This window comes from Desmodus rotundus, chromosome 5, assembly GCF_022682495.2.
Source record: "Desmodus rotundus isolate HL8 chromosome 5, HLdesRot8A.1, whole genome shotgun sequence".
Lineage (NCBI taxonomy): Eukaryota > Metazoa > Chordata > Mammalia > Chiroptera > Phyllostomidae > Desmodus > Desmodus rotundus.
The window spans coordinates 149,204,285-149,335,410 of record NC_071391.1 but is presented as its reverse complement, the minus strand read 5'-3'; the positions used below and the strand labels follow the sequence as shown (position 1 = coordinate 149,335,410).

Sequence of the window (131,126 nt, the reverse complement as noted above, 5' to 3'; positions counted from 1 at the left end):
GAGATAACAGTAGCCATGAACTCTTCAGTGACATTTCCTGGAACTTCTTGAGATGAAGAAAAAACAAGCAAACCGACTCTGAACGGCAGCACTTGGCCAGATGTCTCTCCTCAGCCCCAGGGAGTGACTGGGTATATAGCTGGGATCCAGGTCTAGTGGTCTGTATAAAGCCAGCCCCGCTTTATGCCCCTGGATCTCAATCAGGCTACCTGGACTGCTAAGTGACAGAAATCCTCAAGCCAGGATTTTCCAAGACCCAACTCAAATGCTCCCCACAAGCTCATGTGACACCTCCCCCTCCACCCCCCACCCCCATCTGCAAATCCCCAGAGTTTCGGACCTCTATCTGCCTGCTGCCACTGTCATTCTCGGGCTTGTTGAACATCACCATGCACATCACAAGCTCGCCAAAGGCATAGAACGTGCTTAGCACAGGGCAGTGGGTGCCTTGCATTGTCACCCATATTGTTCTTGAATGCTTATGTCCCCAGCTACAGGTAGTGCTGCCAGCTGTCCCCAGAAGTGTCCTCTGCCGCAAAGATCTGCCTCCCCTAATGCCACACCCTCTTCCCAGGCAGCTGCATCCAGTGAGTGGTCAACAAGGGAACACAGGGTCTGGCCCCGTTGCCTGAACCTGGAATAGCTCTGAGGGGCCACCCCAGCTTCAGAACTCCTCACAGGGCCAGCTGAGCCATGTGACTACATTGCAGCCCGCTGCTCCCTCTGCCCACTCCTGCCTCTTTCCTTCCTCCTTCCAAGTGTTCAACCCAAGAGCACTCTCTAAAAACCTCCTGCAGGCTAAACTCCATCTCAGAGTCTGCTTCCCAGGGAACCCAACCTGCAGTAGAGGGTCTGGCAAAGCTGCTCCATGAATGCTGGTTGGTATAATTGAACAGTCAATTGCTCAGTGATAAATCCCATCATAGGATGGCTGCCTGGGGACTAGTTAGTTGACCCTGCAAATAGAAGTAGTGGCCTTGCCAGAAAATCAGTGCCACATGGCACCGGACCCTACTTGGCAGGCCGCTTTGAATTACTGGGCAAAGCTGGAGCCATGGCACACGCAGAGAAAGCCATGCATAGTTCCATCGTCATCGTCACACCTCAGGCAGCTCCAGCCCAAGGGCCAGTCATTAGTGAAGAATGACAAGGACCACAGGACTCCTATTCTGTGCCAGATGAGACATCTTTGAAATCACTCTCTACCTGTAATTTCTTTTCTTACCAAAAGCGCATCCCTCCCACTCAGACTGGCCGCCACTCCGAGAGGGACAGACATCAGTAGATGAGGGAAACAGCATCTTTTGCTGGGTTGCAGCTCCAGGCACAGCTTTCCAAAAAGTAAACCCTAGAACAGGGGTGCCCAAACTTTTGGCATCTCTGGGCCACACTGGAAGAAGAAGAGTTGTCTTGGGTCACACATTAAATGCATTGCAATGCATAATCACAAAAACATCTCATAATGTTTTAAGTAAATGTACGATTTTCTGTTGAGCTGCTGTCACAGCCATCTTGGGCTACACACAGCCCACGGGTCATGGGTTGGACACCCCTACTAGAGGGAAGGACAATTCCTTAGGAATGAGACTGATGAAGGTGCTGTCTTTAAGCAGCAGCCTAGAACCACCGCATAGGGAGACAGAGACTTGCTTGCATTTGATACAAAGCCCTGGCAACCAGGATGAATTTTTTTTAAGTGCAGACTTTTAGGATATAAAAGATCAGTGGATGACAAAGAGATGGGGCATCAAAAGAAGATCTGATGGGGATCAGGACACTCATAGCTGCTTTCCACATCCCACTGGCCATGAACAGGTAGCAGCTGCCCGGCACACAGATGAGAGGAGTCTGGGACCCCAAGTGGCTCCCATGACCAGGTGGCAATGACTTTGCTGGCCCAGAAATGGGGAACTGTGACACATTCCTCCTAGACTCCAATGTTACCAGTTCCTCCGTAAGGAGTAATCAAATTTAACACCACAGTCCTATTGTATATTATAGGTGGTTCGTTATATAAATAATGATATGCTATACATAGTTAATAGTTTAACAAACCATTCATCTCTGGCTGGTGTGGCTCAGTGAGTTGGAGCCTTGTCTGTCAAACCAAAAGGTCGCAGGTTCAATTCCCAGTCAGGGCACATACCTAGGTTGTGGGTTCGGTACCCAGTTGGGGCACATATGAGAAGCAACCAATCAATGTTTCTCTCTTATATTCATATTTCTCTCCTTCTCTCTCTCCCTTCCTTCCCCTGTCTCCAAAATCAATAAGCATGTCCTCAAGAGAGGAAAAAAATAAAATAATTAAAAAATAAATCATGCAGATCTTATTCCAAATTTTCAATCATTTTTACCATCTTTGAAAAGTCTGGATAAAAACAATCCTCTTCAGATATTATTCAAGAAGTAGAAGCCTGGACACAGTGAACCCCAACTGATGGTAAGGGCCCCATTGGCCGGGGTGCCGCCCTTATGGAGATACGTCATAAGGACTGTTTTTTAAAGATATTTATTTATTTACTCACTTATTTTTAGAGAGAGGGGAAGGGAGGGAGAAAGAGAGGGAGACAAACATCAATGTGCAAGAGATACATTGATTGATTGCTTCTCACACACCCAGAACCAGGAACCCGGCCTGCAACCCAAGGATGTACCCTGACTGAGGATTGAACCGGCTCAATCCACTGAGCCGCACCAGCCAGGGCAAGGCCTGTTTTTGCTTGTGTGTGGCCGTGGTTATGGAGAAACAGGTCTTGGAGACGAACGGGACCTTGGACACCCCCAGTGGAGTACTGTCTCCTTAGGACCGTCCCTGGCCACCACATGCCTGGGCGAATTTTTCCTGATGCAGTCCCTTCCAGCAGTCACCACCTAGCGATTACTATACTTTGCTTTATAAACATGCACATGGAACTGCACCTGAAAAGAAAATGGGATCAACATGTATCAACATGTATTTGTCAGAACCCATGGGACATATGAGAGCAAGAGTGACCCCCAGTGTAAATGCTGGACTTGGGGTGATAAAGACGTGTCAATGTAGATCCATCGAGTGTAGCCAATGAATCGCTCTGGGGCGGGGGGAGGGGGGGGAGGCTGTGCATGTGTGGGGGCAGGGGTATGTGGGAACTCACTGTATTTTCTTCCCACCCAGCTTTTCTCTGAACCTAAAACTGCGCTAAAAATAAAGCTCATGACTTAGAAATCAATCAGTCGGGGCCCTCTCTGTGCGTGTGGAGCTCAGTGTCTGTGTACAGTGTGCAGACAGCGCTCTTCCTGGAGCTCTGGGGTCACGTGGGGGTCCTCCGACTCCTTCCTCCTCTCACCTAAACCCGTTACATAACAGCGGCTGTGTACTGTGAGGAGGGGTCTGACTTTAAATTGGGGGATTAGGGTCTAGAAAAGAGAGAAGATTTTAAAAGATGATCGATTAATTAACTGTCAGCAGTGCCCTCATCTTTTAGATTTTATTTATTTATTTTTTAGGGAGGAGGAAGGGAAGGAAAAAGAGAGGGAGAGAAACATCAATGTGAGAGAGAACCATATATCAGTTGCCTCTTGTATATGCACCAACTAGGAACCTGACTGGGAATCGAACCAGTGACCTCTTGCTTTGTGGGATGATGTCCAACCACCTGAGCCACACCGGTCAGGGCTGTCCACATCTTTACAACTGTGACTTACCTTGGGAGCATGTGGTTTCCCTTGTCCTTGTATTCCCCTTCTTGGCACCCCATTTCACTTCTCTGAGTGAGGGCCTGCCTTCCACCACTGTCGAGCTTTGAGATCATCTTGTCCTAGCATTTCCCTTTGTTGTTGCATGGAAAAAAAATAACCCAAGATGACTTACTGCTGAAAGAGAAGGAGATAAGTCACAAGAAAGGAAAGAATCTTTCTTAGCAGCTCAGGAAATGCAACTCTCTAGATAAGTTTAAAAAAATAAAAAAACGGTCTCCTTATTTTCTGTTGCAATGCAAAAATAAAATTTCCCTTAAAAAACAAATGTATCATGCATGTGTCCCACACCACAGTCATTGTTTGTTTGTTTTTTTAATGTAAAACAGGCAGATTTGAGATGGGGGAAATGATCAATTTCAGCCCGGCCTTTTTCTCTGTGAGTTCTAATTAAACAAGGATGAAAAGTAAGATAATCCTTCCAGTGCCCTTCCCCCGCCTCTTCCCACTGCCCACAGAGGTTTCATACAAAGTTATTACAGTTATCGTAGTTTCTGGCCCTAATCCAACGTTTTCGTGAAAGTACGTATTAGGAACACTGCAGTGTGTCTAGGGCTTCAGCGTGGATGTGCACACGTGTGTGCATTTATTTGTATGTGTGTGCTTGTGTTTGTGTTGACAATTGTATCTGTCCCTTTCTGTTGAGTACAATAGTTTTAGGAGTACCTGAGAGCCACTGTGCACACCTTTCCAGAAACTTCCTACCCTATTTCTATTAAGCAGCTCCAGCTCTGGAAAGGCAACACTGCCAGTGCCTCCAGCTGAGCAATTTGAGGATTTGGGACAGTGTTCATGTATCACTAAACAGTCAGCCCCCCAGGCCACCAAGTCTATTACTAGCACCTCTACAGCCTATCACCTGGGCAGGTAATTGAACCCTTCTTTGAACCACATCTGTTAAATACAGATAATTAAGCCCGTTGTCACAGGGTCCTCATCAGAATAAAAGCAGATGACGTCTGCCATGGACCTCGCACAGAGGGGGCGCACAGTCAGTAACCACTGCCTTCCTCTCTCCCACCCTTCTGTGGCACTCAGGCTCAGGCGTGGCTCTGCGCGCTTTCCTCCTGGGGCCGCCTGTCAGCTTGCTCCCACAGCAGCTAGGAAATGAGCCCACTCTGGTTTCCACCACTTCCCCCTCTTTTCAGCCCTGGTCAAAAGTCCACAGTGACTTCTCCCTTTTCTAAACTTGATGGTACCCACAAAGTCAGCACCGACTGCTTCTGAAGGGTTTCAAGAGTCTTTATTTTGTCTACTAACCAGATTGTAAACTACCCTAGGGCAGGATTAAGCTTCCCATTCCTGCTCTTTCCTCTCAAACTGCCCAGACTAGCCATCAGCGCTCTGTTGTTATATGGTGGTGGACACATGGCATAGGGGACAGAATCACTTGAGGGCCACAGGTCAGAGAAGCCTGCACCCCAGCCTGGCATGGACCTGTGAGTCACACACCAGCGCTGAGGGGCCTGAGGTTCAGGCTGGCCACAAGAAGAGAGCTCTGTAGGGCCCTCATACCCAAAGCATCTGCTCCGTCTGTCCCCTGGAATTTAAGGCAGACAAGTGGTGACCAGGACAAATCTTGGAAAACAAGTGTGTGCCTGCTGTTAACAGTTCATCTTTAAGCTCCTTCCCCACCAGGGGTGCCCCTGTACGCACGAGACACCTGGAGACCTCATGTAACCTTGACTTCAATAACACCACTTATTTTTAGAGCTGCTGTGCAATTCACAACCCTGCATACTGAACCTTCTATTTTGCCCTCGCTATGGTTGGGAAAACTTTACCCTGTGCGGAGGGAGAGGGAGTCATCTGGCAGGACGTGCTGTTCTAGGAAGTCAGCGGGCCCAACATTGAAGCCAAAATCTACCACATATTAGCCTTTGGGTGACTAAATATCAGTGTTATCCACCTGTAAAATAAAGATAAAAATGCTTCGATCACCACAACTTTTGGAAAAATTGAAGTTATGTATGATTGCTAACATTTGTTAGGTACTTACTACATACAAGGCTGGACTCCTTACACACATTTTATTTGGACCGCAGAAGAACCCTGTATTATGACCCCTATTTGGCAGGTGAGAAAGTTAAAGAGTGTGACTTAGATGACACTAGAAAGATGAAGTTACTGCCCCAAGATTGACATCCATTATGAGGCAGGGCCGGGATTAGCAATGAGAAGTCTTTTTTTTTAAAGGTATTTTATTATGCTAATTATATTATTTATTATGCTAATTGTTGTTATATATGCTAATTACTGTGATTATGCTATTACAGTTTTTCCAATTTTTCTCCCTTTATCCACTCTCTGCCCTCCTCCCCCAACCCTCCCGCATTCCCCCCTCCCATGGATAGTTCATGTCCATGGGTTGTACATATAAGTTCTTTGAGTCCTCTGTTTCCTATACCATTTTTTATCTCTCCCCGTCTATTTTATGCCTACTAATTATGCTTCTTCCCTGTACCTTTTCCCCCCTATTCCTCCCTTCCCCTTCCTCACTGAACTCTCTCCATGTGATGTCCATTTCTCTGATTGTGTTCCTGTTCTGGTTGTTTGCTTAGTTTTTGTTTTCGTTCTTTTTCTTTTCTTTTAGGTTCATTTGTTGATAGTTGTGAGTTCAGGTGATTTCTCAAAACAAACCTTGTAGGCAAGAAGGGGCTGGAATGAAGTATTTGAAACCATGAAAGGCAAGGACCTACATCCAAGATTAATCTATCCAGCAAAGCTTTCATTTAGAATGGAAGGGCAGATAAAGTGATTCCTAGGTAATGTCAAGTTAAAGGAGTTCATCATCACCAAGCCATTATTATATGAAACATTAAAGGGACTTATCTAAGAAAAATAAGATCAAAATATGAACAGTAAAATGACAACAAACTCACAACTATCAACAAATGAACCTAATAGAAGTCTTTTCAAGGATGGTTGTTCTTATGCATAACTTGTCTTCGCACCTCTAACTGGAGGCTTTTCAAGGATAGAGATACACCTCTCCTTGTTTTATAGCCAATCATAGGGTCTTTTAAAACACCAAAAAAAAAAAAATGCTTCGTAAAGGAATGAGGACTTTTTTTGGAAGAGCAGAGAGCATAAACTCTTTAGAAAAATAATAAGAATTAGAATATAAATATCTAAGATTATTAACGCCCAGCTCCACTAGAGACCAGAAGAATAGACAAATTATGCTTTAAAGTCCTCTCTAGACTTGTAACACTAGATACTAAAAATAGCTAAATAGTCAAGCCGTTGACCTTGTTCATGTCTGAAATCTCTTGTGACCTATCTGTTAGTTGGTTGCTGACCATCTTGCTCTCACTATATTGCCACACTCTGCACCTTAATTTCAATGGAAAGATGAATGAGCCCGTGATGAGTGAAAAGACTTTAATCAGCTGGGAGAATGTTTTCCACATCACGAATCCTCCCAGAACTTGACTAGCTTGTTCTCACTTGTCCTCCCAAGGCCCTGACTGCACTGGGAGAGCCTTGGGATCAGGAACTTGTTGGCTACCCGCTCGGGAAGACAGAGGGCACAAAGTCAGGCAGGAGAGAGCCTCCTCATCCCTGTGTAAGGCCAGGAACTCTTCTTCCAAGTCAAGGATGGGATATTTCCAAAAACTCTGAGAAGTGAATTCTTGCCTATGGCATATCCAGATTTGCCTCTATGCCTTCAGGCAAAAACATTCCATTTCCAGGTTGGATCACGCGGCCTACTATAAATTTACTTCATGTAACATCTAGACTCCAGAAGTGCATGCAAACCAAGGGTGGCCAACTCTTTTGAAAACCTGCTAAAGTGAAAACCTTTCTAAATGGAACACATACATGTAAACTCCGGTTCTCTCTGCCCTTAGTAAGCCTGCCTGTTGGATTGTAAATCTTATCTGCCTGACTCCTATAGCTATTTGGTAGATGCCTGAGGGCACAGGACCAAGACCTGAGCCTTGAGGGGTGTCCGCAAACAGGCAGAGAGCACAGAGGGAACACTCTCGCCCTAGACCTAAGACAGAGAAGCAGCAACTCAGAGCTAGAAGGAGAAAATATGATCCCAGAACCCAGTGGCTATTAAGAAGTAGAGCTGATGAAGTTTGACAGGGGAAGGTTCAGGAGTCACCTGGAAGGGGAGGGGACTTAGTGAGACAATGGACTACATGGGGAAGAAGTTTAGCAATCCACAGATGAATAAGGATGGAATAGGCACTTAAGAGGAAGAAGAATTACTCACCAAGGAGGAGTCATGGGCATGCTCTCAGGTTAGGAACGACTCGGTGGAGGGAAAGGTCTTTTGGGTGACCTACCGTCCTGGTTTGCCTATAACAGAGAGATTTCCTGATGTGGGGAACTTTTGGTGCTAAAACTGATAAAGTCCCAGGCAAACCGGAAGGAGTTGGTCATCCTACAAAACGCAAAGAGGACAGTGTGCAGATGGCATGGGATAACAACTGGATCTTGGAAGAGGCAGAGAGGCCCACCTGGAAAGGAGGATGGATGCTTTCTAGACACCAGTTTTTACGCCACTGAAAAGTATCTTAGTGCACAAAGAACATTTCAGTTTACGAATTACAGAAACATACTCTCAGTTGCTCAGCTGACCTGGCACACACTTTAGCTTTAGTGTCTGCCTCGTTTCATGCTCTTGGTTAGCTCACTCCAGCTCTCTAGAGCCTTCTGGTCACTGACCTTTCACCTCTCTGCTCTCCAAGTCAAGGTCAAACTTTCACTCTGTTAGTCTTCAGCGCCTGACAGATAAAGCTCAGCAAAGCCAAGGCGCCAGACTGGTCTGTACTGGATCAAAACATTCTTCCAAACACTACATGGGGAGGAAGCACTCAGGCCTGCGGCATGTACACGGCCTTGCTAGAATGTCCCCCAACCTTCTCTCTCTCCCATCTGGCTACATCCCTGCAAAGCCCACATCCTCAGATCCCTCCGACATTCCGTCTTACCCAGCCTCGTCCATCCCATGTGCACTTCTTTTAACAGTGGTTTCACAAGAGCAGGGTTGAGATACATAATTCCTTTTTTGGTGTATCTTAGAGTTTAGGAAATTCTCCAAAGCTGACAAACCTCTTCCCTTTATATCTGTCAGGAGTTACAAGCAAACAGGGTGGCTTGAAAAGATAGAACCAGAAGATCAGAGACTAGCTGCTGGCTCTGCTACTATTAGTCAGGGGACCCTGGGTAAGTAATTTAAGCTCTCTGTGCCTGCATTCCTTCGTCTGTACAATGGGTATATGATGCTCACCTCCCAGTGTCAGCCTAATCAAATTAGAAGGGAGATAGAAAAATGGTTTGTCAATTCTTGGACACACTATAAACTAGCTAGTGGCACCAGAAGTAACAGGTTAAAAAGACATACTGGAAAGCCAGCAATAAATATTTGTTAGATAAATGAATAAATGTATAGGAGAATATGGAATTGCTAAGGTTGGCAAGACCGATGGAGAACCTAAAAACCAGTCAATGCCAACCTAAGCATAAAAACAAGAGTGAGCAGGTCCAGGTTCACGGAAGTGGAAGTTTGACGTAACTTGGAGGCGTGACTGTGAGCTGACAGGACACCAGGTGCAAACCACCAGCCACAAAGGAGGCCTCACGATAGAGGAAACCACCCTTGCTGGGAGAAGCCTCTTAAATACAAGGTCAAGCTCAGGGTAAGCCACATGCTGAACTGTGCTGGAATCAAACGCACAGAGGCTGTTGGAGTGAGAACAGGTTCAAACTGGACTGTAAACCAGGAAAGCAGGCAGGTGGAAGAGAAAAGGCATTCTGGCTGCTCCTGAACCAGGGAACATGTGTCCTCCCAAATGGAGGCATTTGGAAATCAGTTAAAAACAAAACGTGTGCCAGACACACACACACAGATGCAGAAACCGGTTCAGAGGATGGCAGCGCCTACCGGTGTGTGGCAGCCCTAGTGCAGGATCCGGCTTTCCCGACTTCAAGCAATGCACCGTCAAGACTTCAGGGGAGCCCTGGCCAGTGAGTGTGGCCCAATCATTTTGGAGTGTTGTCCTGTAACCGAAGGGTCGCGGGTCTGATTCCTGGTCAGGACACATACCTAGGCTGAGGGTTCCACCTGTGGTTCCGGGAGTATATGGGAGGCAACCAATTGGTGTTTCTTTCTCAGATTGATGTTTCCCTCTCTAAAAAAAAAAAAAAAAAAAGCAATGAAAACATGTCCTCAGGTGAGGATAAAAAAGTTTTTTTGAAAAAGGCTTCAGGGGAGAAAGGAGGGTCTGTTGGAGCACAGATCTTCTGCTCATGGTCCTCAGCTCAGAATGAGCTCCACACCCCTGTGAGACCTGGCCCTGTCCCGGATGCAGATCCCGAGATAGAAGTGCAATTAGGAATGTGCGAGGAGCCTGCATGAGGATGTAATGCCCAGTAGGCAATGAGACCCAGGGAGGAATTAGCTGTATGAATTTGGTAGGGCTGCCATGATAAAGCACCACAGACTGGGTAGCCTGAACAACAGAAATGTGTAACCTCACAGCCCTGAAGGTTGGAAGTCCAAGATCAAGGGCTCAGCAGTGTTACTTTCTCCTGAGACCTCTCTCTTTGACTTGTCTTCTCCATGTATCTTCACATGGCCCTCCCTCTGTGTGTGCCTGAGTCCTGATCGCCTGTCCTAATGGGGACACCAGTCATATTGAATAGGGCTCATCCTGATGACCTCAGTGAACCTCAATGACCTCTTTAAAGCCATACCTCCAAACACAGTCACATTCTGAGGTACTGGGGGGCGGGGGACATAATTCAGCCCATAACACTAGCTCTTGGCAAAAATCAACAATATTTCATTGGAATGAGATTTATCCTCTTTGGCACTGTGTATACTAGAAATCATGGAAAAACCTTATGGGGACAGAACAAGGGGGCCTAGGGACGTGAGGTTGCAGCAAACCTCAGACAATCAGCCTCACACATCCTAATTCCTTCACCCAAGAACTATTTTTTGGATTGAACTGACTGTATTTCAGATACTCTGCCCAGTGCTGGGGACCAAGTGGTGAGCAAAGCCGACCTGGCCTGGCTCTGAAGTAACTCAGAGTCTAATGAAAACATGATTTCTTCTGGTTTCACCCTTTATTACTTATGAGGTTGCTTAACCTCCGTGAGCCTCCGTTTTCACATCTGCGAGACAAAGAAAATAATACCCATAATTAGAGAAGATAATATGATGCATAAGGGATCTATCAGAATACGTGTCCTCAATAAACATGAAGCTTCCCCCCTAAGTCTTATTACCTAAGAGGCCACATAGAATAATACCTAGTCAAAAAATTAAACTTTTCAAACTTGAAATGGAACATCTTTATTTTGCCTAGGCTACTTCCCATTCCAGGGCAAGACAAAAGCAGGACCATAACTTATGAGTGGAGACAATGAATATGTTATCAACAGAAATGCACATTCCAAGATAGTACAGGTCCCACTTCCGAGGGTCCAGCTTATCCCTGCCTCTTCTGACGTGGTGGGTGGAGGAAGGACTGGCGCCATCTTGGACCATAAATCATTTCCAAACAGTTCCTGGAGGGCACAGACCTCCAGAGCAGTACCTTCCATGCAGCTAAAGAATTTCCTGACAAAACGGATAAGAATTTCCTGTTTTGCTTTTCATTATTACTTTAAATAATCATATTCAGAGTCTTGGAGGATCGTAAGCAGCAGGGGCTGAGAGGGTGTGTCAACATCTTTTCTAGATTAACTCAGCACAATTGCAGCAGCTTTAAAAATGGCAAGTTCAGATGGGACAAAAATGCACAAAATGACCAGTTGGGAATGAAATAGAAGGACATCTGACACATGCTCCCACCCCCCAACACTTTGTTTGGCACTGGACTTGGCCCATGCCTTTGACCACGACTCCAGACCAGGCAGTAGCATCCTCCCTGTCCCTGGGCCTGATGCTCACCTTAGAGTTCAAAAGGGAGCCTCACACACCCTCACAGTGACCACCTTTCTCTCCCAAGAAGTCCCCAGGTACCCTCAGAAGCAGGCACCTCAGGGGAAGCTCCAGCAACTCCCAAACCAATCACCCCTGCCCCTTTGGCGCATCTGCCCATGCTTAGAGAGCACAGGTTGGACGGCTCAATGATCTTCCCTGAGAGTTCTGGGGACACCAACTTGAAATCTCACACCCAGGGGTGGGGGGGCACTGCTTTGGCCTAACTGTGTACTCCACAACCATTCTCCCTCTCCACATGCTCCCTCGCCCAGAGACAGGAACAGAGACTCCCTCCTTATCTCTGAGCACATCTCGCACCCCCATTGCTCCAGACCTGCCTGCCATCCGGACTCCTTTCTACAGATGCCACCCCTGTCACCCAGCCATCTGAATTCAAACCTTCCTGCTTAACTTTACTTTTCCCTCTTCCAACTTAGACATCATCGACCGTCACCAAATGTAAGCCATTGCAGCAGGGTGCCAAAACCTGTGCTGGTTCTTTCCTGTGCTGTCTCGCTTGCATTTTTCCTGTTTCTTCTGCTGCTCCCAACCCAGAATAAAGCCTCAGGGCCTTAAGGCCTTGTCACCTCCAGCCCCAAGGACAGCAGTGACCTCCACCTTGCCTCCCTCACTCCCGCGCTATTCTTATCACCATTCTCTAAAGCTGCATCCACACACTGCTTTGTAAGTTCACAACTCGGCTCAGAAATTCATGACCTAGCAAATAAGGCAACGCCCCCTCTCCTGGCACTAAAAGCCCCACATGATCTGCTCTTAGATTTCTCTTATTATTCCTCCCCTCATGCACCCACACTTCAGCCAAACTAGGCTGTTCCCCACTGTGAGCATTTCTTGTCCTTTCCCACACCCCTGCGTCAGCTCCTGCCACGCCCTCTAGACCCGTGTTTCCTGATCTCTGCCTCCCGGAGGGCAGTCTTCTCTGTGAAGTCTTCCCACCAAGCCCACTCAGGGCAGGCACTGCCGACCCCACTCACTGCCCCACACAGCTCGGCAGTGTGTTCTCACCGTGTGGACACCATATGGGTGGTAAGACTATCATCAGATATTTTGGGTCTTTTCTCCTTCTGGCCATATGCTGGATAACTCTGTGATTGTTTTGGCCAGCCAAACATAAGTGAAAGTGACATTTGTCATTTTGTGCCAGAAGCTTTAAAAGCCAGTATATACTTTGCCACATTTTCTTCCCCATGAAACACATGGTCAGGTGGAGCCTCCATCAGCCTGAGTTCCTGCTCACTTGTTATGATCATACAGTGTGAGTGAGAAATAAGCCTTCGCTTCTTCAGCCACTGAGATGTTAGGGCTGTTTGTTATCACAACCAAGTCTAGCTTATCCTGACTACTTGAACATGAGACCTAAGAGACCATCTAGTCCCATCCCCTGCTTTACAGATGAAGAAACTAAGGCTTAGGAAAGTGAAATGACTTGCCCAAGGTCACATCACTATCGTGACTCAAGTAGAACCAAGGTCCCTTAAACATCCAGCCCGATACTTCCTCCATGATGCCCTCCTGCAGGATCCTTGAGACAAGGATTTAAAAACAGGAGTCTGAGATCTTGGCCCCCACCCTTCATTACTTAGCTATGTATCCTGGGCAGTCACTCTTGCTCAGAGGCCTCAGTTTCCCCTCTCCTAGAACGAGACTATGGAACAAAAATTCCTTCTAGGCTGTCTTTCTAGGCTGTACCCCTCTATGTGCATTATCCTCCCCGCAGGGCTCATTATGGTGCTTTGCAGGATAAGTACTCACATATAATGATCAGCTAGCAGTTCCATAGGCATATCCCATCTCCCCTGTGGGAATAATCCACACTGCCCCCTGTAGGTGGGCAAAAGCCAGGCTAAGTGCACTGACCCACTCTTGAATCACCTTTGCAACTCCCAGGTCCTCATAGGATTGCCAACAGATATGCATGTATGCTTGACTCTCATCTACCAAGCTCTGCCTGTGACTGTTACTCATTGAATTAACAGTCACCATCCTTAACTGACTGCAAAAAAGTCCTTGGCTTTTAGCAATGGAGTGTACTCGGGCAATGAGAGTGTGAGCTTGACTTTTTGGTGTGCGTTTGTTTCTTTTCTTTCCTTCTTACCACACCCCGAATCTTGAGTACTCTAAAAGCTGTCAGCCTTCTAACCAGGTCACTGGGCTTCTGTCCAGGACAGGCTCTAATTCCTTTTTCGTTGTCTTTTATTTCCTTTCTTTAGGCTACCTCTGCATGGAAAGAACCATCTTTGGAAGTTAGGATACTTATCAAGGTTTTCAAATATGCCAGAGCATCTCTTACTCCTGGACAGACTGTCAAAAGCTGAGGCTGCCCCTCAGCCACTAGGCACAGGTTTGGCATTCATAAAGGGTGACCAACTCCAAAGCAAGGACGATCTCAGAGTCTGGGTGACCTCTTCCTCATACTGGTGCCAGAGAGGTCAGGCGATGACCTGGCACAGCTCCTTTCGGAGCAAACATTTTGCCGCACGCACTAGTTCACAAGGTCATTGCTAGTTGCTGGGCTTCCCCATTCCCCTCCAGCCAGCTCTGTGAGGGCCATTCGAGAAAATGACTGACAGGCAGCCAGAGGCGAGGGTCCCTGCAGCCACCAAAGAAGAACCTTCCCTGAAGCACCCCTTTCACCTAACCCTGGACAGGTGAACTGACCAGACCGAAAGTGGAAAGGAGCCCAGAGTTTCTAGTCCAACCCGCCCACGAGAAGCATAACAGGAATCACACATATTTTTAACTGTTCTAATAACCGCATAAGGAAAAAACATAGGCAGGTGAATTTTAATTCACTACTTTATTTTATTTAACCCAACATATCCAAAATATTATCATTTCAGCATGCAATCAACATAAACTCTTATTAATGAGGAAGTTCACGTTCTGTTTTTACAATGGCCTTAGAAACCAAGTGTATTTTACATTCACGGCACACCTCATTCGGACGAGTCACAGTTCAGGTGCTCAACAGCCACTTGTGGCTGATGGCCTCTGCATTGAAAACGCACGTCTAGTTAAGCCTCTTACTACTATAGATGAGGAAACTGAGGCCCTGGGATGAGAAGCAGATTACATCAAGATCCCAGCTTCACAGGCAGGGTTACTTTGCAACACTCTTTTAGTTGTACCACTAAAATAAACAAACAAACAGCACTCAGCAAGCAAATAAGGCATTGGTTTATACATCAGTGATTTTCAACCAGTGTGACACAGCATACAGGTGTGATGCAAAGCTTTTCAAAACATGCAATAGCTTACTGTTTAGTCAGGGGCACTGAACTCTTTTCTCTTGGATTGTCAAACACAAAAATAACAACAGCCAACACAACAATAGCCTTCTGGTGTGAATGAATCAAAATTATACGGGTTTTTTTTTTTGTCAGATGGGCAAAAAATATATTCTCTGATGTGCCGCAGAATTTTAGTAATTAGTTTATGTCCACCATGTGATGGCAAAGATGGAAGACAGCTGGATTATACAAATGCCGGGCAGAAGACTAAGTGTGCGTCAGCAGGGTTACGAGGCGGAGTCATGTTACTCCCAAGTTCAAGCAATCTGGGCCTTGCAGGAAAGTCTTCTCACCCTCCGAGTGAAGTAGTTTCTTGTGCTACAGCGGAAGCCGAGCACAGGCAGCAACCCTGCTGAGGAGACAGATGTTCCTTCCCAGAGAAAAGCTGGCAGTGCTCACACCAGTGGCCCCCGGGTCCATTAGCTTGGCTTCAGACCTGCAGCAAGATGCTGCACAAAACAGCGGAGGTAGAGAGAAAAGAGCGCAGGTCTGGAATCAGGCTGACTCAGATTCTGTTTCCCGACCTCCCTTTGGCGTCTCTGCTCTCTCCTCTCTCAAGTGGGGCAGAGCTGAAGATGCTGGCACGTCCCACTCGTTCCACTGACCACTGCCGAAAGATCCAGGCCCAGCCTGCCAGTATCTGGCCCACAGGCAGGCGTCAGGAAACTTAGGCTTTCCTTCCCTGACGTTCCTGAGGCTGGTTTCTCACAGCATATCCACGCCATTCTCCCACCAGCTTTGGGAAAAGGGATCCGCTGGCTTAAGGGTTGTTCTCGTCCAGGACTGCTTAGTGAACCTGAGGGCACTGCTAACTGGAGCCCCCCCGCCGTCCCAACTCTTTGGAGAACATCTCTGGCACAGCTTTCCAAGGCCCACCTGTGACATGCATGGAACATTGTCCTCCTACAGTCGCATGGGATCCTCATGGCGACACTGCTGCTGGGGTAGAAAGAAAACCAAGTGAGGATGTCCCAGTGCTTTGTCACACGGTGCCATCTGGGGCCAGTCCCAGGGGCAGAGAACCCTGACTGCCCGCAGTTTGGGAAGACAGTGCCTCGGGGGGGGGTAAATTTAGGGCCCGGCTTAGATATGGAAGTGCCTCTCTGGTATTTTTAATTCTAACTTCAAGTAAAAATAGAATTTCCTGTTGATCTGATAAGAAATTCCTGTTTTTCCAGGGAGCAGGGCAACCTATATTGGGGGCATGGACAGTGGGGGTTACCAACCACTTCCGAGATAGATAATTAAAGAAAGGAGGGGCCCACAGGGCCTTGGTTCACATTTATTTATTTTTAAAGTGTAAAGACAATTCATACCCTGAAGGATCACAGAGTGCAATGAACAATTTCTTACATGCATTGAGGACGTTCCCAGGCTTTGGAAAAGCTCCTTCTGCTGGTTCCCTGGAGCCTGGATATTTCTAGTTGCCAACTGGGTCCCAACTTCTCAAGCTGGGATGTTGCACTTCACACAAGGAACACGGCACATAAAGGTGGCACGTTGCAGGGGGTGTGCAGGTGACAGGCCCCAACCTTTACCCCAAATCCTTTATCACCCCAACTTGTACCCTGCTTCTACGGTAGCCCCATAGCCTCTGGCACAGCAGGGCCTACTCTGCTTGCTTCTGCATGAACAGTTCAAGGAGTCTGTCTCTAGTTGACATTTGAGGCTTCGGGGCCTCCCCAGCCTCTACTTCCCCTTCCTTCTGTTAACAGCTCCCTCATTTCCATTTGGGGAATCACCTCTTCCCCTCAGTGTGCAGGCCTGATGGAACTGCCAATCAAGGATTCTTGCCCTCCCCTAGGGGCTCATCGATCAGATCCTGTCCCAGGATTTGGAAGCCTGCCCCTGGGGACCCCCAGACCTTGTCTGACCCCCGCCCTTTTGAGTCTGATTATTCATTTGTCCAGTTCTGTGGGTTTACCCAGTAGCCTGCTAAAGATCTCCGTTTTTCTAATAGTTGCAAATAACGCCCTGTGACAAACACAAACCCATAATAATGGTGAGTCAGAAATGTTACCTTCCATGTCTGCAAACTGGTAGATAATAATCATAGCACAAAGGTGTGATCCATGACTACTTGAGAAGCACCCCCACATGAGACAGCTCTATCTGTCTTCCAACAGCTCTGTGAGAAAGGCAGACAGTGATCACGGCACCTTTTGAGAAATGAGGAGGCAGAGGTTCTGAGACCTACCCAGCTACCACCCAGCCTAGAAGTGCAGAGCCATTTCTTCCCCATGGGCCTGTCTTCTGACCCCAACCCAGGGTGGTCTCCCCCAGACCACACCGTCTCTCCAAGCCTCCTGAGCTCAACTGCAGCTCCCTCTCCAGGGTGGGGGCTATTCACTCTTTAGCCGCTTCTGCCATGCCCTGGCTCTCCGGTAACTGAAATTGGGAACCTAAACCCTGAAAGAGAATTCATGAAGTCTGTCTGACTTGCCAACATCCAGACACATCTTCAAAGTCATCTTTAAAATGTCATCAAGAGAGTAGCAATCTGTCTTTTTCGTGCTTCATCTTTTGTCTCAGCCTGGTTTCCCTCGAAGTCATGTAGAATGAATTGCTCCTGGGGCAGAAGGGTCGTGTTCTTAGAAGGGAAATCAGGCTGAGACAAAAGATGACGCATGAAAAAGACAGATTGCTGCTCTCTGACCACTATAATCGTGGAACTTCACAAGCAGGCAGTCCGATGAATGAACTGCTGTCTGAATCAGAACAACTACCAGCAACGACACAGCAGCCATTGCCTCGCACACCCAGAACTGCTCAAACTCCCAGACTGCAACACTCCCCTTCTCCAAGAGGAGAAACTCCGCACCGTCACAATTTTCCAGTAAATCAACCTGGAAAAGTCAGCTATGCACCCAAACCAACTTAAACTCCAAAAGGGAAACCTTTGGGGCAACCTCAAGGCTCACCTTAGCCACGTGCAACTGCTCCTTTTACCCCCAAAAAGCTGGTGCAGCCAAAGCGGTGGTGAGAAAGGCTGTGTGGCCTGCAGTCACTTTCCAAAAAGTCTCCACTGCACCGCGTCATAGTCTGCAGCACACCGACAAGCATGGGGTGCTGGGCTTGCTCCTCCAACCAAGCAGGTGTGTACAGAGTATGAGAGAGAGCACACTGTGGTGAGTCCTGCACTGGTACCTTCAGACATCTGGGAGATTCTTCATGAAAGTCACAGTTCCCTTCTTCAGGGCTTGTCACCAGCTCAAGAAGAGCCGGAGCCTCCTGCTGGGGTAGGTGACATGGACAGTGTGTCTGGGAGCACGGGCAGCAGCCTCAGCAGGCTTGACTGGCATGCCATCGAAGATATGGTTGCCAGCATAGAAGACATGAGCCTATCTGTCCATTGAGCCCTGGATCTAAAGTCCCAAATGTCACTCTGTTTCTAGGGCCAGCACCTCGGTGACGTCATTCGGAAAGATGTGTGGGTTTAAGGGAGAAGAGCAATGAAAAAAGTGATGTGAACTGACCATCAGCAGTCATATTATTACCTAGACAAGCCATTTCAAGAGGGCAAATAAACATTTCTCAATAATTTTGCCTTCATGGGAAAGGGTTCTTTAACTATAGATGTAATATGTGTTTTTGCATTGGACTTATCGTTAAACATAATTTTTTCAATAATGAAAAAGTTAAATGTATCTTTCAAGCCAACAAATGCCACCAGGACTGCATGTGCATGTTTCTACTGACCGTTCACAGTAGCCCCGTGTCCGTGAGCAAATGAACGGAAAAAAGACCGGTTATATCCGCACAACGGAATGTTACTCGGCCATTAGAATGAACGAAGCATTGATGCTGCATGAAGTACTACAATGTGGATGCGTTCCGAAAACCTGCTAAGGGAAAGAAGCCAGACAAGAAGGTCACACACTGTAAACTCTGTTTACGTGCAGTGTCTGGAAGACAAAAATCCAGAGTCAGAAGACAGATTGGTGGTCGCCGGGGGCTGGAGGGAGGGGGCATGGGAGGAACTACTTAATGGGGACAGGGTTTTCCTCTGAGTGATGGAAACATTTTTGGTGACTAGATAAAAGTGGTGGTTGTACAACATTATGAACCTACTAAATGTCACTGGATTGTTCACTTTAAAATGGTTAATTTGATGGTTGGTAAATCTCACGTCAATAAATTATATTAAAAAAACTTAAGCTGATAAATAATAATAAAACTAATGGAAACAGAATAAAACAAAAATGTCATTGAGACCCATCCCAATGACATTATTCCCATTAGTCTCCCTGACTCTTTTTCCCTTCCTCATCAGACTCACCTGTCCCCATTGGGTTCCCTTCATACCATTTTTAATCACATGCCTGCTCTCTCAGCAATGACCAGTGACACCCCAGTGACTGCAGATGGAGGCTCAGCTGAGTGATCAAATCTTCCACTCTTTACCTCTAACTGCCAAGCATCCCCTCTGCTTCACCTGTGCTCCCTCCTACCTCACAGGAGGGATGATCTTGGTGAGCCTTTATCTTCTATAAAGGTGAGTGATGACGGTGATAATAATGATGATGGTGATGGCGGTGGCAGTAGCGGTGGCAGCAGCGATGATATTACTAAACCACTGCTGTTACTAACAATAGCTTCCATTTGTTCAAAACCTTGTATGCCCCAGCTATCCTAGGTGTTTTCTGTTGGGGAGGGGATGCTTCCCATTAGAACTGAGACAGTTTTCCGAGCTCTCTGCTTGTGTGTGGGCTCTGGCATTAACTCTGCTCTGGTGACTATTTCACCCTCTTTCCTTCTGCATTAGACACGGTGCAGCCTTCTCTGAGCCTGCATTTCTACCACGATAACCTCTACTCTCTTTTGTTTTACATTTCCCCTTCCCCTCTCCCCTAGTTGATATGTAGCATTTCTGTGCTTTGGTATTTGTGTGACCTACTGAGGCTGGACAATAACACTGGAGCCAAGGAATGAGAACAATCGCCACCTATCGGGAACCTTCCCATGAGGTGGTTGCACGTTACAAGGCCGAGAGGTCTTAGGAAGATAAAGTGAAGTTTCCTGAGTATAAACATCTCTGACTTGAGAGCAAAGGTCGCATGGGCAGGCTGGCTTCCCCTGTCCACAGCTGGGTGGAGGATGTGGCTTAATTAGAGAGGTGATTACTAAACGCTTGTTGAGTGAATAAATGAGAAAGACAAGAACCTTTTGGACATTGCAATGTCCGGCTCAGCTTCCCTGGAGGATGTGCCACAGCCTCGTCCTACCCCATCCCAGCTGAAGGCTCCTTTCAGCCAGCACTGAGCTTACCTGAGCTCAACACCCAGGCCCGAGGCGACACAGAAAAAGGAGTGGAGTCAGAGGAGTCACCGCAGCCGGCTGGCCTGACATCACTGTCAGCCGTGGCCTGGCAACTCCCTATTTAAAGCTCACATGTCTGCTCTTGTTCCACAGACAGACCTGCCATTAGGAGCGTTCCAGACCCCAACCTGGCTGCTCTGAGAAGCAGTAATTAAATCAGCAGCCTGTGTGTCTGCTTTCTGTTCTTTTCACACCTGTCTGCCAACAGCAGGATTACTGGGTAAAAGGAGATTTGGGCTGTGCCTGGATAGGTGGGCACCCTATGAAAATATCCAGAAGGCCTGCAGCCAGCAGGGAGGGACGTGGTGGTCAGTCAGGGCAGACCAGCGCCTGAGACCCACACAGCAGCTCACTGACATTACTGAGGCCTGGGGAGCTATAGGTGGGGCTGAAATGAAAGAAGTTCACATTCAGAGTCAGAAATAGCCAGGAATAATTGGTGACCCTGTAAGTAACTGCTGGGGCTCCTATGCGTCTGGGCTGGGCTCGCACCTCTGTGTCTCCGTTCCCCCCTTGGGCTGGCCAGAGTTTAGCAACAGCCCCAAGCTGAGGACAGCACAGCCCGCCCACAGAGACACTCTGGAAATACTTGCAGATTGGGCAGGGGCAGAGGTGGGTGACAGCGGAGACCGGAAGCCAGGGCTGCCACAGGCTCAGCTGCTGAGTTCCCCTGTCATCCTTGTTCGGGCCAGTGACCCGCCCCGGACAGTGTCCTGGGTTTGAGGCAACTGGTTCAAAGGAGTGGAAAGCTGCCGCCTCCGGGCTCCCAGGGGCCCCTCAGAATGCAGGTCACTGTGTCACTTTCCTCTCCCAGGACCCCCTATGGCTTTCCATAAATACACATGGCCTGGAATTCCTGACAATCCAGCTGATTGTACAGGAAAAAGAAAGAACCACAGACTCCCACTGAGCCCTGCCCCATCCCAGGTCCCATAAACACTCAATGTTCAAAAATACCAAAAGCCCTTAAAGGGACTACCCTACTCACCAGAGCCCGAGGAAGGGGCCACAGGCCCTGAGACAGTAAGAGCCGTCCAGCAGAGAAAGCCGAGCCTGGGTGCCTGTGCTTGGGATGGGGTGGGGGGTGGGGAGGGTGTTTTGCTAAAGAAAGCCAGAAGTGGAAGCATTCTGGAGCCTGGAAGGCACTAGAAGAAAAGTCTGCAACAGGCCCGTTGATTGTTACTTAGAGAACCCAGCAAAGGTCTGTGCATTTTCCTTGCAGCTGAAAACACTAACGCAATAAAAGCAGAACGTTCTGTTGTTATCACCAAGTGGGGAAGCTGTTGCACTTTCTTCTCCAATGGTCCTTCTACGACTCCAACCGTCAGGCCCGTCCTTGCCTTTCAGCACCCCGAGGAAGGACCTGGGTGTGCACAGGGTGTTCAGGAGCGGCCGAGGTGCAAAGGAAATTATCTACCCTAGGGAGCAGCCCGAGCTCCAAGTCTGCCCCCCACAGCTGCTGGGTGTCTGTCTGTTTATGTGTGAATTAGTGTGGTCACAGTCTATGTTCCACTTCTGTGTGTGAGTGTGTGTATATGTGTGTGTGTGTGGTGTGACTGTGTGTGAGTGTGTATAGTGGTAAAGTCTACTACCTCTTTGCTGTTGGGATGTGTGCGTATGTGTGAGTGTGTGTGTGTTAGTGTATGTGGTCAAAGGCCACACTCCACTGCTGGTGTGTGTAGTGTGAGTGTGTGAGGATTAAAATAATCTCCTCCATACCACCACCTCCCCCACACAGACCTCATGGGGAAGCCCTGGAGTCACCTCCCGGAAGCCCTCAGGAGTGCCGAAGGCCACTGGGTTGGAGCATCGCTGAAGGCAGAGGGAGTCCTGGGAAGGGCGCTAGCTCCTGTCAGAACACCCGCGTGGGGGCTGTGCTTGTGCCCCTTCAGCTGCGTGAGCTTAGACAAGCCAGCCCGCTCCTCTGTGCGGCCCGCTCTCATCTGTAGCACAGCCACCACCTGAACTGCCCACCTCCTCCCTGAGCTGCAGAGAGAAAAGGAGAGTGTCAAATATTATACTTGGAAGTGCATTTTAAAATGCAAAGTGCTATGCAAAAATAAGACAATATCATGTAGTAGAGGGCCAATGACCTGCATTCACTAACTGTGTTTGTGGCTAATTCTTCACACTCATTCCCCTAGTATTGGATAAACAAGACATCAGTGCGGCCCACCCTAAAGACATCCACGGTCTTCCTGATCCGGTTCATTCCGAGACTCAAATGAGTATGAGAGCGCCCTGAAAATCGTACCTGTCTACGTAGGTGCAACATGCTGTGTGTGTGTGTGCAGGGGGCTGGGAGGGGTGGCCTGGACCCAAAAGGGAAGAGCTGGGTTCCTCACTTTCTCCACCACTTTCTAACTTGGTTGTCGTAGTCAAATCACTTAACTTTTGCTCTGTTAAATGGGAACCCATGCTTTGCATTCCTTACAGAGTTGGGATTTTTGTTTTGTTTTGTTTTGTTTAGGGAAGGTCAATGAGAATATATATTTGGTAGCATTTGGCAGTGGATAAATAGAGGGCAAGAGACTTATAAAGTTATGACCTCTTATAAGTGGAGAAGTTAGAGAGAACCCAGGGCCTCAATTCCTGAGCTCAGCCTCTTTCCACACTGTGTCAAGTAGTACCTGGGAATAAAAGTGACAACAGTGGGGTGGGGTGGAGGGATGGGGAGAAGAGGCATAGAACTGTAATTGAATAACAATAAAAATTTTAAAAAAAAGTGACAACAGTCATGCCGAACACAAACAGTGGTCACCATGGCCTTTAAAAAGCCTGGGTCACTTGGCATTCCTCTGTTCATTAGAGATGTCCCGTTGGACTGAGGGGACACAGCTTGGTGAGGATAACACAATCTCTATTTCAGACCCCACTCACTCCCACCCCGCGGCCAGGTGCCCTTGGGCAGCGCACAACCTGCCCAGGTCCTCGTTGGCGGCACCCCGTGGTTATCACCTTAAGTTTTTAGTTGTTTTTCTGCAGCAGGTTGGCTATGGGTTCAACATTTTGCTAACTCCCAGTTTGGCCCCTCATAAAGCAGTGAAATCAGTGAGCCAGAGTGAAGACTTCAAACAAGAAAGAGAAGTGCTAACTTGACAGACAGACAGACAGACAGACAGAGGCAGCACCCTCCATCTCCTCCTTTCCTAGGAGACTAGGGAAGAAAGCGTGGCCTAAAAGCAAAGGGAAGGAGGAGGATCAGAAGGGGAAGGCAGACAGGTGTGTGACAGGGACTTCGGTCAGGCAAGTTCTCAGCTTAGAGGAGAAGGCATTGTCAACTTGCCTTTTGAGAGGGGACACAGACAGAAGGGAGTTCTGAATGTCCCAATGTTCCCAAGGGTCTTCTCCATTGCTGCTGCAAGCTTTCCCTCCACACCAGGAGGCCTGGCCAGCCGTGTAGCAGCCCAGGCTCCCATGACCCTAGTGGGAAGAAGAGCTGAGCCTTCTTGGGTGAGAGGAGAGGTGCTGGGCTGTGCCTCAGTTTCCCAGCATGCTAGTCCAGTTTCCTCCCCGGCCCCTTCCCTCTCTGTTTATCACACACCTGCTGATTCTGGGTGTGGAGCAAGGGCAAAGCTGGTTTTCACGCATCCTGCCTTGCAGAGACAGGGCCTGAGTGCTGGGGTTCTCAGGGCTCCATGTGCTGCTTGCAGTTGATGCAATAGCTCAGCTTCCAGTGAAAGTCACATTGTAGCTGGTAGGTGAAAGCAGTCGGTCTGGACAATACTCTGTGCGTGTTTCTAGGTCAGATGAGTTTCTGGGTCAGCAGTGTCAATGGTTATCTGATAAGAGCATGTAGTCAGCTGACCTAGATTCAAGTTCTGACTCAGTTACTCACCAACCCAGTTCAAGACTTGAGGGACTCTGAACCTATTTCCTCAGCAGAAAAATAGCATGAATGCACATGTCATGTTACCACTGTGAATGACAGCCATGGATTAAAGACAAAAGTGTTATGAATTATGAAGGGTGAAGTGGAGTGGGGCAATAAGAAAGGGAAGAAGATGGCATTCGGGACTAAGGAGCCCTGCACTTGGGCCCCACTGGTCACTCGCGCTGGGACCTTGGACGGGTACTGCAACTTTAAAAAAAAATACAGACTTTATTTTTAGAGCAGTCTTAGGTTCACGTTAACATTGAGCAGAAACTACAGAGACTCTCAGGTACCCCACCTCCCCACTCCTACAGCTCCCCCCACCATCTACATCCTGCACAAGAGCGGTACATTTGTCGTAACTGATGAACCTCCACTGTTGCCTAAAGTCGTTATCACCCAAAGTCTGTAGTTTACATCAGGGCTCACTCCTGGTCTTGTACCTTCTGTGGGTCTGGACAAATGTGTAATGACATGGATCCATCAGCACAGCGTCACAGAGTATTTTCACTGCCCTAAACACTCTCCACGTTCCACCTATTCATCCACCCCTCACCCGACCTCTGGCAACTACTGAACTTTTTACTTCATAGTTTTGTCTTTTTCCAAATGTCATATAGTTGGAATCATACAGTATGTATACTTCTCAGATTGGCTTCTTTCACTTAATAACATGCATTTAAGGTTCCTCTGTGTCTCTTCATGGCTTGCCTAACTCATTTCCCTCTAGCACTGAGTAATTATTCAATTGTATGGACACACCAGAGTTCATTTATCCATTAACTGACTGAAGGACATCTTGGCTGCCTCCAAGCTCGGGCCATCATAAATAAGTCTGCTTGGAACATCCCTGTGCGGGTTTTGTGCGGATTGGGGTTTCCGGTTCATCTGAATAAATACCAAAGAGCTCGAGTGCTGGATCCCGTCGTTGCCGTAATTTTTCTCAGCCTCATCTGCTCCGCTGGTAAAATGGAGCTAACGTAATCCCTTAGGGACCGCGATGTTTAAGTGAGCGAATGCACAGGAAGCCCTCTGCACGGTGTCCAGGGCACAGGCAGCAGTAGCTGTGCTTGTCATCCTCAAGTGTTGGTGACAACGCCAATGTGAGGGATGTGAGTCCAAGCATTGCCCGAGGGAGATGACCTCTGGGTGCGTCGCGGTCATGGATCATCTGTCCATGGTCAGAGAAGGCCCAGAGCCTCGAGAAACTCTGCAAGGCGATCAGGGTGCCCCAGCACCCACCGAAGAGAAATGGGGTGGTCTCCTGGGTAGCCTGAGTGGAGAGGGGGCAGCTGGCAATGAACCCACGGTCCCACAGTCAAGTTCGTCCCAGGTCTAGCAAATCAGAGTCTCAGGGGGATGGTGTTAGACTTTTGCTGTCCTCCGCTGTGCCTACCTCTCCTCCCCACACCTGCTCCTCGGGCAGCTTCCCCACACCCTTCCTCCACTTGACTCATCAGAAGCTAAGCCCTGCCCCTAACCAGAAGCTCAGAGGTGATGAAAACAAGGCTTTTTTCTGTTTTCACCCACTTCCTGTGAACTCACTTCATTGTTCCCAGAAGTATCAGGTCACCAGGAAGCTTGCTATCTCAGGCAGGTTTTATTGTTGTTTTTTTTGTTTTTCTTTCTGCTTTTCTGGAATCAAGGCCTAATTGGGATCCAGACCTGTGTGTAAAGTGCGAGCCCGTGGTGTTTCTTTGGAACTCACTTCTTAGGTGTATTGTTGGAGAAGCTGAGCGAGGGCATGGGACTAAATGACAAAATAAGGTGCCCTGTGTGGTGTGCGGTTTCTGGAAGGCAATGCATTCTTTCCTGCAGGTGTGACTGATATACATTCCCTGAGTCTCCTGTGCTGGGCATGTCAGCTGGAAACAATAATGGCGGCTATGTTTTGTTTCTATGCCACGCTTCCTTCTCCAGACTGCGATGGATATGAAGTGGCCTGAGTCAGAATCAGGTCTGAGTCTTCCTGGACTCTGCTTACTCAGTCACTGCCAGAAGCTCCTTCCTTTAGCCTTCTGTCAAATGGGGTCATCACGCCATTCATGTGCCCTTCACCTCTGCTCCCATCCCCTCCTCACGGACAAAAGCTTGGGGGAAAGTGAGAACAGCTCTGCCCTTTCCCTCTGGAAGCAAAGCCCTTGGAAAGCTGGTGTTTCTGCCAATGAGGCTACAAAGTGTGTGCATGGAGGAAGCTGGGAGCCTGGCGTAGGTCCCGCTCCAGTGACATGACTTGCGTGTCTTCCAGCATATCACCTCTAAAATGAGGGTGTTGGACTTGTAGCCTCTTTGACCTCTTCTATACCCATTTTTAAATATGTTTCCAAGTGACCTTAGCACTAGCCAGCAGAAGTTTATGTGGTGATGGGCATGTCCACTAAAACCAAGTGACAAAAACTGGCAGCCAGTAGCTCCAGGTGGCCATTGAGCGTTTGAAATGGGCCTGGTGTGGACAAGCAACTTTTCTAATTCATTTAAATTTAAGTAGCCACCAGAGGCTAGTGGCAACCATATCAGACACCACAGGTCCAGGGAGCAGAATCCTATCTTTAAAAAATGTGTGTTCTTTTGATTCTCCCTGAAAATGCTGTCACAAGTGTATCCACTTCTCATTTCCGCGCTGTCCACCCTTAGGCAGAACCACTGCCATCTCCCTTTGCCTGGTTCCTCTTCTCCCACGTTCGCCTCCTGTGGTCCTTTCCCCACAGCACAGAGTGATCTTCTTAAAACACAAAAGTAACCAACATACTCTTCTCCTTGAAACCCTTCAAAATGTCCCCAAGGCAGTAAAATTGAAAACCGTTCATGAGGCCCACAGTGCCCGGACACGGAACCAGCTGCCCCTGAGCCCCACCCTGCTCCTGTGTGGCCCCCACCCCACCCCTCACCCCAGCATTTTAGGCTCAGGTACTTTGCATAAATGTGCTCTTTGTTCTAAGCTGTACTGTCCAATAGAATGGCCACTAGCCACATGTGGCTTTTAAAATACATCCATTTCAATTAATCGAAATTAAATACAATTAAAAATTCAGTTCCTCGGTCACGCTAGACACATTCCCAGTGCTCAGCAGTCATGTGTGACTTGTGGCAAACACATGGGACAGCACGGATATGGAATATTTACATCATCACAGAAAGTTCTTTTGGACAGTGCAATTCTGGAACAGTCGTCCCCATCCTCAAGCTCGCCTAATTCCTACTCATCCTTCAAGTCTCAGATCAAAGATGACATTCCCACAGAGGCCTTTTCTGATCCCCCAGTCTAAATTAACAGCCCCTACTTTCTTTTTTTAAAGCCTGAAATTTTTCCTTTTAGTTCTTACACCTGTTCGCAAAGTTATAGTTACATGCATGGTTGTCTAATGAATGAGTCATCTATTAAAGTCCAGCGTCTTTTTTGTTTGCCAATCAACCCCTATCTCAGTGCCTGACACTTAGAAGGAGCTCGGTAATGTTGGGTGAATGAATGAAATAATGAAACAGGAGCTCAGGAGCCCTATGGTCCTGGAATAATACCCTGACTTTCACACTTGTTTCAGCCAGTTGAACCTTTCCAAGCCTCCGTCTCCCCACATGTAAGGAATACTATTGTGTAGCTCGGATCATGGTGGTGAGCAGGGAACGGGGAGGGCAAAGCCATTCGCACACAGTTGGGGCTGCGTGTGTGTGCTTCCTTTTCCTTTGTCATTTCCCCTATGGCCTTCCAGCCTTCTCTGTGGTCCTCTCCCGGCCACACTGCATCTCAGGCTTTGACCTCTAAGTCTCTCACCCCTCAGTCCCAACCCCCCTCTAAGTGGCCTTTAGTTCCCTTTAAAATGTCATAACTCGAGATCAAACTAAAAAAATTCTGCAACATAGAGAGACCACCTTCTCTGGGTCCCTCCTCATTGCCTTCCCTGTCTCTGGCTGTCAGATTGGTCTGGCCCACCTTCCCACCCAGAACTCATAAAGGGACATTGTAATCCTGGGGATACTCCCCGAGTAGCAGGTGTGCACAGAACCTGGCTAGAGGGGTCCCTTTCTTTTTGGGGGGCATTCTTGATCAATTCATATCCATAGACCACCTGTATCAGCATCCCTTCCAGTGCTTATTTAAAATGCAGATTCCTGGGCCATGATTCTGACCTATTTAATCCCTGCGTGATGGAGCCTGGGGCGGGGTGGGGGGAGGCTGGAAGCTGCAGTCAGTAACCTGTGCAGGTGATTTTACCACTCCAGCTTGAGGCTTCCCCGTGTATAATATTTAGCCCCAGGGAGCACTGGGAGGGGTTCTCCGATAAGTCACTCACTGATCCTCTCGATAATTTGTATAAAATTTTTTTACATTAAAAGATTACTTACCAAATCCTGCCTAGTGAGCTAAGTAAATTACTATTATTTTGGACTTACAAACTCACATTAAACATTTACTGAAGTTTACAGTGGAACCCGACTCACCGTTCCCCCATGGAAGAAGGCACTCCCACAGAACAACGAGCGCCATCCTGTGGGCTTCAAGGGGCGGTGTCTGCAACGTCACCGGGCATCCCCACAGACATTCAGAAGGACTCACTGCAATCAGAGGACCATCACTGTTCTCTTGAGTTGGTCATGATTTTAAATTGCTGCCCTTTTTGATCTTTAGTGAAAACTTAGGTTGGTTCATCATTGTCGATTTAGTTTATTTTGCATTGCACCCCTATAGTATGTAGGGGTGTGGACTGGCATTAGCACAGTGGGACCTATCCATTCCCAATAACTAGACTTCATGCCATGTGGCTTGCTATTTAAACATGAATAATCTTAAAGCTAAAACAGTGTGGGTATATATACATATATGTTATCTATATATGTATAGACATATATATGTATATGTATATACATACACACATACAATACCTCCAAAATTTGCTTTAGAATGATGTTTATTGTAATCAGGTTCGCTTCTATGCTTCTATGTGATAGCATGGGCTGCAGGCAGAATCATTTCACCAGCCCTGCTATTGTAACTCTTCCATTTTATTGCCAAGGGAAGAAAAGGACCAATCTTCCCTTTGCACCCACGCCCACCTCCCTCAGTCAGGACAGCCAAGGCCTCAGGCACCAGCTTTGCCCCCTTGTAGAGTTTTTTCTGCACTTACCACTGTCCCCCGTCCCCACCCTGGAAAGGCACAGCCCAGCAGCCCTGCACTGAGATTTCTCTGGCCCTCAGGGTAGCAGTTAGATACCTCCCCAGCCCCGATCTTCTTTCCCCTTTTCCCAGGGGCCCCTTAACTCTTCAGCACCTTACCCAGGAAACACGCAGCACAGCAGCAGCCCAGAGCTGGCTGCAGCTCACCCTGGAAAAGGTCCCCTAGGTTCAGGAATGTGTCCTGCACGATGTTCAGCTCTTATAGGATCTAACCCCTTACCATAGCACACACCTGCAAGGCCAGGCTTACGTCTGTCTCTTTGGAGCAGATGGGGGAACTGGGGTGGGAGCTGAGCTTCCCACTAGGGACCCCTCCCTCACCACCCTTCACGGGAGGTCAGCACCTGGACAGCCTTTTGTGCCTTTCTTCCTGTTTTTACTCTGCCTAATCCCATTTATGTTAACTTGCTCAAAATCAGCAACATTCTGCTGATGTGCAAACGTAGAACCCATTTAATTTTTAAAAAATATTGAAGATCATTTACCTATAGTGAAGTGCATAGTTCTTAAGTGAATTTTGATGTATGCTTAACTCACACCACATTAAAACACACAGAACATTTCCATCACCCCAGAAAGATCCTCCTGCTCTTTCCCAGTCAACCCCTACCCTCCAGAGAAAGCTGGGGAGGGCTGTGTTTGGTTTTAAGATCTTCCAGTTTGTTCAAGCATCTGGAAGCAGGAAGGAGCCTGGGGAGAAAGCGGAGAAGCAGGAGCTGGATAAAGCGAAGGAAGCACACATACTGCCACTGTCGGAGCTTCAGCCCATAGCTCACCCATCCTCCTTTCATCCCTTTGAGGCAACGTGTCTCTTACTGTTTTCTTCCCTTTCCTCCCAAAGGCAACAACTTCCAGGAGCAGGTCCCAGCAAGCCTCATGCATGTCTCCCTGGTGGCTGCTGTCCAGGACTCGGAGCCTCCCCAGGCCCCCCACCCTGAGACTGAGGCCCCACTGAGCTTCCACTGTCCCCCACAGCTCTCAACCACTGCTCTGACACCCCCTCCTCATGCTGCAGCGTCAGGGTCCCAACTGGGGTCCTGGGGGGCAGCTGGATGAAGTTAGCAGCAAAGTTATACACACAGGTACAGCCAAGAGGCCCCGATGAAGAATCTGGGCAAGGGGCCTTTCCCCTGACAGCGGTGGCTGACCCAGGCCCCCCTCCGCATTCCTGCTGAGAGTCTGATGACATCCTGTCCAACATGTCTCTGAAAACAACCCTTGTTATGTTCATCTCAGCGTTGTTTATGACAGTAAAAGAGCTTGGGAACGAGCCAGATGTCAACATCGGCAGATTCATGAAATGAAGCATGGTGCCATCCATACAATAGACAACGACGTATCCATTAAAAATAACATCGGGGAAGAATATTAATAGACACAGAAAGCCGGGTAGATATATTGGTACGTTTTAAAGGCATCTCGCTAAACAACAAAGCCTGAACAGTTGTTCGGTCTGAGTGTCAGAATTATGGGTGATTATTTCATCCTGATTTGCCAGGACTTTGTGCAACCAATGTGCAATATTAAATAAAAGGGACTTATTGAAGAGTCTCAGAACCACACTGTTCAACTCTGAGGACCAAAGAACACACAGAAGTATAGAAATGTCACCACAGCAATTTCTCTTGCAAAACTGAGGCTAGTGGCGCTGCGCTTGCCACAGCCCCCATGCCGGGAGCCTGCGGCTGCCTCATTTCCATCTGAAGGACGCACTCTACCCAAGAGCCCGCACACACATCTCATCCTTTGGAAGAAACTTGTCGGTCCACACCCTGGGAAAGGTTGGCTGTTCTCACTGCTCCTTGCACGCAAGAGGTCTCCTTCAGCCTGGTTTGTTCTTTCCCTTCTCTCCCCCTGAAGAGCTCTGGCATGGCTCAGCGCAAGTAAATTCTGCCCATGGGTGTAGGCAGGATAATGGCTCTCTGAAGATGTTCATCTTCTAACCCCTGGATCCTGTAAATCTGTTAGCTTGCGTGGCAAAAGGAGCTTCGCAGATGTAATTTTGGTTATAGACATGAAAACAGAGGGATGATCCTGGACTGTCCAGGTGGGCCCAGTCTAATCACACGAGCCCTTCAAAGCAGAGAACTTTCTCGAGCTGGGGGTCAGAAGAGATGTGGCGGAAGGAGGAGTCAGAGGGGGGTGCCACCCCCACTGCTGCAGGGGGCAACTTGGACAACAGGAGCAGGAATGTGGGTGGCTTCTAGGAGTAAAAACAGCCCCTTCCCACCCCACTGACAGCCAGCAAGGAAGAGGACCCCAATCCCGCCACCATAAGGAATGAATCCAGCCAACAGCTTGAGTAAGCTGGGAAGCAGATTCATCCCCAGAGCTTCCCAAAAGGAGCAAAGTTCTGCCAACACCTTGACTTTGACCTTGTGGAACTCTAAGCAGAGGACCCAGCAGAGCCACACTGACCTACAGAACTGTGGCATAGTAGTAATTCTCTTAACAACTTCCAAATACGCAGGGCAGTAGTATTAACGATAGTCACCATGGTGTACAAGGCGCTGTTTTAATGCACTGACCTGTGGTGATTGTTAGGGCAGCAATAGGAAACTAACACACCACCCTTCAGCACCAGTGCAAACGCCACCCCCACGAAGCTGTCTCTGGTTCCTGCATCTGCAGGTGAGTGTCCCCTCTGAATTGCCAAAGCCTTCTGCCCTGGAGCCTCTTCAGCCATTCCCATAGTCCACCTGGCACCAGGGTTATTTCCATACCCCTCCTATGACTCCTTCTAGGCTCTGTGCTACTCAGCGCAGTATCTGAGGCTCATTCATCTTTATTTTTCTTCCAGGGCATAACACATACCTCACATGTAGTTGGTGCTAAACTTTTGTGGGAAAGATGCCTCATGACCCGTATGGATGGTTATTGTTTAATAAAGTGAATGGCTGTGGCAATTAGGAATTGACAGATGGACCCTAGAAATACTTGCAGATAGAGAAAGGAACAGCTGATTGATGATGGATACTGAGCATAAGGAAAACTAGAACGTGCAAAAGCAGAATATACTAATTCGGGGATGCTTGGAATCTGAGCGCTCTGGCAGTGGACACTGAAACGCAAGTTCATTCACAAAATAAATAAGATTGCATTTGGGGACCAAAATGTTCTAAAATATAACCTCTTAAAAGGTTCAACTTCTGGCGACATGAAGTTTTAATTAAATTAATGTTCTTTTTCTGTTTCATATGGATATAAACATTATGGGAAATGTAACACAATTTTAAGTGTTAAAAAAAGAAGAAAAAGAAGAAAGGGAAACTCCCAAGTTGCAGAGAAAAAAGAGGGAACTCAAAGTCAGAATGTTAAGAGCAAGAGCTCCAGAAAGACCCCACATTCCACTTGGTACAACTGCCAGACAGTGGAGCCAGCGTCACCCTTGGCCTCTGAGTGACTGTGCAGAGCAGGCCGCACCACCCTGTAACGGTGACATAGGATGAAGAAGCAGAATGAATCTTCAGCACAGTGAAGAAAAGGGTAATTCACACCTAACCCAGAGAGGCCACACTTCTGGCCCTGGGGACAGAGTAGAGTTTGGAGGGGGAGGGAGGCTCTTACAGATTAGAGTAGTTCATAGGAAAGCCTAGGACCACTCCAGAGCCACTAGCTACCGTGCGACCAATGCCACCAATACCAAAGGGCCTATGAAGTATACCAGAGTCTTGCAAGAAGCCCTTAACCCACCTCCAAGAGGACAGAGAACACCTCCACTTGACTTTTCCTGGGACCCCTGGCTCTCAAGAATGAAGAAAAGGGACAAAACCCCATACATCCGCTCTGTCGTACATACAACCTATATAGTAGGGCCTTCCTCCTAAGACGGACAGTCAGAGCCTCCCAGTGGATGTGGAAGAAGTGGCCCTGGGACACTCCCAGCAGTGCTCTCCTCTCTCCCTCCCGAGACCATTCGGACATGCCTCCAGCCCTGCTGGCTGTGCTGGGTTTGGACAGAGAGCAGGAGAGTCTTCCTTCTGTGGTAGGTACTTTCCTTCTGGCAATGAGCCAGGCCCTGCTCTTGCCCTTGGAGTCAGAGACTGGGGTAGAGGGGGGTAAGAAAAGGGAGCGTGGGTGTGTGTGTCCATGCATGTCTGTGTGTCCACTTGCTTTCCAGGGCTAGCAATCAATGCAAGTGTGTAAAGTAAAAAATTAAGAGCCAGCCTCACCCGATTGAAAGGGCTCAAGCTTTGGCCTTGGGAGACCTGGGTTTAAGTCACCGCTCAGACATTCACTGTGTGAAAGTAGAAGCTTCCCTGCCAGGCACCGAGTTTAGTGCTTCACCTGCATTTTTGGAGCCTGTGGAAGAACCATCAATATCCCCATTTCACAGATGAGAAAGTAGAATTACAAAGATTTAAGCAATTGGCCCAAGATCACCCAAGAGCTGAGGGAGAGACCAGACACTGGAACACAGGAGCTGGCTTCACAGTAAGTGCCCTTGGCTGCCCCACGTCTCCCCGAGCCTCTGTCGGCTCATCTGTAAAATGGGTGTGATTGCACAACAACCTCCAAGGTTTTCTGCAAGAGTTACGGGAAACAATGCAAAGTAAAGTGCCTTGCATGAGAACATCTGTCGTGTCATTACCAGACAAGATTAAACATCACGGGTAACAGAAGGGAGGGACCGTCTCCTTCCAGCCCGTTGATAAAGGCCTGGGAAGACAGCGGGGTGAGCCTGAAGGGCTCCATCCGCCAATCTCGTCTGCGCCACTTAGTCAACCGTGAGGAGCTGAGCGCCAGCCCTCCTCCCCGCCCCGCAGCGTGCTAGGGAAATCACATTTGTGTGAGAAGCCAAGACATGCTAACCAGTCATTTTTGTCATTTGTGCTAAAACCTAATAATAAGAGCTGGTCTTACCTGGTTTAAGACCACAGCTCTCTGTGTGCTGCCGGTTCCCCATCACCCCACATCTCATTGCAGCCCATGGAGAGTTTGACTCATTTTTGCATCTTCCCTCACACCTGCGTTTTGATCAAAGCGCTGGAAACCACAGCTCTGCATTCTTCAAGGTGCTTTAAACCCCACTCTCTTTCAATCCTCACAACAGTCTAGCAGGGAGGTGTGTTTATCCAGGCCTATTTCACAGATGAAAAGATGGAGGTTCCAGGGAGCTAAGTGACTTGCCCAAGACAGAAGAGGGCAAAAGAGGAGAAGCAGAGGGGCTTGGCCAGTCCTGTACTGTTACATTCAGCTCCTACATGACCAGGTGCAGGCTGAGGCGGGTTCCCTGCAAATGCCCCAGAGCAGGATCTCGGGCAGCCTCTGAGGGGAGCGAGGAAAGGAAGCAGCCCTCGCGATGTCAGGCAGCAAGGAGGACCCTTAGAAAGGAAGAACACACGGCAAATGCATGGGCTCAAAGGTTAGGATAATTTGCAAAGGAGACAGGACCTGGTCGCCACCCCTCCTAGGATGTGTTGAAGGGGGAAGGTGGGGCAGGAGAAGAGGGGGCAGGCCACATCCTGCTTAGATGCCCAGAACTGTGCTCTGGGCTCCCAGGGCTGATGCCGGACAACGTCACAACAATGGGAGCAGCGTGGACACCACCGTTCTCATAGTGCCCCCCCGCAAAAAAAAAAGTCAGGGCTCAGTCTCAGGAAAGGAGCTCCTGGTCTCTTCCTCAGGCCGTCACAAAGACACAGCAGAAAGCCCTGCTGCCTTTATCCTGGCTGAAAAGGTATTGCAGCGGGGAGGGGGTGATGTCAGGCTAGAGCAGAGGAAGCAGGGCAAGGATGTGTATTTCTCATGGGCCACACCGAGAAAGCTGACCTAAGGCTATTTAGCTTCCTGGGCACAAGATGGTCCCTCCTTCTGTTGGGGTTACATCACCACCACCACCCCCAGGCAGTCCTCCTGGGTAGCTTCCTCTAGTGCAGCCACACTGATATCCTGACACTGGGGACAGTGCAGCTCACTCCTCCTCCCTTCCTGTCACTGTCCTGCTGCCGCAGGCTGACCAAACACAGCTTCTTAAGCAGGAGTCAGTGTTCGGGCTTCTGAGTGGTCCACTCAAAGCTCCCCATCCAATGGCCTGGTGAGGGGAATAATCTCCCCTCCCCTCTCCCCTCTTCTCTCTCTCCTCTTTGGAAGGGAAGATGTACAGCTTGCTTCTTCAAAAATATCCTCTCTCTCCAGTGCCTCAAACTCTATATTTCAATCCTTTATTCTCCTGAGGTAGGTGATGAGCTAAAGGTGGCAGCAGCAGTTTCCAGCCACCCCTCTGGCAAGTCCCGCCTACGTGACTCAGCACCTCACTTTGGAACGAGAGGACGTTTTGCACTTACTGTCTTGTGCCTACCTGGGGGTGCTTCAGAAAGAATCCCACTTTAGCTTCCTATCCTAGGAGCTTAGGCAGCAGTGAGGCCTACGCCCCCTCCTTGTCACAGTGTCAGCTAGGGCCCCAAGCTCTCCATGTCTTCTTCCTGACCAGTGTAACTGGAGTTCTACATACCCCACAGCAACCTGACCCAAATTCATAAGAGAAGGCTCACTTGAGGAGTGGATGTATGACTTAGTTTAATGAGTCTGGACCACTAGGTAGGCAGACAGCCTTGTCGCAAGCCTGTTTCTCTCACTAAAGGGCTGTGTGACCCTGAAGGAGTCACTTACCCTCTCTGGGCTTACGTTTCTCAGCTCTAAAACAAAGAGCTTGAACTTGGTGGTCTCCAGGGTCCTTGTAACTCTGGGATGCTGAGATGGTCTTGGGGATTGTGCAAGGCCAGGGCCAGGCCGGTTTAAGGGTGGAGACGATGCTATAAACTCTTTGGGCCGTGCCTGATTATTTGCAGTCCCATCAGCGGGCTGCTTTGTTTCAGCTGACAAGACTGTCACAGGATCTGTCCCCTGCCTTAGAGAACAAGTACTCCCCGAGTTCAGGATAGAGACAAAAGGGCAGACCCCTGAGCCTGGGGGCCCTGGGATAACGTCAAACCTAACAGGTCTGGGAAGCTGCACACTCCAAATAGCTGTATTCCAAGATCTAAAATAGGCAGCAAGTGGAATGGTTTCCAGGCTCCCCCTCAGCTAAAGATAAAAATATCATGGGCTCAGGGATGTCCCCGGTCATAAATCAACCAGCTAGGACTATTTCTGTCCTTATCCCTTGCCAGGGGTCCCATCCTGCGACCTCCATCCATCTTGCCCTCCCCTTCCTGATCTCCCAGCTACCTCAGCTCTGCCTCTGGACAGAAGCTCAGCAGCTTGGCCACGCCAGCGTGAGAACCCTACCCCTGGCTACAGGTGAAGAGATAGGCAGGCATTCTGGTGCCTCCACCATACTCCTTGAGCCTGACTAGCGTGAGTCCACTCTGACAGGCTGACCAAGTCCCGGTCCAGGCCAGGCTTCCTGGCCTGCATGGCTGGCAGGCCCATGGTGATTTTCCAGGAATAAACATGCCCTGGGTAAGCCCTCTGGCTGGCTGTGAGTAGGGCTTCTCCTTCATGTCATTACAGGGGTTAAAGTCCCACTTCTTAAGGGCACTGGGAGGATTAAATGAGACTCTGTATGTGAAGCGCTAAACCTAGCACCTGGCAAGTCGCACAGTCGGAAAATAAGGCTTTCCCCACTACCCGCTGTCAGGAGCTGAGACTTTCAAGGCTGACCCACGACTTCAGGGAGATCCTTTGAGGAGACTTTTGTCCATGTGAAACCCTAAGTCAGCCTCAATTACAGTTCTCGGAGAGATCTTTGAAGGCATTTAGTCTACTCTGAGATCCTGTATCAGTTCCCTACTGACTAAACACAAAAGGATGCTGTCCAGCTGGGCCAGCGGAGACCGCCGTCTCACGCCCAGTCTCCCACTGCCCTCTGCAGGTTCCCGTCGGTACTGCAGGCATTGTGGGCGGCATCCTTGGGACCTAGGATCCTCACTGGGAAGACTTGAGGCAGTTTACACGTTAACACCGCAGGGCAAGCCAGGTACTTGGGGAAGACAGCACCTCGCTTTGCAAAACGCTTGCCCCTTTGATTTGCATGACCACGCTGCCTCTGTGCGTCTGCCCCTAAGCTCAGAAGGGAATTCACAGTCACTGTGCAGCCCTCCCGGCCTCAGCAACAACGGCGATGCGTCTCAGTCTCGGGGATGCCCTGGAACAGGGGTTTTCAGCCTGTTCCGTGTCATGGCTACATAACTAATTACAAAAATTCTGAGGCACACCATTTTTTTGCCATTCTGACAAAAAATAGGTACAATTGTGATTTACCAAAAAAATAAATAAATAATAGTAATTACCTACTCTTTTTGCTCCAAAGTGATTTTTTTAAATATCAGGTGCCTAGACTTGTATAAATGGATTTCTGGTACCAAGCCTTAACCAATCAGATGTAGCATCAGTATGTGGCATGACCAATAACATGCAACTCTATGATATGACCTGTTTACTTAGGGCTCCAGACAGGGCATTCGCACTAGATGGGTTGCTATGTTGGCTACTGTCATTTTTTTATTTGATGATCTAAAGTAAAAGAGGTCAGTGTCCCTGACTAAATAGTCAGGTAGTGCATGTTTTAAACATTTTTGTGGCGCACCTATGGAAAGTCGCTGCCCTAGAACATTCCAGAAAAAACGTTTGAAACAGACATGCGAGCATAGCAATGTAAATACTAGTTCAATGTTTAAAGCTCTTTAGTTTCAGTCATTCTGGAAGGGAATTTTGTAGGAAAACGTGTGTGTCCGTGAATGAAGGCATGTGAGCGTTGGGTGTGTGCATTCTCCAGAAATGGCGGCTGGCTAAGATGTGGCAAATATCAGCATTTGGTGTAGTTACGATGACCGAAAAACACTCCTCCTGTGCCAGCTGGCTCAGTTTTGTTTATTAGTGACATCAAGCTCCAGGCTCAACTGCACGGTTTCCACAGCCAGAGCCATGGACCCCGTCTGGCAAAATGTGGGCATTCCATGCAAGGAGGGCACTTGACAACGTCACATCATCCACCTACTTCCACGAAGCGATGCACTCACCTGTTGGAGCAACTACAGGGTGTCTGCCTTTCTCTCGTTCTTTGTCAGCCTCAGGGACTTGGACGGATCTCAGGAGAGTTCACTAGGCCCAGATATTATTACAGTAAGGAAGCCAAGTTGTTGTAACTGCAGATTCCTTATCTAACTGGAGTTTTCGGGTCATATATTTATAGACTTTAGAGCTGGAGAAGACCTCACAGGTTATTCCAGTGCCACCCTTTCATTTTGCACTAACGTGAAGCACAGAAAAGGGAAGTGACATCCAAGGTCACACAGATAGAGACAGAGCTGGATGAGAATCCAGGCTCCTTGACTCTTTTTCTTCTGGCTGATCTTGATTTTGAGTAGTATCCTTTCCAGATGGAAGTTACTGTGGCTTCAAAGGAAGATTTGAAACCTGATCTTTTTTTTTTTCCTTTTCTTTTCTTTCTTTCTTTTTTTTTTTGGACATATGCAAAGGGGAAGAGAAGAAACCTAGCACACTGTAGGTGCTCAATTAATCTTACTTTGTGCAGCTTAACAAAATTAGATCCAATTAACCTTGAATCGCTTTCATTCTTTATTTTTTCCAATGGGCCAAAGGTTGTTAGAGGCCTGAATCTCACCCCACTGTCCCACTGCGAAATTGGGCACAAATCTGAAGTTACAACATGACGTTAACTGGTTTGAAGGAAAGGCTCTTGAGGAAGGCACATGGATTTAAAGCAACTTTGGTTTAAGCTTCTGGAGGTTTGTGTGATTCTCTTTGAAGGACAGACACTTGAGGTTGTACAGTCTACCCAGTGAGTGGAGCGTAGCACAAACACTTCCTAAATCAATTTCATCATATGCACGATTAAAACAGACATGAAATAACCCTTAATTGCATATTAGCCACTTCGGTCTTGGGCCTAATAGTTTAGAATTTAGTTATCATTATATTTGCAAAGCACATCTTTGATCAAAATCTTCCAATGCATTCAGTGTTCTTTGAAACACCATTCAGATGAATCACAGCGTCATCACCCTGCCACTTTGTAGATTTGTGTTCCATGCTCCGTGGAAGCCCATGTAGCAGAAGACAAGTCTGCTGGGGGCTTTTTCTTCAGACCCTCACAGACCAGGGTTTGCAGTTTTCTGGTATACTTGTGACACACTAGAAAGGAATGATAGAGAACTCACTGCCAGGGTCTTTCCATAGTACACGTCTCCTCCTGCTCTCTCTTTTTTTAAATCCTCACCCAAGGATGTTTATTGATTTTGGAGAGGAAGGGAGAGAGAGAGAAATATCAATGTGAGAGAGAAACATCAATCCGTTGTCTCCCATAGGTGCTCTGACCTGGGATCAAACCCGCAAGCTTTCGGTGTAGGAGATGTTGGTCCAACCGACTGAGCCACCCAGCCTGAGCCCCTCTGCCTTCTTGTACACAGTCACCTCCCACCACTGCCAGCCACCACTATGAGGACCAAATACCACTTCACAGTCCCAGCTGTTGGAAATGCCCCCAGGGCAGGACCCCTTAAGTTCCTAGTCATTCCTTTATTTTTATCAAGCACTTTTCACGTAGCAGGCACTGTAGTAGGCTCTGGAGATACAGGGATGACCAGACACAGAAGTGGTCCCTTCTATGTGGCACTCACAGTCCTTCAAAAGCATAGTATCAGCTGCTCAGTCAAATCCACTGCAGGGATTTTAAATCACTGGTGTGTTTTTACATGGCAAAGGGGCTTAGATTAGAATATCTGCTTTAGGTCGGGGGGCCTTGGAGCGGCTCATTAAATCATTGAGTTGTGCATCAGGTTATTCACAAGGAGTAACTCTGCAACCTGTGCAAGCTTCTAGGGAGCCACACAGCACCTCCCCCTCCCGTCAGGGATGGGCTCAGGGAACTGTCAGCACTGGGGCCATGGTGGGAAGGTTCTGGGCTGGGGAAGGCGGCTGCACAGCTGTGGGCATCCTCACTGCCTGGCAGCTCCACACACTGTGTGGCTCTCGTCCCATAGCTAAAGCTACTGGCAGACCTGGTAGATGACCGTCCACCTCCCTCACTCTCAGTGCTGAAGTCGGAGACAGCAGATTCGCCTGCCCTGGGGGTCCTCCAGAACCTCCCCCATTCCTGGAACACTCTGGGTCCGTAACTACCCTCTTCACCTCTAAACCCAAAGGGCCTACCAAATTTCCCACCAAATAACCCAGGAGGAACTCCAACTTGGGGATCAGGAAGAACCTGGTTCTGCTACCTCAGCAGAGGCTGCCAGTGCAAAGGCAGCTGAGGAGTCGTGTGTGTGCAGGAGCCAAGCTTCTCCAAGGCAGTAACCAGTCACCATACAATGACACCATCCAGCTTCCTGCAAAGTCTTCAAGAGCACCTGTGTGCCCCCAATATCAGCCTGGCACATGGTAATCACAGAACCAATGTGGGTCATCTAATTCCCTAATTTGTTTCTCTTTTTCTCTCCATGTCCATGGTACCTCACATGGTGTTTTTAACAAAGAAGAGTCTCAAAAGCATGCTAGTGATGGACACAAAATTTGGCTGCTCTGGAGTTTTATCCATCACCTTCATCTTCATGGGAAATAATGAAATCTGTGGGTGATAGCTGTGTATCACACAGCCCTCCTTCCTCTAAGGAGGCCCAGCTACAAGCTGCACTTTAAGAGGGGGTTCTTATTCTCCTGCAAGTTCAAGGGAGTGCCTCAACCGGATAGTGGAGGGTGGCGTTGACCCAAAGCTGCCCAGTTGAAAGAGAGCCTAACATCTCACTGCCTTCTGCAGAACTTTGCCCTGCAGTTCACAGGCTCTGCCTCAGCCTCCCCAGACGGCGTGGGTGCTCGAGAGGTATCATACCAGGGTGGTGAACTTGTCCACGCAGGCATTGCGGATCTTCTCCGGGGTGGCAGGGCTGTCTAGCTGGAAAAGCTCCTTCGGATTATCTGCATGCTGAGCGCGAGCCGCACGGATGGCATCCTTGATGGCAAAGAAGATGGAGGCCGCCAGGAAAAGAGGGGGCTCCCCAACAGCCTGAGGGGACAGAGTAGGGGACAGAAAGTCAGGCCAAGGGGCCCCAGCCCCCACAGCAGGAGGGTCAGTGATGCTGGAACCGCAGCCACCAGCACTAACCAGCCTCAATTGGTCAGGGGCTGAGAACAATCAATCTAGTAAGTGACTCGACCTCACTGGCACATTTCTTTGAACTCTGTGATTCTCTGATGACATCATGCAAATATAATGTATGATTAAAAGTAATATGAAATAGTCGTACTGTATAAACAAACAAAAACCAAACCTGACATGGACTTCAACTCGCTCCTCATAGTTATGAGCCTAGGAGGATAATCCACCTGCAGCTCTGACCCCAGCACTCACGGGCAGCACAGTTATACTTACAGCATCCACCGGAATGTGCACATCATGAGAAACAAGAATTAAAACCTTTCCTAGCAGAGACGATTTTGTCCCGCAACGCACAGACCAGAGACTATCTGTATCGGAATCACTAGGGACACCTGTTAAAAATGCATGTTCCAGGGCCCTACCCCAGACCGACTGAATCAAAATTTCTAGAGGTGGGCCCCACAGAACTGCACCTTTATTGTGAGCGAATGGCAGGAATCACAAAATATCCCAGACCCCCACATGGTAACATAACCCATGAGATGAGTAAAGGAGTGGGTTTCACTGCTTAGACCTAGAACTGTATCAATCAACTTGATTGATTTTCAACCATTTTTTCATACTCCTTGGGGACCGAGAAGAAACAGAGGACGGCTCTCATCCTTCAGGCATGCTGATCAAGTCTTAAGGTCAGGCAGCCGCCCCTGAAGGCGGGGACGGGGGCACACAGAGGCGCCGCCCCATGTTCAGCGGCTGCACTGGGTCTCATGGGATGACAGGGGGGCTGCATCTGTGAGATCACCTCTAGGATGAAATGGCAAGGATGCACACCTGAGACACAGGTGTAGGTCAGGATTTGACCTACAGGACTGGATCGAGGGATTCCTCACTGTACCCTGGCTTCAGCCACATGGAGGTGGTGTCATGCTCCACCCAGTTCCTTGGTCCTCAGGCAGGCAGCCTGCCTCTCCAGAACCTGTGCCAAAGCCAGTGTCAAGTCCTCTTCTCTCTTCCAGATGAGCTGCCTGCAGACCCACGTGGCAGGTGACTGGAGCCCCTGTTGCCACCCATGGCCTCCCACAGTGCAGACAGGAAGGCAGCCCAGGCCCAGGGCAACAGTACCTTGGATGCATAGATGGCCTTCTTGTTGGGGCAGTCACGGAGCAGGGACACCCTGAACTCAGTGGGGATGCTGCCGAATGCAGGGATCTTGTAGGTGCTGGGGCCCCGGGTGTGCAGGACCCCGTTGGGGGAGTAATGCAGCTCCTCCATGGTGAAGAGGCCCAGGCCCTGGACAAAGGCCCCTTCTACCTGCAGGGCAGACAGAGACCATGCACACACTGGCTTGCCCATCCCCAGGGACAGGTCCTGCTTCCCACAGCGAGCACCAAGCCACCCGGACTGGGGCCTGGAAAGACGCCGCCAACAGCCCTGCACCGCTCACCTGGCTCCCGCCCACCCAGGATAACCGCTCTGGGCCTTTGCCAGGCATTGGCGTAGGAAGAGCACAGGCATTAACACTGACGGTCAGTGTCAGAACTTGTCAGAGATTCCGGGAGGCTTACGCCATGGTGGGCATAATTTCCCATTAAACCTGACTTAGGGCAAGTGAAGATACTCCTCCCGTATTGTCTCTGGGGAAATGGTGACCTCAGGCTGAGACAGAAGCTCCCAGGCTAATGGTTGCTGAGTGTCCCCCAGGTGCCCACGCTCCTCCTGTGTGTGGAGTGGACCATGGTTCTGAGAATTTCCACCAGAGAGGAGGAATTTTTTGGATAGTAGATTCCAAGCTTTTGGAACTCCCAGCCCTTCCTGCCCTCTGGGAAAAGGAGTGGCCCTGCTGTAGCTTTCTGATCTGTTTGGGGTACCTGCCACACTCCACTGGTTCACTCGTCTGCTCCCCCAGCCTCGCTCCTCAGAGTCAGGGAGTGGCGCACATAGCCAAACGAGAATGTTTGGGGGAACCGGGCACTAGCCACCTTCACGTCTGCAGGGCCCAGCTCAGGGCCTGCCCAATGGCTGGTCAGTGAATGAATGAGCTGACTGACTAATGACGTGGTTTCTGTATACTCAGTAATTGTCCATTTTGAAAAATATAATTTTCGGAGGAACCAAGATGGCGGCGTAGGTAGACACACTGCGCCTCCTCACACAACGAGAACTGATGGAGAATCGAACAGCAAGGGGGACCAACACCAAGGAAATAGAAAATAAACATTCATCCAGACTGGTAGGAGGGGCGGAAAAATATAATCTACCTTTTCTACCAGATGCTCAGAACTTCAGGTTCTGATTCCTCCTTCTGCCTCTTCCTCTTCTTCCTGCTCTGCTCAATACTCTCATATTTTCCAACAGTGTGTTTCTTTGGGCCCTCCCTTCACTCCTCTCATTCGAACCCACACATTGCTCTCGTGGGCAGAAGGAAACTGAGGAGCGGGTAGCTTCCCTGACCTCAGGCCTCACTTTCTGCATATCGACCCCAAACTCAATCCCCGTCCAACCGTGCTCCCTCTCACACTGTGCGTGTGCATGCGTGTGTGTGCACACGCACACCCAAAGTTTTCTCCATTCATCTTGTTCTCTGAGGTACGAGTGCCCTTCCCAAGTCAATCCACATTAATTTGTCTTCTGCCTCAAGAGGGTGGGGGGCTCTCTCCATCTATAGCCCACTCTGAGAAGGACACTCTTGGTACCACATTCAGACCTGCCTAAAAATGACATTGCACAAGATGCTGAGGCCGGTGACCCTAGGAAGGGGATGGGCACGTCAGTAGCCAAGTCTGTCACCATCCGGGCTCCTTACCCGCCCACGAGCCTTACCTGTCCGATATCGATGGCCGGGTTCAGGCTGGTGCCCACATCCATGACGATGTCTGTGCGAATGTTCTAGAGTGGAAGATGAAATAACAGCGGTTGGAGAAGAAAGGGATCTGTGGAAGGACAGATGGGTCCTGGTGACCCTTAGACTATGAAGTGCCAGCCCAGAGGGTACTCTCCTAAGCAGAGTGCTCAGGGCACGCTCAGGCAGGAGCACTCACCCTCCCGCCAGTCTCTACCACCATCATCAGTGCGGAAGTTCGAGTTCTCAGCAGCAGCTGGGGAAGGGATTGGGGCAGTGAAGGTCTCAGTAACCCAGAATAACCTCTCACACACCCATGTGTGAGTGGAAGGGGCAGGTGTGCAGGCTGCTGGGGCTTCGGACCTGAGCCTGGGTAGATAATGTAAGGAAGGGGTCAACAAAGTACATCCCATGGGCTGAATCCAGCCAGCCCCCTGTGTTTGTACAGCCTGTGAGCTAGTAATGGTTTTTACATTATTAAATAACCAACAAAAATAAAAAAACATGGGGTGGCACGTGAAACCTACTCAATACATGCCATTCACACTCAGTGTGCATCAATAACACTTATGGGGCACCGCTACGCTTATTTGTTTTCCTGTGTCTATGGCTGCCTGTGCGCTGCGATGATAATGTTGAGGCGACATCTTTGTGGCCCGGAAAGCCTAGAGTTTTTACTCTCTGGTCCTGTACAGGAAGTGTGCCAAGCCGTGATGTGAGACATCATTTTCCCAACCACAGAGCTTGTCTCTTGGTGTCCCAATTCAGCTGTTTCTCTTCTCTTTCCCCCCTTTGACTGCTGAAGTTCTGCAAACTTCTTACCTTATGATCCCCCGTTAGGCAGTCAATCTCCACTTCGGAGCAAGCCACCCCGTAGGAGAAGTAGTGGAAGGGGTTCCCTGAGTTGGTCTCAAAGCTGTAGCCAAGGTTGGGCGTTCTGGTGCAGAAAACCAAAAACATTGTATATATATATATTGAGATGAATATAATCCCCCCATAAACACACGAACGGCTTGTCCCACAAGATCTTAAGACCCCAAAGGTTTTATCTTTTCATTCATCTGTTCTTCTAAAAAGTCCGTGTGTTTGAGTATTTTAATGATTTAACGAAACCCAGGTATTCCAGAGCATGGCGTCTCTTGTCTCTGTCCCATTTTACCAATGGCCCTGATATGAGTCATTCTGTGCAGCTGAGCAGTGTTTAGTGTCAGTGTGCTGGCCTCTACATGGTGGAAACAGGGGTGACAGAGTTCCCTGAGCTCACAAAGGACATGAGAGTCACACTCCAGAAGATCCACGAGCTAGAACTCACGATCTCAGAACCAAAGGCTCCTGTGTGGATTGCTAGGCTGTTCACGCAAGCTCACCTTGGGCTGCACACCTGCTCATGGGTGAAAGTTAGCGAGATGGCTATCTCACACCTGCCTGGGTGCATCTTTAAGCAGCCACTCACCTGCATTACCCCTCATCTACGGGTCCCTTCTAAATTTCAACAAATGACTTGAGGAAAGTGTTAATAATAAAAGTAGATGCTCTCCTACATTTTTTTTCTTTTTCAATCCTGAGTATCTTATGTAATTCCAATTTTGCATGTCATGTATATGTATGTGTATATGTGTGTATATTCCCACACCCAAGTTTATTGTACTCTGTATTATGTTATTCTATACATTACACAGAAATAATGTCATGTGATCAGAATCTGCATGAAAATAAAATCAATATGGGACTGAGAAAGAAGGCTTCTCCCGGGAGAAAGCTCAACTTGCTTTGACCTCTCATTCTGCCACCTTCCTCTGGGTATTCCCTGATAAACCCCCAGTTTTATCAGCTCCAAAAATGAAATAGGAACTTTGCAAAAAACCCACACTAGTTTGTGTTTGCATAGACCAAATATTACATAACCCAGGGAACACTGGCAAAACATTACTTTGCCTAAAAAATAAAAATAAAGATATATTTATATATTTACAAAAAATTTTTTTGAAGCAAACAATGAACTATTTCCCAAATCCACTGATCTGTGAAAGGAAAGGTCCTAGATAAACTTCCCAGAGAAAGCTAAAACAGTCCGGCTGACAGTCACTACGATTTAGAAGCTTTTCAGAGCTTCTAAATCAGATGGGCCGATCTCTAGCTCTTCACGCTGCTACTGAACTGTACAACCGCTGAAGATGGTGCTCTTTTCTAAATCTCACTGTAAGTTCTGTGAGTCTGGCATGTTGTAACAAGGCCATGTGCTCTAAATCCGCCTCTCATTCTTTTGAAGGAAAGACTCCATAAAGAAATCCGATGCATAGTACAAAGTAACACACAAGGCAACTCAGAATATGGGACCCTCTGGTTCTCACAGGCAGGCACTGATGGAGGACTGGTTGGAAATTGTTCCATTCTGTCATGAATGAGGAAACAGGTTTGTAGGGGATCAGTGATTTCCCCAAGGCCCATGTATTTTAGAACATCTTTAAGTGGAAATTAGTGGAAGTCCCCTGAAAAGGTGAGTTTTGGTGGAACCGCTCTCTCCTGGCTGCAGGCCGACAGAACTGAGTGCCGGAAGGACCCCGGGAGGCTAGGATGACAGCACATTGTGAGACGGGTGAGCACCCTACGTACTTATAAAACCCAGTAGCTGACAAGCTCACTGCTCCCTCGTAGGCAGCCAGGACCTGTGGAGAAGAAACGGCCATCAGGAAGGGGTAAGCATGGTTTCCAGAAACCCTGACCCAGCACCAAGCTTTGCTAAGCTCAACCTCCTCTTCGGGAACTTGATCAACATTTCATTGGTGACTCACTGCCGCACCCTACTGGCATTCTCACTGCCACCCCCTGCCTCCAGCCCTTGACGTCGAAGCCTGGAGTGCTAACCAGTCTTCCTGCCTCAGGCTACCTCCCCCGAGTGCTGTGTCACCCAGCCCAGGCAGAGTGAGCAGCTAACCACATGGCACTGCCCACGGCACTCTCTGTCTAGAACTTCTGATGACTCTCTGTTGCCCGTAGAACAAATACCTGACGTTAAGGACCTCTGTCACCTCTGGCGTAGCGCATACACCAGGGTCACGCCAGCCAAACTCAAGTGTTAAGTCTCTCTCAACCCTTCCATATCCCCATACCTGGTCACATCTGTGTATGTGGCTCCTCTGCCTATCTGACCAAACCCTCTTCTTCCCCCATCACCCAGCTCGAGTTTGCCTCTCCAATTGCCTCGCCTCAACGATCACTCCCTAAACTGGCCATTGTAACAGCAACTATCTATATTGCTCATTTGAAACCTATGTTCTTATAGATACTTTCCTTTTAATAAAGTTATCCATCTATCTATCCACCCATCCTGTCTCCTTAACTACATAATAAGTTTCTGAGGGTATCCTCAGCACTAGCTCAGCACTAAGATCTAATTTATTGTTGGTATCGTTTGCATCGTGGTTGTCATCAATAACCAAGCTCTTAACTATGTACCAGATGCTATTGAGTAATCTGCACACATTATCTTACTTAATATTCAGCACAACCCTACAAGATCGGTATTATTTCATCTTACAGATGAGAAAACATTTCTCTAGGATCCTTACCATGTGTATATGGTGTCAACCACATACATACAGAGCGGTGGTAGAAATAACAACTGGTCTGCAATACAGTATAGACACTGAACAGATTTGATGCACATCATCTCCTGACTAAACCTTTGTGACCATGACTTTTTTTGAGGTTATCTGCTCATAAGGGACACTGGACAATATGGCTGATAGTTGATAACAAAGCTCAGGTTGGCAGCATGTAAAGGCTGTTGTTGAAAACACTAATATTGCCTTCCAAATTGACACTAAAATCTACACTACCGAAACCCACCTGCATTCACACAACATTTGTGTGTGCACTAGTGTGAGTGTGGAAGGGAAGGCGAGATCACAGGAAGCAGAGTAAGATGAGTGGGTATGACAGAAAAGTCGGTTCCTGTTGAACCTATTGCACCGTCTGAGCTGGTATGCATGCAGCCACATTCTGTGCATTACTCTTGTGCCTTGTCCTCCCCTTCCAACACTTCCTTGCAGCTTCCCTCTGAGGGTTCCTGACATGCAGGCCTCCCGACCCACAATCAGAGAACTGGGTTCATTCTTATCAGGAGTGCTTGTCCTGTGACCCTGAAAATCCCAGGAATAATATAAACTCTCATATAATATCCTTTCCTCCCTTTCTCTCACAGATGGCATCCCAGTGGACTCAGACTCCACAGCTGGGTAAGGGGAGAGGCTGATAGGAGCAGCCCTCTGGGAGATGGAGGTCTGAAGAAAACCGTGCTCATGGAGGCTCATGGGCGGGTGAGGTGTAGGGCCAGGCCTGAGTGAAGAATTCACAGTGAGGCATGTTCACTGAGCTGTCTTCTTGGGCTCAGGCAGCCACACCCCCAAGTCCCACAGAGCTGTCAAAATCTTGGATCAAAAATGTTCCTTAAGTGACCTCCCTCAACTATGAAACCACTGAGAAAGGGGCCCAGCAAGGCTGAGCATTTACTTGTCCTGTGAAAGCACCCAGACTCCTCAACTCCTCCCTGCTGTGTGACTGGGTCACGCTCTCCCGTTCCTGCTCAGGGCAGGGACAGGGGCCCTGCTCTCCATTCCACTCTCACTTGCAAATGCAGCTTGATCAGCTCAGACTTACCCAGTCTTCCCAGGAGCCACAGGGATTCTTCTTCTTGAAGGGTTCCAGCCTTTTCAGGATGGTCTGACAAGCTTCCTAAAGAACACGTCCACCACACACCAGACACGTCAGTCCTCTGCATGCCCTGGCTCAGGGAAAACCTCGAGGGCCTCCACAAAGCCACCTTGAAGTAATGCACTCGGGGTGCTACTCAAACAGCCTTGTCAGCCTCTAAGGAATTACGGAGGCCTAGGGTGGAAACCACTCGACCCTTCCAAAGGGACGACCACTGGCTTTTGCTTGGAGAGTACTTCCTGACCCAGTTATTAGGCTGACCAAGGGTGAAATGTTTGAGGGATCCCTAGGGAGGCACCTTCTCCCATCAAACTCCTTTGTTTGGTTATATCCTCCGCATGGGAGAGAAGCAAGTAGGTCAGACCCGGCCAACCCCACAATGGATTTTCAATTTCAGCCCATTGTCTGTGGCCAGTTCTCACACCAGGGAGTATGTCTTCCCAGAACCCCCTGCCTTTTCTCCAACTCTCCTCCCCCTGCTACACTCATCCTTCCTGACTTTGATGGAAGTGATTATGGTTCTTGGGCCTCTCTGTTAGCTCAGCATTTGGAGCAGCAGGGTTCTCCTGGATAAGAGAGCCAAAGGCATGGCCAATAGCCAAAGAGCCTGCAAGGGCTCTTCCAGCTCCCACCCCAGGGACTCCCCGCACCCAAAGCCCTGGGCTGGCCCTCAGCTCTGCTGGTTCCTGAGGCTCCTTACATAGACAGCCTGTCCATTGATGTCACTGCTGACAGAGGCAGCCGTGGGAGAGGTGTTGGGCACTGTGCTAGTGCTTGTCTCGCTGATGTAGATCTTGGAGGTGGGGATTTTCAGAGCTCTGCTGGCCACCTGGGAAGAAAGACGACATCCCCCTTTAGGAAAGGGGTGAGCATGGGGCTAGGTTGCCTTTTCTCCAAGACAGGATTCAGGTTCACAAGTACAGGCAAGAAAACAATTTCATAAACTATAATTCTAAGGAGACTGGAATGTTCTCACATCTGCCTGAACTTGAAGCACTACTTTATGGAATGGTTTAATTGGAAAAAAAGACTTCATAAATCTCATGGTGATTAAAAGTGTCTTTTAACAAATTGGTAGTTACAAGATAATCACAGGGATGTAAAGTACAGTATGGGAATATAGTCAATAATATTGTAATAACTACGTATGATGTCAGAGGCACTGGAAATAGCAGAGGGAACACTATATAAAGTATATGATTGTCTCATCACCATGCTGAACACCTGAAACTAATACGATATAATATTGAATGTGAACTGTAATTGAAAAATAAAAATTTTTTAGAGTGCTTTTTAAAGGAAACCCTCATTTTAAAAAATCCCATTTTGCCAGTGCCCCGGAGTCAAGCAGGTGTGCTCACTCCAATCCAGCTCCACCATCCATCACCACTGTGAGGGGTCTCGCATGTGTGCAGAACTAGGTTCCTTTATACACACAACACACCCACCTCACACACAGTCACAGCGCCCTACAAGGTTGGTAACAGGAGTGACCTCAGACGTCGCATGGCCAATGCCTTCGCACGAATGAAGACACCCTAGTCCTAAACCAGCAGAAGTCTTGCTCAAGGCCACATTTAAATGAGCAGCAGAGCCAGGGCCAGAGCCTAGGCCTGATTCTGCTTCCAGCAGGTCCGAGCCCTCCGTTTCTCCCAGCATTGTCCCGCACACAGACCCCACAGTCCCCAGGCTGCTCACCTGGACCATCTTGGTGTGAAGGCCTTGGCCCATCTCAGTGCCCCCATGGGTCAGCAGCACCGAGCCATCTGTGTACACATGAATCAGGGCTCCTGCCTAAGGGGAGGGAGGAAATCCAGACACAAAACTTAGTAAATCCTAATTCAGCTCAAGATTTGAGACAAAAGGTACTGCAGCCTGGGAAAACGAGAATCAGCAAACAACATTTTGGAAATAAACCACAGACAAAAATTAAAGTACTATCAATCTCATGATTTAATTAGAAAGCCCTTCAGCACTTTGCAACATTTTTTCATCTCTCTCTCCTTCTCCCTTTCTCTCTGCCTCCCGTGCTCTGAGGGAGGTAAATCAAATATTATCTTTGTCCTCACTCTGTAGTTGGAGAAATAGGATCAGAAAAATTAAGTAACTGTCCATGGTACTGCAGCCAGGAAGGAAAAGAAGTAGAATTTGACCCCAGGTCTCTGAGCCTCATGCAGCCCTTGCTGCCTCATGCCGTACAGGACAAAGAGGCACATGCAAATTCATTTAAACAGCCAAGGGCTCCTCCAGTCAGCTCTGTTACCAAAGGCAGGAGGCTTTCCCTTGCAAAGAGGGGGAAATGGGGCCCCAGTTCCATGGAGATAGAATTATATAAAGAAATTACCTGATTCAGAAAAGAAAGAGTGAAGCTGATTCCAAACTTGGTAGGAATTATGCACAGTCCTCTCTTTTTCCAACAGTTTTCCCTGGAGAAAAAGGAACATTCTCATAGAATCTCCTCTATCATGTTATGTCAGGTTGAACAGATTTTCAGTTAGCAACTTTGCAGAATCTCAGCAAGGCATCCTCAGAGCTGCTCCTATGGCCACCGTGACGACTGCATTGTGCCCCAATTGTGCAGACAGAATGGGAAAGGCAGGAATTTTGTTTCTGGGTCCTTCTGTGCCGCTGGAGCAGGGCCCACCCCTGAGCATCTGACTGTAAAGTATCATCACTCTTCTTCCCCAAGTGTAACTCAGATTGGGTCAGGGTATCCTGGTGACCTTGAACTGAAATTGTCCCAGGGAGGACCTGTGGCTCACTGGTGATAATGGTAACACCTCCTCTGTGCTTTGTATTTGGTTTTCTGAACAACTCAGTGAAGAAGACAAACTCAGCATAATTATCGCCACTTTGCAGATGATGAAACTGAAGCCCAAGGAGGTGGAGTGACCGCCAAGGTCACATTTATAGATTAGTGCTAGAGGCAGGTGCGTAGCTGTGGTGTTCATAGTCCTGGGCTGGTGTTCGCTAGAACGTGGTGTGCCCAGGAGGCAGACAGACACAGAGAGATGAACCACACTGAAAAGCTGTGGCGCTGAGTGCAGGCTGTGAGCCCCCTGCCCCCGGGCTAAGATCACTTCACCATCTTAAAAAGATGGCTATGAACGAGTTGGCCAACTCAGCAGCCCCATAAGTTATTCATTGAATTATTAGCTTTGTATTCTGAGATCAGCAAAAAGCCTATAGAATCTGAGACCTGAGAGGGACCAGAGTATCGGACCCCTCCCCTCCCGGTACTCACTTGTTGAACTTGTCAACCTCGCTCTTCCGAGAGTGATACTGAGAGCTCTCAAGACATTCATCCCAGCACCTGGCCAAGGTGAAGCCCTCGAGCTTCTGGTTGAAATGTGTCCGGTCCCCTTCTTTGTACATGTTCTTCCTCCGCACCTTTGCAGGGAGAGAGATACTGAGGCTTGTTGTGAGCAACAGGTGAGGTGGGCAAAACCTAAAGCAAAGCATCCGGGCCCCTCTCATCAGCACCTGCCCATCCTCTGCCTCCAGGGGAGATGCCCAAAATGCAAAGCCACTGTCCCTCAGAGTAGGGAAACCCACTCTGACTGGTGTCACCCAATTCCCTGCTTACTTCCTCAGCAGGCAGCCCACAGGTCACTGCAACTTCACTCATCCAGTGCTCAGCAATGAGCATCCCCTGGGGTCCCCCGAAACCCCGGAAGGCTGTATTGGAGGCCAGGTTTGTCTTGCACAGTTGCCCAGTGCCCCGGATGTTGGGGATATTGTAGCAGTTGTCCATATGGAATAGGGCTCGTTCCATTATCTGAAGCAGAGGAAAGCAAAATGGGAGGGAACAGGGCTTTGGTTTCACTGGATCCCTGCCTTTCCCAGCCCCACAGTCCCCCGCTCCTCCATGGGCCCAGGTGAGTTCTTCCCAGCACATTGCAATGGCCTCTTTATGGCACTCCTGACCTTCTGTGCCTCCGCCCTCTAACCTGTGCCTCATACTAAGATATTAGGTCACATCAGGTCAACAACTTGCTTAAAACCTCCACTTATTATCTTCAGAGTAAAGTCTGTATCTTCCAGCATGGAATTCAAGACCTTTCTCCAATATATGTTTTATCCTCTTTTCTGAGTACATGTTCCTTTCACTCGTCATGCCCCTCCTCACCTTATCCGCCTGCTAAAACCCCCATTCCTCTACGGGGGAGCCCTTCTCAGACCCTCTAGTTAGAATTGATCAGTTGCCTCTTTCAAAAAATGTGACTCTATTAATTAATTTTAAAGTAGTTTTTATTCCCATTAAAATTAGACTGCAAGTAGATTAAAGATTTCAATACTTGTCTAAGTTATATTATGCAAAACAGGGGCCCCCTCCACCTTCCTTCCTTCCACTCCCCAGAAACAATCACTTGCAATTCTCACAGCCTATTCTTCAACCACTATTTCATTAACACCCACACTTCCAAATAATGTGCTCCTATTGCCACTTCCTGAATTTTTCAGTTTTAGACTTAAAAATTTTTAATTTAGCTCCCACCTAACCCCCTTTCCCTGAATACACACCAGCTTCCTATCCCCTGTCCTTCCCATGTAGTTATATTTTGATCTGATCAATAGTCAGTTTCATGTTATTATTCTGTAAACATTACTCACAGCTGAACCATGCAGCGATATTATGATTACTTGCTTGATAACATTTCCCCCTGAAGTTAATAAATTGTCTTTATTTTTCCATTTGCTTAGATTTCTGTGCACTTATTAATAAGTTAACTTAAAATGGTATGCTCATCATTTGGGAAAATTGCTTGAATTACTCCTGATAGTTCCGTCTTCTTTTTTTCATTCTTTCTTTTTGAAAGTCCTATTACATAGATCTTCTCAATTCAACTAGTCCTCAAATTTCTTTGCATTTTCTCTCCTATTTTCCCACATTATTTTCTTATGTTTGGGGAGAGCTCCTTGAGTTTCTTTCAAACCTTCTGCTTCCACAGTTTTAATTCATAAAGAGTTCATTTTAATTCTCTGACTGTTCCATTTTTATAGCATACCATTCTTTCGTTAAGGTGCAATAACTCACCTCTCTGAAGGAATAAATGGTGGTTTTTATTTGTTTCATTTTGGGTTTAGCTTACTTCCCCATGTATAATTTATCTTTCCCACAGGTTGTTTTTCATATCTAATTATTTCAGTCCTAATCACCCTAGATGATTTTTGTATGTCTCAATTAATTCCCTTTTTGCTTTTCCTTTGTGCTCTGTCAGCTTGCACTTTTATTTCCTTTTGTCTGTTGTTATTTGTCCCCCCCACCACACTGCGAACCTCCTGAAGGCAGAAACAATGCCATATGCTTCTTTAGGTTGCCACCCTAGGCACTTGATAAATATTTGCTGGATTGAATTTATGATCTTTGGAGCCAAGCACTGTATCATTCTCAACCTCATTTTTCCTACAACGCCAAGAAGCCAATGTTATAAATAGTAATAACACTAAAAGTGTTTCTTTTGTGAACAGTTTTTCACCAGATCTGAAGTGTGAAGTTTCCTAACTGAGCTAATTAGAGAGCCCCTAGCGGGAGGGGGTGGGGTAGAGGCAAGTAGTGAGGAACTTCTGCTTTTCCTGAAATGTTTGACATTTTCTTACAACAAGAATCCATGCATATGCAACTAGCATTGTTATAAAATGAAGATTTAAAAAGAATTTTAAAGTAGGATCACCAAGATAACTTAGTTAATTCTCAAAATTGACAAAAATATGTCTGCACAGAGTTGGGTGAGAATGTCCAAAGCAGCGTTACCCATCCAAGCTAAAAACTGCCCATCACCCCAGCGTCCATCGCGTGAACGGAAACCAAACTACAGTCTATTCACATCAGGAAATCCTATTCGTCAATAAAAATGAATGGAGAAATGATACATGCTGAAACACAGAGGAACCTCAGGAACATTGTTCTGAGAGAGAAGACCTAGGAACACAGGGCTACATAGTGTATGGCCATAGTTGTGTGAGAAGGAAAATTTATAGAGAGTAAAAGTAGATTTGTGGCTATCTGGGCCTGGGAACGGGAACAAGGGGGACTGCAAAATGGGCACAAGAGGTCATCTGGGGGTGATGAAAATGTTCAATAACTGAGATGTGATATGGTTGCATGACTTTAAATTTACTAAAAAAACATTAAATTATATCATTCAAATGGGTGAACTTTATGGTATATAAACTGTACTTCAATAAATTATTTTTAAAAAGTAACTCAACTCATTACTTAAAATTCAAACATTACAGAAGTGTGCAATGCGGAAAATGTCTCCTTAACCCATCCCATCACTGTGTGGTGTCTCTTCTTTCAGACTGTAATATTGTACCCATGCGCACACACACACAATGTCGCCATACTATATATAAAGTTTCGTAACTAAGTTTCCTTATGCTTGTCAAGAAATCTTGCACAAGAGAGATGAGTTTCTAATGAGAGAAGTAATGTGCTCATCTCTGTGTTTAGAGATTAACCAAGGATGGAGAACCCGAAGGCGGGGACCAATTGGGAAGCTATTGCAATAATGACAGGCAAGAATAGAGGAGGCTTGTACCTGCCTGTGTGAACAGGCTGTGGGGCACGCCCTTGACCTCCCAGTCACCCCGGATGCAGGAGGCCGTCCTACTTACACTCCGAGACAGATCCATGGAGTTCCCAGCATTGCTGTAGTGATCCACCTCCAGGGCCACAACCCTTCCTGTCCTCATGAAGCCAACCTGAAGAGAAGGAAGTGATTTCTCAACAGTCCCCTTTATCTCTACACTCTCCTCCCCCTCAAGTTACCTGGAGGAAACAGAAAGAGCAAGACTTCACACCAGGAAAGAAGGCGAATATAGGAGAACACCAGAACAAGAAGAGAGAAACTAACTAATCTCCCGAGTGACACACCCACAGCTCAACTCCGGAACACCTTCTCCCCACACTCCTCCTCCTCCTCTCCACCTACTCCTGGCTCTACCACAGGCCGAGAGAAAAGAGAATGTCGGTCATGACAGCGCAGGGAGGGAGGGCTGGCCGGGAAACTGGGAAAGAGACTGGAGTCTCCCTTCATAGCTCGTGCCAGCAAACAATAAAAGCCACACTTTGCAAGAGTTTCAGCATGCTCTGACATCCCTCACTTAGGTAATCACCGAGAAAAACCCATATTGGCCACTTCATAAGTGAGGAAACTGGGACCGCAAGTGACCAAGTTACTTTCTTTGAGCCCACAAAAAAATTGGAAATAAGAGAAATAGACTGTTTTGGGGTGGTCAGTCATGAAACAGTCAGAAGAGGTCAAAGGGGGGATGTTCAAAACCAGCTTGTGGAGAGAGAGGGCTCCCAGGTTTGTAGAGCTTACACTGGGACCTGTGAGGTAGTACTGGTGTGTAAAGGAACAGGATGCATGGTCCAAACAGGAACTGGTCTCCCACAGGAGCCCAGAGAAGTGCCTGTCTTACAGAGACACTGGGCAGCGCCCAGCCACATGTGGCCTGGCAGAGCAGATGCCCACCCTAACAACTTGTGCCCTTCCAGACCCTGGGAAGTTCTATTCCTCATTGTGATTTACTAAGCAGTCATTCTGATGTTCACATCTAGCTGTGAACACGTTAATATCAGGCCATCCTGCAGGAAGGATTTACCCCAGGTCTGCTGACAAATCATGTTTCTGACCCTGAGTGAATCAACACCAGATTTGGAACATAGCAAATTCACAAAAGTTGCGGACACCACCTTGTGGCACTGCTTGGGAAGTGGCCTGCCAGCATCACCCCCTAAGTGGCTGTTGGCCAATTTGAATAACTCTTGTTGCTATTTCCTCTTTGAACTTCTACAGATAGTCATTTTTTAAAAAGTCAGAGTATATCCTAACGGGATGGCACTGCTGCCCCGCAGCCCCCAACATCTAGAACCTTGTATCTGGCCAAAAAGGGATGTCTGCCGCCAGTTATCACCATGTCCTCGTCACGATCCAGCATGCAGCGCACCGGGCGGCCGGTCCTGTGGGAGACACAGGAGGGTAAAGAAAACTGGAGTTTCTACAACAGCCCAGCCCCGTGCATCTCAGAGATGAAAAAAGCGGGGAAGTCTTCTTTTCTCACTTGGCACACTCAGCTGACCTGAGCTGGGCTGCTTTGCTGTCTAGGCACTGGGCTGGACAAGCTGAGGAATACAGGGTGTGAGCTGTGTGCTTGCCCTTCAGGCCCTCACAGCCAGCTAGGGGAGATAAGATGTGGACACAAAGAACCAGGTGGTGTTATCTTCACCCCTGTGTCCAAAAATTCTAACAACACAAGGCCGTGAAAATGCAAAGCAAAGAGAATCTACTTTCCAAAGGGAGAAATCCAGAAAGCCTTCCTGGCAGAGGCAGCTTTATTCTTCTTTCCAGAACCCACTCGGCAGACTCACTTGTATGCAGCCAGGGCCACTGCAGTGGACAGTATGGTGCTCCGAGTCTCCTTCCCTCCAAAGCCTCCTCCCATTCTCTTCACTCGGACTGTAATCCGATTATCTGGAATCCCCAACATACTTGCAACAAAGCTCTGTGGGCAAAAGAAAAAAACACTTCCTCTGAATGCACCATGCAGACATACTTCAGGCTTGACCTAGAGCTGGCCTGATATGCACAGGCCTAATTACTGTGAATGCACAGGCCTGCTGTGAATTCTGAAATTCTTACATTCAAGAATCCCCCTCCCTTCCCAGTGCTGATGCTCAGGTAGTGGTGCTGGGGTCCAACACTCTTTGATCACTGCAGACTGAATTTAGACACTTGTTTTTAACCAGAGGGACAAGCAGCAAGTCACAGCATACTTTCACAACAAACTCATTCCATTAGGCCATGAACTGGCGGGTCCTGAGGGTAGAACCAGGTGCCAAAAATTCTGGCATCCACTGTCACATCATAGGCAGTAGAGAAATAAGGAATGTTTGAGCTGCTGCAGATAACTTAGTGGTCCCTGTGGCTATCATTTACCCAACCCTGTCATTCTACAGATAAGAAAACTGAGGCCAGATATGAGGTGACCAAGGCCACACAGCACTGGGATTGTAATAGCTAACACTTACTAGGCTATGTCCAAATATTAAAATCCATCTGATCATTACAACAACCCTACAAGGCCCCATTTTATATAAGAGAAAGGTTATATAACAAGCTCAGTGACACCAGCTTGCTGGTGACAGGGTCTGATCCAGGACCAGTACCCTCCAATTCCCTTCTGGACCCACCCAGGTCTCCCTCTTCCCATTTCCCACAATGCCAGGAGCTCCCTGGTGCCCTCCTCAGGCTCCTGAGCTGACCCACAGGACACCTACCTGGGTCTTCATGGTGTTCTGTGTAGACACAAAGAGCTCCATCTCCCCTGCCTCACCTTTTGGGACAGCGATGGTGCAGTGAGTCTCCAGGTAGAAGTGCTCTTGGCCACCAATGTGCAACTCACCTGGGGAAGCAACAGACCCCACACAGTTAGCCTGCTGCTGCAGAGGGGACAAGTTTGCTTAAGAAGAACATATATTTGCCAAGTACCCAACTAAAGAACCAACTGCTCACAGGTAATCTCTGTGCTCCCCAACTGGTGTGAAAAAGGGCCTCAGACTTAGCAATCTGGGAGCTGAACCCCAGCACCCCAACAAAGAAATCAGAGCGACAATGAAATGCAACAGGCATGAAGCTCTCCTCACTGCAGCCAGTAGAAGTCAAACATTTGAAACTATGACTATAAAATTTTGGAAACATAAAGATCAACAGATGTGATTGAAAAGCTAAAAATACATTCCAGAACTGAAGCTATCAGGCCAGCTAGTGAGTTAACTTACTAGCGATAACAATGCACAATAGACAATGTAGAAAACAATTCCAAAAGGGGTCTGATCAGCAGCTTTGTCCTGAGGTGAGAGCTTTGGCCCCAATTTCACAGTGTGGAGGGTAGGGGAGAATGGCAGGGGAGGGGGCAGTACTAGCTGAAGATGGGTGAGGACTGCCTTTGGGTGGACAGGGGGGGTCAAGAGTCCATGTGGTTAAAGGCCTGGCAGATCAAGGCTGCCCAAGGATCTGTGGCCTTTATCTTCCCTAGACCATCTTCCAAATCTGACACACCATCCTCTCTCCAGAATCATTTAGGTATATCCAGCCTAGAATTGGGATAGTGGAGATAATGCAAAGTTCTTTCCCAGCCAGCTGTCTACTATTTTGTCACAAACATCAGAGGAATTCTTTTGTTCAGAAATGATAGGAAATCAATTCCCCACCCCAGGACTCCAAGGGACAGCTCTTGAATTTCATTCATAAACCTGGGCCGGCCCATCCCTGTCGTAGCATGATGCGGCTGCACCTGAGACAACGTTGTCTGCTTCTGAAAACCCCTTCTTGAGGTCTCCTTTCTCGATCTTCAGCTCATGTCCATAAAAAGAGTTGTTTTTTATAGCATCCTGAGGATCAAAAAGAAGTTTCAGCAACTTGACTTTCAGAGGAAGGTGGTTTCCCATTGGGGGAAGAAAAGTTTTCAGAATGTTTGCCTCTCTCTTCTCACATTGGCATCTCTACAAGGTTCTTATACAGACTTTCACATGCAGCCCAGAAAGTCATATTCCCCCATTTCCTTAGATAGAGGTGAAGAACCTTAGACCTTGAGGAAAAGCAAAGAATGCCTCAAGGATGGAAATAGAGCTGAAATTGGGTAGAAGGGACTCAGTGTGGCTGTTAGTGGATCACGATGGGGAAGGTTTCACAGGACCACACAATCCCAAGGTTGGAAGAGATATAAAACCTATCTAGTCAAATCCCACCTGCTGCTCTAATCTCCTCTAGAGCACAGGTGACAAACACGTGGCCTGTGGGCTGAATCCAGCCCTCCACCTTGTTTTATCCGGCCCAGCACCTTGTTTCTACCCGGCAGCAGCGCCGAGCTCCTTGCCACTAGTTAAGGAGCAGTTACATTTATACAGTCCTAAAATCACATTCGGCCCTTTGAAGGCAACTGCAAGGCTCATGTGGCCCCCACTGAAAATGAGTTTGACAAACCTGCTCTAGAGGATCCTAAACAGAATGCTTTCAGAGATGTGGAGCTCACCCCTCTCCACAGGCACCCCATCCTCAGTTACCTCAATGGTGATGATGGCTGGGAGGTCTTCATAGGTGATTTTCACTCCTTGAGCTGCTCTCTGTGCGTGTTCTGGGGTGTCAGTGACCACAGCACCAATGACATGCCCCACACAAGTCACCTAGGAGGAGAGCCAGACTACTGAAGAACATCACAAACCCCATCATAAAGCCAATTATTTTGAATTGGTTGGAAGGACAAAGGAAGTCCCGTGCCCCCACAATTTCCTATTAGGCACATCTTAGGAATGTTCTGGGGCCTTTTCATTTCCTTATTCTATTATTTGGGTTGTGTACTTCTTCATAAGAGTTTAGAATCTGTAGAAGTAGAATGGAACTTGGAGATAACTAGTATCAGGAGGGCAAACTCATTTCATCTCAAGGGCCAATTCTGATGATTTAGTACTGACAGCCTGTTGAGAAGTTGCCCTGGATAGAACGTTGTGACTGATTAGTGATGTCTTCCATGAACAGCAGAATGGGAGGTATGGCAGTGTGACCTGTATCTGTCAACTGGGATCAATTCCAATCCCCTTGTTCTTCATACAAACAGATGGAGACCCAGCAAGATCACGCTTGGCTTGTTGCTAGACCATGATTACATGTTAGGCCCTAACTCCCAATTTTATTTTCTTTCTACAACCCTACTCTCTTTTATTTTCTGCTCCCCATATTTACACCAATAGCTCCTCAAAGATGGCAATCATATCTTATATTCATCTAGATGCCCAGAAGCTATAGTTTCCAAATACTAGTTGTTAGACTAGATGAGTTTTTTGTTAGATTTATAGAAAAATGATTTCATTTTTCATTTAAAAGTTCAGTTCTAGACTTCTGGTCAAGATGGAAGCATAGGTAAATATGCTTAACCTCCTCACACAATCACAGAAAGAATTACAACTAGACCTCAAAACAAAAACACCCAGAACCATCAGAAAATCGAGCTGTAAGGAAGTCTGACAACCAAGGATTTAAAGAAGCCAAATTCAAACAGACAGGTATGAGGGGCGGAGACATGGAGATGGGCAGAGAGGCACAGAGATGCAATGTGGCACGAAGAGGTGGCAAAACAGGCAGCTCCACATTCATGCATGCTGGATAAAAATTGGGAGGGATACCTTGGGAGCAAGTGATCCCAGCCCCGGACCAGACCACACATCCCATGGTTCCAGCACCAGGAAGATAAATCCCCATAACTTCTGGCTGTAAAAACCAAGTGGGATTTGGGGCAGAGGAAGAAACTTGGCAAAAGGAGACTTGGCAAAAAAGGACCCACATAGACTTAAAACATATGCAGACACACCCCCTCTGGGATTCAACACCAGGGCAACAGCTGGAAGGCTGCCAGTTGCACAGGGCAAGTACCAGGGAAATCTCCAGAAACCAGGCAGCAACACTGAACCTTCTCCAAGCCCTCCCCCCACACAGAGCCACAAAGTGGTGAAGCAGGTTGCCCCCCTCCCCGTGATTACCTAAGACTCTGCCCCACACAATTTACAGGTGCCTTTTCTACAATAGGCCATGCTACTAAGACAGGGAATCCAAGCAGTTCTCCCTAATACACTGAAACAAAGACAAGGAGGCTGCCAAATTGAGGAGACAAAGAAATATGGCCCAAATGAAAGAACAGAACAAAACCTCAGAAAAAGAACTAAACAAAATGGAGATAAACAACCTATCAGATGCAGAGGGCAAAACACTGGTGATCAGGATGCTCAAAAAACTCACTGAGTATGGCAACAAAATAAAAAAGACTCAGGAAAAAACGAAGGTTACACTAAGTGAAATAAAGAAAAATCTACAGGGAACCAACAGTAGAGAGGATGAAGTCAGGATTCACATCAATGATTTGGAACATAAGGAAGAAATAAGCATTCAACCAGAACAGCAAGAAGAAAAAAGAATTTTTAAAAAATGAGAATAGTATAAGGTGCCTCTAGGACATCTCCAAACGTACCAACATCCAAATCATAGGGGCTCCAGAAGTAGAAGAAGAAGAGCAAGAAATTGAAAACTTATTTGAAAAAATAATGAAAGAAAAATTCCCTAATTTGGCAAAGGAAATAGACATACAAGTCCAGGAAGCACAGTGTCCCAAAGAAGTTGGACCCAAAGAGGAACACACCAAGACACATCATAATTAAAATTCCAAAGGTTAAAGATAAAGAGAGAATCTTAATAGCAGCAGGAGAAAAGCAGTTAGTTACCTACAAAGGAGTTCCCATAAGACTGTCAGCTGATTTCTCAAAGGAAACTTTGCAGACTAGATGGGACTGGCAAGAAGTATTCTAAGTGATGAAAAGCAAGAACCTACATCCTAGATGACTCTATCTACCAAAGCCATCATTTACAATGGAAAGGCAAATAAAGTGCTTCCCAGGCAAGGTAAAGCTAAAGGAATTCATCATCACCAAGCCATTATTACACAAAATGTTAAAGGAACTTATTTTAAAAAAAAGAAGTTCAAAACTATCAACATTAAAAAGGCAACAAATTCACAACTATCAACAACTGAACCTAAAAAAAAACACACTAAGCAAACAACCAGAACAGGAACAGAATCATAGCTATTGAGATCATTCGGAGGGTTATCAGCTGGGGGTGGAAAGGGGAGAATGGGGGAACATGCGCAGGGATTAAGAAGCATAATTTGTAGGTACAAAATAGATGGGGATGGTAATAATATAGGAAATGGAGAAGCCAAAGAACTTATATGTGTGACCCATGGACATGAACCAAAGTGGGGGATTACTGGAGGGAATGGGGGTATCACGCAGAATGGGGCAAAGGGAGAAAAACTGGGACAACTGTAAGAGCATAATCAATAAAATATATTTTTAAAAAGTCTAGTTCCTATAAAAGCTTAATAAATCTCCTTCAGAGATAATTTTCTTCCAATGTACACCAAAAAATAAATTAAAAATTGTTGAACTCATCACTTTGGAATATGAGGTTTCTGACAATAAGAACCAGTACTTAGTATGCCTGTCTCTGATCATTATTTCTTGAGGACCCTGTTAACTTGTTGACTTAACTGGCTAGTGCGACGGTTGTTGAACCTGAATGATCCTCACTAACCATAACGCTAGTGGTGCTCCCGGGGGCTCTTGAAGTTTGTAAAGCAATTTGGTTTTCTATCACATGCTCTCCTTTTGGAGTCCTTGCGTCTCGGGTCTATAGTTTTGTATCTGCTTCTTCACTCTCACAGCAATAATAAGATGAATTTGCCCTTCAGCAATTCCGACCCAATTCTAATTTGCAACATTTGATCTGTATTGGAATCATAAAGTGACTGTCTGTAAGTGTGTGGATTTTGTAGTAGCAGCTCTCTTGAATGTTTGGAAACTTGTTTCTTGGCAGAACTCCACATGTAGTTGAAATCAATAGATGGCTTTTCAAATAAGTGAGTTATCAATACCCACATAGTGGTGGTATAGTGATTTCTATACGGTCACTTATTTAATATATTTTTATTTTCTTATAGTAAGGGAACTTAATATTGTACCCTAAAGAACCTGATTGTTAGTTCAAATACAATCACCAGCCTTTTTTTAATGCCACTTTGGCATGGAGTCATCCCACTAGGTACAAACAGCAGCCATTCATTAAGTAAAAAAGTAAGCACTAAGTTAAAATTAAACGTGCTACCAAGCACTTTTCTATCCATTTTACTTACCTATTTTCTTTCTACTCTATTCTGTCCCCTCACCGACTGTCCTGAATACCGCCAGTCAGATGATGGCAACGACACGCGCAAATGTATAATCTTTCTGATGTGAGGGATTTGGAGGAATGCATACAAATTACAGAATCAGTACTCAGTTCCACCAATTTTATAGACAATTTTATTATTAAAAAATCCGAGACATACCTTATCCTTCGCAAAGATGGTTTCATCATTAACAAGTCCAGTTTGGTTACTCCCGGGAACATCATCAGCAGAGATAAAGCAAACAAACCCTGGCACCTTCTGAGCTTCTGAAGTATCTATGGACCTGCAAGAATGAGCAGTGTGAGGGGCCAGGCAGGAGAACTAAGGGGAAGAACTATCACCCAGCTGGATAACCCTGTGATCATTTTGACAGTTTTCCCTCCACCCTCATTTCTCCCTTCTCTACATTCTATTCTATTCTATTCTATTCTGTTCTGTTCTGTTCTATTCTATTCTATTCTATTCTATTCTATTCTATTCTATTCTATCCTATCCTATCCTATCCTATCCTATCCTATCCTATCCTATTCTATTCTATTCCATTCCATTCCATTCCATTCTACAAGTGTTAATTAAATGCTTACCATGTGAAGGCCACTGTTCAGAGTCCTGCTGAGGAGATAAGATGAATAGGACAGGCCTGCCCTCATGGACCTAATACTAACCAAATCATAATCAATGGCCATCTAAATGCTGGCTAAAACCCACCTCACAGCTAATACCCATCCAGAATCAGCACATTAGGACCCTTGCTGTACCAGTCATCCAATGCACCTGAACATCGTCACACAGAGAAATTTCTCTCACCACGTCTGCAGAGCCATTCCAGAATGGCGGGGCACCCTGGCTATAACTAGACAATTCAGCCCTCAGACAGAAGGCCTGGAGAATTCATCAATTGTAACAGTAGGAACTGAGTCCTGCTCACTCTGGCCCATGCCCACATGAGGAAACAGAGTAGAGGCACCTAGAGAAAGTTATGGGAACCTCCGTGAAGTACCAACCAACTTTCGAAGAGGTAATCCTCACCAGAGTCCCAGAAAGTCATTGTCATTATCCCTACTTTCCATTTGGGGAAGCTCAAGTTCAAGAAACATCGCCACCCAGCCAGAGAGCAGCAAGCTGGGATTAGAACTGAGGTTAAGTTGTGAAGAGCACCCAAGCCAAGTCCTCTTGTGCATTCTGCCACTCTCTCTCCCAGGTGCACACACAAGGGACACGCTGGTCACTGCAGTTATTACGCAGTCCTCACTCCAGCCCCGTCCTCCCACCTCCACTCAGACTTCGCTAGGGTGAAGCAAAGCTGTTTGTGTGTAGGCTCTGCGGGTCATGGCACTGTCGATATGGGCTCAAGACAAGGACAAAGGCAAATAAATTTACCCCATAGTTGGCAACCATGTTATCGTAAACAAACTTTTTTTTTTCAGGGACCTGGAAGAGTTTCACCATTCCTGGAGCCTTTCTCCAGACTAGGAGTATCAGCAGAGGAAAGACCAATGACAAGGAAACCCGATCCCAAATCCATGCAGTGCCAGGGCCCAACGAGGGTCATCCCCAGCCATTCTACTGAGCAGGACGTGTGTCTTGTGCCCACCAGGCAGGAAATAAAGTCCACAGTCTCTGGCCTGAACATCCAGAGGCAGCACAGCCTGGTTGCTGGCGCTGTCTGGCTTCAAACTCTGGCTGTGCCACTTACCGACTGTGTTACCTGGGGCAAGTAACTTAGCCTGCCTGTACCTCGGTTTCCTCTTCTGGGACATGGAGATAATAATAGGGTATATGTGAGGAATAAGTGAGCCAGTATATGTAAAATGCTTTAAACAAGAAAGTGGCAAATATTAAGTTTCATATAAATGTTAGATGTTACTACTACTACTACTACTACTACTTCTACTTGTACTTCTACTACCATAGAGGTGGCATTCTTGCCATTAAGACTCTCAAACTTCCATAAGCGGGTATGAGTGACTATTCTCTGCTGGGTCCTTTGTGGACACTATCCCTAGCAAAAATGACCACTAAACCTCACAAAAAAATCCTGTTACACATAGGGAAACTTAGAGCTTAAGCACGCAGGCCAAGGTCACAGTTGCTAAGCACTGGAACTAGGGATTCAATCCCAGGTTCTCTCCTTTTGTGCTAAGTCAACTTGTTCTGAAACTTCGCACTGAAGGTTAGCCCAGTCTCCAAAGTGCAGATCTAATCTGGTCCTGTTAAGGGCCTTTCAGCAGCTCCCCATTCCTTTTTGGGTCCAGCATAACCTCCCTACCCGGCACTCTAACACTTTGATGATTCGGCCCCTGCTTATCTCTGCAAGTCCTCCCCACACCCTCCCAACCACCCCTGAGCCCCTAACCTCTCCCGCTCCTCTCTAGACTGTAGTTTTAAGATGAGCCCCATTTTGCCCTGTGGACCAACCCAGAGGGATGCATCTCCAGTGCCTGGCAGGGTGGTCCCAATACCCTCCTCTCTGAGTGTATTTACTACACTCACTTGATCTTGGCGTGGGCCCGGGTGCTGGTGACCAGCCGGAGGGACAGCTCATTCTCATAGCGAGGGATGTCGTCACAGTACACAGCCTCCCCAGATGCCTGCATGGCCGCAGCCAGGTGGGGCAGGGGCCGGCCCACCATGTCCTCCTCAGACTGACAGTTGGGCACCTCCTGGAAGAACATGGTCACCAGTCAGGCTGAGCTATGGAGGACACTGTTCTCCTACAGGCCCAGGGAAACCATGCAGAGTTGCAGGCCAGGTGGCAAAGCAAACTGTAGATGTGAGAATGGAGGGACAGGAAGGGCACAGCTGGAGGAGACAGAAAGGTACAAGAGAAGTAAATGGGAAGGTGGTCATAGGATCACCACATACAGGAGCAGAAAAGCCCAAAAGAGGAACCTAAGTGTCCATTCACTGGGGGTTGGGTAAATATGTTACTGTCATACAATGGCATAGGATACAACTGCTAAAAACATGTTTTTGAAACTTTTAATTAGAAGGACGGAAGCTCATGTTAAGTGGAAAAACAGGATATAAAATTGTGTGTGTGTGTGTGCATGTAAAAATGATTTGAATTTCATAGTAAAAAATTACATGTGTTATATAGTGTATACATGTCCATATATGCATAAAAATGGAAAGCAAATAAAATATAATAATGATTTTTCTCTTGGAGGTGGGATTTTGGTTGACTTTTATTTTCTTCTTTATACTTTTTTGTATTTTTCAAAATGTTCTAATGTATCCATTTCATAATAAAATTCTGTTTTATGTGTTTTTCAAAAAATAATAATGGCTAATATTTATTGAACGTTTACTACATTCCAGGAACTACTTTTACTAACACATTTAAACTTCAAAACGATCTATAAAACAGGTGCCATCATTATCCGCATTATGGGCGTAATTAACTTGCCCAAGAGGCACAGAGAAGGTAAGGAACTTGTCCAAGCTTACACAGCTATGAAATGGACTCAAGACCCAGGCAGCCAGGCCCCAGAGTTCACGCACTGCAGGACCACCTCCCAGTGTGGGGGTCAACACATGGTAGCCTGCGAGCCAAATCTAACCCACTGCCTGTTTTTGTAATTAAAGTTTTATCGGAATGCAACACTTGCCTTTGGCTGTTTTTGTGCTACAACAACAGAGTTGAGGAGTCGCAGCAGAAGCTATATGGCCCACAAAACCCAAAATGTTCATAGGAAAAGCTGACCCTTTACCTAGTGCCTCTCAAAAAGCTTCTGTGGAAAGTTGTTTTTTTTTTGTTTGTTTGTTTATATGCTCAAGAGAACTCCTAACTTTGCACATTAGTCCCAAAGAGGAGCCAGAACAGACAAAATAGAAATACAAATTTTTTTCTGTAAGGAGCAGCTGAAGATGAGAGTAATGTCAAGAGAGAAATTTAGGTAAGTAAAAGGGGGCAAAGAGCTTCACTGACATTAATGTAATTCCCATTTTCTTCCCTGGGTTCTTATGCATGACAGTAAGGAGCTTTCAGCAACCTACAAACAATTCAAGTAAGTCATTTGCCAATGGTGAGCATCATCTGCTGTGGTCAGCAAGGGCTCCTGACACTAGCCAGACACCGTCTGTACGTACCTGGAAGAGCTGGACGTTGGCTGGAGGATCTTTCTGAAAGAGTAAGGTGGCACTGGCAAAGGTGGGGTCCAGTTTACCACACTTCTGTGGAGGCAAGAGAACAGAAGTGATCTTAACTATTTTTATCATTGACTCTGACCTTGGTTGTCCCCAACTGGTAAAAGCAAACTGTTCCCCTTATCTTATTTTACACCCCTTCCAGTACCGTCTGGATCCACCTCAACCTCTGAGCATGGGCTCTGAGAAGTCGGTGTCTAATCCCAGCCTCAGCCTCTCTGCCACTATGCCAGCCCTCTGTGTAACGAGGGGTTTGTGCTTCCTCCCACACACGGAACAGCTTTGCGTCCTCCCTGCATTTATTCGTGCTGCCCTCTCAGTTGGGACATCCTTGTCCTTCAGCCTTCCTGCAAAAGTCTTCCTTTTCCTCCTCAATTCTGTATGAAATATAGTTAAGGATATAGGAAATGTTCACAATGTAATCTCAAGGGAATCAAGAGGGAAATAAAATTCTATATGCAGCATGACCCCAAATTTATTTAGAAAACTATATATCCAAATCAAGAGACAACAATATGATAGATGGATGGAAGGAAGGACAAACAGAAAGAGAGATGGAGCAGATGAACAGAATGAGACAGATGGGCAGATAAATGTAGGAAAAAGGTCAGAGGAATAAACAAAAATATTAGCAGCAGTTTTCTCTAGGATCTGAGAATAATCTTTTTCTTTCTACAATTCTGCATTTTTTTAAGTTTTCTACAAGTTCTTATTAGTTTTATATTCAGAAAAAAACAAGCATCACGAATGTTTTTAAAAGAGGAACTTTGCTCTGCTGTCCCCACACCTGTGAAGCCTTCCCTCCTTTTGCTCCCCGGGCTCTGATTCCGCAGTTGTCACACTAGACTGGCCTTCATTGACCAAGTTCTCTCTCACTCTAGGTTGCCCCCTAGTGCCTAGGGCAATCCTACTCTATAAAAGGTGCAAAATAAATGCTTGTTGGTGGACAGATCCTGGCAGCAGGCCCCACCAGCCAGCACCCTCTCCTGAGCACACATCCTTGCAGTGGCTGTAGAAGCCCCACCTCACACCCTCATTCCACTGTACATTCCCATTCTACCTACAAACCATGGTTGCAGCAGCTATATTGCCGAAGGATCATCCGGTCTACTCGCCTCCTTTTGCAGATTTTATAACTGAGACTTAGAGCGGTGACCTGGTCAAGTTCTCACATGAGACAATGACACAGCCAGGACAAGGATCCATGTCCCTGGCTCCTAGCCCAGTGCTCTGTCTCTCAGTCACCCCGTTGGCTTCCATCTCTGTGTGGCTCCCTGGGCTGTGACCCTGGTCCTTATTCCTCTGCCCTTTGACGGCCAGAGGAGAGAAGCAAGTTCACCACCCGGTCCACAGCTCTGTCTCACCCAGAGCAGCTTCCCAAACCCCCAAACAAAAGTGCCGCAGAGAGCCTGCGTCCTGCCCAGGCCCCCACACTCACATCTTCTGAGTCCTCTTTTCCCAGCTTCTGAAGCACCGTCAGGTAGAACTTGAAGAAGAAGCTGAGGGTGAGTGTGCGCCGGAACTCCACCATGCCGCCAGGGGCGTCGGGGGACAGCTGCAGCTCCTCTGCCAGGCCCGCACACACCTCCTGCAGCAGCTTCTCATTCCAGATGCTGCCAGAGAACACATGTGGGACAGCGCTCCTCCCCAGCCCTCAGAAGGTTTTATGGGGACACTAAGCCCAGGGCCTTGGAGTCGTAGGAATCTGGGCTCAAAATCTGCTTCGGAGACTCATAGTTATGTGACTTTAGTCAAGTTACTTAATCTCTTTGAGCCTCAGTTCCCTCATCTTCAAAAACAGACACAATTTTAAAAGTCCACAAAAGTAATAGTTGTATCTACTGAGTCCTTACAATGTCCTAAGTGCTTTATAGGAAACATCATTTTTAGTAGGAAAAAAATTTTATGCTCATTTTACCAGTGAGAAAACTGAGGCATGGTCGACTTACTATATGACCCATCTGATAAGTGTCGGAGCCAAGAATGAGAACCAAGGAGCCAAACTCCCAAGTCAAGCTTCATCTACCCATGTAGTTATGGCAAGGATCACACAGGGTGGTGCCGTGAAGTGCTTGGTACAATTACTGCCATATAGTAGCCATAGGAATAGCAGCAGCAGTGGAAAGAGCAGCAGTAGCAATACCAACAGTAGTGGTACCCGCAACGATATTGGTAGTAGTAATACCAGCATTGACAGGTGCAGTACTAGCGGTAGTACTAGCAGTAGTACTAGAGGAAGCAGTAGTAATAGTAGTAGTAGAAAGAGAAGTAATACAGTGGTAGTTGAAGAAGCAGTGGCAGTAAAATAATAGCAAAAGCACCAGTAATACAACCAGTAGTGGTAGAAGCAATAGCAGCAACAGCAGTGATACTACTAGCAAGAAGAGCAGTAGCAGTAGAAGCAGCAGTAGCAGTAGCAATAGCAATAACGGTTGTGGCTGTGTAATAATAGCAATAGCAGGAGCAATAGTAGCGGCTGGAGTAGCAATGGTAGTAGTACAGCCGCTGTGATACTATTAGTAGCGATGCTACTAGCAGTAGCAGTAATTATGTAGAAGTAGTAACCATGGTGATAGCAGTAGCAATGGTAGTAGAGGCAGCAATAATAATACTAGGAGTAGTCATAGTAGCAGCAGCAGCAGCAGCAGTGATATGGTAGCAGCAATTTTGCTATTAGCTCTTACTTCGACAGCTGCTTCCGAGTGGTCTTGAGGGCTGAGATGGTTCTGTCGGCCATTCCGCCATAGCAAAGGGCCAGCTCCTTCACCTGCGTGGTCCCTGCATGGAACAGAACTCTCATGCCGCAGGTCACCTTGGCTATGTCATCTTCTCTCCGGGAGGCCTGCTTAAATGCCGAGAAAAACTCGCCCTAAAAAAGAACAGAAAGGTACCCGTTTCTTACCCTGTTTTGCAAGGACTACAAATGGCGAGCCTGCAGCACAGGGCCCTGAGGGGAGGGGAGGAGGTAGCACCGTTGCAAATCAGCAAGGGGCTGTTGATAGGCATCCATGATTGAGGAATGACTGACGACCGTATTCTCAGAAATCCCACATAACGTTCCCAGAATCTGGGAGGGTCAGGATTTCTACCAGTGAGGAAATGAGTCAGAGACAAAGAACAGCAGGGCAGTCTCAACCCAACAGCTGGGAGCGGGAAAGGTGTTTTCACCAAGTCTCCTCAGAGGCCTCCTCAGGCCCACTAAGCTTCCCCACCTGGGGCCCAGTCTCAGGGCGCATGGGCCTCTCCAGGGGGCTGCGCCAAAACCTCTGTTGGCCGGATGGCCTCTCAAGTACGCACACCAAAATGCCAAAGGGTGCTTGAAACCGCCTCCAGCTCGCAGCCTCCTCAGATGCTAACTTGTCTCTCCAACCAGCGTGGCAGCTATGGCTGGACGCCGTGCCTCCCAACAGAAAGAGTCGCACTATGAGACAGTCGCTGCCTCTGTGCTCTGATCTTATGTCCCCCCCCTCCCCGCTCCTTCGTGGAAGCCAGGCTCTGTCTTTGCAAATAGAAGGAACATGTGATTACTTTCCCAGTGAGAACCATCCAAGGTCAAGCCCTTTCTGGGTCAGGTCCCACTTGAGATGTGAACTCACCCTGGCACCACAAATTCTGACTCATGTTAAAAGTCAGAAGGTTAAGGAGATGTTTATTAGTGAACGCACAAAGAGACAGACCCTGAGGTCCAACACGACCACAGGCTTTTGTGTGAAGAAGCCACAGAAACCCCTCCTGACGATCGAGCTAGTTCTGATTCCTGGTGTCAGACGTGGGCCTGGGGCAATGAGCACAGAGCTTGCACTGGCTCTGGAACAGAGGCTGGGGCTGCTCACGCCCAGGACGGTGCCAGCCCACAGCAACGCTTCCCTGCAGCCGAGAAATGCCAGTGTCAGGTGGTCAACTGTTCTTTCTTGGGAAATCCTTTCTGCTTCTGGGTATTCAAATCTCCTCTCTTTTATGAAATATTTTATGTTTATGTCCCTTGCCTCACAAAACGGAAACTATGGGCAGTACTATGCCTGTTTTTATCTCCTTTCCTAACCTCATAATTTAAATATTTTTTACTGATCTGTGAAATATGAAACTCTGGGAATCACTGCTCAAATGGTCTATATGAGGGCAGGCTAGAAAACCATTAAGACACCACCGCAGGGACCTAATTGCTCTAATTGAATTAGCATTCTCATTAAGGAGGTTAAAATTAGCAAGGGCAAAACACGCCTGAGACGCTCGTTCAAGCACTGTCTGTGGTAAACCCTTAACACGCGCCTTCACAGCTGGTTCCCCAGCCTCTCACAGATCATTTCTAAAAGGCCCACCATGGGACAGGTGGCTGCTGAGAGGGGCAAGGACCACAACAGGCGAAGCTACCACGGGCACCAAGAAACCGGCAAGGCAGCCAGAGGCTCCCAGGCCTGCCCCAAACTGTTGGGAAACCTGCTCACGAAGCAGAAGTCTTCACTCACACCAACCCAGAACAAGGTCAGTGAGTAAACACCTTTTCAAGCCCAAGGGCAGCGTGTGAGGATCTGACGTCCAGGTGGCTTCTCCCCTTAGCACACAAGCCCCACACTTCCCCTTGTGACGTCGAGTCTCCTCTGACCTGGGCAGGAATACTGGGCCGCTGCTTGTGTTCTTGAACCTGTGCTGCTGGCTGCCAGCTGGAGATCTCCCCTGGCTCCCAGACATCTGCCACAAACTTTATGAACTATTTTTCAGTCCTCACAATAAACTGCCCAGTAAGTAACCTTGTGCCCATTTTACAGATGAGAAAAATGGGGCTCGGGAAGGTGAAACGACTGGCTTGGGATCACACCTTTAGCTTCTGTCCATGTCCTTTGCTCCCTATGCTAAAACTTCTCATCGTCCAGAGAGGAATACGGTTAGTCAAAGGCAAAGTTCAAGAGTAAGAAGACCAATGTTAAAGTTCAGAGATGCTCAGGTTGGTCCCAAGGCCGACTCTGGTCTCCTTGCCCAGAGCCTGGCAGTTGTGGGAGTGATTTGGGCACCACATCTCACCTCCCTGCTGTAGGGGATCTCGATGGAAAGAAGAATCTCCTCCGGAGCTAGCAGGGTCTTTCTGTAGGCAGGGAAGAAGGTGTGGTCCATCGGGACGGTTCTCCTGGTGCCTGTGGAGGGGCAAGATGAAGAGGAACCAACGTGAGAGAGCATGGGACCACCCACCAGTGGGCTTCTCCATCCTGGTCCCTGCCACCCAGTCAGAGGGAGTGGAGGACACAATTGGGGTCAAGGTCTTCCATCTGAAATCTTTAGGCAATAGTATGCTGGTGAATGCTTAACAGTCGGCTCTGTGGGGTTGGGGGCCCTGATTCTGTGGTATAAATATTCCCACCATAGCCAATTTCAAGCTACCAGGGTGACACGGCTGAATGTGATGTTGAAAAGTGGGTAACAGAGTTGCCTCAGTGGGCCTGCTATCCTCTGAAAGGCGGATTTACAAGGCCGGCCATTGTCTGTCGTCTGGGAACTTGGATCTCAGGAGAGTTCCTACCATTCCCCGGTAGGAATGGCTCATTGTGCCCGAACTGTTTATTAAAATAACAGCACGGTTTAAGCCGAGCACCTTCTTTCCTTCAGGGGGTCTGGACTTTGGTGAGTGCCAGGCAGAGCTAAGTGACCAGCCCCCACTAAAGCCCTAGATGCTGAATCTCTAACATGCTTCTCTGGCCGACTGCACTTCTCATGCGTTGTGGAGTCAGCCTGCTGCTGGGGGAGTTACGTGCATCCTTTAAGTGACTCCATCGGGAGAAGACTCTGGAAGCTTGTGCCTGGTTTCCTGCAGGCTTTGCTCCATGTGCTATCTCCCTCTGCTGATTCTGTTTTGTGTCCCCCTTCTGTGGCAAGTCCTAGCCATGAGCAGGACTGTGTGCTGAGTCTGTGGTCCCTCTGGCAAGTCATCCAGTCTGGGGAGGTGCGGGGGGCCCTCTGACAAGGGAAGATGCACAGAGGCTACCATTAGATAGCATTTCCGCTGCGGAAACAGCAGGTGGAAGTAACCTCAGCAGCACAGGCAACAGTAAAATGAAGTAAAATAATTAGGAAGTGGTAAATTTTGAGTATTCATTACCTTTGTTATTAATACCATTTATCTCGTAAGTTTACATAACTGAATTCATAATAATGGCCATGTTTAACAAACGCTGAAATGCCAGCAATCAGCTACACTGAGCTGGTGCATTCTGGCTCCAGCACGCCACTAGGTAAGGCATCTGGTGACAGAGCCTGTTGTGACTTCCTAATAAATAAAGAAATGGCCCAGCTCTCCTGGCCCCTATCATAGGTGATCCCTCACAGCTTCCAGGAATCCAGACTGTAGGACAGCTGGGTCATTGAACTTTGGACTCTGTTTCTCCAGAAAGTAGCCTCTCTCGTGAGATGTTCTCCCCCAGGACCCTCTGCATGATGCCTCTCACCTGTGGACACGATGGTCAGCTTGGCCACGCTGGCCATGAACACCGGGTTGAGGTCGGAGATGGGGCTGGCGGTGATGATGTTCCCTCCAATGGACTAGGACAAGCAGAGAGTGTGCGTGAGAGCCCACCCGGGAACCTTGTGTTCACCAGCTGGCTCCCGAACACAGGACAGGAGGGTGACACCTGCTGAAGGGACACCTGACCTCCAGTCCCTGTGGACACAAAACTGACACAGCGAGATCCCCAGCACAATGGGCAAACTCAGAACAACGGGCAAAACTTGAGATCCAAACACTTGGAACTGGAGCTCAGGTCCGAAATTTACCAGTTGGTAAACCAGAGTCAGCACCTTGAAGTACTTCTGTTTAATTTCACCCAAACTTTTTCTGAAAGGGGTAAGGCGGCTTATTGCAGAGGTCATATAGAGTTGGTAAATCAGAAACAGGAAATAAAGATAAAGGAAAAAGTGGAAGAAGCCTTAAGGATAAACAATTTGTTCTAATTGGATCTGAGTTTCCTGGAAACTTGGCAAAGACACAGGGTTTTCATTGGAAGGAGGAAGAAAACCAGCTGCAAAACAAAACAAGTTCTTCCTGGAAGTAGATTCCAGCCTAGCTGGGAACTCAACAGAGATTTCTGAGGTTTTATCTCCTCATCTACAACCAGAACTGGCAGGTGCTGGGAGTAGGGTGTGGTGAATGCGAATAGGCTGTTCTGTTTTATTTTGGTTTTTTGTTTTAATTTTTTAAATAAAAGAAAAAAATAGAACAGAATGACTAGCTTTCCTCCCACCACCACCACCACCAATTATGAGCCTCAACAGCACCGGGTGTGTGAACACCCCCTGCAAACTGGGAACTTGGGGGCTGGTCTGAAGGCTGAATGTGAGGCAGCAGGCAGACCCCTCCCTCCTCTCAAGTGGGTCTACCTCCGGCTTTACCCCCAGCTCTAAAACCCAGAGTCCCTCCCTGTTTGGGCTTCTCTCTAACCTATCTCTCATCCACCTGCTGAGTGCCTGGGCCAAGTTCAGGAAAGGGGGACAGGAGACTCCACCTCCCCAACCTCAGGGAAAAGACTGAGTCACAGAGTGAGCATTACCTGGAGTGGCCCACAGACCTTCATCACAAGCGCCTGCGGGGCTTCCCCCCTCCCCCCCCCCCCCGGGGTATCTAGGCCAGAACCTCTGAGGGCAGGGCCCAGGGATCTGCATCTTTAACAAACACCCCAGGCAGGTCTAAGCACTAAAGTTCAAGGCCCCCAGAGTCTGCAGCAGAGGCCAGACCAGCCTTGTGATGAAAGACCCCGTCCTCTGGGCCTTATGGGCCCCGATCAGGGACTCACCGCCACAGACTTGACCTGCTTCCCGGCAAACCAGCGCAGCTGCTCCAGGACACCTCTGAACACCTCTGTTTTGTGCTCGGGAAGCTCGGCAACGGCATCTTGCAGGGTCTTCTCCACAGTGCTCAGGGGGCAAGAGGCTCCGAAGGAGATACCTGGGAACACACACTCAGAATAACAGCGATCCCCTTCCCGGCTCGGAAAACACTTTCCCACACAGAGTCTCTGGAGCTGTGCAGCAGCCTGCGTGAGGCTGCACCGGGACACGCATCCTTAATGAGGAAAGCAAGGCCCAGAGAGCTTACCTGACTGGCCCAACACCACACAGCTAATAAAATATCCAGGACTGAACCCCAGGCCTCTTGTCCTACAACCAGAGTGCTCTCTTCTCTAAACCAGTGGTTCTCAACTCAACAAAATCAGATCTCTGAGGGTAAAGTCCTGGCATTTTTTTTTTTAAAACAGCACCCAAGCACTCCCCCACCACCTGATCCCTCGCCCATGGGCGATGCTAATGTGCAGCCAGGATTGAGGGTGACTATTAAAACTCTCATAGCCCTTTCCCACTAGCACCCTACCATGGATGCTACAGGGAGAAAGGCAGTGAAGGGTGCCCCTTCCCCTGGGCAGGGTAGCTCCGGGACAAGCAGGTGACAGTGAGAGCCAAAGGGGAGGGTGTCCTGGAACCCACCAAACCCCGTGGGACCATCCTTAACATCCCAGCCGCTCTGGGGGCTCAGGTGAACCTCCCCTTACCCTCTGGTCCACGCTCCACTAAATTCAGCTCGGGGATCCAGGCTGGGCAGACGATCACAGGAAACAGCCTGTTCTTAAACTTCATCTCAACGCCTCAAGAGAAATGGGAGCCTGAAGTTAGAGGCCTGGGTGTGTGTTTAATCACAATAATAGAAAGAACTCATGGACGTGGATGAGTGTGGTGACTGCGGGGGACAGGGGCTGGGGGGAAGTGGAAGAGGGCATAGGGGAATAAATGGTGAAGGAAAAACTAAAAATAAATATTCAGATATGTCAGTAACCCTCCTACGCACTACGTACGCACTTACTCCTCACAATAACCCCGAGAGATACTGTGATTTCCTCTGTTTATCAGTGAAGAAACTGAAGCACAGGGAGGTTCAGTTTCTTCCCCAAATTGCACAGCTAAGAATAGGTATGGTTCAGTACTTGAGCTATTCTAAGAGTCAGGGTGTAACAGTAATAATAACACAAAAGTCTAACGTTCAGACACAAAGGGAAATTGAGAGAAAGAACTTTAAATCTGCTCATCAAGGTAGAAACATCTATGAAGACTTGCCCCCGTTCCTCAAACACAGTGACATAGCACGTCTCCCAGCCCTGCCCACAGGGCCATAGAGGGAAAAGGTTAAAGGAGAAATGACCACCCATCATCCCACATCCCACACAGGCTGTTAAGAAATCGAGGAGGGTGGGCCAGGCGTTGAGGAGCTGGGTCCACCTGAAAAACCAGCTCCCGGGACAAAGAATGCAGATGGTTAGGTTTCTCTCTACAGCCAGCTTCCCTGACACCCTGCCCCAGCTCTGGGCGGCTGCCCTGGTGGGTGCATGTACAAGGGAGGAGGGGGTCGAGCAGATGCAGTGATCTTCAGAAATTATCTCTAATGTGAAGCTGCACCACTCAAGTCTCCCTGACCTGTTGGCATATTGGCGTCATGTCCCAGGTGGTAGCATCAACAGGGCAGGTGGCCATGTCATAGGCAACACAGTCACACTCGGTCATTTCCTCCCCTTTGTCTTGCCCCAGAAAAGGGTGGAGAAAGAGATTCATGTATGGAACGACTAGCATCCACCAGGCCCTGGCCTGGACATTTTATCCACATCGCCCCCTCCTGCCTCAGGCAAGGAGATACGTGAGGAAAATAGCTGTGTCTGACTGACTTCGGCACCTCAGGCTCCCCCAGAGTACCTGCCACGGAGCTGGCCCTCCATAAACATTCACGGAGAACAGTCATCAAGAATCTCAGTTAATACTCAGAATAACCCTCGAAGGAGGTATTATTCACCCACACATGGAATGGGAAAATGAAAGCAGGGGAAGAGAGATCATTTTTCTAGGGACATGTAGCCAGCCTGGGGTTGAACCAGTCTATGTGACTCCAAAGCCAGAAGTTCAAGTGCCCAGGCTTCCTCAGTGGGTCTCTGCCCCCAGGCAGTCCCAGGGCCACCCCTTACCGATCTCCGTGTTCCCCACCACCAGCTTGGCCTCAGGGTACTGCGCTTTGAGGTCCAGCAGCTCCTTCAGGGTCGAGGCCTGGATCCAGGTCACACGTTCCCCTTCAAAACGCAGCGGCTTCAGAGGAGTATCTTTCAGCCTCTGGAAAATGTCGTTTTCTTACTGAGCCATCTCCTTCTCCCCACTGCCATGCCCATTACTGCCCTTGCTTTAACGCCACAGTGGGACCAACTCTTCTACTGATTTATCACTGAATTCAGAATGAAAATACATGTCAGGGAGAAGAGAGGGGAACTACCTTGTATTGAGCCAGGAACTAGGTTGCAGCTCTTATACACATTACCTCACTGAGTCCTTAGGAGACTCAGCAAAGGAGGCATTGCGAGCCCCATGTTTTACAGGTGAAGGAGGAACCTGAGGATCAGGGAAGTTATGTGAGCTGCCAAAAGTCACTAGGCACAAGGCAACCTGGACTGTCCCCACTGTCTCCAGGAGGTGCAGTGGACAAGGTGTGGGGGAGTATCAGTAAAGAAAGGGGTGTCAGAGGGAATGCAATGGAGACTGGTTTTAATGCGTGAGGAGTGACCCGGGAAAGAAAACCCCAAATCAAACTGATTTTGCACAATCCCGAGAAAGACATTCCAGCGGCCTGCTGCAAAGCCCTTCTCTCTGGCCCGGTGAACTCGTAAGGCCGTCTTCATGTGCTCAGCCACCCCTGGAGGTGTCTGCACTGGAGAAACTCTGAGGGTGGCTTGATTCTCTCCTCACCATAAACGTCGGAGTGAAGGAGCAGGATCATCAAGGTAAGAAAGTGGGTGTGAGAGGTGTCCTTCAAACAGAGCTGCAGGCCATGGGCTGTGCCCTTGGAATATAGCTCTATTTGTGTGCTTGCTTGCTTGCTTGCTTGTTTAATGAATGACTGCTTACAGAGAGGAGGTGGGTTGCTTAGCGGGGGGTTATGCATTAGATTTAGCCAGGAGGTCAGCAGATGTGTCGGAAGCACCTGTTACTGTACACAGTGTGCCAGAGAGATCCATTTGGTGTCCTCAGAGTGACACATGTGAGACAGGGAGAAATGTGGGTCCCTGTGGGAGTCTGCGACAGAGGGCCTTGACCCCTGGGTGTCAGAGAAAGGAAGGCAAGTTCAGGCTGAAACCTAAAGGACAAGGAGAAGACAAGTTCCCAGGGCTATGAAATAAAGTGGGTCTCCACGGGCTCATGACACAGAGCCTCGGATGGGCCTTCCCAGGGCATCACTTACCAGCAGCTCCGGGGGAAAGATGGGCTCCTGGGTGGGATCCAAGGGCATGAACTCCTCTGGGTTGAATAAAGATGGCGAGAGAGTGACCTGCTGGGAAAGGGAACAGATGTGTGGTTCAGTATCTCCTCTGTTAAAACGCTCCATAAGACCAGCCCAGCCCTTGGTCCAAGTGCACTCATGTGCAGACCACAGCAGGCTGGTGGAGGGAAGGTACCTCCTGGAAGGCAGGGACAGGAAGTCTCACCAGACAACCCAGGGCTAACGTGCACAGTCACCACCCTCTTAAGTCTGGGCATGACTATTTCTTCTTCCAGCCCCCACTGCCGAGAGTGTGCAGAGAGCCTGCTGGCTGGCTCCTGTGAGCTGATATTGGCCCCCAGGATTCCCGGGAGAGAAGGGCCCACTTACTGTGCCCTCTTTCTTCTGGTTCATGCAGCAGTTTGGGTTGTCCACACTTCCTCCGCAGCACCCACCATCCTAGAGAGAGGACCGTCATTCACACAAAAGGCATGTGCAAAGAGTTTTCACAGAAGCGAAAGGACCTGCATTATTAATGTCCAGTGAAATCCAGCTCTGACACCTATTCCACCAAGAAGAGTGTTAGTAGATACCCTGTCCCACCCCACTTGCCTTTGCACAGAGGTGAGGCCTCTGCTTTAGCTACTTTTTCGTGCTTGTGAATAACTTGTGAATAAACAAATAAGATCTCTCCAGAAAGCAGCAGCGAAACAGTGATAAAAACATTTCTCCATAAAGATAGGTCTGCCTACTTTATCAGAACATATCTTTATGCTCATTTCCCCCTCTAGTGCTGCGTCCTCAGGACACCATGTGACAGAAATTCCCTCGGTTCTCTCAGCACTCGAGAGCCCCCTCTTCTAGGTCAATCAACTTCTTGTCTGGGCACCTCGCAGGCTGGAATCTTGGTGGCCCTCCTGACAAGAACACCCAAAGACTGGGTGCCTGGTTCGGAGATGTGCCCAGCGGGTGTGCCCAATGGCCTCGCCATGGCTTCCCAGACGCTGCTCACCGGGACACGAGGCACTCTTCACTCCGCACCATGGGCCTGTCCCGGCGGAAGTTTACAGGCCTGATGACCCACTGCCTATGGACTTGCCCAGGACCTTTCAGGAGCCAATAGCAGAGCACAGAAGAGAGTCCGGCTTGCTGCCTCTCAGAACCGAGGCTTCGGGAAAGGGGTGGGTTCGCCTGATTGAGGTGCCCCCAGGAAAGCAGGAATCTTAGCTCAGGACCTCAGAAGACCCTCCAGAATCATGGAGTTGTGCTGAGAGGTGAAAGTGGGGAAAACTTGCAGGCAGAGCCGGGCACATTTCCGGGGTGGCCAATTCCTGGGGGGGTGGACCTGGGGCAGCCCTTCTGCACTGAATCACAGGAGACACCATTCTTTCTTGACATTTCCCAAAGGACGAGCCAAGCCCACTATTGTTCCCAAGAAGGCACTCAGAAGGCCATGGTGCCAAAGGTGTGGCCTCTGAGAACTAGAAAGCACTGCCAGACTTGGCACTGGCAGAAAAACCTCCCCTTGTCTCAACCCCCTGCAATTGCTGTCGTAAGCGCACAGGGCCCCCCCAGGGTGCCCCCCCCCCAGCTTGGCTGTCAGACCTCAGAGCTGCCCTGTTTTGGACCTCTGCACCACCGCCTTGCCCTTTCCCGTTCTATTCAGACAGAAAGGGAGAAAGAGAGGCGTCTCTAGTGCCTCTTCTCATCTTTCTTCGTGGGCCAGTGATGCAGAGGGTTCACCAGGTCCCGAGTGAAGTGAGGGGCGCCAGCCGCACTGACCCACCCGGTCCCTGCGGGAAGGATGTCTTTCACAAGTACATTTCCCAGGTCATCGAAGTGCCGGCGCGTTCTTGCTTAAATCTTTGATCTTGATAATTCCCTGATGTGCTCGTGATGTGAACTGTGGTGCTGAACACTGTGTCACAGCACTCAAGGCCTGCTGAGGCTGGGTATGCCGCCTTTTCGCCTGGAGAGGCTTCCGCTTTTCTCAGTAGGCTAAGACGGGCCTATGTCTATGGTTCCTTCATCTCCTTCCTTGCTGCTGGGTGGACACTGCCATTTCCTGCTGTGACCAGTGTGCCTCCCTCAAGCAGACTCTCCTCACCCTTTTCTAGTATGTGCTACAGAAATGAAAACAAGACAACAGGCCTGTTAAAACTGTGTGTAAAACAAGAGGTAAAAGGCTCTGAATGAAGGCTTGGGAGTCTCTAATGAGTACTGTGCATGAGCTTCTGAGGACACTCAGCACAGGTCCTTTTGGCTGCTCAGCACACTCAGCTCTGCCCTGCTCTGCCAGGCAGCTGGGGTGAGGGAAGCATCACCTACCAATAGAATCAGGAACCAGTTCAACCCTGGGAAGGAGCACAATTGTCAGCTACACTCAAAAGCCCTTCTCTTTTGAGAAACTAGGAGGGCTGGTTAAATTGTTTCTCTTTGAGAAGCCTCCTATGAAATAAGTTCATGGACATGATTAACAATTCCTGGTTCTCAGGGAAGGCTGAACACTTTATAAAGATCGAATATTGAGTCATGGAAGAAATGTGCCAGCATCACGGTTTATAGTTGCCATTTAGTGAATACTTAAGGTATGCCCAGCTTCGTTCTGAGGGCTTTCCGAGAAGTACTTGCAACAACAATTACAAGGTAGGTGTTATTATAATTCCCCATGTTAGAAACAAGAAAATTTGCCCAAGGTCATGAGTAAGTTAAGGCGTGAAATAGGATTTGAATCTAGGTCTGCAGACTCTGAATCTGAGCTTCTGACCATTTTCCCTTAAATTCACATGAGTTTCTCATCAGGGGTATTTTCCATCCTTATAAGCCCCATTCGCATTTCTACACCCTTTGAATTGTTTGAATGAAACACTCCTTTTGTATGGTACCAACCCTGCAGGTCAGCAAACAGCACAGGAGCCTGTGACTCTACCACCACCCCCGAGTCACACTGGCAGAAGGTGGTTTGACTGGAGTCGGGATCAACACGACCCAGCTGGAGTCAGGTGAAAAATCTGAGGGGATTAAGCTGAGAAAGCAGAGGTAAGTGTGTCCATTTCTCTATAAGCAATGCCCGCACACCTCGGCTGTGGCTCCTCACTCAGAGTTCTATGAACACTGCAGGGGCTCACGAACTGGGGATCTGAATAGCAGTTTCATAGGCCCAGCAGAGTGGCAACAGCAGAAGGCAGCCAGGAAAGGAGGGGGAGCGTGGGTGCTGAGTCGGGCTGGGTGGGTCATTATTACATTCCACACTCAGCAACTATGTCACGTCCTGAGCATGCTAGTTTCCACGGACGGCTGCCAAGCCGAAATACCCTGAAGGAAGTCCGCTTTTGGGTACCAGGCCTGTTCCAGAAACCAGTTCCCCCAGGCTTTTTCTGGGGGGAAAAAAAGCCCCAGTGGCATTGATGAGAACCCCTCTCCAAATATGAAGGGCAGCATCCATTGCCCATGCCTGGTCCCCCCAATGAAAGGACCTGCCACCTGGCCATCTTATCTCTCTTCTCTGTAATCCAGAGGCCCTTGGCATTCCTCCCAACTGTGCTGCTTTACGGGCAGGGCCACTGATGTCCTGGGGCCACCACTTACCTTGGCAAAGGTGCGGAAGCCCTGGAGGATGGGCCTGTAGCCTGTGCAGCGGCACAGGTTTCCTGGGGGAGGAAGAAGAAGTCACGGTGTCGGCCCAGGCCGCAGGGCACATGCGTGGTTCCTGGCTTAGCTCCAGCGTGGGTCAGATCCCTGCTGCACATTCTGTTTTCTCTTCCTGGAACGCCCCTCCTCCTCCTCCTCCTCCTCCTCCTCCTCCTCCTCCTCTTCCTCTTCCTCCTTGTACTTCTGACTTTAAAATATCTATCGCTTCTTTCAGGAATCCTTCCTAGAATGCCCAGACTAATTCAGGTGCCCTTTTAAGTACTTCCCTGGTACCTAGTCACAGTTTTATGAGTGAAGTTATCACACTACATTATAAACTCTCTTCCCCTTTAAAGTATGAACTCCTTGGAGTAAAGATTGTATCTTTCATCCCTGTGCCCCTTGTTCCCTGTATAGTGCCTGATGTATGCTAGGACTCAATACAATATGACTGAATAAATGATGGGCTGAAATGGTGAATGGACGAGGAGCCTTCTCTATTCAGTGCCGAGAAACAGACGCCTGGTCCAGACTCCTAGGCCCACACACAGAGGGAAAGTGAGAAGCCATCCCTGCCCACAGCTCAGAATCATGTCTGCCTTCCTCACATGTGGCCTTTGCCCAGCAGAGTCCTGCTCTGGTGAAAGCTGAGATGGAAGGAAGCAGTATCACCAACCTCTATGGATTTCCAAATGATGTCCTGAGCCAGCCACCCACTGCCACCTCATCCTAGTGCAGAGGGAGGGCAGGAAGACACCTCAGAAAGACGAACTCTAAGGCAAGATGTCTCCAACCTGAGTGTTTTTCAAACTAAGAGAGAGCCAACCCTCCAGCAGATCTTAGCCACCACACTGGGGAAGCCTGAACTTCTTCTCCAAAGGACAGTGCCATGGACTGACTCCTAGCCTATTCCCAGCTTCCACTTGGGCCCTACGCTGACCCCCGCAGGGCCCCATCCGCCATACCGCCTCCTGGGCCGTGCCTAGAGGCCCGCACCTTGGAAAGCATCCTCGATCTCCTCGATGGTGGGCTCGGGCTGGTTCCGGAGCAGCGTGTACATGCTCATGACAATCCCGGGGGTGCAGAACCCACACTGGGAGCCATGGCTCTTGGCAATTCTCTCCTGAAAGGGACAGACAGCATGGGCGCCTGTGTTGGGAGAACCCCTCTCAGACTCCATATGTGACTCAGCCAAAGCCAGGCCATGTCAATGGGTGGTGTGGGTGGTAGTCATGGCACAGAGCAAAACCCTAGTGCCACCACTCACCAACTGTCACCTTGGGCACATTACCAAGCCTCTCTGAACCACAGGTCCCTCATGCTAACACTCACCTCTAGAGCAGTGGCGAGGATTCAAAGATATAATTCACATAAAACTCTTAACATTATACCTGGCGTATACTGGGAATTCAGCCAATGTTAGTTATTAGTAGGAAAGTCCCTTCGAAGAATAGTGACTATTCAAGCCAGAAGCAACGTCTTGCCCTTCATTCCCTTCACTGAACAGAGGAGGAAGCAGGGCCAGAGATTTAAGAGATTTATGCAAAGACGCACCTGGTGAATGGAAGAGCCCCATCCCATTCTGTTAACTACACCACCCCGCAACCCAACTCAACCAGCCTTTGTTCAGAGCCAGCTGAACCCAGCTCGTTCCAAACTAGAACGCCACTGTCTTCTCAAGTGAAGGAAGCCCCTGACGTCCAGTGGGGACATAAGAATTGAAAAATGTTTCATACAGAATTTGCTACATGCATTGAACATCACAGCATTTTCATTCAAACTGCAAGATTTCCATTACAAGGAGATTCTCCAAGTTCACATTATTATTATTATTGTTTTGTCTCTTGGGAATCTCTCCTGGTATGTACATAAAGTAAAATTATTAGAGCCTCGTACCCTCAGGGCCTAGCATTTCTTTCTAGTCATTCATTTGATGAATATTTATTTACTGGGCCCCTACTGTGTGACAGGTGGTGAAGAAGAGAGAGGTCTCTGGCCTCATGAAGGTCATGTCCCAGTAGGGAAACATATTGACCAAAAAAATAAATAAACAAACACCAAGAAAAGTCCAGGTAAAGATTAGCACTATGTAGAGAATTTGCGGAGGATGACAGGACCCAGAATGACTAGTGGTTCCTTGAAGGGGTCAGAAATGGTGGCTCTGAAAAGGTGACCTTTAAGTTGAATCTAATACCACAGTTTGGATCAGGGAAGAGTGTATTCCAGACAGAGGGAACAGCAAATGCAAAGCCTGGTGTGCTAGTCACTGAAAGGTCGGTGTGGGTGCAACCCGCTGGGAGGAGAGAAATCCTGGGGGAGATCACGCAGCTCCTCATAGGCCAGGGCAGGGGTGCATTTTACTCTGGGTGCGACGGGAAGCCATTCTGTGATAAGATCTAACTTACAGTTTTAAAGAATCACTCTGGCTGTTGGGTGGGGAATGGGTGGTAGGGGGCAAGAATAGAAACGAAGGACCAGGACACTGTAGTGATCCAGGCGAGAGGGGATGGTGGCTCAGACCAAGCAGTAGTAGGGAAACTGAGAGAAAATGAGGTTTTAGTTTAGGATTTGGAGGTAGACACTATTTCTAGGAAGACTGGAGGTGGCGTATAAGAGAATCAAAGATGAGTCCCAGATGTTTGTGTTGAGCTATTGGATGGATGCTTTTGCCACTGACTCACATGGAGTAAGACTAGGCAAGAAAGGAGGAGGAAAAGAATAGGGTTTTGTTAAGTTTGAGATTAAGACATCCATATGGTGATACCAAGTAAGCGGGTGGAAGTGTGAATCTCACCTCTGAGGAGAGGTCGAAGTGGAAGATATGAATGTTGAGTACTAATCGCTTGTAGATGGTATTAAATTCACTTAGTGGGGGCATGAAGATGGAGAAGGGAAGGGGCCCAGGCCAGCTCCCAGGGGCGCTGCAGCCATAGGGACTGAGCTGACAAGGAGCAGCCACATGGTGCGAACACAGAGAGGGGAGGAAAACGAGGGGATCGTCATGTCATAGAAACCAAGAGAAAAAACTAAGTGGACAAGGAGCAGTGGAATGTGGCTCTACAGCTTACCATATTTTGCCGTATATAATGTGCACTTTTGCCCAAATTTTTGAGGGAAAAATAAGGATGCACATTATACATGGGTGGTACTAATTCCATGTTTATATAAACATTTTTGATTCTTTTATTTATGCTTATGTGTTAAAAGTATAACTCTAGAAAGCAATAATGATATCCATATGTAAAATAACACCCTGGAATATGATAATTGGTTTTGTTTCTAAATATGAACAAATTAAAAATTGAATTAACAAATTAAATTGAAAGTTTTTTTCCTGAAAGTATGGGCCAAAAATGTGGGTGCACATTATATGTGGCCAGATATGGTATTTGGGAGCTGAAATAAAATTGTATGGCTGCGATTCCAGTGTTCAAACTGCTCATTCTTCCACCTATTTGTCTCAGAGAATTAGTACAAGCCCCAGTGAACCTTCCCACATCTCCTGCAGGTTGGACAAGTTGAGTAATTTCCTTTTCCTCCCTAAGAAATAAAGCTGTAGAGTGAAGTAATAGCAACGCCACTCTGTTCTACCCTCACCTGATGGGCCCCATATGCTCCCTCCAAGCGGTATAATCAGCTTCCTCAACCAGAGGCCTTGGCTCCCAGATCCACGTCAGTGACCACGGGAGGCGTGCCCTGAATGATAGGTCTCCCCAAATGGCCAAGGCAGGATTAAGACCTGGGCCTAGCTCCACACCCTCTGTGATTGTATGTCCCAAAGACAGCTCCCTTTGCCTCAGCTTCCCCTAACAAAGCACACTGGGAACAATGGTCTTTCCTTCCCACGGTGCTCTGCTCTCCTGTGTGCTCGCTGCCACTCTCCCTGAGATCATCCTGATTTTCAGCACAAAAGCTCCCAGATTACTGCTCACTCTTCCCCAAAACGTTCCCAATATCAACCTGTTCCCAGGTGGCCTGACACCATCATGGAGAAAGCCTCGGTCAGACACTCGCATGTCTCTGTTCTCCTATGCGGGCCTTGCTTACCTCCATCCAGTGAGGACAGGGGCCTAGCAGCCCACATTTGTATTATCTGCTGGGGGTAGGCGAGAGGTGCAATGGAATTGCCACTCAAGGAGCAGGGAGTTAGGTGGGCTTTTTATCAAGGGGTGTGAAGCATTTGGAGTCTTGAATCTGGGAAGGCAGGGGGTTTCCTAAGCATACTTGAGCTCAAGGTGAGGAAGTTCCCTCATCCCTCCTCTCTCCAGTTCTGGTGCAACTGGACTGTCCAGCCACCAGATCCAATTGGCCCCTTGGTTCCCCTGGAGTCACAATCACCGCACCACAGGAGGGAGCTGCAGCTTGGGCACCTCCTCCTCTTTCTGCCTCATAACTGTCACCTCCCACCTCCTCACCTCTAAGGAGATGGGGAGGTGGCCAGGACACAGGGTTTCATTTACCCTAGGGTGACACTCAGCCCCACAACCCAAAGCCAGTCTGCAGCCTTGTCGTGAACTCCCTTTGCTCTGGTTACCTGCACGGGATGCAGCCTGGACTTGGTGCTTCCTATCCCCTCCACTGTCGTCACGGCAACATGGTGCAAGGAGCAGATGGGGGCCAGACAGGCATTGACAGAAAAATGGCTGCAACCGCATGTTAAGGCCATTCCATTGTCTACTCAGGTCATGAGAGTGGACTGGAGTGCAGAGCCTGGACTTTGTGATGCTGTGCGTCACTTCTTTTCACTCTACCCGAAGTTCTTTTCTCTTCTAGAGGGGCCCTTGCCTGTCCTCCAAGACTCTGAGGAAGGCACAGAGGGAGCTCTCCTGGTGAGCCCTGAGCCCCTCCAGCTCCTTGTCGGGTCAGGCATCAGAGTACCCTAGGCCTCCCAGCTGGAGCAAGGGGGCCAGGGTCACTTTCAGACACCTCTTACTCAGCTCGACCCCGGAGGAAGAGCTAAGGGGAAGTTTCTGGCAGGTTGCAGGCCCAAGGTATGTTCCTCTTTCTGAGAGCCCTTCCTCAGCCTCTTCAGTTTCAGCACCTTTAGACACTTTTGCTTCTGTCTTCACCCACCTCTACTTCTCCCATTTCTCAGAGAACATGAGACACCAACCCCTCAAAGCTTGCTTACATCCCTTCCCTTGCTCATTGCTCATTCACTTGTACAATCAACACCACTTATTGAGTGCCAAACACACACCAGGCACTCTGCTGAGGGCTGAGAAGTAAAGGGGAATAAGATGAAATCTCTGCTCTTTAATAGCCTACAGTCAACCCAGGAAAATAGAAGCCAGTGTGAAGGTATAATTTCGATATCTAATGGTAAGTACTCAGGAGGACTGTGCACAGGGCACTATGGGACTGGCTCAGACAAAGGGCACCTAGCCATCTTGGGAGACCAAGAAAGGCTTCCTAGAGGAGGCGATGGTTTTCCCAGTCCTAAACAGCTAGTCACATTAGCCATGTGGAGAAGTCCCAGAAGGAAGGATATTGAAAAAAGACTTGAAAACCAGCTTATGCAAAGATCAAGAAGTTAGTGGGTACAGAGTGTAGCTGTTCACAGCTGTCTGCCTAGGGGACTAGGATCCACCGATGACTGGAGTGCTGGGCCCACGTAGAGAAAGAAAACTGGAGAGGAAAGGTGGGGTATATGGTGAAGGGCTTCGTGTGTGAAGCAAAGAGATGGGACTTTATCCTGGGGGCATCGGAGACCTGTTGAAGGATTGCGTGGGACGTGAAATGAGTCCGGGCTTCAGAAAGGCCGCACATGCACACCCACTCACTCACAAGCTGACCATGGCTTCATCATCCTCACACGGGCAATCAACCAACAGACAAAGGATACACGATCTTGTCCTGGAGACGATCATACTTGGAAAGCATCACGGTGCAAGCTCCACAGCCCCCTTCTCCACAGCCCAGCTTGGTCCCGCTCAGCCCCACTGGATGGTCAGGGATTAAGGAACATGAACTCGGAGAAAACGAGAGTCTTTGCTGGGCTGCTGGGAAATAATACCTGGGCAGACCTGGGAGTGTAGAACCGTCAGTGTCACGCACAGGCTCAGGCCCCTCCACCAAGGAGACTGTACCTCCACCCAGCCTCCCCCTCAGAGGGGCTGCGCTGAGCCCAGGGAGGCAGGGAATAGGGTCCTTCCCACCTTCCCTGAGGGACAAGGCATCAGAGTCCCACATGAAAGCACCAAGTTACATCCCCTGGGACTTGAGTTCAAGGACTTAAACTTGACTGGGACTCCAATCCTGGAGACTTTTCTTGGGGTCAGGGTCTTGTCAGCATGGCTTTGTAGGCCCCCCAAGCTCTGTGATATCCCCAGGCAGGTGAATCGGGCACCTCAAAGTCTGAACAGGTGGGGCAGCTGTCACATCTGCCCAGAGAGTGAGATGTTGATCTATTCCAGGGTTTGCTGAGTCCCAGCTTTTTATCCTGAGCCTTTGGGGCTGAGGAAGTCCAGGAATCCACATTATGGCTGGACCAGGACTTTTGAATATCCAGTCTATAGCAAATGTGAAGGGAAATTGAAATGAAGATATTTTTGAGGTCAGGGACCATTAATGGAGCCATGTCTTACACATACGTGCAGAAATAAATAATCAGACACTTGGCACTTGTAAAAGTGCCTAAGTAATAGGCTATTCTAGAAAACTGTGATCGTGGTGGCCACTTCCCCTGAGACACACAAGCTCCGTTGCTACTTTTCCCTCAGAGCCACAGGCCTCTAACCGTCCAGCTGCCTGGTGGGGATGGAGGGAGCTGAGGTTATCATCTCCTGGGCACTTCTCACATTTTCAAGATGAGATTGGTAACTTATGACGATACAGCACCTTCTACCTGGAAATCACTTACACCCATGAACTCTCCATACTAACTGGTTACAGGTGGGGCAGGGACTGCTATTTCCCCACAGATTGAAACAAAGTCAGACTAGGACCCAAGAGGTAACGTGAGCCCTGCAAGCTCACACAGCCCCTTGTGTTACCTTGAGTGTTAGGGCCCAAACACAGTTATCTGGCTCCAGATGTGGGGGCTCCCCCTTCACCATGTGGCTGCCTCTTTTAAAACACATTAGGGGAGGACTTTCTACGTCCTCAGTTACTCTTTTCACTGGTCAGGACATACATAGTTATAGCAGCTCAGACAACTCCGGGGGCATGCAAATATCAATGGCAGCAAGAGTCCAGCAAGATTTTCTCTAGCCTGGGGATCTTTCTGGAAGCCAGGGAGTTCTTCCCTCCTGTCTGGAACCCTCAACAAAGGAGCTCTCAACACAGGCAGCAATAAGCCACAGGAACTTCGTATTTCTGTGCCAACTTTCAGTTTTGGATTTTGTTTGTGAGTTGATCTTTAAACCAGCCAATGTCTACAACCAGGACTTTCTGAGGCTTTCGGACTTTCAATAATTTAGTAGAAAATTAAGCTTGATGTCAACTATCTAAAAAACCCACTAGGTTCACGTGCTGTGAACCTCCAGACCCACCCCCTCTAGCTCGAAAATCCAGGCAAAGTATGCAAGAGCCAGCCACCGTGTGATGGGAAAGGAGTGAACCAGAGGTAAGGCCCTGGATTCCAGGCTCACTTTTAAACAATCCTTTGTTGTTCCCAAACATGTCACTGGAAGCAGCCACTGTATCCCTGCCTCTGGAAGCAAGTGGGGTTTGTTGACAAATCCCAGGATAAGCAATGTCCTCACGGCAGACCCCGGGGGAGTTTCCAGTGCAGGTAGAAAGGTAGGAGTGTGGCTGTAGACTTTAGTCTGTGCTCTGCAGATGTTAGCCCAAAATGCTTGAGCAAGAAGTGGGTCCCTTAACATGTGTAGGCCTCACTCCCTGCTCTGTGAAAGGGATGGCCTCTGTGGAGGTCAGTGAGATAACCTACAGAAATCACCTTGAACTCCACCTGTACATAGCAAGTGCTTATTAATGTTAGCTCCTATTGTATTTTCACTATTATTTTTGTTCCAGGGTCTCAGGATATTTTCCTACTCTTAAAGAATGAAAGTCACAGGGGCACATTACAAAATAGTCATGGAGACATAAAGTACAGCATAAGAAATGTAATCGATAATATTAGACTAATTGTATGGTGCCAGGTGGGTACTGGAAATATCAGGGGAAATGCTTGGTAAGTATATGATTGTCTAACCCCTGTGCTGTGTACCTGAAACCAATACAAAATAATATTGAATATACACCATAATTGAAAAACAAATACATAAAAATAAAGCTTAGAAACGATATGGGGCCTCTTACAGGCACCCTCCCCCAGCTGAGTGAAGAGCAGAATCTGAAGTCCCCCTAAGGTGTGGCCTTGTGCAAGCCTCTCAGCGTTGCCATTTCCACACAGTGGCGCCTCTACATAGTTCCCCACCTCAAGTCCAACACACACCACTTCCTCTGACTTCCTCCCCACCTTCCCAGACCTAGAAACTTTCCTCAGGAAGCCCACCGATGTATTAGGCAAAGAGGCTGTAGAAAGCCCAGCTCCTCCTGAGCGGGAACGACCACAAAGCTCACCAGGGTTAATGGGCTCCTATGGGAGCCATTCTTTCTACAGGCCCAGGATCAGCCCTTGGCTTTACTAGAGCCAAGGCTAAAAGGGGTCCTAAGGAACATCGAAAACAATCTTCCTATTCAATGGCTGAGAATTTCAGCCCCAGCGGTCAAATGACTTCCCGGGGTCACACAGCTGCCGACTGACAAAGCTGCAGCTAGAATGCAAGTGTCAGAGCCCTAACCCACAGCCCCACCCCCTCGCCCCCACCTAAAGTCAGGATACACTTTCTCCTCAGGTAGGCCAAAAGGGTTGTTTCCGGATCTGCATTTTTCTCCACCACCTATAAAAAAACAACGGAAAAATATATCATAGATGTACTCAGCCATGGTCCTGCTGAAGAGTTTGTCAAGTTAATAGGATGTGTTAAATATCTTATGAAAACTCAACAGTTTTTCTTGATAGTTCATAAGAATGACATATTCACTACAAGCCACACTATGTGTACGCTGAGAGTCTCCAGTTCTCAGATTCTACCTTAGCGCTCAGCTCAGGACCCACCACCTGGGAGTTGCACCTGCTATGCTCCTCGGACCAAAGCCAGGCCCTCTTTACATCAAACACGCCAGCTGCTTGCCAGCTGCTGGCTCACACCTGTGAATGCCAGGGACAGCTGAGAGCGGCAGCACGCATATCCCTGGCTCTGCCTCCGGGAGTGTACATGCTCAGACGGCAGAGGGACAGTCTGCGGACCTGTGCTCACAGTGCAGTATCGGACGCATTGGGCTATCACAGTCACATTCAGCACGTGTCAGAAATGGAGGCGAAATCTCAAGCCAAAGGGCCACAAGTGGAATTTTCAATAAGATGGCGAAGGTTGTCTACAACGCAAAGTGCCAGATTCCAATGCAAATTGTCCGGCGATGTGTGTAAAACCATTTCACTACTCACCTGTTATCAAGGGTAAAAGGGTTTGGGTGATTGGGATGGTAAAGGGAAGATAATTTGCAGTAAGAATTTCTTTAGAGAGCACTTTAGTATGAGTCCTACATCTTCTAAAGCCAGGAGAGGAGCATCTGCCTCGCACCTCAAACTTCATGAGGGTGTTTCTGTAGCGCCACGTGGGAAGCTAACAGGGGATGTGGTGCGCGGGCATATCTACACAGCTACAGGCAGTTCACCAGACAAGCAGAAGAAGAAAGCGTCACGTCAATGTTGGGGTTGGGGTGCATACCCAGAGTTCGGGGGAGCAAAAGATGTGAAGTGCTGGCCATGGGCTTAGGGTAGGCCATGCATGAGAGAGACAGAGACACACAGAGACACAGAGAGAGACAGAGACAGAGAAAGAACTGGGTTGGAGGTGTTTAAGTCATTCTAAAAAAAATAACTACAGGCAATGGGACCTCCAACAGAGTCTGTGTGGAGTGGACCTCCCAAAACTAGAGGCTGCGAGAGCAGCTGGCCTGAGAAAAGCAGGTCCCCATGTCACAAGCTGTGATTGAACGTTCCCAGTGATGGCAAGCCATCTTATACCAGCACCAATTGAATGAAAACCTTCTCGCTACCCTCACCTCTCTGTCCTGAATTGAAACTGTACTAGGCAACTTAGAAAGGACCATAGGATTTTTTATTGACCAGAATTAATCAAAGAGGTAACAAAAACTGCCAGAATTCACCTCTTGAATAAAGTTGAAAGGAGTAGAAGATAAAATGAATTTTCACTTTTGATTACACCCCACAGGTCCAGCTTATTCAAAGTCCTGGTTACACAGGAAGTTATGTCTGTTTTCTTGGAGAAGAAATCATAAACGCATGAAATAAAGATCCTCATCGCCTTTCCTGTAGACGGGAGTAAGGGCCCCTTACCTGACCATCTTCCCCCCATGTTGGTCCTCCCTCTTGTCCTCCAGCTCAGCTTTCATAACATCACATCAGATCCCTGTTCAATATTTTCAGCAACCTCCCCCATATTCAAGATAACATCCAAGTTCCTTACGCTGTCTTTTGAAGCTCATTTCAATATGTCTCCAATCTTCATTTTCAGCCTTCCCCTCCTCCTACTTTCCCTGCCAAGCTGGTCTTTGTACTCCTTTGAAAATACATAACTTCTGACTCCAAAGTCTTCGACCATTTCATTCCTCTTCCATCTGCATCTTGACTTATCAGAAGCCCCCAACACATCCCTAGGAAAGGCCTCCATATCACTCCAGCCACAAGTGGCCCACCTCCCTTGAATTCCTACAGAGAGTGGCTGTGCCCCTCTCACAGCAGCGTGGCTAGAGGGTTTGCCCCCAGCCCACTCCACAGAACTCGTTCAACAGGTTGCCACTGGGTACCCCAAAGGGAAAACACTCAGTGGGGAGAGAGCTTAGGAAACACTGGGTTAAGCAGATTGTTCTGGGAAGCTTCAATCAGCAAAACAAATAATGGCCAAAATGGGTTTATAACCACCAAGTAAAATGAAAACTTCCAGGAATTTGGACTGATAATTAGTAAATAAACAGACAAACAAATGGGAAGAAGGGAAAGTTTTCTTGGTGGAAGAATGCCAACTAAGATACATGGTTGGCCATCTTGTAACTTGTCCAATAATTGATCCAGCTGAGAATCATCAAAGGATGTTAAAACTAGTGCATGAAACTTTGACAATCAAGATATTTACATAGTCTCAAAGTTCCTCTCACAGGTCATTTATCAATTATAAGGGAAAGACAAGTAACCTGGTAAACACCACTTTCACCAAATGACCAAAATCCACATCACACTAATGGGGAAAACTGATATGATGTCCTCCTGAGGAGGACACATAGCTTCTCTGGCATTCCTGCCCAAATGCAGACTCTGAATCTAATTATAAGAAAGCATGACACAAACCCAAAATGAGGGACACTCTAAAAAATAACTGACTTGACCCCTTCAGAAACATCGATGTCACAAAAGACCAGGAAAGCTAAGGAGCTGCTCCAGACTCAAGGAGATGAAAGAATGTAACAATTAACTGCAAGACACAGTCCTGGGCTGCGACCAGGCTGGGTGTGTTATGAAGGATGTTACGGGAAAATTGAAATAATGCTGCATAAAATCTATAGACTAGATAATAGCATTATGTCAAAACTAAACTTCCTGATTTTTAAAAATAGACTGTGGTTCTGTCATAATATCCTTATTTTTAGTTAAGGGGTAAAGGGGTATGATGTTTAAATTTACCCTCAGATGATTCACAAATAAAATGTTACGCTTTATATCTATTTCTAGTATTTCTGTACATAAACATATAAAAATATTTGTGTACTTAGAATACATATATCTATATATCTGTGTATGAACCTATAAACATATATATATATATATATATGTAGAGAGAAAATAAAAAGCAAATGTGGCAAAATGTTCATAGGTGGGTAAAGTCTACTTAATAATTCTTCATATTCTTCTTGCAACTCTTTTGTAAATTTAAAATACAAAGTTTAAAAAATCAATCTCTTTGCCAAAGGATTTCTTAGGGCTTTTAATATTCACCTATTCATTCTATCCACATTAATTAGGCACCAACTTTGTGTCAACACTGGGCTGAGTGGTTTAGGAATATCTAAGAAGAGTATCTCATGGAGATAGTTTCCTGTGAAGTACATTTTGGAATATATTGCTTTGCCTAACTGTTATCCACTTCTCCCACTAGTCCGTAAGCTCCTGAATGGCAAATGCCTCCAGCCTATACACACCCCACAGGCTCAGGGCTCAGAGAAGCTTGCTAAACGATGTGAGGGAGGGAGGGTTGACTCACTGACACTGACTTCTTGTGGGGATAACTGTTGGACACCTTCAGCTGCATCCTACATGCTAAATCTTCCCAGACTCCTCCAGATCCACAATCTCCACTAAACAGAGAGGGATTGCTCAGAAAAGCAAGAATCCTACCCTCCCAACGATGATTGCTACAATAATAACAAGTGCCTGGGCAGGTCTTCCCCTTCTGCTCCTACTCTAGATCAGGAGAAGATTTGAAAACAACAGTCATCAAGGCCCATTGCCATCACAGAAGTCCCACGGGGTATTTGTTAGTCCATATCGTACATCCTCTCCAGGACCCCAGCTAGCAAAGTCCCAGACAGCAGTCTGAAACAGGGAGAGAAGAAGGCTCGCTTCTAGGATTGAGTCACTGAGACAGTTAATTACCTATAAGGGAGCTCCCATATGGCTGTCAGGTCATTTCTCCATGGAAACACTTCAGGCCAGAAGACACTGACACAAAATATTCAAAGTGATGAAAAGTAAGGACCTATAACCAAGACTACTCTAACCAGCAAGGCTATCATTTAAAATTGAAGGAGAAATAAAGAGCTTCCTGGACAAAATAAATAAATAAATAAAACTAAAGGAGTTCGTTACCACCGAATGAGTATTGCGAAAACCGTAAATGTCAAAGAGCCTACTTTAAGAAGAGTGAGTTGCCAAGTTCTGACCCCTTCTTTCGTAACTTCTTTTTATAACATCCTGTAACGAAAGGTCTAGAACATTTGGGAACAGACATGGAAACACACTCACAGCTGCCCTACTTTGTCTTGGATTCCTTTGCTGGGCCTCGCTTTTATAGCACTGTTTTTACCTCATCACTCCTTCCACTGCCTGTCCTTTCCAACAGTTTCTCAAGAGGCAATATGTTTACAAATTACAAACATCGACATTTATCACAGAAACTGGCAGTGATAGATGGTAGTTTGATGTAATGATACCACCTAAAAATTTTACATTGCTTTCCTAAGATGAAAATAAAATACATGGGAAAACCATTTTTGCCAAGCCAGATTTCCCTTGAAATATTCCAGTGAAGCTCTGGCCCAGTGGCTTAGTTGTTGGAGGATCACCCTATAGACCAAAAGGTTGTGGGTTCGATTCCAGCTCAGGGCATATACCTAAGTTGTGGTTTTGACCCCTGATTGGGGGTATGTATGAGAGACAACCAATCAATGTCTCTCTCTCTCTTCTCCCTTCCTCTCTCTAAAATCAATAAACACAACCTCAGGTGAATATTAAAAAAAGAAAGAAAGAAATGCTCCAGTGAATCACAGCAAACCATCCATTAAGAAGAACAGAAGCTTGTACTGTCACACAGGCACTCACGGTTTAAGAAACAACCACACCTTAATGGAATTCTACCCAGCAGAGAGAAGGAAGGAGCTCCTACCCTTTGCGACAGCATGGATGGAACTGGAGAGCATTATGCTAAGTGAAATAAGCCAGGTGGTGAGGGACAAACACCATATGATCTCACCTTTAACGGGAACCTAATCAACAAAAGAAAAAAGCAAACAAAATATAGCCAGAGACATTGAAATTAAGAACAATCTAACAATAGCCAGAGGGGAGGGGGAAGGGGACAGTGGGGAGAATGGTTTTCAGGAACTACTATAAAGGACACATGGACAAAACCAAGGGGGAGAGTGGAAGCAAGGGAGGGAGGTGGGTTTGGCTGAGGCAGTGGGGAGTGGTGGGGAAAAATGCAGAACAAACAATAAAGTAATTTAAAAAAAAAAAGAAAGATTCACACCTTAGAATGAGATGTGGTCTTGGACGTCACTGAATCCAGCTGCTCAACCAACGTCAAAATTGCTTACAAAAATTCCACAGAAGCCCTGGCTGGTGTGGCTCAGGGGATTGAGCACCACCCTGCGAACCAAAGGGTCATGGGTTCGATTCCCAGTCAGGGCACATGCCTGGGTTGTGGGCCAGGTCCCCAGTTGGGGGCACACAAGAGGCAACCACACATTGACGTTTCCCTCCCTCTCTTTCTCTCTCCCTTCCTCTCTGTAGAAAAATAAATAAATAAAATATTTTTTTTAATTCCGCAGAAGACGCCTTTGTGTAAGTAACCCTTCTAGAAAGCCAATTCAACAGTTTTTTAAATCTCTGCAGTATAATTGCTGAATGCAACAAAATTGTTTGAAGTGTTAGAAGCAGAAGTTTTACTACCACCAACATGGAAGCTTTGCCCTACCGCTTGGTTTGGTGCCAGATGCCAATCCCAAGAGAAAGTGGCACAGAGAGACAACTTTGAACCCCAAAGAGCATGGGGACCCCACTCCCCATTGCCTCCTGGGGACAGACATCACTCAAAGAGAATCCAGCCTTTGGAGCACTGATGGCTCACGGAATTTTCTTACTAGTCACGCCAAAACACCCTAACGATTTAAGCCCTAGACGTCCTACCAAGCACATTTCAGTTTTTGAAAATTACCTGGAAAGTCACCCTGTTTCTCATCTCAAAACAACCAATACAGCAAAACAAATAAAATTGCTTTGGGGGTCGGGGGTGCCCACTGGGCACATTCATCACGCACATGACCATTTACAATGTACAACTATGGCTACCCTCTCACTGTCCCTCTCGTTCCCAGCAGAGGAGCGAGGGCAGGGGCGAGCCCGTCAGCAGAGGGGTAGGGAGTGGAGGGTGGAGACAATGTCTTGTACTCGCACCTCCCCTCTCTGCACCTGCATTCGAAGTTGCAAAGGTCCTCACTTTCCCAGTGCTACAACGACTGGTTCCCTCGTCCTAAGTCCCCCTCTTCCCCATCTCATCCTCCCCCTCCTTAGGTAATCCAGGTGGTTGATTTTTATCAGACCGAGAGATCTGCAACATTTATCTGTAGAACTAAGGGTGGGAGGGGAGCCTGCCCTTTGTGAAATTTCACGTGGCTGCCACAAGATGTCAGTATTTGTCCTGCCACAAGTTACGTGTGAGACAGGGTCAGCACCAATAACGCCCCCTGTTTATTACAAAATCATAGCATGTAATTCTGTAACAGAACAATATCACACTCAAGCCCACCATGTGACATTTTAGGTGAAATGTTTAAATTAAAACTATAAATGATAACACCATGTTATTTCCCTACCAACCACACTCCAGCAGGCCTTACCTCTGCCGGACCCTCTATTTCTATACATGAAATATCAGAAGCAAAGGCTGTGTACATCTCATATCCTGGTATTACCAAGAAAACATGTTCCCATTCCCTCCCTCAGGAAAGGGATCAACGGAAGCCTTAGGACACATTTGATCAAATACAGAAATAGAAGTGTGGTGGGTAACCTCTAGTCTCACCTAGAACCCCGTCCCCCCTTCTCAGCTTCTCAGTGTCTCTACCACTGCAGAGAGCGGGCAGCTGGGGTAAGTTCACAGACACCTCTCTCTTCACTTCCCCCACCCCTCACTCCTTTGCCCCTTGAGTATCTGGACTGTGTAGTAGTCCTGAGAAGGTCTTCTTTCCCTGATCTTACCCCAACGGCAGCCACATCTTTAAAGGGAGAGAGAGGGGAGAACAAGTGAGAGCAAACACGAGAGAGAGAACAACATGTCCTGTTCCACCCGACACACAGCCCTTCCCAGGCAGCAGGGAGGCCAAAGCAAAGGTCAGCCCCTGCTTACCTTTTTGCCATTCACAAAGAAAACCAGCTCGTCAGCTGTCATTGTCAACAGGTGGAGCACCCAGACTCCCAGTACCCTACTCTCAAGACACACTGGCAGTTATTACCACCCTGTAACTGGAAAAACACACCTCCTCTAAAAAATGAAACCAAACAGGCCAATGGGAGGGAGCTAGCTTAGAGCTTCAGCGTATAAAAAGTTCCTGGCAAAAGCCACTGGTTTGCATCATCAAGGAAATGTTAAGCAATCATTCTTGCAAATCACATCCTCCACAGCTGTATCGAAGAGCACAGTAAGGAAGAGTCATCAAGAATATGTGCGACCGTGGGGTCGTAGGCACGGCCCTGGTGGAAACTGCTTCATCCTCCCACTTGCTGAAGACAGAGAAGGGGGAAGGGCCATTGTCAGAGTCAGGGCAATAGACCTCCACGCTTCTCGCCCTCCATGTCTACACTTGTCATTTCACCACTTACAGTTACAGAAACACAGACTCAGCACTTACGTGCGGGACTCACTCTGCTGGAGGAACGTGGAGGTCAGAAGATGCGATGCCTGGTGATTCAGATGCAAAACCTGGCATTGGTCCTCAGCCAGCTACTTATCGCCTCCAGAACTCTGCTGTGTTCATCCTCTAAATGGGAATATGAATGACACCAACAGCAAAAGGCTGAGGGACATATTATATGATACATTTTGGAAGTGCTTTGTAAATTTGCAAAGAACCAAAATATTTATTACTACTGCTGATATATTCTCAAACAACACAACAAAAATAATCCTAAAAACAAACCAGTTTTGAGGCTTTTCTTTTATCCATGTCTCTCAGGAATATGCCCTTAATAAGTCATCAGAGTAACTCATAAAAATATTTCATAATAGCAAATAAATTAAAATGTGCACACAAGCTAGGCACAGGCCAGGTTAACTCTGAGCTGAAAACCTCCCTCCATCCAGTACTCATTAACTTCTTACAGGGGTGTGCAACCTTTTGGCATCTCTGTGCCACATTGGAAGAAGAGTTGTCCTGTGCCACACATGAAATACATTGTGACACGTAATCACACACACACAAAATCTCATAATGTTTTAAGGCAATGTACGATTTTGTGTTGGGCGGCATTCACAGGCATCTTGGGCTGCCTGCAGCCCGCTGGCGGCAGATTGGACTCCCGTCAGTAAACACACATACATATTCAATGTCTACTCAGGCAGCACAAATGAGCTCTCTATAGTCCAGCCCCCAATTGCTTCTCCCAGCTCACACACACACCAGGACTCCCTCTGGTCTCCTTCAGTCCTAAAAAGACCCACACAGTGGGTCTCCAACGGCCCCTCTGATCATAAGGGAGTCGGGTAGTGGGGGAGAGAAAGGCGTGTTAAGTAGATGGGCTTGGTACAGCAACAGCTTAGAGAAACTGAAGACCGCGGGACAGCCACGTTATCAACCCAATGCCTCTCTTCCAACCACAGCTGTTATTAGCCAAGATGAAATCTCACTTGTAGGGTGACCAATCAACCCAGCGTGCCCCTGACCATCCTGGTTTTAGCCCCGAATCCCTTCAGTCCAGGGCAAACTGCACTGGTTGGTCCCCACAAAACAATGATTCTTAACTGGCGCAGGGCACAATTCCCAACCCCAGAAGCCATGTGGCGGTGCCTGGGCATATGTTTTAATGTTATGACTGGGAAGGGTTGTGACGGGTATCTAGTAGGTAGAGACCAAGGATGCTACTGAACACCCCACAATGCATCGGCAGCCCCAGCAACAAAGAATTATCTGGTCTTAAGTGTCAACAGGGCCAAGACTGAGAAACCCTGCCCTGAAAGAAAGAAGGAAAAAGGTGGAAAGAGGGAGAGTGGCTGAGCCTGGGGTAGTGATTTGTAATGGGGGACTTCTCCCTGGCCCTTATGCCTTTGTGATGAGAGGCCCGCCCAGCTCTATTCACTGACCTACCCAGCTTCCCAAGGCCTCTGCTTCCTGGCCAGTCTCTAGCCAAAGTCCCAAGAAACTTTCAAGATAAAGGGGGCAGGCTGAGGAAACACCTCAGGTTTGTTGTTAGGTATAGACTGGCTTGAACATTAGCTCCACCACTTCTGAGTGACCTTTGGTAAACACCGATCTCTTGGCCTCAGCATACTTATCTATGGAATGAGGGTGGCTCTGCATCCTTGGTAGAATGTACTGTGGTGAGAATTAAATGAGACTTAGGTTAGATGTGTGACCCATAGCACATGCTTGGTATATAGGTAATGATTTACTTCTCGCCACTCAGCCAGGCTTCAGCCTCCTTCTCGTATCTGGAGGTAAAGTTCGCCTCTATCACTGTGGAGCCCTGAGAAATGAGGATACATTTCCAGTAAGGGCTGATGTTGTTGTTCAGATTTTATTTCTGTAATAACTATAATAACAAATTTATTTCTATAATACTGAAGTTTGACTAAGAAAAGTTTAACTTACAATGATCACTTCTTTTTCAGCAAAATGTGTGACCATTTCTTTCTCTGCTTTTTCCAGATTCAGAAATTAGAGGAAAACAGTGTAAGATAAGCATTTTTTTCAAAGCTGACAATCTCCTATATATGCTTTCAATGTTGAATGATTCTCAAATTTGGGCTGAATTAATGGGATTTCATGGTCTTGGAATAGGCCAGTGATACCTTATATTACATTAACTTACCCCATTTTTCAAAAGAATGTCTTGCTTTATAATTCGCACTGCGTTGGTAGACAAGGTACCAAAGTCTGTGGAAAAGCCAGGTAAGTCCTGAGGCCTCGCGGGCATAAATCTTCCTCCTGGAACAAGACTTTTAGGAAATCACAGGAGAGAAAAAGAGTAATAATGCTGCTAAGAGCCAAGTCGTTATTTCTGGAATAGTGAGCTCTTTGGGGCCACACATTCCCTGGAAGAAGAATGATTCAGGAAAGGCTTCCAGTGTTCTCTGAAGGCGGGGGCAGGGCTGCTGCTCTGGCGGTAGAGCCCCGCAAGTGACCGGCCTCCTGCAGAAGTCTCAAGGCCAGCCCCTCACCCGCCTCTGCAGCAGCCCTCTGGCCAGCTCACTCCCTCTCTTTGCACTCACATGTGCCTCTTTGTTTGTACCCTGTGGGTCTTCCCTGTTCACTTTCTTCACTTACAACAAGCCATATACGTTTTCTTCATTTACAACTTGAAAAGAAGAAAAATCAACTTTTCTCTCAAAATATTCCATTGTTTAAACTTTTTTAAAATTAATTTTTTCTTGTCAAAGACGTGATATGCCCATTCTGGATGAAAGGTTTTGCCACATTCTGAGCATCACTGCCCAGCACCCACGTTTTCCAGATTATTAACCAGTCTTAATGAGAGCTCTTGACGCCTGAATAGCATTTCTTTGGCAAATAACGTGATTTCATTTGATCCTGATACAAGCCCTGTGAGACGGGCAGGGAGGTTGTCATCATCTCCCTCCTCCGAACGAAGAACACGAGAGTCAGAAAGGGTGACTTGCTAACCATCTCACACCGAGCGAGTGCCAGTTTCCACATCTGTCACCCGCTCCCCAGCAGAGAAGTCATCTCTCTGACGTTCCTTCACGGACTACGGAGCACACACCCTGGGCACCATGAGTATGACACCCAGCGCTTCTCAGTCTGGCCGAAACCCACCTGTTGGTTCGTGAAGCCCCTGAGATGGAGGCAGGACGGTGTTTACTGCCATACTGCTGGTGTGTAGTAGAGGGCCAGGTCTGTAAGCAGGATCAAGAAATGTCCGTTGAAATGAGCCCACAATGCGAGGAACAAGTGAAGTTTTCAGACGTGTCTAAGCCTCTGCCTTTTACCCAATAGGGAATTTTCTTCCATAGCTAACACCATTCAGTTTCCCTCACTAGCAACTTTCCAACTAACCTTTTTATTCATTGATATTAAGTAACCAGCTAGTATTCCTTAACATAAAGGTCACACTACTGTATTACTAGGGAGGAAGTCACCCTTGATTTTCTACACACATCAGGGAAGTAGATCCCTTTAGAATCAAGAAGGGGGGATTATCCAAAAGTGGGCACAGAATCAAAACTAAAAGGACAAGAACTCCAGCCCAGGTTAGTAGTGGCACACAAAAGCTAGGGGACTGGAAAGGACCCAGAGACAAAGTGAACCCCACTTTATCAGTCTTCATCTGTTATGTTTTCTGATAACGTCTTCGGCATTCAGCAAACTCTGTGACTCCAGGGTCATGTGTGGTGATGACTATATGGCTTGTCTGAACACAAAGGAAGGTCTCTCTTCCCCATCTAGCACCATTCGGGACGAAGAGCCTTTCCTTCTTCACTCAGAGGATCAACTCCCAGGTGCTCTGCAGGCAATACAGCCCAATGAATAACCGTTTGGGGAAATTATTTTCACAATTGTTTGCACCCCCTTTTCTCTCTTCTGACTTTCTTATTATCTGAAATACTACACAATGTACTCACATATTTATTGTCTGACTCCCTGCCCCCTACAGAATGTAAGTGTGCAAGATGTCTCTACCTGTCCCCCAAATATTCATATGCTTCTCCTCTATTGAAGAGTTTCTGCTGGGAAGTCACTGCCCAGCCAGGAACCACATTTCCCAGCCCCCTTCCACAGGGACAGAGCCCTGTGATTGAGTTCTGATGAACGTAATATGGGTGAAAGTGATGTTCACAATGTCCCAGCTCCCGTTCTCTCTCTCCCACTGGCTGACAATGGCTAACGTCAATACCCAAGCTGACCTGGAAGCCACACAATGAAGAGAGCAGAGCTTCCAGTCAGCCGAACTCCTTGAATAAGTACATTAATCTGACCACTTCCCTCTCCCACCTTTGTCACGTATTTGACTTTAGAGAAGCAAGAAATAACCTTGTACTGCGTTTGCCCCCCTGAGATTTCTGGGTTTGCCTGTTACAGCACCTAGTAATAAATTCACTAATACATTAAGTTCCCCAAGGTCAGAGATAAACATATCAGTTTTCTTTAGTGCAAAACATTGCGTGAACATGGTAGACACAATATAGACTCGATAAGTATTTATTAAATAAGGAATGAGTGAATGAACAAATGAATAACAGCAACAACAAAACCTGGTTTCACCTAAAGGCAAGGGAGCATGGCTCAGATGTCTGGCTTGACCCACATACAAAGCTGCACGTGCAAATAATATCACTGAGAATCATGGGCTCCTAAGCAGAATATAACTTTGGTCTCATCCCCAAGTCTTGGCCTTAAGTATCTCCATCCCCACCCGCTACTTGAAGGATGGATGGGCTTTAGAGCAACTTCTATACTAGATAATATTCACACATTCATTAATTTATCAACTTCATGAGACTTTGCATATCTCAGGCACTGTGCTAGGCATTGTTCAACTATAGGGCCAAAGATGCCTAAAGAGCACCCTCCTTGTACCTTACAGATAATTCATGATCCCTGAGACAACACAGTGGAAACTAAACCCAGAGCATTACCTTCCCTCCTAAATATCATCACTCGCTTGAGCAAAGATGCAGATTTTAGGCTTATTTTTGGTATCTTTAGAATATTATAGTCATTGTATGAAAACCTGAGAACTTTTTTGACACCTCCCACAGCTGCCTCGTAGTTTTATGACAGTGGCCTCTGAGAACTCAATTCAGGATGCAACAGTCTACAGGAAGATCACTTGCTGTTCCCATTCTAAATTTGTCCTTGAACTAGAACACTCTCCACAGGAACTTAGTGTTACTAATACTGTTATTTGCTTTATTTTTCTTTTGAAAAGGAAGGAGCCCCTCCTCTCCTGGAAAAATTAAAAAAGAGAGTCCATTGATCCACTGTTCACAATCTGAGGCATACAACCTAAAACAGAAGCAGAGTCCCCAGAGCAACCCGGGGCAGAGAGCAGGCTGACGACCTCAAGCCTGTTCTCTAGCATCTGTTCAGCTTTCCCAACACTCAAAGAGAGGAAAAGGAAAATGGAGTGACCTTCTGCGGAGAGTCTTCCCTACTCTGTGAGTCCCTCGCTGGAGGTCTTGTCCGTGCCTGGCCAATGTTGGCCTCTGTTGACGGGACCTTCCCTTCCACCCTTGGTTGTACTTTTGAAAGAGGTCTACCCCTCTCTCCAAAACCTTGAAGACCGGTTGACCCTTAGCAGATGTGGATGAATATTTAAGATTTTAGCTACTCACGTGCAGTTCTGAAGTTTCATGACATGGTATTTGCCATTTTTCTGAAGCATGAATTTTAGTCTCACGAGCTATAATGCTACATGCACCTCACAGCCCACTGAGCAATTCTTGTTGAACAACTTAAGGAGATTACTTATATCGTTAGCTTTACTTTAGTGCCTTTTGTGATGACTGGGTAAATTAAGACATTGCCATTTTCTTACTGATCTAACAAGTCATTGTAAACTCTCTTAGGGGAGTATATAGTTTCACAAATGCTACAAGTGAGAGCCTCCAATCCTGAGGTTAGTCTACTGGTCAAGGCTAAATCACCTCCACAGGAGAGGTATTTGGAAAAGGACATAGGTTTAGGAAGCTGCTAATATGTGCCAGATTCCTAGGCTAGGTATTCTATATGGATCGCCTTTATTTCCACACCATCTGTATGAGACAGATACAATTTCTTGTTTTAGATATGTGGAAGCTGGCAGGGCTCAGAGAGATTAAGCAACTCACATGACTGGTAAGGGGGAATCAGTATTTGGAGCTAAGTCCCTCTGATTCTAGAATCTTCTGACAGCAATAGAGAGCAGAGAGTAATAGGCTTTCTGTAGCTAGATGCCACCCAGAAAGTCCTTTTACCCATGAACAGGAGTCAGAGGCAGGAGAGAAACCACTTTATGGACAAAGGTCTCAACACTGAAGAGGTATCAGCAGTGAGAAACTTTGGTCTCGAGAGAATCAGACTGAGGGGAGTGGAAATGAAACAGAAAGGAGATTGGTATGCGGCGTAGCAGAAGCTCGCTTGGGACCCATCAGGCCTGTCTTCTGAAAAACACACAGAGGTGATTTACGTCTCTGTTTTCACTTTTATGGTGTCTGTAAAGTACTTTGAGAACAAAGATCATCCAGTGAACAGAAATTGGGTATCTGGCTAAAATAATCTTGGGAAATACTTGGATCTCTAATGAAATCTAGAGTGTAAAAATGTTACAGGGAAAGAGAAGAACCAGACGATGGAAAGTCAATACATCCTAGCTGTCGCCCAGCAGACCATTTGGCGATTTGGGGACCCAGAAAAGGGCCCAGGTCTCAGCCTCCCTCTGCCAAGATAAGCAAATGAAACTACTGGAAGGTGACTAGTGCCACCTCTCCCCCCTCACCCAAGATGTGCAGAGAAGGGGCAGGGCAAGAGTATTCTTGCAGGCTACCCAGCATGTAAACTTGGCCCTTTTTCTCTCAGGAGAACCAGAAGGCTTCAGCAAAGCAGTACCCCTTGGTGGCTTGTTCGCTTCCTAGAACACTGAGGGAACATGAACTTGAACGGGGAAGGTTTTTAACCTGCATAATGACACCTGTGGACCTGAACTGATTTATTGGTAGACTTAGACATAAGCAAGCAAGAAGGAAGGCAGAAGACCCAAAGGAGCTGGTCCCAAAGTTAATGAACATAGAATGGCAACCATTTATCTCAGGGACCACGCCACAGACTCTTAGTCAAGTTTCCATTCCCTATAATTATACAATTCTTGGCTATCTTCTTGCCCCAGGTGAGGAGCCAGACAAGAAGAGTTAATAGTCCTTAGTGACCTGGCAACTACATTTGTTTAGTCTTGATCACTATCAGTGTTTTCACTCTATTAAATGTCCCACATTCATCATATCTTATTATCACCATTATTCTGAGAATCACATAGGAAATTAGGAACTGGGCTACCAAGAATTGTGTGAGTGAGTCACACGGTCCCATTAGACACATCTGGGTGCCAACGAGGTAGCAGCTAGAAGCTGCTGGTAAATCCATGAAGCACCTTGCCTGGAGCTAAATGGAAGTGTTTCAGTTTGGGCTGTGGGCTGGTGAATTTGTCACAAAAAAATAAAAATAAATAAATACAACTTTTTCCTAGGCAAAATCTCGCCATCTATGCCTTTGTTATTTGCAGACAGAGGTCCCATTTGACTGGTCTAGAGAATTTTGGCAACAAAACATTAGGTTGAGATGAAGACATGGGAAGAGCCCCAGTCTAGGAGACAGGAGACACAGGTGATGGCCAAGGATCTGCCATCACCAAGGATCTGCCATCATGGCCAAGGATCCCTGACCCTTTCAGTAAGACCCCTTCCCACCTGTAAACTCCCATGGACCCGTCCAGATCTGGCATTTTGGGTATTAGGGTGTGGGAAAATACTTGGGCTTTTTTTCCCACCCTTCTTTCCAAAGGCAAATCTACTCCAAGTGTGTAATGGCCCTTTTATTCATGTCCTCTGAGCCTCACCCATCTCTGAACAAATTGAGCCTTGTCACGGGACAGTCCCACTTCTAATCCAGCATCAGTGTGGCTGGAGTGTTAAAAAAAGAAATCAATATCAGATGACAAAAGTGCTCTAGTTGATTGTAGGCTTCTCATTTTCATATGACTGCCTGGACCAATATTTTCTAATACAGAGTATCTTGAGTAATCCTCTCCTTAGTAAGCCTCTTTTCTCAATGTTCACAATGTTTTGTGGCAGTACAAAATATGTTGTCTTCCTGAGATTCTTGTCACTCCTTGCATAGAGTGGACTCCCTTAAAAGATCCACTGGGGAGTGGGGGTGACAAGAAGTCCTCTTGCTGTCAAGTCTGGTGCTCCTACAAGGTCAGCTCAGGAACCCTGAAACCAGCACCTACCAAGGATAAGAGGTGGCTGATCACAGCCCCACGCTGAGGCCTAGATAAGAGGTGACCCTGTCCTGGGCCAGCCCTTTATAAGTTATCAAATAAACACATTGCCAGCCATAGGACTAGATAAAGAGCCAGGCACCTCCCTGCACTGAGGCTCCTGTTTTAGATTTTGGTTGATTTCAATAGCGAACCATTTGGGCTACATGGGATTTTTTTTCTCTTTCCATGCTTTAAATTTCAGCTTTCATGTTTTCAATTCACTAATAAAGAATGAGCCTATAAAACCCTTGTCCCCCCACCTTTGACCCCAATACAAGCAGAACCTGAGGCTCACAGTCTCGCTCTCTCTCCCTCACCTCACTGTGTGGCCCCAGGTATGTCATGTAATTTCCAGGTCCTGTTAAGTGATGGCCTTTCCCCCCCAAAGTTTCCTAATGGTTACTGCTGAAGGATATCTTGCAATCATAATAAAAACCATGAAGTCTAGTCTAAACACAAGGTTGATTACTGATTGGCTGAGACCCACACACAGTACGTGCCCAGGAAAATTCATTGCTCCCTGCCTATTTCCACTATATTTTATGCCTACCTCTTTTATGGCATATAACACAGAGGCCAGATCTTACTTTTTTTTGTACCCTCAGTAACACACACTAATGATCAATAAATATTTGCTCAATGACCTCTGCTTAGCTGTAGAAGGCTGAAGGAAAGGCACCGACCCTTTTCTCAGGCTTTGCCTAAGTCTGCTTCCCTCCCAGCCAGAAGTGAAAGTCTTCTTACTCTCGTGCTCATTCTTATCATTACTCTTTCTTTCTTCCTCTTCACCATTACTGTTATTGTGCATTATGGTTTGTATAGTATGGTTTATACAGGTTCCTTTGTAATATTGGATTCATTCATGGTATCCTCATAAAAACATGATGTCACAAGCCCCATTTTCATCTAAAGAAACAGGTTCTGAGAGTGAGTGAGGAGCAGAGTTTGAACTTCAACCCCAGGTGTTAATTCCAGAGTCAATGCTCCTTAACTCTACTCAATCTCCAGGATAACTTCTTGACTGCCTTCATTGTTCTCATGGCTGAGAAACTTGCACAGACTCTGGAAACGGACCAATGCAGAGAGCTAATCAACACTGGATGACAAATAAGAAAGCAGCAAGGAAACTTTCAAGATTTATAAAACAAAACAGCCAAAACCAAGAATGAAAATCCAGTGATTAAGAAGTGAGTTCTGTCCTGGCTGGTGTAGCTCAGTGGATTGAGTGACAGCCTGAGAACCAAAGAATCACCAGTTTGATTCCAGGTCAGGGTGCATGCCTGGGTTGCAGGTCCGGTCCCCGGTTGGGGGCAACTAGTTGATCTCTTTCACACATAGATGTTCCTCTCCCTTTTTCTCCCTCCCTTATCTCTCTAAAAATAAATAAAAATTTTTTAAAGTTTTAAAAATGAGTTCTGCTTGCATAAACTCCAGTTACCAGGAATGTTGATTTAAGTAGGACCTTCAAGGAAACAGCAGAGCTTATGGGAACTTCTCACAGTTCGAACTCTGTGGTTGCAGGGCACTCTCACAAGGAACACTTCAGAAAGGGCTTGAAAGGCATGTTTGCTAAGGAGATGGAATTAGTCCATAAATGGGCAAGTGAAGACTATAAGGAAGGATGAGAAAGGGACAGGTGGGAAAACTGGTTTGGTCAGAGGATGAGGAGAGAAAGCAGGAAGTAGGTCAAAGAAAGCCAACCCCAGGCAGAAGGAGGGTGAACAGGGCACACCCTGTGGCCTCATGGTTTCTAGCGCCATGATGCCAACCTAACTGCATTGTGCCAGGTGAGTCAGGTCTTACAGGAAGGGCATCAGACCACAGGGATGTCTGCATCTCCTCCATGGAAAGCCCTGGGAAGCTAAGATAATCTCTTCCCACGTCCCTTCTGGAAAGGTGGGCTGCTGGAGCAGAGTCTTTCCCTCCTGGAGGTCCCACAGGTTCCGCCTCGGAAAGCCAAAGTTCCCACACTCAAGTCCCTTTCAGCTTACACATGGGATAAGGAAGCTGTTATTTACTTTTACATTGTGTGGGAAGCCGCAGGGTGCTGTACCGGCCTTTGTAGAGTGAGATAAGAAATAAGTTAATGCCCAGCTTCTGTCAGTAAAGGCCAGTTTCCCAGAATATAAGGACAGGGTATAAGAACCAGATATCAACTCCAAGAAGCAGTAATTGGCATGACCTGAATTAAAGAGCTTAAATTTGCTCCCATTTTCACACGCCTAGCATCTGCCTACTGCCTCAAGAAGGGCCTAGAGATTCAGCCTTTTTTCACCAGCAGCCACCAAAAAGAAGAGAAATGTAGGAGAAGAAGGCAGGAAGATGTTGTTTTTCTACCAAACTTAGCACAGATATTCCATTCAAATTCCCACCAACACCTTCCTTCAGGTCCAAATGACCACAGGCCCTAAAAACCCTGGCAGTGCCACCACGAGACAATTAGTCACCTTTAAGAGCTGGTAGGTCAGCTTAAGGACAGACATGGCAGTGGCAGGCAGAAGCAATGGGTGGCACTGTCTGGGATGTGGGTGCTGTGGCTGTTCTAGCACGTTCCCTTAATTATGGTGTTCTCTGACTTGTGAAGCCCATGATTACTTCTGGGAAGCCATCTGGGGGGAAGGACTCTGCAGCTGGCCTTCTCATCTAGAGAATTTCATACATCAAGGAATGCTATGGGAGGGTCCATCAAGCTAAACATTTATAGGATGGGTCCCAGCAAGAACCTTTTCCCACACTTTGAATTAAACAGAATCTACGTGTGCCTAGTAGATATTCTAGCAACAGAAGTTTATTTCAGGAGCAGAGGTGACTTCTGGACCTGAAGCTTTCCTAAGGAAATAGAAAGTCAGGCAGAAAGCCGCTGTACTGGGCATAGGGGACAGTTCGAAATCCTGGCAGATCCATCGTCCCACACAGCTTTTGTTGCCAAAGCAACAAAGAAAACCAAACCACAAGCGAAACTTTCCCGAAGAACTCCGTAAGACACTGCGGCGTTATTGACTTTGGTATGGCAGGGCCAGGCAAACTCTTAAAGAGTCCCCAGTGCTGAAGAGCTGATGGAGCTGCCCCTGCCTTCTCACCCTCTATTGAAAACGCTGTTAGGTGTGCATGCCTGCTGGATCTTTAAAACACTTATTTCTGTGGATGCTATAACTTCTGGGTGAACGTTTGATAATTACATGACCTCATAATATCTTCCTACAAATTACGTATTAATTAAAAAGGGGGAAATAATAACTACAGTGATAAACCTTACAGACACCACCTTAACCCAGTGAACAATTCGAACACCAGTGATAATGGACAAACCAGCCCCCTGTGCTTCCCTGATGTAATGCCCCGATGACAGACACAGCATCGCTTCGAGGTGTCCTCCTCAAGAATGCATCATCATGATAATGATAAACATCATACAAATTCAAACTGACATCGTTCAAAACTACTGGTACTTTCCAAAATGTCAAGGTCATGAAAGATGAAGAAAGGACAGGTCCCGATGAAAGCAGGCTAAAGAGCTACAACAACTACACGCAATGTGTGGTCCCAGACTGGATCCTGGAATGTGTGTGGTGGGGAGGGGAGTAGCCTTAATTGACATTATGGGGACAACTGTCACCAATGAATATGGATTGTGGATTATATCAATGTTAAGTTTCCTAATTTTGATCACTATACTGTGATCATGTAAGAAAAGAGAACATTCTTGTTTTCTCAACTGGTTCATAAAAATAACCGTGGGGGAAGGGGAGAAAGCATATGGAAAAAAACATTAGAAAGGAAAGGTTTTTGTAAAGATTGTAATCTTTTTTGTCTACTTCAGGTTTGGGTTTGGGTGTGCCTACTTTGCAGGTGTCCTGAGCACGTTCAATCCGCCTGTTTGAATGATCCACCCAGGTGTCTGCCCCTCTCAACTAGCACACTGTGTGGCTTTGCCAGTGTCAGGATTAGGATGAGGTAAAGAAGCACTCACCTTGGGCACCACATTTAAGGGGGTGCCAATAACTCCCAGCAATCAACATAAAAACTCTAATGCAATATTTTTGAAAATCAATATTAATGCAAAAAAATTCATGATGAACAAATACCAAATTTTTAGTCAAACAGGATCCAACAGTGCCATAATAAGTCATAGTTTTTAATGATTAGGTTTTTTCCCAGAAGAAGATTTTGGAGATGTTATTGATGACTTTGCTTCCATCAAAGCCAGAAAAATAAAATTGATAAATTCTTTTCAGGAGTATAAATAAAATATTTAAACTTAAAATAATGTGAGTTTTAATGTACCTGCCTATCCATTTTTCAGTATTTGTTCCACTTTTTAATGTTCTGGAGGAAAACAACATTAAAAGATAGGAAGATCCAAGGTGATAGCAGAGTAGGTAGACACCTTCTCCTAGGGCCAATCTGGTATCACAACTAAATTATAGAAAAATCATCCTGAATAACCAGCTGAACAGTAGCTAGAGAGAAGCCTTATAACCAAGGACTCAGGGAAGAAACCACATCACCACATCAAGACTGGTAGGGAGTGTGGAGGCAGGAGAGGCCTGGCTGGGCTCCCACAGGCAGCAGCTGAAGTTCCAGAGGGATATTTCAGAGGCCAGGGGGGTTCCCCTTGAGAGTGTAGGGTCTAAACCCCAAGCGGGCTCCCCAGCCTACAGCACCAGAACCAGGAGAGGAAACCAAATAACATCCAGCTGTGAAAAGCTGTGGGGTTCCTGTCTGCCAGGGAGAGACAGCTAGAGACACAGAGAGCCTCTTAAAGGTCCAAAACACAAAATTTCATTTACAACTACTTATTCTGGCAGAGGGAGAGCAGAGCAGACTACAGCCACATGAGGAGAGTCTGGGGTTGGTAGCTCTGGGGAGGGAGCCGAAGAGTCCGCCACCAGGAACCCTGTGCTCAATCATTCCCCATACTGCAGAAGCCATCTTTCTCAGGTACAGCACTCCCCTCCATGTGGCATCAGCCTGAGAGGAAGCAATAGCCCCACCTGCAGGAATCCCTCTTGCCCTATCCTGTGGAGCTTAAGCCAGGCTGCTGAAAAGTACAGCTGGAGGCTCTTTCCATCATTATCCCAATAGTGAACTAACAGACAGTCTGCAGGCAGAAGCAGATCTCTGGGAGCTCTGAGACTTTAGCTGACCCTCCCCCAGGCCCAGTGCTGGTAAAAGCTGGACTTGGTGCACAGCTCGGCTCTTTCTGCACACACCCAGGCCCAGCAGAGGGAGCCTGAAGCTGTGGATCGCTGGTAGCTTCAACAGGTTGCCCAGGGGCAATCACAGCCAGTGTCTGACATTAGACTGCACCAGGGTCTTTGCAGATCTACTTAATACACAAAAACAAACACAAAGAGGCAGCCAAATGAGAAGACAAAGAAACAGACTCCAAATGAAGAACAAGAGAATTCTCCAGAAGAAGAACTAAATGAAATGGAGGCAAGCAATTTATCAGATATAGAGTTTAGAGTAATGATTATAAGGATGGTCAACAGCATTGAGAAAGACATAGAAACCATAAGAGTACCAGTTAGAAATAAAGAATGCAATATTGGGATGGGAACCAAGATGGCGGCGTAGGTAGACACACTGCGCCTCCTTGCACAACCAGAACTGACAGAGAATCGAACAGCAAGGGGGACTGACACCAAGGAAACAGAAAATAATCATTCATCCAGACTGGTAGGAGGGGCGGAGACGGGCACCAGGGTGGAGAGGACTCGTGTGGCTGTGGCGGGACTGAGACTGGCGGAGTGTGGGACAAATGGCGCAGGCAGTCCGAGCACTAGCAGACCCTGCAGTCCCACATTTACACAGATAAACCCAGAGGGCCGGACTCAGAGTGGCGGGTAGCACATTGAGGTACCACATTCGCCCACAGATAAACCGGATGAACAGCGGGCAGCGAAGCAGACCGCTGCGCAACCCAGGGCTCCAGCTCAGGGAAATAAAGCCTCAAACCTCTGATTGAATGCGCCCCTGGGGGTTGGGGCGGCAGGAGAGACTCCCAGCCTCACAGGAGAGGTTGTTGGAGAGACCCACAGGGGCCTAGAGTGTCCACAGGCCCACTTACTCGGGAACCAGCACCAGAGGGGCCCAGTTTGATTGTGGGTATCGGAGTGGAAGATTGAAATCCGGAGGAGAGTGAGGCGGGCGCCATTGCTCCCACTCGGCCCCTCCCCCACGTACAGCCTCACAGCAGCAGCGACCAGCATTACCCCGCCCTGGTGAACACCTAAGGCTCCGCCCCTTAAAGTAACAGACGCGCCAAGACAAACAAAAAAAAAATGGCCCAAACGACAGAACACTTCAAAGCTCCAGAAAAAATACAACTAAGCGACGAAGAGATAGCCAACCTATCGGATGCACAGTTCAAAGCACTGGTTATCAATATGCTCACAGACTTGGTTGAATCTGTTCGAAAAACAGATGAAAAAATGAAGCCTATGCTAAGAGAAACAAAGGAAAATGTACAGGGAACCAATAGTGATGAGAAGGAAACTGGGACTCAAATCAATGGTATGGACCAGAAGGAAGAAACAAACATCCAGCCAGAAAAGAATGAAGAAACAAGAACTTGGAAAAATGAGGAGAGGCTTAGGAACCTCCAGGACACCTTGAAACATTCCAACATCCGAATTATAGGGGTGCCAGAAGGAGAAGAGGAAGAACAAAAAATTGAAAACTTATTTGAACAAATAATGAAGGAGAACTTCCCTAATATGGCAAAGGAAATAGACTTCCGGGAAGTCCAGGAAGCTCAGAGAGTCCCAAAGAAGCTGGACCCAAGGAGGAACACGCCAAGGCACATCATAATTACATTACCCAAGATTAAACGCAAGGACCTACATCCAAGATTACTGTATCCAGTAAAGCTATCATTTAGAATGGAAGGGAAGAGCAAGTGCTTCTCAGAGAAGGTCAAGTTAAAGAAGCTCATCATCACCAAGCCCTTATTATATGAAATGTTAAAGGGAGTTACCTAAGAAAAAGAAGATCAAAAATAGGAACAGTAAAAATGACAGCAAACTCACAGTTATTAACGACCACACATAAAACAAAAACAAGAGCAAACTAGGCAAACAACTAGAACATGAGGGTTGTCAATAAGGGAGTGGGAGGGGGAGAGGGGGATAAAGGTACAGAGAATAAGTAGCACAGATGATAGGTGGAAAATAGACAGGGGGAGGGTAAAAATAGTGTAGGAAATGTAGAAGCCAAAGAACTTATAAGTATGACCCATGGACATGAACTATGGGGGGGGAATGTGGGAGGGAGGGGGGTGGGCAGGATGGAGTGGAGTGGGGGGGGAAATGGGACAACTGTAATAGCATAATCAATAAATATATTTTAAAAAAAAGAATGCAATATTGGAAATAAATAATACACTGGAAGGAATAAACAGTAGGTTAGATGAAACAGAGGATCAAATCAGCAATTTGGAAGAAAAGTTAGAAAAATATACCAAAGCAGAGCAACACAAAGAAAAAAGAATTTTTAAAAATAAGGAGAGTTTAAGAAACCTTTGGGACAACATGAAGCATAACAATATCTGCATCATGGGGGTACCAGAAGGAGAAGAGAGTGAGCAAGGGATTGATAATCTATTTGAAAAAATAATGACCCAAAACTTCCCTAACTTGCTGAAGGAAAAAGACACACAAGTCCAGGAAGCACAGTCCCAAGCAAGATGGACCCAAAGAGGCCCACACCAAGACACATCATAATTAAAATGGCAAAGCTCAAAGACAAAGAGAAAATCTTAAAAGCTGCAAGAGAAAAGCAGTTTCCTACAAGGGATCTCCCATTAGACTGTCATCTGATTTCTGAACAGAAACATTTCAGGCCAGAAGATATTGGCGTGAAATATTCAAGGTGATGAAAAGCAAAGACCTACAACCAAGGCTACTTTACCCAGCAAGGCTATTATTTAAAATTGAAGGAGAAATAAAGGATTTCCCAGACAAGAAAAAGCTGAAGGAGTTTGTTACCACCAAACCAATATTACCAACAAATGTTAAAGGGCTTGCCTTAAGAAGAAGGAGAGGGAGAAGGAGAGGGAGAAGGAGGAGCGGGGGTAGGGGAGCGGCAGAGGAGGAGGAGGAAGGGGAGGAGAGAAGGAGGAGACAGAGGAACATAGTTAAAAAAATAAATGACAATAAATACATATATATCAATGATCATTTTAAATGTAAATGGCTTAAATGCTTCAATTAAAAGACATAGGGTAGCTGAAGGGATAAGAAAACAAGACCCATATATATGCCGTCTACAAGAGACCCACCTCAGAATGAAAGATACACAGGGACTAAAATAAAGGAATGGAAAAAGATATTTCATGCAAATGGAAAGAGAAAAAAGCTGGGTAACAATATTTATACCCAACAAGATAGACTTTAAAACCCAAGCTATACTAAGAGACAAAGAAGGACACTACATAATGATAAATGAAACAATCCAACAAAAGGATATAACCCTAGTAAATATTTATGTAAATATTTATAACCCTAGTAAATATTTACATCCCTAGTAAATATTTAGTTGCTCAACATAGGAGGAACTAAATACGTAAAGGAAATCTTGATGAACATAAAGGGAGCAATCAACAGAAATACAGTCATAGTAGGGGATTTTAACACCTCATTGACTTCAATGAATAGGTCTTCCAGACAGAAATATCAACAAGGAGACAGCAGCCTTAGATGACACACTAGATCAGATGGACTTAATTGGTATCTTCAGAGCACTGCCACCCAAAGCACAGAATATACAACACATTTTTTTCAAGTGCACATGGAAAGTTCTCTAGGATAGACCACATACTAGGACACAAAACAAGTCTCAGTATGTTTAAGATTGAAATCATGTCAAACATCTTTTCTGACCTTAATGCTATGCAACTAGAAATCAATCACAAGAAAAAAAAACCTGAAAAGTACACAAAGACATGGAAGCAAAATAATATTATTAAACAATGAATAGGTCAACAATGAGATCAAGGAAGAAATGAAAAGATACCTTAAAACAAATGAAATGGATAAAATCCTAGAAACATACGATCTTCCAAAACTAAATGAGGAAGAATCAGAGAATCTGAATAGACAGATTATGCCTAGGGAAATTGAAGCAGCAATAAAAAATCTCACAACAAACAAAAGCCCTGGGCCAAATGGCTTCACAGGTGAATTTTACCAAACATTCCAAGAACTAATACTTTCCTTCTCCAACTATTCCAAAAAACTCAAAAGGAGGTTAGACTCCCAAGCTCATTTCACAAGGTCAGCATTATTATCCTAATTCCAAAACCAGATAAAGACACTACAAAAAAAGAAAAAGGGAGAGAGAGAAAATTATAGGCCAATGCCCCGAGGAATATGGATGCTAAAAATCCTCAACAAAATATTAGCAAACCAAATACAACAATACATCAAAAAGGTCATACTCCATCCAAGTGGGATTTACTCCAGGGATGCAAGGTTTGTACAATATTCACAAATCAATAATGTGATATATCACATAAACAGAATGAAGGATAAAAACCACACGATCATATCATGGATACAGAAAAAGCATTTGATAAAATCCAGCACCTACTTATGATAAAAACATTCAGCAAAGTGGGAATAGAGAAATCATACCTAAACATAATAAAGGCCATATATGGCAAACCCACTGCTAACATCTTACTCAAAAGACAAAAACTACAAGCACTCCCCTTACGATCGAGAACAAGGCAGAAATGTCTGCTTTTACCTCTTATTCAACATAGCACTGGAAGTCCTAGCCATACTAATCAGACAAGAAGAAGAAATAAAAGGCATCCAAATTGGATGGAAGAAGTAAAACTGTTGTTATTTGCAGATGACATGATACTGTACATACAGAACCCTAAAGATTCCACCAAGATACTACTAGAACTGATAAATTAATCCAATGAAGTAGCAGTACACAAAATTAATATCCAGAAATTAGTTGAATTTTTATATGCCAATAATGAACTACCAGAAAGGGAAATTAAGATAACAATCTCATTCACAGTTGCTTCAAAAAGAATAAAATACCTAGGAATAAATCTAACAAGGGATGTAAAAGACCTGTACTGGGAAAACTATAAGACACTGAAAAAAGAAATTGAAGAAGACAAAAATAAGTGAAAGCACATACCAAGTTCATGGATAGGAAGAATTAACATCATTAAAATGTCCATTCTACCCAATGCAAACTATAAATTCAACACAATTTCTAACAAGATAACAATGATGTGTTTCACAGAACTAGAACAAATATTTCAAATATTTATATGGAACTATAAAAAGCCCTGAATAGCAACAGCAATCTTGAAAAAGAAAAACAAAGTCAGAGGAATCACGCTACCTCATATCAAACTGTACTATAAGGCCACAGTAATCAAAACAGCATGGTACTGGCACCGAAACAGACACACAAATCAATGGAACAGAATAGAGAGCCCAGAAATAAAACCATGCATTTATAGTCGATTAATATTTCACAGAGGGAGCAAGCATATACAATGGGCTAAAGATAGTTTATTCAGTAAGTGGTGTTGGGTAAAGTGATTAAATATGTACAGAAAAATGAAACTAGACAACCTTCTTATACCACATACAAGAATAAATTCAAAATTTATTATGGATTAAAAACTTAAATGTTAGACCTGAAAACATAAAAATCCTAGAAGAAAACATAGGCAGTAAAATCTCAGCTGTTGCTCATAGCATTATTTTTCCTGATATATCTCTTCAGGCAAGGGAAACAAAAGAAAAATAAACAATTGGGACTACGTCAAACTCAAAAATGTTTGCCAAGCAAAGGAAACTATCAACAATGTAAAATATTCACCAATACATCTGATAAGGGGTTAATATCCAAAATTTATAAAGTATTCACAAAAGTTAACATCAAAAAAACAAACAATCCAATTAAAAATTGGACAAAGGACCTGAATAGAGACTTCTCCAAAGAGGACATACAGATGGCCAATTACACATATGAAAAGATGCTCAATGCTACTAATCATCAGAGAGATGCAAATTAAAACCACAATCAGATACCACCTCACACCTGTCAGAATGGCTGTCATCAATCAATCAACAAACAAGTGCTGGTGAAGATGTGGAGAAAAGGGATCCCTCTTGCATTGTTGGTGAGAATGCAGACTGGTGCAGCCACTGTGGAAAACAGCAGGGCAGTTACCTCAAAAAATTAAAAATAGAGGACTGGAGGCAGCTGGCACAGGGGTGAAAGAGTCTGCGCTGCCGCCAAAGCTCCTTGGCGTGGGGGCAGCAGCTGGTCCCCTGCCTCCTGGCAGCTCCAGCCCAGCAGGGCGGCCAACCGCAGCCCCCCCGCAGGCCCTGCGCCCTGGCGCCTTCTCGCGCAGCGTGGCGCGGAGTCCTCCCCGCCTAGTTCCGTGCTGGGCCTGCCTTCCTCCAGGGCGGTGGCTGGGGCGCTGCATCCCGAGCGACCTCAGCTGTGGTTCCAGGGCAGTCACCTCGGGTGCTGGGCCTGGGACCCTGCAGGACAGGCCAGACTGGAGCCTGGCAGGAGCCAAGGGAGCCGCCTACCGCCCCCCCCCCCCCCCCCCCCCCCCCCCCCGCCGCACGTGTCTTCCCGGGGCACCAGGGGTCCCTGGCAGGAGCTGCTCCCGCCACACCCGCACCCGCCGCAGCCTGGGCAGCCACAGCCCACAGCAGTGGTGGTGGACGCCGGCCTGACTGGCCACGAGCAGATGGGGCCTACATGGCTGACGTGGGCTAGTGTTGGGTCACTGCCACCCCACCCCCCTCCAGTCTCTCTGACAGCCCGTCTTACACAGCCTGCACCGCCGCGCCAACCCCGCTACCTGACACCCCTATCTCGTATGTATGTGGGGCCGTGTCTGGTCCACTCTGGGGGCGGGATGGACAGGGCACTACCTAGGCAACGCCTATGGCCTTCACCGCAAGAGAATGGCATCAACCGGCCTCTCATCAACCGCTGCACCCACCGGGTGTACGCTTCCCGCCGAGTGGGCCACTGCTGCGCCGACCGCCAGACCAACTCCACCGCCACCACAACCTCGCTGTGGCGCCGCAGCGCGGAGGGTGAGCCCGGTTGCAACGTCTGCAGCCTCTACAGGAATCTCCATGGTGTTCCCAGGTCTCGTGTGATGCAGAAAGAGGGGATTCAAACCAGAAAACGGAAGCCCAAGAACCTTAATAAATCTAGAACCCCAGCAGGCCCTGCTGGCAGTAAGAGCCTTCCTCCCACCAACAGCGTTTCCAGCCACACCATCCAGCAGCAGAAAAGAGATGGCACCCCATCAAGACAGAGCACAGGCAGGCATCCCACTATGGCCACATGTCCCAGGCCTTCTTGGTCAGTGCGATGTCTGCCCATGGGCCTTCCATCCACCCAGTCCTCTCGGCCCTGAAGCTCTCCCCACAAGGCTATACATCTTCTGTCAGCCAGTTACAGCAGGTCAGCCCCAAGCAGGGCCCTAGGAACAGCCTGGCCTTGGCTAACAGTCACGGAGAATCGCTCCCTCCCTCCTCAGATCCTGCACAGACCTGGGACTTGGAGAAGAGCAGAGATCAGGCTCTAGGCCCCCACCATCTGACCTGTGCAGTCTGCAGAAGAACAGCTGGGAAGACACTTGAAGTCAAGGATTTGGTTAGGGGAAGTAGGTGTTGGATTTTTATCAGGTGCCTTTTCAAGATGGGGGCCTGGAGAAAAGCCAAGACTGATCTGGGCCCATCTGTCCTTCACTAGGAGCACACTTCAGTCCCCTTCCTGGAGACAGAGACTTCTTTCCCATTTCCTGCCCCACAGGACCCCCAACAAGAGATGGGATATTCTTTACCTTTCCATACTGTGGCCTATGGTGGTGGTTTTTCCATGGTGTTTCCAGCACCAGGGACCTGAGGGTGAGTAGAGGGGCGGAGTGCTGGGACCCCTGCTCCGCCCTTCATCAGGGGATCTGATGTGCCTCTGCATGTGACAGGCACCTCCAGGCAGCCCCTGCCCTTGCCCAACACTCCAAGTTCACCATGCCCCTGAATCCCTCAAAACCAAGTCTTGACCCCAGAAACACTGGGTGTAGCACCCATGTTACGGGGTCACCCATGGGGAGATGCAGGAGAGGCTTCTTCACCCACCACGCAGTATGGCTTCGGCAAGATCACAACTTGGCAAATTTGCCTCCCCCACATTTCTTTCCCCTGGCTCACAGACGCTTTCCTTCTCTCCTTCTCTTCACCCCAAGGCCTCTGAAAATAAAAATCCCTTCCACTGCTGGGAGTGATTCAGCTCTGCCTTCTGCTTGAACATGTCTCCCCCTCAGTGAAGCAAGAGCTCAGCAGTTTAGCCAAACTGCCGCACACTCTCCAAGCTTGCCCCCCAAAATCCTCCACCCCATCACACATAGGGTCCTGAGTGAGAACAAGTTCTGCTAAAGCAAGTTTTGCTAACACTTATCTGAGACTTGAGATCTTTCTGGAGAGGCTGTCTGGGGGACACCCTCCTGGGCTGGGGCCAGCACGGTATGGGGCGGGGCAGGGGTTTCCTTGGATTCTGACTCACTTGTTCTCAGATCTTGCTGATGCCACTTCTGTTCCACGGAGATGTACCTCTGGGCCAGACAGCAGGCCGAGTCCATCCAAGGGGTGCAGAGTGCCCACACCCTCTCCGACAGCCCAGCAAAAATCTCTTGTCCAGGAGGCGAAAAGCTAGGGATTTTGCAAAATAAAGTCAAAGCAAACAAACACAGCAAAACTCATAGAAAGGAAGATGAGGGATGGTAAGGGAAGACACTGAGGTGGGCCTGGCGGGCTCTCCAGTGCTGGCCTGGCTTTGGCCTTCTCCTGGTCTCCACATGTCTGTTCCTGCCTGTAACACTGGGGCTCACAGACTCCATGCCTTCCTTATCAACACAGCTGTTGCCAACTGGGGCCTTACTAGGTCCTACCTTGAAACACCCAGCGCCCACCCCAAATCCTCCAAACTGTAGCAGAGAATATCTCTAAACGAAGATTCAGTTTTAATCATTTACATTGCTTTCTTTCATGAAGGCCATCCTCATGTCCCTTCCCTAACCCACCAACCTTTTAACATTGGCTTAAGGTGAAGTAGCTGTAAAATGAATATCTAACTAATAAATGTATCTGTACTTCTCAAAAAAAAAAAATTAAAAATGGAACTATGGCCCAGTGAGTCTACCTCTAGGTATATATACAAAGAAATTCAAAAGACTAATCTGAAAGAATATGTGCACTTCTATGTTCATTGCAGTGTTATTTATAGTAGCTAAGATACGGGAGCAACCCAAGTTCCGATCAACAGTGAATGGATAAAAAGATGTGGTACACATATACAATGGAATATTACTAGGCCATAAAAAGAATGAAATCTGACCATTTGCAGCAACATGGATAGACCTAGAGGGTATTGTGCTAAGTGAAATAAGTCAGACAGAGCAAGACAAATGCCATATATAGAATCTAAAGAGCAAAATAAATGAACAAAAAAATTTTTTAAAAGAGGCAGCTGCACGTCACTGAACTGGCTCGAGTCTGGGATTAGGGTGAGAGGACATAATTTTACCATGGGGACACAAGTCCCGTGCCTATTGTCCAGATCTCAGATGTTTCTGATTGTATTTATTGCTTTCGTTGGCTGCCCATCTCTCAGTCCTAAGGACCCTAGTCAGATAATACAGAGATTTCAAAATTTCTGACCATTGCAACCATATCAATAAATGCAGTTTTTAGTATCTTCCTTTGTTTTTCATTTTAGTTATTTTTTTCTTTTTTTAAAAATCTCTAGCAATCGCATCTATATCAATAAATTTTGATCCAACTGAGGTGCCCTCACCCTTGGTAGCAAACACTGCAACCGTCAAGATTTAGTCAGAAAAATGGAAATCACATTAGGTGTTTTTGGTACCAACGGATTTAGTACTGGAGATATTGTTTGAAGTGTTAAAAGGACTAGAGGACTAAAGTGGGGAGAGAGGGAGAGAGGTTCTAAAAATCAGAGATCAGGCACTGCAAAAAGTCACCACCATTGGTACTAGTCTGCTCGGGCTGCCGTAACAAAGTTAACAAAACTATCGCAGTCACCGAAGGGAGTGAGTGATCCTGGCAGCTGGACTCCGGTGATAGCGTGGCAAGGGTTAGAAGAGGGATTTGTTGGTGAGTGAAACTGTGGATGGCTCCAAGGTGGCTCGGTAGTGATCCTAACACAGGAGCCAGAGTGGCCCTTGATCTGCGCACCTCTTCTCTTCCCTCTCTACACTCCCTCCCACCGCGATCTCACCCGATCTCACGGATTTAAACGCCATGCATTTCCGTATACACCTCCAGCGCTGATATCCAACTCGTGTATAGTGTCTTCAGATTTGCATACCCCAAACTAGGCTTAATTTCTCTTCTATCTTTTCAGAAATGTTTCTGCTCTAATATCCCCCCATCACAGTGTTAATAAATCGCTCAGGCCAAAAAAAAAAAAAAATATTGTCATTATCCTTGACCTCTCTCTTTGTCTCACATGTCACCTGCACTCCATCAGCCGTGACATTAGCTCTACCTTCAAAATAGAAGGTAAATTCAACCACTGTCACTCTCCCCATCACTACCACTCTGGCTCTTGCCGCCCCCTATCTCACCTAGACCACTGCTGTATCCCCCGGTCTGGTTTGCTTAAACCTATATTTGAGCCAGTGTTGTCTACTCCCTGCAAAGCAACAGGGTCGTTCTTTTAACACTTAAGTCAGATCATGTCTGGCATCTGTCCACTTCCTGCTCCTTAATGGATGGAATGTACTCCACCACTCACCATTCACATCAGGCTAAACCAAGGAACCACACAATCCAAACACTCCAGAACAGAAGCCTACACATTCAGGGGGGTTGACAGATCTCTTTGGGCTTTGTATTTGATGCTCAGCCTTTTCAAATGATACTTCTTGGCCTGTCACCCTCACCTTAGCCCCACATCTCCCTTGCACAAGTGTCTCAACAAAAATCCCTGAAGTGAGTGGGTCATAATCCTTCAAATTTCTTGCTTCCCACTTTTCCTCATTCTCCAAGTAGTAACAGAAAGAATATGGGTTTGGGAATTAGCCGGACAATCTCTCAAAGTCTCATATCTTTCTTTCATAAATAGCATGGACTCAATACCTACTTATCATGGTTTTATGAGATTAAATGGGATAAAATACACAAAATGCCTGGCTATGGTCAGTTTTCACTAAATGTTTCCTTTTCTACTTCCTTCTCCCCAAATCTGCTTACTTTCAGTTTCTTCATTTTTTATTCTGTTTTATTCTTAGATCACGGGTCACCTTGGTACACACCCCGCCCCAGGAGACCTGCCAAGATAAAATGGAAATTGAAGGAGGTTGCCAAGTTGTTGCTGCACTCGCGAACTCGACTTCTAATCACAAGAAGTCAAACTGGCAGGTTAAAGCAGCGCATCATGCCACTTGAGACTCACCTAATTCTTTGGCTTCGCCTAAGTTGAGGAGACCAGGTTTTCCTTCCCTACCTGTCCAGCCTGAATTATCATTTAAGAGTGACCAGTTTTTTACTGTTGCCAAAAGTAATAAGATCTCAGAAACATAAGGGCTTAGGGAGGAGAATTCAGTGTGGAGCTGATTCAATTTGATAGGATACTCAGATCTCAGTTTCTGCGCAGAAAGTCTATTTTGTTGAAATATGAGTGCATTTGGCTCCCATCATATTTTTATTTATGCCGTATAGCTTAGTATTACATGTGTATAAATAAAATAGGCTGACCTTTTAAAAGAAACCTGTTCTTAAAATGTGCCCCCCATTGCATGAGAGGAAAGGGAGAGCAGTGCATAAACTTTTGTAAGGGAGTGAAGACCCCTGAAACAATGAGGTTCCTGGAGATGATTTTATGTAGGAAAATATGCTCATAAATACAACTAGCAAACTGCTGGCAAGTGTGGCCCGGCTCCAGCAGAACCTGATCACACCTGCAAAATGCTGTCAGGAAGCTGATACGGATTAGACAGACCATCTATCATTTAGTAGCTGTTTTCTTGGTTTATAATCTGTTCCCACAAGTGATTTATCCCTGATTTAATGATACAATAAATTGGTGTTTGGAGTTTTCTCTTATGTTTTAGTTTTTTTTAATAATATTTTTTATTTTTCAGTTACAGTTGGCATACAATATTATATTACTTTCAGGTATATGTTTGGAGTTTTCAAAAACATCATTTTCTGTTTTATTTATAAAGAAGCAGTAGCTCAGGCTCAGCTCTGTGCCCTTGGCATCGCTGTTGCATGGAGCTGAGGCTATCAAACCTTGACCCATCTCTTTCTGGAGGCACAGCTCAGGAGGGAGCTGAATCTCCAAGAAAGGTGAGTGACTGTCCAGCTTCCCGGGGGCCACCCCCCCCCACCAGGTGAAGTCTGTGGTATAGAGAAGTGACACAGAGCTCCTATTAAAACTGATGACCTACAGACATCTTCCCTGCAACAACCCAACTGACTCATACAAATGAGTCCAACCAAGAGAGCAGAAATGAATGAGCGAACTTAGGTGACTTCATCATTCAGCCCGGGTGGCGTCTAATTGCTGTATAAGCGCAAATTAATCAGGCAGTTTATTTGCCATGTTTATAGTCAATTGCGGCAGGGACAGAGAGCAGCCACCACAGATACTAAAAGGAACCTGTCTTCACTCATAGGGAACTTGGCTTCATTTTCTTTTATTTAAAAGGTGAACTGGAGCAGGTAAAGACCACATTCACTATACTACTGCAATAGTGTGTGTTTTTTTGCATGTGTAATGAATAATTCTGCAACATTCTTTTCACAGCACCAGCTGGTTTCCAGACAAGTTTACAACACACCTTATGACAAGGTCTGTGCAGGTAGTTTAAAAAAAAAAAAAAAAGCAAAGCATGCCAGGTATATTGGTGAAAAAAAAAATAGGTAGTAGTGGGGACCGTGACAAATTGCACAGATTGGATGGCACAGGTCTTGAGTAAAGGGAGTAGCTGCCACTTGGCTCCCGTTATTATCGTCATTTGGAAATGCAGGTTTCAAGAGTAGATGAGAATCTGAATTTGTGTTATTTTTCATTTGTTGTAAACACTAGTTTAAACCAGCAAAATACTTCTGAGTCTCCTTGGTTTGCAACCTGATTCAGCCAATCACTCTGACCTTGCTGAGACCCCTGATGTTGGGGAGCAGGTGAGGTCCCTGATCGGTCACTGACATGGTGATCGAAAGAGGAAAGGGTATGAGAGGAAGACTATGAGTTCAGATTAGGGCCATCCTGTCTGAGAGAGGAAATCAGGGACCTGAGGATGTTCTCCTGGGGAATACACCAATACTTAGAAGGCAAAATGAGGAGGAAGAGGAGAGACTGAGCATTAACAACCCAGGAAGTGGGAGGAAAACCAGGACGGGAAAATCACAAACACCAAGAGAGAAAAGGGAGTTAAGGTAGTCAGGAGGCTAAATCCTTTACTTGGTGTCTTAGTCAGTTTGGGATTCTGTAACAAAAATACCATGGTATTGGTGGCTTAAACAACAGAAATATATCTCTCACACTTCTGGAGACTGGGGAGTCCAAGATCAAGGTGCCAGCCAGTTCACTTCCTGTCAAGAACCGTCTTCTTGGTTATGAATTATAAAGGTAAGCACACTTTTTTATTCCTGAGTTTTAGCTATTAAATATGATGCTTGCTGTATTATTTTAAAAACATTACTTGTTAAGAGAGAAGTTTCTTTTATTCTCAGTTAAGAGGGGTTTTTTTGTCATGAATGAGGATTGACATTTCTCAAATGCTTTTTAAGCACCTATTTAAATCATCATATAGCATTTCCTTTAATCTGTTAATGTGAAGAATTATACGAATAGATTTTCTGAATGTTGAACCACCCTTACATTTCTGGAATAATCCCTCTTATTGTGATGTATGCTATTTATAAATATTTATTATGCAAACAATTTATCTGAGGTTTTTGTATCTATACTTACTAGTTGAATATAATTTTGATGCCAAGGTTATTCTGGTCTCATTAAGTGAGCTCTGTAGCTTTCCATGTTAAAGTATGTTCATGAGCTAGAAATCATATGTCCCTTGAAGGTTCAGTAAAACCTACCTGTAATAAATCTTCCCTTACCTGGGTGGGACAATTTTTAACTAGCAATTTATTTTAATAATGGTCATTACTAGTGTATAGACTTGTTATTACAATCAATGTACCTTTTTAATCCCTCTGAGTCTCAGTTTTATCATCTGTACCCACTCCTAAAGTTTATTATTATGTATTTATTCAATCTTCTTTCCTCTTGAGACAATTTGGTTTATTATACTTTTAGAAAAAAATGGTTTTCATATTTATTGCCATATAGATTTTTTGTTATTTGTCATATTGCTTTTCTACCTGTAATTATGTCTCTTTCTTGTCAAAAAATTGCATCTTTCACTTACCCACAATCGCTCTTGCCTAAGGTTTGTTTAGTTTTTCTCTAAAAAAAACCCTACGTTTTAGTATGTCGAGCCTATCTAAATTATTTTTCTTTTCATAATTCACTACTTCCTTTCTTTCTTATGTCCTTACTTCTATGTCCACACAAGGACTTGTACACAAAGATTAGTAGTAGCTTTATCTGTAGAGCCAAAATCTGGAAACAATCCATCAACAAGTGAGTGAATGACAATGTTCATATATGCAGCTCATTAATTCAATGGAATACTACTCAGTAAAAAAAAAAAGTATTGATACACACAGCCATAACTCAAAAACATGAGCTACACCTCATAAACATCATGCTGAGTGGAAAAAATATACACACTTTATAATTATATTCATGTGGAATTTTGGAAAAGACCAACTAATCAATAGTGTCAAAAACACCTCAGCAGTTGTCTGATGTTGAAATGAGGGTGAGTTCATTATTGACTGGAAAAGGGCACAATTTCCACATGATGGAAATACTACACACTACAAAATATACTGAAGTCTGTCTGAAAAAAGTCCAGCCATTTTTAATACAACAAGAATAGTTTGCGCAACATCGATATAATTTGGTGGTCAAAGGGAGTGGACTGGAATGCACATGTGTGAACAATGATGACTTCACTGTACTAGTCACTAGGGGTGGTAGATGCCATTGAGTGAGCATGTGTACTGTGTGGCCGTCGCATTCAAAATGACTGAGCAAGTGGAGCAACGAATCTGAATCTAATTTTGCATTAAGCTTGAACATTTCTTTGTGGAAACTATTCAAATGATTCAGAAGGGCTGCAGTTATGGGCACTGGTGATTGGCAGCTTCATCACAGCTCATGCATCACATCTCATGCAGAGTGTTTTGGCAAAACATCAAATCATCCAGGTGACTCAGCCCCACTACAGCCCAGATTTGGTGCCCTGTGACTTCCAGCTTTTCCCAAAAGTAAAATCACCTTTGAAAAGGAAGAGATTTCAGACCATCTGTGAGATTCGGAGAAATACAATGGAGCAGCTGATGGCAACTGGGAGAACTGTGTGAGGTCCCAAGGTGCTTACTTTGAAGGCGACTGAGGTGTCATTGTCCTATGTACAATGTATCTTGTATCTTGTATTTTCTTCAGTAAAAGTCTCTATTTTTCATATTACATGGCTGGATACCTTCTAGACAGACCTTGTATGCGCTATATGTGTTTTGGTGGTATTGTAGTTACATAAATGTATAAATTTTTAAAACTTATCAAATTGTAATTAAAATTTTACTGTGCACAAATTGTACCTTCTTAAGCTTATTATTTAAAAATACTATGGGAGAGACTTCCAGCCAAGATGGAGGCATAGGTAGATAGACTTTGCCTCCTCGCACAACCAAAAGAAGGACAACAACAAATTTCAAAACAAAAAACGACCAGAACTGCCAGAAAATCAAACTGTATGGAAGTCTAACAGCCAAGGAGTTAAAGAAGAAACATTCCTCCAGACTGGTAGGAGGGGCGGAGGTGGGCAGCCAGGATGGAGAGGACTCACAGCCAGGTGGTGGCTAGAGGACTGGGAGGTCCCACATTTGCATGAGGATAAATTGGGAGGAAGACAGACTGCGCAACCTAGGGTTCCAGTGCGGGGAAATAAAGCCTCAAAACCTCTGACTAAAAAATCTGGGCTGGGGGGGGGGCGGTTGCAGTGGCGGGAGAAACTCCCAGCCTCACAGGAGAGTTCATTGTAGAGACCCATGGGGTCCTAAAATGTCCACAAACCCACCCACCTGGAGAATCAGCACCAGAAGGGCCCACTCTGCTTGAGGGTCCCTGCAGCAGAGGAAGTGACGGAAAGCTGGCTGAGAGCCAAGCAAGCAGCATTGTTCCTTCTTGCTGCATGTGGACTCCTCCCCCATATACAGCACCACAATTAAGTGACATAGGTTACCCCGCTCTGGTGAATACCTAAGTCTCCACCCCTTACTAAGTAACAGGTGCACCAAGACAAAAAATATGGCCCTTCCCTGGCTGGTGTAGCTCAGTGGATTGAGCGTGGGCTGTGAACCAAAGGGTCACTGGTTCGATTCCCAGTCAGGGCACACGCCTAGGTTGCAGGCCAGGTCCCTGGTGGGGGCCAAATGAGAGGCAAACACATATTGATGTTTCCTTCCCTCTCTTTCTCTTTCCCTTCCCCTCTCTCTAAAAAAAAAATTTTTAAAGCTACTCTTTATTAAAAAAAAAATATGGCCCTAATTAAAGGTTAGATCGAAACTCCAGAAAAAATACAACTAAGTGATTAAGAGATAACCAACCTATCAGATACAGATTTCAAAACACTGGTAATCAGGATGCTCACAGAAATAGTTGAGTATGGTCGCAAAATAGAGGAAAAAGTGAAGGCTATACAAAGTGAAATAAAGAGAAATATACAGGGAACCAACAGTGAAGGGAAGGAAATTGGGACTGAAATCAACGGTTTGGAGTAGAAGGAAGAAATTAACCTTCAACTGGGACAGAATGAAGAAACAATAATTTTTTAAAAATGAGGAGAGGCTTAGGAACCTCTGGGACACCTTATACTGTTTCAATATCTGAATCATAGGGGTGCCAGAAGGAGAAGAGGAAGAACAAGAAATGGAAAACTTATTTGAAAACATAATGAAGGAGAACTTTCCTAATATAGCAATAGAAATAGAATTCCAGGAAGTCCAGAAAGCTCAGAGAGTCCCAAAGAAGTTGGACCCAAGGAAGCACACACCAAGACACATCATAATTACATTACCCAAGATTAAAGGTAAGGAAAGAATCTTATAAGCAGCAAGAGAAAAGGAGATAGTTACCTACGAAGGAGTTCCCATAAGACTATAGGCTGATTTCTCAAAAGGAACCTTGTAGGCAAGAAGGGGTTGGAAAGTATTGGAAGTCATGAAAGACAAGGACCTACATCCAAGATTACTCTATCCAGCAAAGCTTTCATTCAGAATGGAAGGGCAGATAAAGTGCTTCCCAGATAAGGTCAAGTAAAGGAGTTCATCATCAGCAAACCCTTATCATATGAAATGTTAAAGGGATTTATCTAAGAAAAAGAAGATCAAAAATATGAACAGTAAAATGACAACAAACCCACAACTATCAACAATGGAACCTAAGAAAACAAAAATGAACTAAGCAAACAACTAGACCAGGAACAGAATAACAGAAACAGAGATCACAGGAGGGTTATCAGTGGGGAGGGGGCAGGGGAGAATGGGGGAAAAGGTACAGAGAATAAAAAGCATAAATGGTAGGTACAAAATAGACAGGGAGAGGTTAAGAATAGTATGGGAAATGGAGAAATGGAGAACCCAAAGAACTTATATGTATGACCCATGGACATGAACTAAGGTGGGGGGAGTGGTGGCACTGGGTAGAGGGGAATAAAGGGGGGGGGATGGGTAACTGTAATAGCATAATCAATAAAATACGTAAAAATTTTTTTCTAAAGACTACAAGATATCACTTCTAAGCCATTGGAATAGTTAATATCGAAGACTGAAAATGCACATTTTGTGAGGATGTGAAACAGTTAAAACTCTCGTACATTGTTACGTGAGTGTAAAATGGTAACCACTTTGGACAGCTCTTTGGCAGTTTCTGATAACGATAAACATATAGCTACCCTATTATCTAGAAATTCTATTTCTATGTATACACCTAAGAGAAATGCAGACATATGTCCACAAAAAATTATTTTCCACAAATGTCCACAGCAGCTCTCTTCACAGTAGCTAAAAGTGAAAACAACCCAAATGTCCGTCAACAAGTGGAAAGAGAGTAATAAATTGTGGTATAGTCAAAGCATGAAATACTACTGATTAAAAAAAAATAATGCATTACTGATGCCCACAAGGTCATGGATGAATCTGTACATGTGTCTATGTCATGTGTGGATCTGTGTTAGCAGGTGCAACTGGCCGGTCCCATGTGCAACAGCTAGAATACCAGCTTTCTATTTCTACCAGTCTCTCTTAAGTTGTAGTATCTGTTGTCTGTGAGCTGTTTCGGGATGGATTGTGAAATCATTCTGGTATTTCCTCTTGCTGGAA

The 131,126-nt window shown here is 46.8% G+C and overlaps 1 protein-coding gene and 1 pseudogene across 4 annotated transcripts; one reads left to right on the top strand and one right to left on the bottom strand.

The window, feature by feature from the left end:
- Window positions 1-38,153: 38,153 nt before the first annotated feature.
- XDH (xanthine dehydrogenase) lies at window positions 38,154-99,319 on the bottom strand. 4 transcript variants are annotated; one of them, XM_024552622.3, is made up of 36 exons: window positions 99,231-99,319; window positions 91,588-91,645; window positions 88,642-88,738; window positions 87,331-87,439; window positions 83,793-83,919; window positions 82,755-82,816; window positions 79,557-79,625; window positions 79,149-79,238; window positions 77,887-78,028; window positions 76,432-76,524; window positions 75,679-75,830; window positions 74,338-74,431; window positions 72,923-73,032; window positions 70,588-70,772; window positions 69,342-69,516; window positions 67,847-67,930; window positions 66,248-66,417; window positions 63,914-64,037; window positions 60,045-60,164; window positions 59,276-59,372; window positions 58,260-58,384; window positions 57,351-57,484; window positions 56,855-56,942; window positions 55,592-55,678; window positions 52,557-52,748; window positions 52,215-52,360; window positions 51,315-51,396; window positions 50,669-50,764; window positions 49,671-49,799; window positions 48,917-48,991; window positions 46,871-46,923; window positions 45,080-45,194; window positions 44,239-44,304; window positions 42,541-42,729; window positions 41,152-41,325; window positions 38,154-39,458 (listed from the first exon to the last, which is right to left on the bottom strand). In XM_024552622.3, exons 3-36 carry the CDS (start codon window positions 88,677-88,679, stop codon window positions 39,408-39,410), a joined length of 3,843 nt encoding a protein of 1,280 aa, XP_024408390.2. In that variant the 5' UTR covers window positions 88,680-88,738; window positions 91,588-91,645; window positions 99,231-99,319; the 3' UTR covers window positions 38,154-39,407. The 4 variants fall into 4 exon arrangements, with proteins under 4 accessions (XP_024408390.2, XP_024408384.2, XP_024408385.2 ...); XM_024552616.3 differs by lacking the exon at window positions 99,231-99,319 and adding an exon at window positions 98,729-98,880; XM_024552617.3 differs by lacking the exon at window positions 99,231-99,319 and adding an exon at window positions 98,729-98,880 and having other exon boundaries at window positions 79,149-79,235.
- A 10,646-nt stretch (window positions 99,320-109,965) lies between these two features.
- Window positions 109,966-120,492, top strand: LOC112298039 (transcription factor GATA-4 pseudogene; annotated as a pseudogene).
- Window positions 120,493-131,126: the final 10,634 nt, after the last annotated feature.

Coding starts and splice junctions, on each gene's coding strand:
- XDH (XM_024552616.3), bottom strand. CDS start 98,770: ATGACAGCTGACGAGCTGGTTTTCTTTGTGAATGGCAAAAAG. Junction 83,920..87,330: donor CCAGGCTGCATCCCGTGCAG/GTAACCAGAGCA, acceptor TGTCCCTTTCAG/GAGAGAATTGCCAAGAGCCA. Junction 75,831..76,431: donor AGTGGAGCGTGGACCAGAGG/GTAAGGGGAGGT, acceptor GTGTGTTCCCAG/GTATCTCCTTCGGAGCCTCT.